This window comes from Marmota flaviventris, chromosome 5 (genome assembly GCF_047511675.1).
Source record: "Marmota flaviventris isolate mMarFla1 chromosome 5, mMarFla1.hap1, whole genome shotgun sequence".
NCBI classification, from domain to species: Eukaryota; Metazoa; Chordata; class Mammalia; order Rodentia; family Sciuridae; genus Marmota; species Marmota flaviventris.
In genome coordinates this window covers 63,321,833-63,466,011 of record NC_092502.1, presented here as the reverse complement: position 1 = coordinate 63,466,011, position 144,179 = coordinate 63,321,833, and the positions used below count along the sequence as shown (strand labels likewise).

The 144,179-nt window shown below is 35.2% G+C and overlaps 1 protein-coding gene across 1 annotated transcript; it reads left to right on the top strand.

The window, feature by feature from the left end:
• The first annotated feature begins 46,849 nt into the window (after nucleotides 1-46,849).
• On the top strand, nucleotides 46,850-135,208 carry Spink5 (serine peptidase inhibitor Kazal type 5). The gene is made up of 34 exons (XM_071611855.1): nucleotides 46,850-46,904; nucleotides 48,129-48,154; nucleotides 53,616-53,743; nucleotides 55,780-55,843; nucleotides 71,522-71,649; nucleotides 73,433-73,496; nucleotides 74,358-74,485; nucleotides 75,964-76,030; nucleotides 78,999-79,126; nucleotides 80,522-80,609; nucleotides 82,280-82,407; nucleotides 83,657-83,738; nucleotides 84,811-84,938; nucleotides 85,650-85,722; nucleotides 86,059-86,186; nucleotides 88,837-88,885; nucleotides 95,967-96,094; nucleotides 104,792-104,879; nucleotides 106,829-106,956; nucleotides 107,801-107,864; nucleotides 109,119-109,246; nucleotides 110,907-111,000; nucleotides 112,382-112,509; nucleotides 119,538-119,610; nucleotides 120,476-120,603; nucleotides 120,762-120,840; nucleotides 123,339-123,466; nucleotides 124,472-124,550; nucleotides 125,161-125,250; nucleotides 125,364-125,491; nucleotides 126,316-126,415; nucleotides 128,971-129,101; nucleotides 131,686-131,773; nucleotides 134,868-135,208. The coding sequence occupies exons 1-34, from the start codon at nucleotides 46,850-46,852 to the stop codon at nucleotides 134,874-134,876; spliced, it is 3,255 nt and encodes a 1,084-aa protein (XP_071467956.1). The 3' UTR covers nucleotides 134,877-135,208.
• Nucleotides 135,209-144,179: the final 8,971 nt, after the last annotated feature.

Here is a 144,179-nt window from a genome sequence, read left to right as displayed (position 1 = left end):
ATTTTTGCTATTTGCACTTTTCTTAATGTTGTATTTGTGAGAATTGTCCATATTGATGTAACTGTTTCTGTATCTATTTCATTTGTATTACTCTTTACTGCTCCTCTGTATGAATAACACACTGTATTTATCTATATCTTTTGCTGATGGATATTTGTGGGATTTTTGTTTGTTATTCTGTTGGGAAAAATTCATCTGTATGTTCTTTTCCATGTCTTCTGGGTGGAGGGGTAAGAATATCTGAGATGGACATGCAGGATTTGCATTGTTTGCTAATATAGCAGGTATTCCTTCAATTTTTCTGAATAGTGTCATTTTTCTCCAAAGGTGTTTTGGAATGGCAATCTATCATGCTTAAACTTTTGCATTTAGAAAGATAATTGGGAGGTAAATCTGGGAAAGAAGATTGGAATAAGAGTGTGAAGTCAGTTGACATGCCAAGCCCTTGGATTTTATTCTGTAGGCAAAAGAAAGTCATCAGTTGTGAGACCCTTTAGGTTGCTTAATTTCTCTGAATCTTGGTTTCCCCTTCAGTAAAATGGGGACAGTATTATCATTCACAAGACTGTCCTGGTATGTAATAATTGCTCAACAACATTTTAAATAATAGTATCAGAAAAAATTGTAAACTACATGTGACAGAAATGGATTCATATTTTAGAAAACTAATAACAATGGTGTATACATGAGTGCAAAAAGACAGGAAGCTATTGTAGTCATCTAGTGGTTGGGAAATGCTCATTAAACTTTTAAGATCCTATTTAGGCTTTGTCAACCTTGCAGCTATTGACATTTTGACCTGGGTAATAATCCCTTTTTAGGGGGTTCCATCTGCACCTTTTAGAATGCTTAGCATCATCGCAGGTCTCTATTCACTTAATTCCAATAATAACTCCTCTGTCCTGCTCCAGGTGTGACAATTAAATATTTTAGATTTTACCTAAGGAGCGAAGTCCTAATGGTTTGAGAACCTTTGATCTAATTCCACTGTCAACTTATTTGTAAAATCTTCCTTCTTCTTTAGAAAGATTGAATTATTCTCTTCTCAGAAATAGTTTCTTTTTTGGGGGGAAGAACCCACAGATTGAACTCAGGGATACTCGACCTCTGAGCCACATCCCTAGCTCTATTTTTGTATTTTATTTAGAGACAGGATCTCACTGAGTTGCTTTGTGCCTCACTTTTGCTAAAGCTGGCTTTGAACTTGCAATCTTCCTGCCTCCCAAGCCACTGGGATTACAAGTGTGTGACACTGTACCCAGCTGAGAAATAATTTCTTTAGGCATCGCCCACATATGTTTCCAATTATTATATTATTGACTTTTTTTATAAGATGGTAAGTTCTCAAAACTGTAATTTTTTTATTTATTTCAAGAATTTAGAACATAGTAATAAGTAATGAGGGCTTTAAATATGAATTGTCAAATACGATTCAAAAATTATTTTTAGCCTACCCCTTGACTATATCAAGTTCTTAAGTTACAATGGTGAGCAAGAAGTCATGCCTCTAACCTTGTAGAATTTATACTGTAATGTGTTAAATATTATAATAAACAAAAAAATAACAAAAACTGCTGGGAGCCATTAGCCAAGTAGGTATGACAATTTCCTTGCCAGCGTACCCCATGTTGCAGTGACATTGAATGTAGGTGACCTTGTTCAAGGACCAAGGCGGATTAGGGCGTTCCCAGTTTAGGTTCCAGGTTTAAGGTTTAAGATTATTCCTGCTGGGAATAGGGCGTATCCTGCTGCCTGAGTTCCCCTTGAGTTCTCACGGGATTCAGACAGTATATTTTTGGGAGATAGAAGCCCAGAGAATGTGGATTTGGGCAGAGAACGTGGGTTTCCCCAGAACGTGTTTGTAGACGGCTGGTGTGAGTTCGGGAATAAAGAGTTGCTGTTTGAATCTACAAGCTGTGTGGTGGCTCGTGATTGTGTGCCCAGCCAGACTGTGGCAAAAAACTTATGGATATGACAAATGTCATGGAGGAAATTCCCATGATGTTTTGTTAGGAGACAAATAATACCCTTTATTTGGGGTAAGTTTTTCAGAGGGAATAGTGACATGTAATTTGAGACATGAAGGTTGAGGTAAGAAGTGAGTTATGCAGAGCATTGTGGCACACAGTAAAGGATTTGTGTTTTATTATAAACGGGATGGGAAATGTGTTGGAAAGTTGCTAAAGGGGAGATATATGACCTTATTTCATTTCGATCTGTGGCCTTAAGTGACCTATTTACCTTGAACTTCTTTGGAATATTGAGAAGATGAGATTAATTAATAGGTGCAAAGCAGAAGAGCAGTGCTGGCATACTGGATATATTCTGTGCTCGTGACAATGATGATGTTGCTGCTGCTGCTAGTGATGATGTTTTGAAAATGTTAATTTTAAAAATAACTTCCTATGTTTAAGGCAGTCTGGCTGTGTTTACAACATAAATTGGAAAAGGGATAGTTGTTAGGATTTCAACTATTCAAGATTTCAAAACCTAAGTGAGAGAACTCGGTGCCCTGATCTGAGGTGATTATAGAGATGAGAGAACAAACAACACATTGATTCATAATGATTAGAGGTGGAGCTTCAGGAACAGATGATGGATTCCATTGGCAGTTAAGGAAAGTAGAAAATCAAGAACACCTAGATTTGGGCATGATCAGTTGGGAGAAATGTGGTGTGCTTACTTGTAATAGGACAAACTGGGGCTCGGAGTCGAGTTTGGTGAGAAAGTCAAGAGCCTTACTTTTTTTTTTTTTTTTAATATCAGGAATTGAACCTGATTGATGTACTTTGCCTTTGAACCATATCTCCAGCCCCTCTCTGTATTTTTGATTTTTTTAATTTAGAGACAAGTTTTCACTAAGTTGCTTAGGGCCTCACAAATTGCTGAGGCTGGCTTTGAACTTGCGATCCCCCTGCCTCAGCTTCCTGAGTCACTGAGATTATAGGCATGTACCCACACTGGGCTAGAAACTTACTTTAAAAAAACTAAATCAAGTAAGTAAGTAAGTAAGCATGTAGACCTTGTAAATACAGATAAGATACAGACATAGATTTATGAGTATAGAATTGGTAAGAAGTTGGGACCAGTGAGAAGTGGCTACATAAAAAGATGTTTAAAATTATTTCAAAGTTTCTGGCTCAGGTGGGAAAGTTCTAAATATAAGGATACAAGAGCCTCAGGAAGAAGCTTAGGGTGAGAATGAAACAGTTGAAATTGACTTTGGATATGATTACTAATGACTGGTAGAAAATTAGAAGTTGATATTAAAAAGGAAGTTCTGCCTGAGATAAAGATTTGGAGCTAACTACATGTAACTGAAACAATGGAGCAGAAATTAAATTGCCAGAAGTCTCAGATTTTAAAAGGAGGCAATGGCTAGTGTGGTGGTGCATGCCTGTAATCCTAGAGAGTCTGAAGGCTGAAAGCTTGAGCCAACCTCTGCAACTTAGTGAGATCTTATCTCAAAGTAAAAATAAATAAATAAAATGGCTGGGGATGTAGCTCAGGGTAGAGTGCCCCTCGATTCAGTCCTCAGTACAACAACAACAAAAAGATAGGCAATGAAAGGAAGGATAACAAGTAAATGAGATTAAGAACGAATGACCCGAATGACCCGTGTGCTAAGAGCCAAGTATATGATGCATGGCATTTTTAGTCTAAAGGTGACACCAGCTAGCCATTGAGATGATATGATTATGTTAAGATTTGCATTCATATGGATATTGGACTCCTGCTGTTCACCTAGGCCTGCTACGGACTCCTGGAGAGTTCCCATTGGTTGGGGAAGTACAGTAGGAGGGAGTTCCGGGGGAGGAGCTCTCTCTGCGGGTCCAGGAGGAGGCCGCGTGGGTGGAAAAAATCTTCCCGGGCGGTACGGGACATTGGCGGCAGTTTCAAAAAAATAAACTTTGTTCCTGCTTGAGTGGCTCGTGATTTTGTGCCCAGCCAGACTGCGGCACCCGTGTAGGAGAAGAGAATATTCCCTATGATGGTTGAAAAGAGTACTAGTAGTATAATAAAAGGCAGAGTTCAGAGGTGAAAGGAAAGTGACCACAACACTCAGAGCAACCAAAAGATCTTTATTGCAGCAGTGCAACAAAGAGAAAAGAAAGAAGGAAAGAGAGAGAGAGAGAGAGAGAGAGAGAGAGGAAGCGCACACAGGAGAGAGACAGAGAAAGCAAGAGAGATAGCAAGAGAGAGGGAGCAAGAGAGAGAGGGAGCAAGAGTGAAAGAGCAAGAGAGAGGGGGCCTGGCAGGAGGGAGTTTTTATAGCCCAAATCTAATGGGGCCTCTGGGTCTGCAAGCTGCCTTGTTGGCCCAAGGGGGGGTTAAGTGTTCAGCCTTAAGCAGGGTTGAATGTTCAGACTTGAGGCAAACAGGTGATAAAGGACCAGATAGATGGGGGTTTGAGTGCGTGGGCTATCTTGCATCCAACATCTGTTCAGCCTGCCCAGCAGACAACACAGTTCAGCCTGCTCTACACCCAACAAGAGGTACGTGCTGTGATTATGGAACATTCTGATGAGAAACTAAAGAAGATGAAAAAAAAAGCATATCTTTTAATAGCTATTCTCAATGATCTTGGGTAGAATTGTAAGATGCAAGCAATCATATTTGTGGAATGGTACGTGAATGAAGGAGAGGCAGAGAAGTAAAAGCCATAAGTAGACACTGGTCTTTAGAGACCAAGCTTGGCAAGATGAAAGGCAAGAAGAGATAGCTAAGGCCGTAAGTTATGGGAAAGACAATCATGTTTATGAATTTTTAAAAAACACCTTGTGATGTTGAAAATATTATAAGGGAATTTGATAATGCTATCCTTAAAGATGTGGGAAGAGAGGGAATACAGAGGATGAGGGGAAGGTTAGCCTTGGGAATAGTAGTTTTTCTCCTGAGGCAAAAAAAGAAAGTTGACTGATATTGTGAAATTATTTTGAAGTGAAAAAAGAAAAGAACATTGTGTGATAGTAATGACCCTTTCCATGAAGTTTAGGTGGTGAATGCTGATTTTTATTTAACGAATATTTATTGTGCATCTGATTGTATCAGGCAGTGTGCTCTGCCTGGGCACACAGCAGAGCATATCATGCACGCAGGCATGAGGCACAGAGTGGTCGCATTAATGATATCAGGCATAGATGCAGGGAGTGGCAGAACAGGATTTTAAAATTCAATGTTCTTGAATCCAGAGCCCAATTTTCTTCAGTATAAGCTATGCCCTTGTATGAAAGTAGGTGGTCTTTAACTACAAGGATTGGAACTTTGCAAGGATAAACCATTGAAGTTCAAGATAATACACTACAGAAGGTGACAGTATACCTAAAATATTTAACATTTAATTTATGTTGGAATGAAGAGACAGCAAAGCTAAAAAGGGATATTTAGGTGGAAATAATAGGAAGAAGAAAAGGAGGACTTTGATGTCGTTAATGTGAGAGTTACAAAGTAGGAAAGATAGAAGGAAGGCAAAACAATATGAAAGGGGACTTACCATTTTGCTTCTTGGAGGTAGAAAAATTCTGTGTAATGAGGGCTAGGATGTGCTGATCTGTATAGATTGCTAAGCTGGAAAATTCAACAAGTAAGGTTTTTGGAGAACTCAAAGAACACACCAGATTGGGGATAAAACAGGGCATACTATCCCAAATGCCTAAGGAAATCCAGAGGGTATAATTGTTTTTCATACAGTTGTCCAAGGTAGACTAAATCATAGGGATTTTTTTTAAATTTAGAGTTGCAAACTCCATGTGTATAGATTTTTAGAGTCTTTCCTCCCCAGACCTTGATAAGTCATATAGTATGTAGAAATTCATATTCAAGGGGCTGGGATTGTGGCTCAGTGGTAGAGTGCTCACCTAGCATGCATGAGGCACTGGGTTTGATCCTCAGCACCATATAAATGTAAAATAAAGATATTGTGTGTCCACTTAAAACTAAACAAATAAATAAATAAATATTTTAAAAAAGAAATTCATATTCAATACTTTGAAATTTTGACCATGTTAATTAACATCTCTAAGATATTCTATCACTGATAATCACTTTTTTGCTGTGATTTCTATTACCTTTATGCTGTGACCTGCACAGCTGTTAATTCATAAAACAGGTAAGGGGCAATGGGGGATGAAGAAAAGACAAACAGACCCATGGTTCTCCGTCCCCTGATGAGGGATGCGTGACCCAGAGCCAGCTCAGCACATTTATTATATAGGTTTTAACATCAAAGGATTTTTGGTGGGAAAGTTTCTGCAAAGCATGCAGGGTGAAGGATTAACTTCTGGCCAGTCCAATTATAATGATCAACTTTGCACTCATAATTCCTTACCCCTAGCAGCCGGTGTCTGAACTCAGGGTCAGGACTGATAGTCCCATGGCAAGCATGGTCCCTCCTTTAAACAGAGTATCACCATAGTGAAACTGGGCAGTCTCAACTCTGCCTTTGCACCACGAGTTCCCAGCTCAGGTGCACTCTTGTTGCCTGACAGTTGAAAGATCATAATTCAAATCACCGCTCCAGACACCTTTATATTCACTAAATGTGCCCATACCTATTATTTTAACTGAATCTTCTTTTACAAGTGGCTAACTTGGTAGTCTATCCTTCAGGTTGGTGCCACCAGTTGCCAGAGAACTCAGCTTCCCAAGAACCTTCTTTACTCTTTAGCCATATCTAATTGAGCTTCCTTTCCACAATGTCTGATAACCTTTTCCCTCCTCCAAGAGGCAACTCAGGAAATCCCCACCCACATTCCACCTGAGTCCCAGCTGCTCCCTTCCTACTCAGATATTTTTGACAGTTGCATAAATTTCCTCTTCCCCTTAGCCTTCGTGAAATAAGTAAAATCCCTCAAATAAGGAATGCAATAACAACTACATGGATGCTGCTCTTTTCAAAATGCTGCCACACACACATTTTCATCCTCATACCGCTAATAATGTGAGAAAGCAAACGTATCATCAGTTCATTTGATGATGAGAAAAGTCAAAAGACTTACCCCATTTTTTTTTCTCTTAGTAACTAAAAGTGGTCAATACGAGAAACTAGGTCTCACAAAGTCAAATCCCACTCTCAGAAACATCACCCTTATAGAAATAGGAGCGTTGGAGTTAGGAGAAAATGATTTGGGGCATCATCAGTTTCAACGTTCCATTTATTGATAAAATCCATCCTCAAAACCTTTACTGAAATAGGCAATGTGTTACTTCTTTTATCCAGCCCATTCATCTTGAATTACTTGCTTTTTAAAGTTTTACTTGATGGAATTCATCTCTGTGTAACGTATACACTTGGATCTCAGTCTATTATCTGCAGCCACACAGACTAAAGTAATCAGCACCACTGCCTCTAGAACACTTCCAGTATTTTTAATTATACTTTTCTGGGTAGGATATCACTATGTTTTTTTCTACTATTATCTAGGTGATAGTTTCCAGACTCTAGTAGCAGTCTTCCTCTTCTGGAACTATCCAATTTCATTAATTATATCCCTAAAACATAGAATCTACAATTAAGTACAGTATTTTCAATGTGGTCCTTTCAGTGGATTATAACACAATGTAACTTTCACTTTCTTTATTCCAGAGATACAGTGATACCGACTTCTGGGGGTCACTACTGAAGATTCAAGTGAGCATAGGGTCAATTAGAAATGTGGATGTTAGAGTTTATTGTGCTAATTCTATGGTATTTGTGCCTCTAAACTCATACATCCTTTAAAAGTCCATGAGGACCTTTGTAGTGAGGTTACTGAATCCGGAGGGTGACCTCTAGGGATTCTGAGTTGGAAAGTTTCCTTTGCATAAACCACAGTAATTCCAGGTGCTAGACCTTATTACCTATTCAATTTCATTTTGTTAATTTGATTATTAAGTATAATTTGTTAACAATGTTTTACATTTCTCCAGCTTTTATTTTAATTTTTAACTTAAATTTTGAATTAAAACAAAATTATTATGGTCTAAAAGAAAAATTAAGTTTTTGATTCAGTCATCCACCATAATAGTTATCTTTGCATTCCATCATTCCTCTCCCTGCCCCCAAGTTACGATCTATCATGATTATGACTTTTACACGTTTTTCATCAGCTTATAATACATTAAAAAACAGGAATATAACAGATTTTAAGTCAGGTTCCAAAACCTAAAGCTACTTTTTTAGCCAGTATTTCCTGATATTTCCTCCAGTCTCCTCAATTCTCAAGGGTAACCATTCTCTTGAAATATAATATTATAGCATAGTTTTGCCTTGTGATGAGTTTTATGTAATTGAATTAATACTATTATTTAGCTTTTGAGTTTTGACATCCAAATAGGTGGTTGTATTTGTGAGTCCTTCATTCTCATTGCCATAGCGCATTCCAGTGTATGATGTTACTACATCCTTTTCACAGCTAAGGCATTTGGATAGTTTCTAGCTTTCAGATGCTGTGAACAATGTACCTTTAGTCCATATACATTTAGTAACTTTATGTGTTTGTGTATGTGAAATTGTTGGGTAATAGGATGACTGTTAGGTTATCACTGATTTCTACGACCCCCATGTTTCATCTTTATAGAAAAAGAAATCTCTTTACTAAGAGCTTATGTATCTGTCTTCTTTCACTGCACAATGTCTTTGAGATTAATTTAAGTTGCTACCTAGAGTTTTAATGCCACAAAGACTTTTTAATTTCTTAAGCTATATTGTGAAAAAGGTTGGGCTAGATGAATGCTAGGATTTTTTTTTTTTTTTTTTTTTTTTGAGTTTTGAGTTTTGAGAGTCAGTGTAAAGCTCTAACACCACCTGCAAGAATTAAAATGCAGGAATTCTGACCTGCATCTGTTGCCAAGATACGATAACAACACTGGGAATGACAGCTTTGTGTATGTAATCCAGTGACAGCGGAGATGCTGCATGTCCGGTCAGGGAACATTTTACGAACCTGTGTGATGTAAGTTTAGAAACTACTTTCTGGTTCAGGATGCCCTCACTGACTTCTGAGCTCTCCCACATCCCACATTCTTTTCTATGTGACTTACCAAGCTGCACTGCCCACATTACCATTTTTAAAATCATCGATAATCAGGATTAAAATAAAACTCTATGCAAAACTCCTGTCTAATTTTGTTTGGCAATTTATATGTATACTGTTTAGGAGTAGTCTTGGGGTCAGGCAGATTGACATTCAAATTTTGGTCGTTTATCTCTAAGATCTTGGGCAAGTTGATTAAATACACAAAGTCTGTGTTTCCTCACCTGGAAATGGAGATAATGACAGCTACTTCACAGGATTGTTCTGAGGGACCAAATGAGATGATGCATGCAAAGTGTTCAGAGTTCCTGGAACACAGGTAGTGCTCAGCCAATGGCAGCCATTAGAGCTGTTGCTTCTTCACGGCAAAGCTTGTCATTCTGTGCTCCTGTGATTCCAGTATATGATCAAAGTTTCATTTCTATGCCAGTCCTGTTTGTTCACATTCGCTGGACAGAGGTGGGCATAAGCAGGGAATCGTGAATAGCCACAGGATTTCTAATCAATCCTTCAGAGAAGGAAACTTCTTTTGATAGAGAATGGCGTGGGCAGTTAACTGAGAAGAATGAGTGGTGGCTGGGTGATGGGAGTCCTCGGTTCTTACAAGTTCTCTGGTCATGAAACATGAGTTTGAATGTAGCACTAAATATCTTTGGAATAAATGAGATAGTTTCATAATTTAGAGTAAATGTTTTTCATTCAAACCATAATTCTGCCACTTATTCTCAAATTCCTGTCTCCAAAAAGGTTTCCTTGTGTGGGACAGCAATACAGTATAGATGTTCAGAAATTGGGTTTGAATTCAGATGAACTGGTTTGAGATCCCAGGTTGCCATTCACTGTATGCATAAAATCTCAGACAAGTTAGTTTATTTTTCTGTTCCTTGGATTCCTGACCTTAAAATGGGTTGTTGAGACTGGTTAACATAAAAACACTTTCAGTAGTGCCTGGCACAGAATAATCAGTCCATAAGTGTTATTCACAAAGTAGGTATTATGATGTTAGCTCTTCAGGTTCTTGAGGGTATTTAAATGAGATAAGACAGGTTAAGTGACTGGCATGAATTCTAAAGATATCTCAAGTCCTACTGCTATATAAATATTGCAATTAAAATTGCAATTTACTAAAAAATGGTTATGGATGTGACATGATGAAAATATTTTGGGAAAACTCAAAATCATCTTTAGAAAATAATGAATTTACTATTTTTAAAAATGGAAGAATATGAGAGAACATGAATGGGAGAAATCCATTTCTCCTATTCATGTTTTATGAAATCCATGTAAAGATTTCATAAAACAGAAAACCAAATGAAGATTCTCAAGTTGGACAATACAATAGTAACAATGATAGTAGTAATATTAACAATAATAACTAAACATTTTCATGGACATATGATTCCTTCTGTGGTAAGGTCCTTGCTTCATGGAGTTTCTGTTTCAGACAGAAAGACAAATAGGAAATGTAAACATATTAATAAAAAGAAGATTCTGAATGGGAATCATTAGACAAAGGAAATAAGCTGTGTAACAGAAAGTGACTGGTCTCGGCAATGCAGTAGAGAGTCTGATTTAGATTTTGTTGTAAAGAAAAGTCTCTTTGAAAAAATATTTAAATGGAGCTGTGTATAATGAAAAGGAAACAGACCTTCACAAGTCTCGGGGAGGATTTCCAGTGAGAAGGTGCACCTGGTATAAGATGCTGACATGGAAATGAGGTCAGCATGATGGAGGATTGGGAAGAGGGCAGGTGGTGTTAGAATAAATAATAAGTGAAGGGGTGAAACAAAACGAGTTGATGCTGGAAAGATTCATTAGCACATTGTGGCCACAGCTGGAAGTATGAATGTGATTCTACATGTGGAATCAGAAGTTTCAAATAATGTGGGTTAATCACTCTAATTTATATTATACGAAATCACAGGCTAATATTATATATATGATATTTTATTTATATAGATATAGATATAGATATAAAATAAATAAATCACTGTGCTCCTGGCAGCAAAGAGTCTGATGAGAATGCAGAGTAGCAGTGCACATGAGATGGCAGCAGCTTGGTCCAGTTGGTAGCAATGGAGAGAGTCACAAAGAGTTACAGAAGAAGAACTCTTACAGAGAGCACAGACCAAAAAGAATCAGGTGGAAATCCTAGGTTATTGGTTTAGGAAGTTGAACTGAAGCTGGAGACATTTCCAAAGTCAGGCTTTAGCAATGGGAGTTTACCATTGGAGAGTCAATGAGCTCAAGTCTCATGCTGCACCATGATATCCTACTCATGAATGGTTTTTCTTTTGTTCTACATTTAAGTTTTGGTTTTTGTTTTCCTCTGAAAAAGAGTACTGTGATTATCAAACTTGTATAATCAGGACAGCTCACTGGTTCTATTATTTCATTAGTGTAAGAAAGTTGAATTATAGGATTGAAAATCTGCTCATTTAAAATATTTATTGTGGGTTGGGGTTGTGGCTCAGTGGTAAAGCACTTGCCTCACATGTGTGAGGCACTGGGTTAGATTCTCAGCACCACTTATAAATAAATAAATAAAATAAAATGTCCATCAACAACTAAAACATTAAAAAAATAAAATATTTATTGAGGGAAAATGATCTGAATAGACATTTCTCAAAAGAGGATATGCAAATAGCCAACAAGTATTTAAAAAAAGGGCTGAACATCACTAATCATCAGGGAAATGCAGATCAAAACTCTAACAAGATAGCATCTCACTTCAGTTACAACAGCTATCATCAAAAAGACAAAAAAAAAAAAAAAAAGATTGGCAATTGAGAGAAAAGGGAACTCTCATGCTCTTCTGGTGGGAATGGAAATTAGTATAACCATTATGGAAAACAATATGAAGTTTCTTCAAAAAACTTGAAATAGAATTACCATATGACCCAAGCAGTATTGGGTATGCATCCAAGGTAAATGAAGTCAATATGTTGAAGACATGTCTGCACTTGCATATGTGGTGTAAAACTATTCTCAAAAGCCAAGTAAACATCTATTAGTGAATGAGTAGATAAAGAAAATATGATACATTTATGCAATGTAATATTATTCAGCCATAAAAATAAGGAAATTCTGCCATTTGCCTTAACATGGACGGAACTAAAGGATATAAGTAAACTAAATCAGGCACAAAAGACAAATATTGCATGTTCTCAATCATATGTAGAAGCTAAAGTTGATGTCAAAGGAGTAGAGAATAGAATAGCAATTACCAGCATCTTGGGAGGGTGTAAGGAGGGTGGGATGGAGACAGGGTTGTTAGTAGGTCTAGGGAATATTGTTGGATAAGAGGAGTGACATCTAATGTTGTATAGCACGGTAGGATAGCTATAGTTGACAACGCTTAATTGAATATTTCAAAATAGCTGAGAGGATTTTGTATGTTCACCACACAAAGAAATGATATGTCTGTGGTGACAGATATGCCAATTACCCTGATCTGATTATTACACACTGCATCTATGTATTGGAATATCCTACTCTACCCATAATTATATGTAATTACTAGCTGATTAATATAAATTAATTTTTAATAAGTTAAATAAAAATATTTATTGACCCTCATATATTTCTCTTCAGAATAGTACTGATCCACACTGCCACCACAGTGTATAAACATTACTGGTTTCCACAGACTCTCACAGTAGTGCCTATGTCTTCCTTTTTAAGTCTTATGAAACCAGATTGAATCCTATTTCTAGTTACTACATACTGAGGACCCCATCTTTGGCCAACTAAGTTTGAATGTCTTGGAAGGGAGTTGGAGAGAGCATCATCAGAGAGAACAGGAGTTAAATAATAATAACAACAAAAATAACTAATACATTTTAAGAGTCTATGATTGCCAGGAACTGCTCTAAGCAATATATGCATTAATATATATATATATATATAAATTTATTTAATTTTATTAATTTTATTATGAGATAGCAGCTTGAAAATTTCTAGACAAGTAATCTGAAGCTGTAACCTGCCCAAGTTTACAGTTGGTAGCAGGTGCAAAGGTAGGCAATTCACCTTCAGAATCTGTGCTTCTGGCCATTGTCTTCTGACAATCTATGAGACATCTGTAGTAAATAGAAGCTAGTATCTGTGGCTCTGGCTCATGTATCAAATAATCTAGTAATTGGGGAAAAACACACATGTGCTGATAGAACTTGGTAGAACTATTGAAAGGGAGAAATGTTCTCTGCTCTGTTTTCCCTATCTGGTCAAGTGGCCAGGCAAAACATCACCTTCATTATCATCACTACAAGAGTTGTCTGTGCCTAGTTTCAAAATTCTTATTCTTCCACTAGTGGCAAGTGAAGGAATAAGAAAAAAAATGTTCATAAGCCAGGATGGTATCAAGGGCAAAGGATTCATAGAGATTTACATGTATCCTAACAGAAAAGCAGTGGCCAAAATGTGTGGACTCTTGTGTATGTGGTGGGGCTGGGGGTCATGCAGATTGAATCCAGAGGTGCTCTATTGCTGAACTACATCTGTAGTTATTTTTATTTTATTTTGATACAGGGTCTTCTTAAATTGCTCAGGGCTGGCCTTGAAACTTGTCATCCCCCTGTCTCAGCCTCCCTAGTTGCTGGGGTTACAAGCATACTCCACCTTCCCAAGCTAGAATGTGTGGACTTTGTAAAACAGAGAGGAGTAATAAAATCTTGGCTGGGAGGAGCCATTGAAGGAATTTTGTGGATAGAAGTCCTCATTAAAGGAATTCACAATAGGTACCATTTATTGACTAATCCTAAGAATTTTCAACTCTTATATAATTAATACAATAACTATGAAGTAGTTTAATCTCAGTCAGTGCTCAGAAATTTTAAATAATTTGCTGATACTTCATAGCTAGCAAATAGTAGTTCCTGGACTCAGAAGCTGAACTATAAAATTTAAAGACAGTGTTCTTTGTTTTACTTTTTGTGAATGTTATGGGAATGTGGATTAGATGACACTTCCAGATCTGAGAGTGGTAGAGGCTGGGCAATGGGATAGCAGCTGATAGAAATGGCCAATATCAACCCCATTTCATGAAAGGGAACAAGGGGAACACAGAGTTTTGCTGGCTGGCCTTTTCTTATTTATTCCATGGAAAGGACATAGATGATTCATGCTTAAATTCTCTGAATTTTTTTAGCATAGGCTGAGATGCTGAAGCCCATCTTTGTGGTGTGTGTGTGTGTGTGTGTGTGTGTGTGTGTGTGTGTGTGTTACATGATCAAGAAATGTGTTGGTTAACTGGTTTGGGAAGGAACTCCATTGAAATTGAGATTGGTTAAGGCTTTGGAACTTGAGAGATACAAGATCTAAATTCAATGCGATGAGAAATAGATATTGAATTAAAAGTAATTAACTTGCCATATTGATGCTCAGAAGGGGAAAGAAATTGCAGCCTAGAGTTGGAGTACGTGTGTCTTAGCCATTACTGATACTTACTAGACATTTTATTTTGAAACTGAATTCTTCATAACTAACTCTCCTCAGCTGTAAAATTAAACACAAGCATTTACTTCACAAAGCTTTTGGAGGTATGGATCATTAAGACTGAGTGTTTTAAAATGTCTGGGACCAACATTAGTAGAGACTTTTCTGCCCAGGTCAGGTAACATCCACAATTTAAAAATACAATCTAGTATTTAAATTAAAATTTTAATTAAAAAATGTTAGAAGGACAAAGAATGAGAAAATTCCCTTAGAAACAAGGATTTTAATACTTTACCACATATTGTATTTGCAGAAATGTATAAGACATTGCCCTGTTAGAGTCATAGCTAGAGAAAAAAAAAGAAATTAATCATTATAATAATATCTCAAATGGGTGTTTGGTTGGTACATAGGTGCTAGAAGAAGGAGTGGTCCCTGGATACAGGTGAATGGTTCCTTGTGACTGATGGAACTCTGTTCCACTTAGATTTGAAGGTAGTGGGCAGATTCTTTGATACTGAGCTCCTGTAATAACATTACATCATAAAATGATGCAATCAACTAATCCTTCTTCCTCATTCCACCAATATGGAAGGAAGGGCCCAAAGAAGGCAATTTTCCTATCATCTAACTTTTTTTAAAAACCAATACTCAATTTTTAAAAAAATCAATACTCAATTCCAAATTACCTGGCTTTCAGGTCATTGTATTTTAGCCTTTCCCTACCTACAGGTAACTGTCGCCCTGGAAGACCTCTGAGTGAGCTCTGTCATGTTTATGGCACTCTTTATATTCAATCAATTTGATTTAAGAGTTGAACTGTCTGCTTCCAATGCTTATTAGAACAAATAAATTAGTGAGCACAAATGGACATGAGTAGTCCTGGATAAAATAACATTCTTAAATCTAAGGAAATACTATAGAATGAATCATCACATTATAATTTAATCTTGGATATTTTGATGGATTTTATGGATGGTTTTATTTATTTTTTTTTAAATTTTTTATTGTTGGTTGTTCAAAACATTACAAATTTCTTGACATATCATATTCCACACTTTGAATCAAGTGGGTTATGAACTCCCACCTTCACCCCATACACAGATTGCAGAATCACATCAGTTACACATCCATTGATTTACATATTGCCATACTAGTGTCTGTTTATTTAATTTTTAAAAAGAGGACGAGTGGGATCTTAAATTAAAGGCAAAGAGAACCCTTTTATTAACCAATTACTGGGAAAAATTCCATTTTACTTTAATCCTCATGTTATTTTATGAGAGCATTAACATCATGTTTCTTTATGCTAAAGTTTATGCACCTGTCAGATGGAGAAGGCATGGTCTAAAGCATGTGTTCTTTCTTTAGCACTGGTTTGTTTTATAAAGTCTCCAGATTGGGTGGGATTTTAGGTTTCCTCATCTATAAAATGGGAAAAACATTTCATTTTCCATCTATTGCCTACGTAGGAACAAATGATGCTCCTTTACTCGTTAAAGAAGAGTTAAAGGTATGGTAACATATTAAAAAATGGTATACTATTTTTTTAAGTTGGAGATGTGGGATCACAAGCTTTTGGAAGTTTAAAACTGGAAAGATACCCAATGGCATGGCTTTGTGAAAGCACCCTTCAGGTTGGAATTCACTCTGTACCACTCTCCACTTTTATGATTTTGTGCAAAGAAACTCACCTTTCTGAGTCTCAGTTTCTACTTTTATAATTGGGCTAATAATACCCGATAGTCTATTGTTAATGTTATACTAGATGACAAGTGCGGAATATTGTATTAGATAGTTTTCTAGGTCATACCCAAGGTCATACCCAAGCTACATCTAGTGATGGGAAGATTATTTTAAAAAATTTGTAAGATAACTGCAAAAAGAAAGAAGAACCCTGAGGGGAGAAATGTGATATATACAGACAATGGAATTATTCAATTGTAAAAAGCAAAAGATTCTTTTATGACTCAAAAGAGTGAATTTGAGAACATTATGTTATGTGAAATAAACTGGTAACAAAAAATCAAATACTACATGATCCCACTTACACCAGATCTAAGAAGTAGTCAAACTCACAGAATCAGAAAGTAGAATGTTGGCTGTCTTGGTGTCCGGAAGGGGAGATGGAAAGCTGCTGTTCACTGGGTATAAAGTTTCAGTCACACAAGATGAAAAAGTTCTAGAAATTTGGTATACAATATAGTACTTATAGTTTACAATACTGTACTATACACTTAACATTTTTCTGAGAAGGCAGATCTCAATTTATGTGTTTTGTATCACAATAAAAAAGGAAGAACAAAAGGAAAGAAGGATCCAAAGAAAGTCTGAAAATGTTTTGGTTCAAGACCAAAAACAGCCCAAATAGTTGGTCCAATAAGCAGACTGAAAATGTGCTTCAGTCCTACACAGCCAGAACTTACGAGAATATTTTTCAAAGTTCTGACATTTCATTGTAATTAGTGTGTAGTTGTGAAAGGAAAACACAAGTGTGTTTGGCTGCGATACACATGATTAACAATTTTGAAAATTTTGAATTCCATATTTTGTAGAGGGGATTGTCAATGTAATTACAATGATTGGCAGCCATGTCTTCATCTCTGATAACAACAGATTTCCTTGCTGCCTCTTTCACTAGTTCTTTTTTTAAAACAACAAGAAAACAATAAAAAATAAAAAAACTTTTTATTGTGTCTTATAGTTATACACAATAATGGGACGCATTGTGATATATTTGTACATGCTTGTAACATATCAGGAGTTCTTCTTACTCCATACTCTCCTGATGTCAAAAAACTTTGAGTCTTCTTTCCTTTTCCATGGACAGTTTCGTGGTTTCTTTATATTGCACTACTCAAATTCTAGAGGGATTATTTAGCTAAGATGATATCCACTGCCCTTAAGAAGCAAGTCTGTACATGGCATCCACGGCCAGTGGATAGACTGCCTGTGGCTATTAGTCTACCCTCCCCCCCAGTTATCGTCCACCTTTCCTCATTCTCCAAGAACAGCCTAGAGCTTCTTTTTCTTCAAAGAAATCAGGTGGGAATATTTAATGTAGACATGTCAGGTACCATGGGAGACAAATTACTGTTATAGCCATTATTTGAAATTAGAAGCCATCTGGTTTATTCTCTATATGGCATGAATAAGGAACCTCTGTCCTAAACCATCTGATTTAGTCAGATGACTTGAAACTGGTGGCCAAGATTACAGTCTATGTTTCTGGCTTTCTACTTCCAGTATTTCTCCTCTATCATTTAATGTTATCAGCTTGGTAATAAAACTTGTTAAAGAAAACCATCCTGTGTCAAACGAACCCTTTTAGCAGTACAAATTTGTTATTGACTTTGTCATAGTAACTGTTATCATCCACTGAATACTTGGGTAAATGGGAGTGGGGAGGGGATTTAAAACCCCAAAATTTGCAATATTTTTTCTTCTCTTTCTCCTTCTTTGTACTCTTCCTCTTCTTCTCTTCCTTCCCCTTTGTTTTACTTTATTTTGTGTGTGTGTGTGTGTGTGTGTGTGTGTGTGTGTGAGAGAGAGAGAGAGAGAGAGAGAGAGAGATGGAGATTAAACCCAGTTTTGTGCAGATGTTAAGTATATACTCTACTACTGAACTTCATATCCAGTGTGTTGAAACAACTTTGATAATTTCTCATTTATTTTCTTCAAAACATTATTCATATAGCTTGACTCATTTCCAGTAAAATTGCTTATGAAGTTCCATTTTTAAATATCATTTGTGCTAACCTTGGCCATGTTTTTAATAATAATATATCTTTATTGTTTATATATGATTAATATTTGTAGCATTTATATTCTTTAACTATGAAGGTATATCAGGTTATTCTTCAATTTGGCATGCCAAAGTTTGGCCACACTCAGTAAATATTCAAAGTATAACAGTTAACTAAGATGTTTATTTTTATATAACAATAGTACCACATACTAATTTACTATAAAGATTTGATATTAGAAAATTACAGACAGAAAAATTTGTAAGAAATATATCAGGATCAGACCTATGATCCAGATATGTGTCCTTCACATTTTGGACCCAATTCCTTTTCTAATCATATCTATACTTATCTTTATTCACTTCTGTCACACTTAAAATTTAACTCTAAAATATCACTTTGCCCCAACATATTCTCTTCCTTATTCCCACTCACATATTTGTGTGTCCAGATCTTATTACAAAACATTTGTCAAATTTCATTTTTCCTATAAATTTTTTCTTGAACTTTCAGTTGACTGTGATTTTTTTTCAAGTCCTCGTGAGTCCTTATCTTTTGGAAGTTTTAACTTTTTATTTCAAGTAGAGCTCATTGGAGATATGCCTTAACTATCTTATTAGCCTACAAGGTTCTGAAGGGCAATGCTTATATCTGATGATCTCCATTCACTTCTATAGAACTTTGAAACTGATGATCAATTATTACCAAACCAATGATGAATAAATAGTTTCGACAGAGATAAAGAAAACAATGAGAAGTGAGTTTTAAAAATGAAGAAAAGGATCAAGTCTGAATGATACAGTCAGTGGAGAAAAACACAATCCTTCACCACATGAGGAATGTATGTGACACAATCTGTAACTTACCTTACAGCATTTGAAATATGGGGGCGGAGGGGGTGAAAGGAAGTATCCATCTTTAGCATGGTTTTGATTTTCAAACTGGTTTTGGTTTTTCAATGTTTCCTCTTCATCAATAATTCAATATACTAATAAGTATGTATATGCTTGTCTGTATTTACCTACTCCGCTAGCTGCTGGACATATAAAACTGACTTAAAAGTTATGTCCCCTTCTGGATAGGGCAGATGGGTTGGAGGGGAAGGGAGGGGGCATGAGGTTAGAAATGATGGTGGAAAAAATCAAATAATTTGGTGATGGTCATTATTATCCAAAGTACATGTATGATGTCACGAATTGGTGTGAATATAACTTTGTATACAACCAGAGATATGAAAAATTGTGCTCTATATGTGTAATAAGAATTGTAATGCATTCCACTGCCATATAGAAATAAGAAATGTTACATTCCCTGCCCTTGTGCCCATCTCTACTGGTAAACAAAACACTTCTATTATGCACATTCTGATTATATTTAATATTTTTTTGAAAAAAAATGTTATCATTTAAATACTAAATTAGATATAGTAAAGACAGAAGCATTGTAAGTCTCAAAGAAATGCCAGAAGACATTTGGCAAGTTTTCAAAGAACAAGGGGAGAGGAAATTAAGAATGTAAGCTTTGTAATGCTAATTTGAGATAAACCATGCTTAGGAGACTAGAGTCATAAATACAAAACAATGACAACAACAAAGCTTTGAAGTGTGATAATCTTTGAATGTCAATGTCAACTTTAAAAGATCCTTGTAAATAAATGATCTGGAAATTCAATCAAGAGGAATACTACCTTGGAGACTCTGATGTCATAATAATGACAGGAAAACAGAGGAGAGGCATAGAAAGACCAGGGTAAGAAGTCAAGTGTGCTACACCTTCTCTTGAAAAGGGATTTTGGTCAAAATGGGTTATGGATGGGATCAAATTTGTGTGTGTATGTGTGTGTGTGTGTGTGTGTATGTGTGTGTGTGTGTGTATTCTGCACTCAGGAGAATAAAGATTTGATTTTCTTTTTTCAAAACAGAGGTAAGAAACTGGTTTAGTCTAGAAGATCATTCAAAAATCAGTGTTGCTTAACTTGTCTGGTAAATATCCGTACCTTCTTTTAAATAACATAGCAAAGTTCATTGTTGGAGAATTGACTATCTCCTTACCATGATAATTAATGAACATTTAAAGCATATCTGACTAAAAAGTTTAGAGCCAGGTTGCCAAACCTCTTTATTGGCATCTTGAACTGGGTTATTATTTGTTGGCAGAGGCATCTTGTGCTCAGTAGGATGTTTAGCAACACCCCTGTCTTCCACCAAATGCTAAAGTGCCCTGTTTGTACCACTGCCAAATATCCCCTGAGGGTCAAAAGAGCCTCCAATTGATCACCACTAGAATAGAGGGGGACTAACACAAATGCAAGCTAGAGGTTAACCCCACGACTCAGCATGCTGTACGTGAGAGGGAAAACAGAGTGAAGAAAGAACCATCAACCCCCAAATCAGGCATGAATCTATGATGGAAAAGGAAATTGTGGTCTAGAAAAAGCACCAGGACTGGGAGTCAGGAGAATAGGAACAAGATTCAGCTCTGCCACTTTCTAGCTATTTGTCCCTGAATCATTGACTCCCTCTTATTAGGGATGAGTGAAAAAATGAAAGGAGTAAAATATACTGGAATACCTTAAGGCCCACACCAGCTCAGAGTTCTGTTCATAAATCTGTACTTGATTCTTGAAGTACTGAACTCTCTCAAATATTATACACTCAAGAGGACAGAATATATTTTCTTGCCAGAGCCTAACCTGAGTCGTTTTTCTTCTTTTTTCCCCCCTCCTCCTTTCTCTTGGGACTCATCCTTGCATCTTCATGGCTTTATCAAAATTGCAGGGAGAAAGTATTATATGGCTAAATAAAGCTATTTTTGCTTTAAAATGATATTGACCTACAGAGAAGCAGTTTGGGTTATGAAAGCACTTGTTTTTCTGTTTGTTTATTTGTTTTGTTTGATTGTTTGTTTTTTATCTCAAAAATGTATGCAAGTGGGCAAGGACTTAAAGGGGAACTTCTACTGGAACTATATTGTCCAGTCTCCTGAACTTGCCTCTCAGGAAACGGATGTCAGAGGAGATGTACCATTTCCACCCTAAGTAGGCTGCTATTTCTCCACTGCATCAGACTGAAATGAAAGATTACTCTGACTCCCAAGGGTTGTTTTCCACACACCAGTTAATTAGGCAACATGACAGCAGGGTGGAGTGATACTTGTATTCGAGATGTCTCCCCACCCACAGTGGATTTGGCCTGGTGCCGCTGCAAACCACCCTCAGAGCAGTGGCATCTGAGGCAGCCACACCCAAATGACAACAATTTTTTTTAATTTAAAGGGCTCATTTTAATCTAAAATGCCATGTATTAGTTAATTTAGGTGTAAATGAGGAAAAGTGCCAGTTCTTTCTTTCCTCCTCTAATTCTGCCCTTCCCTCACCATTTCTAAGACTTAGCTATGTAACAAGCCAGCCTGTGAGTGCTCTGGGTCATGGTAGGAATGCAGGTGGCTTGACATACACAATATCAATGTTCTGAAAACCTGGCCTTGGAATAGAAGGACCAACAGCTAGCTAGCTTTTACTTAGCACCTAATAGCTCACATTAACTATATTTTAATAAACTATATTTTAATGATGAAAATGACATGCAGATGGTAAAATATTTCAAAAGAAAGAAAATGAGCGCAGAGATGTAAATAAAGAGGTCTAGATTCACCTAGACAAGTTCAGGATACAACACTTTTAACTTCAAATCTCATGTTTTTGTCCACTCTTTTTAATAGCTGTTCCCTATGTAACTGAAGTGGAATGTTCAGGTTAAAGAAGTCATCAATTAACTCAGTATATATTGAGTACCACTGTGCTGGGGTACTGCTGCCTCTGAAGACAATAGCTTTACATTGGCTGATATACTTGATGAGCACAATGTAATTATCTGCCTCTTTGTTGTCTCCATTTCCCATCTCCAATGAGCCTCACTTCTTGAGTAACTTCAGTCTCACCTCCGCTAAACCTGAAAACTGGAATTAAAACTCGATCTCAACATCAGACATCATTTTGATCACATTTATTACCTTGTTAGTGACAGAGGTAGAGAGGGACTGGTAACAATATGAAGGGCAGTTTTTCCCTCTAGCTACAGGATAAGACATCCCCCCCTCTTTTTAAGAATAGAAAATGTTTGAACATTTTAGAACTTAGAATGAGTTGTTTGATTTTCAGACCTATTTGAAAAGTGTCACTTTTTCATTGTTCAGATGACTTGCCAATTCATCCATCTGTGTGTGGCAATCATTCATTGAAAGGTGACCCAATTGCCTGAAAAAGCTTCACCACATAAGTACAATCAGCTGTCCAAAGCAAGGGTCACTAATGATTAAATGACTCCTCTGCTCTGGAGGCTGTTTGTGTTTCTAAGATTAGGCATTATTTTTGGCACTTCCATGAGATATTCAGTACTTCAAGAGACCTGGAGGAGGACACCCCCATTTTGAAGTCCAATTCATCATAATCAATAGACTAACAGTAGACTTCCAATAACAGCTAACATGGAGAACTTCCCAGGCACAAGATGCTATCAAAAGACTTTTCGTATTAACTCTTTTAACAGTTGGGACAACCACTATTATAATCCTCAGTTTAGTGGTTAAAAAAAAAATCAAGAAAGTGACTTTGGATAAATTGTTCATTGTTACATAGCAAAGAAGTCAGAATTTAAACAGGTATCACTGCTCCAAAGGTCAATGCTGAACTTTTTCTTCTTGACCCCCACCCCTCTGTATTAGGGATTGAACACAGGGGTGCTTAACTACTGAGCCACATCCTCAGCCCTTTTTAAAATTTATTTATTTTATTTTAAAATTCTAATTATATATGTTATATATGACAGTAGAATGCATTTTGACATATTGTATACAAATGGAGCATAACGTCTCCTTCCTCTGACTATACATAGTGCTGAGTCACACCAGTAGTATAATCATACATGTATATATGGTAATAATGTCTGTCTCATTCTGCCATCCTTTCCATCCCCACAGTGCCACCCCTCCCTGCATTCCCCTCTGCACAATCCAACATTCCTTCATTCTTCCTTACCTTGCCCTGACTATTTCCAGCCCTTTTTATTTTTATTTTATTTTGAGACAGGGTTTTGCTGAGTTGCTTAGCGCCTCACTAAGTTGCTGGGGCTGGCTTTGAACTTGCAATCCTCCTGCCTTAGCTTCCCAAGTTGCTGGGATGACAGGCATGTGCCACCATGCCCTGCAAAACACGGAACTTCTAGGTTATACTTCCTTCTGGTTCTAAAGTAGGCTTCACTATGTATGACATGAATTGTTACCAGTAACAATAGTTGCTGCAGCTTCCTCATCATCTTCTGAATCTGATCAGCAATCTCGTGAGTGGCTGGCACTCTTATGATATGCCTCAGTTAAAAAAGCTAGCAATCATATTCACAAAGTCTTTGATCTTATATGAGACATATTATAGTTTGAATAAAGAATGTCCCCCCAAAGACTCATGTGTTGAAGACTTGGTCCCTAGTGGAGCAATACTCAGAAGTGAGGCTTTTAGAAATGATTGGATCATGAGGGCTCATCAGTGGATTCCTCAATCTGTGACTATATCTCATCCCTGGCCTCTTCCTCACTTTATCTCTCTCCTTTTTGGCCACCATGGGATAAGCAACTCTGCTTCACTGTGCCCTTTCCACGATGATGCTCTGCCTTGCTACAGGGCTATAGCAAGGGAGCCTGCCAACCATGAACTGAAACTAAAATACTGATTCGAAAAAAATCTATCCTCCTTTAAGTTGTTGAAGTATTTTGTTTTGTTTGTGTCACTGGGAATTGAACCCAGCAAGTGCCCTATCATTGAGCTATCTCCTCAGGTCTTTCCTCAAGTATTTTCTCACAACAATGAAAATCTGACTGACAACATAGATTGGAAAACTTAACTTCTCTGTCTAGGCACTGTCTGGATAAACCTTCAGATACTGGTCCAGGGATATCTTGAAACACTTTACTTTGCTATGATGGGAGTGGGAGTTTTAGAATGGGGAAAATAACCCCTATCCCCAGTTCAAATAAATTATGACATCTGTAACTGAATTATGTAGCTCAGGAAAATGCAGCACTGAGGGTATATGCAATTTATTTTAAAATTTGAAATAATTAGGAAAGTTCACTCTTTGCTTCAGCCAGCATATTGTCACCTATATAAACTAAAGGGGTATGATGGTTAATTTGGGATGTTGATAGTATTGACAGATGCTTGGAGGACTGGTAAAACATTTCTTCTAGGTGAGTCTGTGAAGGTCTTTCCAGAGAATATTGTTACATAGATCAGTGAACTAAGGGGAGAAGACTCACTTTCAAATGTGGGCAAGCACCATCTGATTGACTGGGGATGGTATAGGAAAGCAAAAACCTTCTCTTTGATTTTTCCTTCAAGACAGGGATATGTTTCTTTTGACGCTGCTCTTAGATATCAGACTCTAGTTTTTGACCTGTGGACTCTGAGACTTGAATCATTGTCTCTTTTTTTTTGAAATTTGCTCTAATTAGTTATATAGGACGGTAGAGTGCCTTGTGACAAATCATACATAAAGGAGTATAACTTCTCATTCTTCAGGTTGTACATTGGTTGTGTAGTCATATATGTATATTGGCTCTTGATGGGGCTCTTGGGTCTTTGGTCTAGGAATAGGGCCTGTGTCATTGATATCCCTAGTTCTGAGTCTTCTGCTTCTTGGACTGAGCAATTCTGCTAATTTCTCTGGTCTTCAGCATGCAGATGGCCAGTGATCGAACTTTTTAGCCTCTGTGATTATGTGAACCAGTCCCCATAGAAATCCTTTTTAATATATGCATACACATTCTATTAGTTCTGTTTCTCTGAAGAACCCTGATTAATATAGGGGGGTGCCTGATGAATTTCAATGTCTTGTTCAACCCTAACAATATCTGATTGTTTTGTTAAAAATAGTGTTCTTGTTCTTAAAAATAATACCTACTTCATACAAAAATCTTATTAGACAAGGAAATTCAAAACAGAAACATAAAGTGTTATAAGCAATTCCACCCACCATCAGAGATAACATGATAGGTTTTAAAACAACAACAACAACAGCAAAAACATCTGTTTCTGTTGCTCAATGCATAATACATAAATAGTTTTTAAATGACCTGGTATTGATTATGGTTTTTAAAGTAGAGTTTGTCACAATAAATTTTATTTAAAAAATTGCAATTTAGGGGGTGCAGTTGCAGAATTTTGATAGACATAATTACTTAAGTAACCACCAGCACAACTGAGATAAACTGTTCCATTAGGCCCAAAGGTTTTCATGTACCTCCTTCCCCAGTCCATTAGAATCACTTGTCTGATTCCTGCTTCTAACATTTGCCATTTGGAAAAATGTCACATCAATGGAATTATAAAGTATATAACATATAACATTCTATATATGGATTTTTATAGAATATTGCTTTTGAGTTTATCCATGCAAGTATAGTAGTTCATTTTTATTCTTAAACATCAGTCCATTGATATACCAAAGTTTGCTTATGCATTCATCAGTTGATGTATATTTGGTTTCCAGTTTATAGTAATTATGAATAATATTGCCGTATTTTATTGTAGGTATCATGGGAATGTTTTAACTTAAAAACCTAGAAGTTAAATTGTCAGGTTCTATGGTAAATACATATAGAATTCCATGACTTACTTTTTTTTTAGCAAAATAATTATAGATTCACAAGAATTTACCAAATTAGTGGAAAAGGTTTTGTGTACTCCATCCATCATTTCCCTATAGTTAAATTGTATATAATTATAATACAATGAATACAATGTAAAAATCAGAAATTTGACTTGGATACAATGCATATATATATACCGATACTTGGTTACATGAATAGATTTGCATAATTACCCTGCACTCAAGTTATTAAATTTCCCATCACCATTAAAATCACACTACCTCTCTCCACCATCACCCTTAACCCCTGACAATCACTAATGTTTTTCATATCTATAGTTTTATAATTTTGAGAATAATATATAGATTGAAGTATTCTGTGTGACTTTCAGAGATGGGATTTTTTTCATTCAATTTAAAACCCTTAAGATTCATCCAGTTGTTGCATGTAGGCATAATTTTATTGCTTTTTATTGCTAATTAAGATTCTATGGTACAGTGGAACATTTTGGTTATTTCTAACTTTTAGCTGTTACAAATAAAGCTACCATGAACAAGTAAGTATAGGTTTTTGTGTGGATGTAAGTTTTCATTTCTCTTGAATAAATATATAGAAGTATAATTATTGGGTGATATAAATGTATATTTAGTTTTTGAAGCAACTGCCAACCTATTTTTTGGAGTGGCCATACATTCCCACCAACAACAGAGGAGAGATTTAATTTCTTCAAATCCTTGACAGGATTTGGTGTAGTCACTATTTTTTTTTTAATGTTAGTCATTCTCACATCTACTCTTCTAAAATTGTTTCTCCTTCTTTTCCTTCTCATTTATTCATTGCAGTTGAAAGGCACTGCAAACTTTTCATGGATATTCCACAATATTTTGTTCCAGGGTCTTTGCTTATGTTATTCTGCTGAAATATCAGACAATTTTTTTTTCTTTTAAAATTGGTTCTTTTTAGTTATACATAACAATAGGATTCATTTTGACATAATTCTAAAAGCATAGACCAGATACATTATTATCCCCTCTTATTCAAATATCCTAAAGTCTCAAGGCCCAATTCAAGCCAGGTGCAGTGATGTACACTTGTAGTCCCAGCTATTCAGGAGGCTGAGGCAAGAGGACCACAAGTTCAAGGCTGTCCTGGGTGCTTAGCGAGGCCTTGTCTCAAAATAAAATGGAAAGGAAAATGTGCCAGGGGTGTAGTCCATTTGTACAGTGGTAGAGTGCTTGTTACACATGTGCAAGGCCCTGGGTTCAATCCTTACTACTGCAAATACAGAGAGGGGGGTGGGAAGGGAAGCCAGATTCAAAAATATCACAGCTTTCAAAAAGGGTCATTGCTCATCTCCCAGAATTTATATATATATATATAAATATATATAATATATATATATATATATATAAATATATATAAATATATATAAATATATATATAAATATATATATATATATATAAAATATTTCCTGAATATTCCCCCATGCTTATTTTATGACATATGTTATGTATTATTGAATCACTTTTGAGCAAGTATTATCATCCTTACTAGGATGTTAGATTCTTAAGGGCAAAGAATCTTTTCATTTTATTTTTTTCTCTCCTTCCTTCCATTACCTAGTATTTTCAAGTGTCCAATTAATAAAATTCAACATGATTCCTACAAATTGATACTGATTTAATTTTTTGATTGGCATTAATCCTTATTGATTAGAGTATGAGAGAAAAGCATTTAAAATCAAACCTCTGTGCTGATCATTTCCTTAATTTTATACTATCGTCATCCTTATTTCTGCTGGTTAAATTCTATATAAACTTCAAATTTTATAGATTGAAATCCATTTATTCTATTATTGGCCCAGATAATAGCTGCCCAGTTATAGGATCCATAAGAGTCAGTAAAGTTTTTCTGTCATTTCCAGAGACATAAACATAATCTCTGCCAGACAGACACTTGTATTTCTTTCGGTTGAGATTTTATTGCAGGAGAGCTGCTGCTGGAGTGGAGAGATCTCTGCCCCTAATGTCAGTTGGGTTTTTGGGTTACATGGAATAAAACTACCATTTTTTTTTCTGCTAGATAATAAAGAATTTCAAGTCTTTTGTGACAAGAGGTAAAATTCCAGATTAAAGTGAACTTTAAACAGATATCTTACTATGTGAATGCCTTATTTTCATGTAACAAAACAATAAAAAATAGTCTCAATTTCTTTAACTTGGCTACTTCTCACTAATTAAGTACAACCATTTGAAACTGGCCTGTCCTCTTGATTAATAGATTTTTGTCATCATGAAAAATTCTCCTTATTCCTGGTAATATTTTTTGCTCTGAAATCTATTTTGTCTAATATAAATATACCACTCAAGTTCTCTTTTGATTAATGTTAGCATTTTCTATATTTTCCTGTCATTTTATTTTTAATCTATTTATATCTTTATATTTGAAGCTTACTTCTTATAGGTAGCAAATACGTTGGTCTTGCTTTTTTAAAAATCTAACTTGACAATCTTTAATTTACATATACAACACATTTATATCTAATATTAACATAGAATATGTTTATATTTAACAAATGTATAATTTATATAAATTATAGGCACACAATACATAGATTATTGATATGATCAGATGTGAGTCTACCATCTTGATATTTGTGCCACGTATTTTCTATTTGTGCCATCTGTATTTGTGGTTCCATTTTCTTTTAGGTGAATCAAGTAGTTCATTTGTATCTCTTTGTTAGTTTATTAGCTATGCATCTTTAGTTGTTTTTGTTTAAATAGTCCATTATTTTTAAAAGAAATTGAAATAAGAAGTATTCTTATATATTTATTCATACACTTACTCTTTTTAGTGTTTTTGCCCTTTTGTATAGATCTGTGTTTTTCTCTGCCATGTTATTCTTCTGCCTGAAAATATCCCTTTAACATTTGTGTGTGTATGATATGTTCATGCATGTACATAACATAATTTGGTCAATTTCATTCCTTGGTACTTACTCCCTCTCCCTCTATCCTCTTCCTTGACTGTTCTCTCTACTTTCATGAGATCCCTTCTTAGTTTTTTTTTTTTTTTTCACTTAGCATGATGTACACTAGTTTCATCCATTTAAGAGCAAATGACATAATTCCATTGTTTTTCATGACTGAGTAAAACTCCATTGTGTATATATACCACATTTTCTTTATTCATTCATCTGTTTACAGAACCTAACCAAATTATGCTATGTGCATGTATTAATATATCACAATGAATCCCACTTTTATATGTCATCATAATGCATCAATTAAAAAAAGATAGGACACCAATAGGGTAGAATAAGGGGGTGGGAGAGGGAAGGAGGGAGGGAGGAAGATAGGGAGAGAAAGATGAGGTACTAGGAATTAAATGGAACAAATTATGTTATGTGTATATATACATATGTCACAATGAACCCCAGTATTATATATAATTATAATGTAGTAATAAAAACATAATTAAAATAAGATATATTAAAAAAATAAAAACATTCTTCTAGTGCGGGTCTTTATAAGTGATAAATTCTTTTAACTTTTCTATGTCTATATTTCTATAGACTTTATTTCACCTTAACACTCAAAAGGTAATTTTGCTGAACATAGAATTCTGGGTTGACAGTTTTATTTTTGTTCTTACAGTTTTTGAAAGATGTTGTTTCACTGCTTCTTCACTGACGTTGTTTTCTAAAATAAATTTGGCATCATCCTAACTTTCATTTCTCTGTTTATAACAAGGTTTCCATATCTCTACCAGCTACTAGATTTTTTATGTTTTACTGTTTTTGAAGAATTTGATAGTGGTGTGTGGGTAGAGTTTCTTGAGTGTGAGTTTCATTGAGATCCTTGGATCTGTCAGTTTATACTTAGAAAATCTTTTCAGCTGTTAACTTCACATATTTATCTGCTTTAAAATGTCCAACTTCAGGGACTGTAGTTACATTTCTATGAATCTGATAACTGTTATTCCACAACAGTGAGCTGTTTTTATTCTTAACTTTTTTTCATTGTATCGTATTATAGTTTCTTGTATGTTTCTGCAAGTTCATTAATTCTTTCCTTTTACAAGGTCAAATTTATTATTAATCACTTTTATTGTATAGTCATCTCAGACTGAAAGTTTAATTTGTATTTCTGTGTTTGTGTCTTCTACGTCTCTAATTTACATTTTGAAAATGTTAAACAAAACACATTTATAATAACTGTGTTAATTTCCTTTTCTGATAAAAACATCCATAACAGTTTTGAATCAGTTCTGATTGGCTATTTTTTCCATTCCTCATGGCCTATATTGCTTCTTAGCGTGTCCTGCAATCTTAGATTGTATACTAGACTTTCTTAATTTTACATTAATGGGTGGTGAATATATTTATATTTCTACAAATACTCTTGAGTCTTGTTCTGGGACACAGTTAAGTAAGTTAGAAATCATGAAATCATTTTGGGTTTTGTTATTAAATTTTGTTAGGTAGAACCATAGAAATATTTAGGCCACCAATGGCTAAAAGTCCCCTACTACTGAGGCAAGGCCCCTTTGAATACTCTACCCCAAGCCATATGAATATTTGAGTTGTTAAATTCTGGATGGTAGGAATAGGCAGTATTCTTGAACCCACATGAACATTCGGCATGATTTTTCTCTAATCATTTTAGATGGGACAAATATTTCCTTGGTTTCAAATTGCTTCCCCTCTGCATTTGATGATCAGTACTCCACTGAACACTTTAAGGAACATTAGATCTCTAGAATCCTAACTAGGCTTAGCTCTCTCCTCTCCAGTTCTCTGCTCTGCAAACACCAGCTACCTTGACCCTCCTGGAAGCTGAACAGTCACCTCTACACAGCCAGTCTGCATGATTATGCTTGGGTTTTCTTCCATGGCTAAGAAATTGTCTCAAGCCAGGAGGCTGAAACAAATTTAGCATCTGGCTTTTTTGCTTCTTGTCTTTCATAGACCTCATCTTCATTTTATGAGACTGATGTCCACCATCTTAAAAACCATACTTTCCTATATCTCTTTTCTTTTTTAAAAAAATTGCGGGGCTGGGGATATAACTCAGTTGGTAAAGTTCCTGCCTTGCATTCACAAGGCCCTGGGTTCAATCCTCAGCATCACCACCACCACCAAAAAAAAAAAAAAAAAAATTATAGTGTTACTTCCTTGCTGCATGCAGGAGGGTAATACCAGGCCCTATTACTTCATTTCAGCTAGTCAATTTCTTATGGCTGGTTTTTCTTATTATTATTATGAGTCTTATCTCCTAAATTTGTATGTCTCAAGCTTTGTTCTGGCAAACTGTTTAAATTACTTAGAAATACTGTGATCCTTTCAAGACTCGTTTTTGAGCTTTGCTAGGTGGAAAAAAAGCAGGCTTTGAGGTGAATTTTGCCCCAATGTGGGGGCAACACTTTCTTAGATATCTAAATGAGTGACAAACTTCCCCCTTCTGACTAGTGGGAACACAAGCTGTCTCCTGTCCTGAGTAAAGTCTAATCCCTAGAGTGATTCTTACTATAGCTTCGACTAGTTTTCTCACGTTTTACTACTTAAAACTCAGCTGAAGATTCTAAATGCACTATTTGCTGCACATTTCTGAAGTTCTGTCTTTGGAGTTCTCTCCTTTTACAACTCTGCCATGTGAATATTACCTCCCTGCATCTCCCAGTTCCTCAGCTTTATATTCTCATCTCAGGAAAACGTTAGGGCTCTACCTGTGATCTCCTCTGTACTGCAATCTGAAAATTCTCTCCAAGCAGGAGGCTGTGGCAATGTAGCTGTGACAGCGCTGTAGTAACTTCATTTATTTTCCCTCTCCCAAGGATCACTGCCCCGCACTATGTGAGGTACAGTGTCAGAAAACTAGTGTCTATGTTTTTTTGTGTGTGTGTGTTCTTTTTTTCTCTCTCATCATTGCAGGTGGGAAACATCTTGGCCAGAAGCAGAAATCATATTTGTCATTTAAAAACAAATTATTATATCCCTTATCTCACACACTAATTTCTATTTGTCTTTTCAGGATATAAAGAAGTTACTTAATTTTTTTTAACTTCTTATTTGCTTCCTAATGAAAGTTAGAAAGCTGTGTCTTCAGGCATCAATACATGGACAGGAAAGTTTAAGGGTATTAGAAAAAGCATCTTGAGTCAATAGACATATCTAATTTCAATTTTCATTATTTACCATTTGTACCTCTTAGAATATTCCTCTATGTCTTTAAGTTTTAGTAAATTGGGTAAGATAGCAGCAATACATGTCCAACCTACTCACCAACATGATCATGTGGAAAATATATAAGTGTGTGTGTGTGTGTGTGTGTGTGTGTATATATATATATATATATATATATATATATATATATATATCCCTTAGACTTTGTAACATATTTTACAAATGTTAATGCTTACCTTTATCATCAAGACTTGTTTAAATTTATTTTTATCTTTAATGTATTTGTCGTCTTCCTATTCTCTGTTTCTGCATGTATGTTTCTCTTTTGCATTCTCTCCACATTTTGTCTTTCTTTCCCATCCTAAAATCACTGAATTTGTGTTTATAATTCTTTTGAATATGAGTGAGTGGAAGAAAAAAAATGCATCAAAATAGATCAGGCCTGCAGGGTGGCACATGCTTATAATTCTAGGAGTTCAGAAGACGGAAGCAGGAGGATTGCGTGTTCAAAGCCAGCCTGTGGGGATGTGTTAAGCACCCCTAGGTTTAATCCCAAGTATTAAAAAGAAAAAAAAAATGGTTCAGGCATCCGAGTTCCTTTGTCTATGTCTACCATTCACAGCTAACTAACCTGAGGCACATCAGCCAGTCACACTAATCTTTAATCTTCCTGGCCACAAAGAGGAAATAAATATTCTTTGCTTAAATTAGAAATACTGTGAGGATCAAATACACAAATAGTCCTGACTTAGAATGTCTTGACTCACAATTTTTCAATGTTGCAATTGTATGAAAACAAACACATTCAGTAGAAACGGTACTTTTGATTTTGAATTTTCATTTTTCTCTGGGCTGGTGATCTGTGGTACAATCCTGGGCAGGGGCAGCAAGCCATCGCTCCTAGTCAGCCTGTGATCATGGGGTGGGGGAAATGCTGGTACTGTGTAGTGCACCATGTGACTGAGCTGTGATCTTCAGCACGTTAAGTATATAGAATACATTATTGATATAGTTTATTTAAAATTTATAATGGGTTTATCTGAATATAATTCCATTATAAGTCGAGGGTCCTCTGTATAAGATATAAATATTTCTATACATACCTATTCCTTACAAATTGGCATTGTGCCATCTTTGAATATGTATTGTTCTTTCATAAAATATACTCTGAGTATAATAGACAGGTGAATATATCTTTATTAATGTTAGGAACTATAAGAAGTATTTAAATCATTTCCTATATACTTTTTTTAATATTTATTTTTTAGTTTTCGGTAGACACAACATCTTTATTTTATATTTATGTGGTGCTGAGGATCGAGCCCAGTGCCCCGCGCATGCCGGGCGAGCGCGCTACCACTTGAGCCACATCCCCAGCCCCTCCTATATACTTTTAAAATAGTTTCTCAGATGGTATTTTCTGTCTAAGAGGTAAAGAAAAAAGTCCCATTTTAAACTTTAGACTAAAGCTAGTGATTGCATTTTCTGATGATCTTTACATGTTGGTCAAATACACTTACATTGTGTGTATTTTATTGATCAAAAATATTTAAATAACTCTTTAGGAAAAACTTAAGTGGCTTTATGGTAAGGATTTAATAATGTAATACATTAATATCCCAAAGGAGGTGTCACTTCAAATAAACAAAAAGCATACTGAGTACAAAATATTTTTCATATTAAATTTAATTTCAAACTCTGTACCCTGATTATATTGTGGGGTGGGTCACTCAGAAAACACATCAAAATTTTCTTCTAATAAATCCTTAGGAGGATATAAATATGGTTGTGTTGGGAATGAGTCTGATAAATGTCATGGACAAAAAGTCAGGCTAATCTGAAACTCTTGATTTAAGTGTCCATGATAACTGTTAAGATTTTTATACCTGGCATTTCCAATTATACAAGCCTGACTTATATCTATATATCATGTACTTGATATTAAAATTGACATTTAGACAAATGAGTGCTCATGAATAAAAATTTAAATTAAAAAATGGATCCAAATAATTTAATTCAAATCAAGTAATCAAATAAAAATATAAATGTCTTCAGGGTTCTAACTTATAGGTTTCTCTAGGTGACAAAACAATAAAGTCTTAATTTCTAAAAAATATCTAAAATATAATATAATATCCATTACTTCTAAATTTTTTTTCAAGAAAACAGAGATGATTAATACTATTAATCATGTTTTTCTTATGATTTTTACAATTAAAATAAGTGAAGTAGATTTAACATAAATGGGATTAATCTTCATGAGTATAGTTTGTTTCTTTTTTTTTTAAATATTTGTTTTTTAGGTATAGATGGACACAACACAATATCTTTATTTTTTTTTTTTTAATGTGGTGCTGAGGATCGAACCCGGGTCCTGCCCGAGCTAGGAGAGCGCTCTACTGCTGAGCCACAATCCCAGCCCAAGTACAGTTTCTTACATACATAAATCAAAAATTACAGTTGACGCCAAACTGATCTCTCATTTTTTCCAGTTGTTAAAGAAACAAGATGCTACCTCCTTTCTTTCTTTAACTCCTTCTTTCAAAGAGGATTTATAGAAAATTAAGGATTATCAACAATAATGGTGGATCAACTTTCAATATCTAATGTGCCATTGTCGTTGATAGTTTTTGTTAAAACACCTTATGCTTTTACAACAGTAGTTGCTAATTACAGTAAAAAAATATATTAAAATAATTGTGTTAAAATAATTAAAATTATATTAAAATAATTATATTGTCCTCATTATTCAGACTATAATATTTTGCCTTTTACTGACTCAATTAATTTACTGCTCAATTAATTACTGATGTTCATACTGAAATTTTATCCTTAACAGGTATGGACATTCATGTTTTATACCTTACTTATAAAAAAAATTTGTATCTTTAATACTTACAATTTTCCTGTACTATCAAGTTTCATTAACTGATATTTTAGCCCCAATTGATTTTCACATGCCTCCTGACAGAAAATTCTCTTTTATATTAGGTTCCTTAATTATATCCCTTTTCCTTAATTTCTACCATTCCTCTTGTATTAAAGGTGTATACAGATAAAAGTAAATAAAGAGGAGTAATATTTGTTAATGATAAATGGACTATTACACCCTACCTCAAATTTCTCCACAGCGAGCTGAATTAGCTGCCATTATCTCAGCGCTAGATTATTTTCTACTACTTTAAACATTATTACAGATTCTCAATATCTAACTAAACTTGTTCCCCATATTTTAATAGCTGTGATATATCCTCGTTTAAATTCCAACTTACCGTCTCTTTTTTTAACCCTTCAAACTCTTTTACAGCATCATACATCTCCTATCTTCCTTGCTCATATACACAACCACACCAAGATTCCTAGATCGTTGATGGAAGGTAACGCTCATACAGATGAAGCTGTGAAATCCCTTTGTCCTTTATTTTCAGATGTTGTAAGTTTCCATGGATTTTTTTTTTTTAATCAAAATGCTTAATTACTAACAAAAATGTTTTCCATCCCTTCTCAACAGGCTCATGCTATAGTCAACAACTGTTCTCACTGTATATCTCTCCAGGCTCCTATGTGAAAATCTATAAATCCACAAGGCCGGCATTCTAATACATTTTAACAAATAGATGTTACCCATTACCTCCTTTTCATCCTTACTCCTTTCTTCATTTTTTAATTGATACACATTCTGTGTTCATTTGGGCTAGTGACCATAAGTCTGATAAGGTATATGCTTGCATTTCTTTTTTTTATTAATTTTTATTTAATATTTATTTTTAGTTGTAGTTGGACAAAATACCTTGATTTTATTTATTTATTTTTACGTGGTGCTGAGGATCAAATCCAAGGCCTCACCTGTGCTAGGCAAACGCTCTACTGCTGAGCCACAACCCCAGCCCCATTACATTTCTTATTTATTACTCTGCTTTGCCAACATGGGCAAGCCTGCTTATTTAAAAACAGACATGCCCCTGCATCTTTTTTTAATAATCATTTCATTGATTATAAAAATCATCTCGTGCTTTTTATAATCAATGAAATATAATTTTTTAAAAAATTTTTATTGTTGGTTGTTAATGAAATATAATTTTAAACCATGAACTTCCTCATAATCCTACTGGACAGGCTTTGGTTAAGCGAGTGCATCATACTCTTAAAATTTACTTTTTAAAACAAAAACAAAAAAGGGGATATAGCCTCTCTCATGGTAATATATGCTTTAAATATTGTATTATTTACAGTTAATGCACTCAACATGCAATACAAAGTAATACTCACAATTGGTCATCTGCTTTGGATAGACATTTTATTCCCAAACAGCCATTACCAAACATTTATGTAAAATACAGGGTTCCACCAAACCCAGGATGACAAGATCCTATGCCTCTGACCACATGGGGAAACATAAAGACTGCTATGCTTTCACCAACAGGTCCAGTTTGGATTCCGGCTCAGTGTGTGAGACCTATCAATTATAAATGAACTAGTCAGGGACTTCACAACCTGATCCCCAAGTTGCATTTCATGCTGGATGAGGAGAGTCCCATCAAACAAGAGGGCAATGATTACTATCCTTGAAAGAGAAGAAACATTAAAAGAGAATTCCAAGCTACTAGACATCCAGTGACTTGGGGGAAATACAAAATTATTACCAGCATCAGCTCAACAGTTTTTGGCTTAAATGGGATTAAAATGTACTCCAGTCACTACTTTAATTGCTAAACCCACACAAAATTCTGTAAATGCTTTGGTTTTAACAATAATGTTTTTCTGTTGTACCCCAGCTGTGAAAATTCAGTACAAACTCCTTGACTTCTAAAACCCATTATAATATCTAGGTTTGCTTGGCTGAAATTGTTATATACCTGCAAAAATGTCTCATGGTACCCATTGTTGTCTTAGCAGACTGTTTTTACCATCTTCAGGATTTAATAGGCCACCATCCTGCACAAAGCATCTTTAAAAGGTCTATTCCCCTTGATAAAAACTGTGCAGATTCAGTGAGCATTCTCTCTGAGGCAAAATTTGACGTTTTGATGTTTTCCTTAGTGGGTATCCCTGGACTAGCTGTTAGGGCTTACAAAACCACTATAAAACTGGCCTATGCTATAGTAAAAAAATATTAATCATATCTCTGTGGCAAGTAATATACTTAATGAAGAACAAAAGCAACATCATCAAGCCATACTTGACAATCAGGCCACAATTAATTATTTGCTATTATTACATCATAAAGGGTGTCAGGAGATTAATAATATATGTTGCTTTAATTTAAGTGATAATAATAATTCTGTTTCAAAGGAGATAAATTACCTTAAAGATATTGTTAAAAAGATCCAGCCACATGATGGAGGTTTAGACCTATTGGATTGGCTAACTTCGTGGTTACCCAACTTTACTTGGGTCAAACAATTATTCATAGATGGAAGTTTACTAACACTGGGATTGTTATGTTGTCCTTGCTGTTGTTAATGCCCACCCTATATTTTTGACTCTACCAGTATTAAAAAGAAAACAGACATTATTCATCCAAAAGGCCTTAAAAAAACAAGAAAGGGGAAATGTGAGGGTTCTGTGTAGGGATTGGGGTCCCTGATGACTGCATTGCTATGGCACGCTTGGTGCCTGGGAAAGTTTCTGTGCAAAGGCATAGGATACCCATTGCTATGGTAATGCCCTCCATGCTAGAATCTTATCAGCTTCTACCTTAATCTTGGGTACATAACTCCTGGGAAAGGAACTTACTTGCTAGATAACTACAATGTTTTGCCAAGCTCTGGTGCTCCTGGATCTGCCTGCTTAACAGTAACTTTAGCCAATGGACTTTTTTGAAAGCTGCACAAAGCTCCTGACATTGCATATTGTAACTGTGAAATGTAACTGCAACTGCAGAATAAGAAACCTGACTGGTACTCTAAACAATAATGTAGTTATGGGACTAATGACCTAATGTAACCTATTGATATAAATAAAGTTTGGCCTCTTGGTTTCTTAGCCACTCTGCCACCTTCTCTGCCTCTGCACCTTGTCTTTGTGTCACCCTTTATTTCTTTACAAAAAACCCATTAGATTGAAAGTTAATCATTGTAAATTGGTCTTAGAATAAAGCAAAGTGTAATCAGAAAAACATATTAAACTAGACATGTGGGATCAAATCATGAATTTAACAAATTTAGAATTTTAAAAGCCTTCCTGGCCTTTGTCCTGAGGTAGTTCTGCTCATCAAAGGTGAAAAGAATTAAGGGAACATAGACAAGCAAAGGGGCCTTATTCTCCTTGAGAGAACTTCCCAAAGAGGCAGTTCCTTTTATCTTCTCAGGAGAGTTCCCTAAGTTTGAGGTTCTATTCTAAACTGTTTTTCCTGGTTTCTTAGATAGCAGCCACAAAATTTTAGACTAACATTGGAAAATCTTTGGATGATTTTTAATAGTTGGGAGTTACTCATGCTTGCAAATACTGAGAGACAAAAGCCAAATTTCCTAGACAAAATTATGCTTTTTAACACAATTTAGAAATAATAATATTATAAAACCCTTTAGAACTAATCTGCCCTCTGTAGGAACTGACATTATCTACCCTGTTGGCCACCTGGCCAAGTTCCTAAATGAAGGCAATCTCTAGAATGTTTTTCTTTTTTTACCTTTAGCTTTTACTTTTGACATTTTTTTTTTAGTCCTGTTGGCAGCTGTTTATATTTTAATGCAAGCTTTAGTGAGCACAGTTAAAACCTTCTTAACCATTGTTTTAACATTAGAAACAAACTGACATAGAAATTAACACCAAACAAAAAGGAGACAAATAATAACAAAAAACAAAAAAGACAAGACACAAACAAAAGACAGACAATAAAACACACAACCCATAAGGCTCCAAAGACAAATTTAACCAACAGAAAACCAGACTTAGACCAGAGGGCTGAGTACAAACCAGACCAAGGAAAAGCCAAATCAGAGGACCAAGGGACGTCTCACTATAGCCCTGGACTCAGGGAAGTAATGCTGCGTCCAGCTTTCCCTCGAGCCTCTCCAGAGGCAGATCCACACAGACCAGACTTATCTTCTCCCAGGAAACACAGAGGACTCTTGACAGTTTTAGGTGGGCAGGGGTCCAACGAGGGATGGCCTGGGGCTGAGAAACATCTTCTCAGAGGCCTTCCCCTAAGCAATCTCTCTGCCACCTTACCTCCCTTGGCGGTCCTTAGTGATCTCTGGAATTTGAGAAAAGTAGATCTCGCTGGGGTCTCCAAATGTTGTGGGGTGGGTGGCTCAGAAAACACATCAAGTTCAAGTTTTGTCCAAATTGAAGAGTCTTTATTTAGCTATCCAGCTGGTGACTGCTTCCCTCCTCCCCCTGCCCACAGTATCCATAACTGTCTCTGCAAGGAACAGCCCAGAGCCTGAGCATTTTAGGATATTTAAAGGCAAAAACCACATCTGGTTTGACATAGCTGCAAGCAAACAGGTACAGAAGCTGAACTGGGCAGTTAGCGAGACAATGCAATGGGCACATTGGTGTTTCCCAGGGGTCTTTCTAGGCTGGCATAGCAGCAAGCAAGCAGAAGGGACCCTAGTTCAGTACAAGTTAGAGAATGGTCACTAACATCTAGACAATCAATCTCTGATAAGGTACCTTGCCCCCCAAAAATGGAAACCAAAGAGAACAATTTTACATTATATAAGAATTGCTATTTTCTTTAGGTAGAGGGAAGTGAAAGGAGGGGAGAGCAGGGGATGTGGGGATAAGAAAGAGAGTAGAATGAAACAGACATTATTACTTTATGTATGTATGTATGTGACTGTATGGCCAATGTAATTCTACAACATGTACACTCAGAAAAATGAGAAATTATTTCCCATCTATGTATGATATATCAAAGTATATAAGTGTATTTTACTGTCATGTATAACTAATTAAAACAAATAACAAATTAAAAAATAAAAAAAATTAATTAAAAAAAAAGAATTGCTATTTTCAGTTGTCAAGTATGCTATGCTAGGTAATTATTAACGGGTACAAAGGCAGGGCTTTCCCATGGAGAAGAATTTCTTACATGATATGGAGTCTAAGGGTAAAATGGAGTCTGTTTGGTCATTGCCCAGATAGCCTGGCCCATAACAATTACTGTTATTTAGGTAACTAACTAGTGGTACAGCAGGTTAAATTGTGTATATAGTATATAATATAACAGCAGGTTAAATTGTGTATATAGTATATAATATAGTGGGTAAACTAAAAATGTCAGAAGAAATTACCAAAGCAAAACTTTGGTTCTCTTAATTATTTAAGGAATGATTCAATTCCATTAGCTGAGTTTTCAGGTAAATGACGTACATTTTAAGCATCCCAACTGACTTTTTACATGTGCCATCCATTGCCCATGCCCCACATATGTTGCCTCACATAAATCATTTCTTTGTCTGATTATGAGATTGGATTGAAGGACACCTATGCGTCAGCAAGAAAAGAAGATCTATTTTTAGATGATAAAGTTACAGAAGGGCATACACAATGTTCCTGGGAAGTTTCCAGCAGTACTATTGATATTCTATTTCATAATTAAAAGAATTGTCTGTTTGTGATTCCAAATTGTTTTGCAGATGAACACAAAAGTGTATTTATCCTAGGTCGTACATCCCCCTACCTACTTGACCTATAATAATTCATCCTACCTTCTGTCATTTATTTTTCCAACTGCATTAGACTTACTTCAGCTTCTGGTGGGATAGCACTTTCTTCTTGTACATGCTTGGGGGTTATTATTTCTTTTAACTAGTTTTCACCAAATAACAACAATTCATATTTCATTTATTTATTTATGTGGTACTGGGGATTGAACCCAAGAACGCTTTACTACTGAACTATATCCCCAGTTCTTCATTTTATTTTTTATTTTGACACATAGGGTCTTGCTAAGTTGCTTAGGACCTCACTTAATTGCTGAGGCTGACCTCAAATTTGTGATCCTCCTTTCTTAGCCTCCAGAGTCATTGGGATTACAAGTGTGTGCCTCTGCACCCAGCTTCAACAGTTCATGTTTAAATAATTGAACATAATTTAATCTGGGCAACTCCTTTACAATAGGTAAAATCTTCCTATTATGTGCAATTTTTTCTCTACTGATATCATCTTAAAAACTCTTTTGCAGATTCAGTTGAACAATGATTTGTTTGATTATTCCTCCATTTCCTCTACTAGACTATTTTTTCTTAGAGGTCAGAGATGCTGTTTTGTTCACAAGTTTGACATTGAACTCTAGCATAGTGCCAAGCAAATACAGGCTTTAGTAAATATTTGTGATGTTCATGTGGAGACAGTTACAGAACTTAAGAACTCCTCTGGAATACCATAACAATATCCTCACTTTAGGCTTGTACCTTTAACTTTTTAAATCACATTTTAGTAATTTGTTTCCATGCCTGAGGATTCTCTGCTTTCATACTTATTACTCATTCCTTCTTCTTATTTTACCTTCCTAATGAGTCATGATTGTCATATGACACAATGGTTAGTGTTATTTAATTTGGTATCTTCTTAATTTTTAAGTCTTAAGCCCTAGATATGAGTCTTAGCTCAATCACTTAGAAGCAATGTGGCCTGGTGTGAGTCGCTGAGCCTCCCTTGGTTACTTTTTTCCTAGGAAAACCCTCTGTCTTAACTTAGTAGAGATCAAATAAAGTAATAATTGTGGGAGTTTATTATAAATTGTATTGCTCAGCTCAATTTTCAGGTAATATATCTTATACATCTACTCATTTAAAACAATTATTTACAAATATTATTTAGCTCATTCACTTTAGGTGTGAGGAAACTTGCTGAGGAAAATGTGCACTTGGATAATATTTGGAGTTACATGAGGGGAAGTCTGGGAATCTGCTTGGCTTTGTTCTATGCATGCCTGAGATAAGTTAGTTGCAGGTGTAAAAAAATGCATTTATTACATCATGCAATGTCTAAGAGCTTGGAATCTGCAGCTTAACTGCCTTTAATTGTGTTGGCTGTTGTCATTTGCAAAGGTCCCTACTTACAAGCTATATGACCTTGAGAAAGTTAGAGAATCTCACCAAACCTTAATTTCTTTTCTTTTCTTTTTTTTTTTTTTTTAATTTTTTAAGTTGTATATGGGCTCAATGCCTTTACTTGTTTTTATGTGGTGCTAGGATCGAACCCAGTGCCTCACACTTACGAGACAAGTGCTCTACCACTGAGCTATAACTCCAGCCCCTTAATTTCTTTACCTGTAAGAAAATAATGAAAGTATACTTAACCTTTATATTTTTTGTCATATCTGTCACTAAATACACAATATTAATAATTTTATGCTTCTTTGAAAATACTTTTATATGATGGAGTGATCATCTATTTTCAATATTGTTTATAAATAGCAGTTCTGTTCTTGCTTACCATAAACACATATATTACATGTATAAAATACAAAATGCTCTTTTGCCAAAATTCAGTACCCTCTTAGCTATTTCAGAATTAATCTATTGCTTTGAAGGACTATAGCCTCACTTTATATTTTTTTCCTTTGGTGTCAATATCCTTAATGTGAATTCAGATTCTGAGCCATTTGATAAACATGTTAGATTTTAAAGACTCACTACTGTCCTTTCTAATGAGAGGAAAAACTGTGCCTCTTTGTTTTCTACTTGTAAAGCTGAATCCCAGGAGACCACAATGTACTTAACTTTCAATTTATGGACAGGGTGGGACCCTAAAACAGAACTGTTCAAGTAATAAAAACTTAAGGGACAAATTGAATATTGTATTTGAGAACCAAATGCTATAACTGTAACTTTTTAACTTATTAAAGTTAAAAATTAACATTGAAAATTTCCTGTTTCCTTAATCCTAATCTATTAAAAGCAACAATTATATCTATAAATAGCAGAGTCTATATGCTCAGTAAACAAATGATGCCCATCCCATTCTATTCTTAGATAAAATGAGATTCTTATCTCTAAATATTGTTAGTCTTTCCAGACAAACAAAAAGGAATTCTCACAGAGGAAGTGAAGTTAGTTGCTAATGAATCATTTCGAGATAAGAAGGTCAGTAAAGCTTGTTTTCCACAAAGGAGAACACAGACATTGCATCCCTGGGGAAAATATTAGGATTATAAGAAAGGGAATTAAAATTAAGAAAATAAAATAATTATTTTATCTTCTAGGATCTATTAGGAAATACAGGTAATACCAATGCTCCTCAACAGATGATGGGGTTGTGTCCTGATAAACCCATCATAAATTGACTGTGAAGTTGAAAATATGCTTAATGTACCTGAGCTACCAAACACCATAGCTTAGCCTAGCCTGTCTTCAGTGTTCTGAGTATATTTACATCAACCAACTGTTAGGCAAAATTATCTAATCCCAAACCTAAGTGTTGACTCTTTCATGTAATGTACTGATTGAAAAACAGAATGGTTGTATGGGTATATTTTCCCACTACTGTAAAGTTGGAAAGTTATAAGTTGAACCTCTTAAGTTGAGGGCTGTCTGAACACACTTCTGAATTCATGGTCACAATACACCTTTTTTTTTTTTTTTTGCCTGCTTCATTATGAGTGTGTGTGTGTGTGTGTGTGTATGAGTGAGAACTGAGGGTCGGAGGAAAGAACCACAGTGGTAACTCTGTAGCTGGTTTAAAACACTGTAATGTCTGGATCCTCTGAACTGTAAAGTCTGTGAGTCCATAGGAACTCAGGGAAGTTAAAAGTATAAAAGACAAGAAAGAATCAAGGCCATAATGGGCCTCCAAGCCAGGGTTCTATAATGGTACTCTTTTGGGTAGGTGAGGAAAGGATAATAATACCTGTTTTATCTACCTCACAACATTACATAAAGTAATCCAGAGAGCTAATAAAGGGCACATTGCTTTGAAAGTTAGAAGTTGATTTAATCATTAGGGACTATAGTCATTTATTAATTATTATCATCATCAAAAATCTCTACATAAAAAAAGAGAGAAGACTAACTGGATTTTGGAAATAACCTTTGTTTTTGGTAAAATTACTGTTCTCCAAAAATCTTGCTTATTTTATGCTTTTTCTTTCCATGTCAATGTCCTTCCTGTGAATTCAGATTCTGAGTCATTTGATAAACATGTAAAATTGTAGTTTCACTACTGTCCTTTCTAATGAGAGGAAAAAGGGTCCCACATGTTTGATGAACAACTAAACGAACTGAAAACAAAGCAGATTTTTGAGTTTGAAAAGAAGTACTCTGATAACCTAACTCTGATCCAAGCCCCAGTTATTCAAAACTTCAGCCCCATTCATTTGAACTGAAACACTGGCGGTTTTCAGCAACAAGTAGTGATTGACACAGTGTATGGTGAATCACTTCCAGTTCACAACATTCCTGAAAGGAACCACAGAAAAAGCTTAGATAACTGGGTACTTCCAGTATTGCTGGTGGTCTTTGGATGCTCCTTTGGCCACCTTCTCCTCTTATAAATGATTATTGATTCCAAAGCTTTTATTCATACTTCGAGAAGGCCATGTCTGTCAATGGGTGTTTTGTCAGTAGGAAGGACACCAACTCCCTCCATGTTTCCTCATAGCAGAGATTCTTCAGGAAGGAAATCACTTGTTGGTTCTTGTGTTCCTCCCTAGTGCCACTTCCATTCCTGGGAATTCTACCCATCTGGGCTAGATTTGGGGCCACTGGAGGATGCTGTACAGTCACTGATTCTCTACCCCCAATGCAGAGTACAGTTAGGACACATTTCATGAGGTCTGACAGGGCAGATGAAGGACAAAAATTAGTTTGGTGTGTCAATAACTAGAAGAGGCTTTTATAGAAATATGGAATTATTATTAAATTAAGAAATGAAAAAGAGAACATGAATATTTTTGTTTTAATTTCATCTTGAAATGTGTTCAGGAAGTTATTCTACACTGACTAAACTGAAATCCATTGAGATCCATGTGCAAGAGATGTTGACTTTTTCTTGAAATCTCTGAAATTATCTAGTACAACCATGTCATTATAATGCGAAGACCAGCTATCATTAACTACAAAGCTTGTAATATATACTTGGTATTGTTCTAAACAGTAAACATATATAAACACACATAACCACAATATACGAATTACCTGTAAGCCTTATAACAGTTGAACAATGTAGGTATTATTATCTCTGGTTTACATATTAGGAAACTGAGGCTAAAATAAGTGACTTGCCCAAGGCAGAATAGGAATGGTGAGTCAAGTTTTGCACTCAGAAATTACCTTGCTCCAAAGCCTGCTTAGTTTCCATTACACTGTGTAGTTATAAAGACAGGAATAGAAACAGACTTTCTGACTCCCTCTCCCATTCCCTTTCCAGAAAACCAAGATGGACTGAGATTTACTAACTTGTAACAGTAATGCAATTTGCTTCCTATGCTCACTTCTTTTATTGAACCATTAGAATGAAACAAGCTACTTCAAAAGTGCAGCCCTTGAAACCAATAATTATATTTTTGTAGGAAACAAATTATTTCATGGGACACCAAAAGAAAGGACATGCTCTTACTTCCATGGTTCTCAGAAGACTGTCATGTCCTCAAAGTTGGCTAGCCTTGATAAGTTTCTTGGAACAGTTATAAAAAAAGGTCTTTGACTGCATGAAGTCCAGAACTTTGCTTCTATTGAATGTGAAGCTCATGAAAATGACTGAAATCAAACCATATAGTTTTTGCATGTTCTTGGAGTGGTAGCGTTGAACTGGTAGAGTAAAACAAGCTAGGAGTAAAAAGGCATTACTTGCAAGATGGAGGAAAGATCCAAGAAGAAATTTTTCTCTAGAAAAATGTCACACATATTTATAACCTTTAAGAGTTTTTTTTTTCTTATTTTCTTCTTGAAAATCTAAATAATAGGAAAATACAAGAATAAGTTTACTTTTGGTAAAAACTAATTAAGACCCATTTTTTGAACAGTAATTTGGATATTTATGTGGTATGGGAAGTTAACTTTGAGTCTCTGATATTTATGAACATGTTTGATTATAAAATTAGGTTGAGGATAGAAAATCTCATTGAGACTGAAAAAACGTTAGTAATTATATACAAGCTTTGTTTTCCCTAAGCGTCTGCCTTTGGTTCTGAATAGGGGTGAAGCAGTATGTTCAGTGGAAGGAACATTGAATTGTGTGTGGTCTGCTGTGGGTGTCACCTGTCCCTTCTACCTCAACCTTGTGCTCTTGGGAAAATGATTGATCCTTCTCTGAGTTTGGTTCCCTGAGTATTCAATGTTAGAATTTGGCTAGATTCTCCCTTAGGGTCATTTATCCCTTATGACAATTAATTCAGATAATTCAGAACATATGTGGATAGAGTTAGCAAGGCCCCTAGATTCTTACACTATAAGCAGTTTTCTCCAAATATAGAAATCTTTACCTTTGTACCTGACTGGTAGGACAACCAACCTGTCTTCTTTTCTCCTCCCTTTCCACTTATGAAGGGAACTCAGTTGGAAATATGTTGCCTGCCAGGTCATATGTCTTGCTCTAATAAGGAACTAAGCTCTTATCCAGGATTATAGAGTGCTCAACTTTGGTTAGGTCCTTGGATTCAGTCCCTCGCTTTTCTGGGGGAGGTATCATGAAAACACTTTACTACTTTAGAAATAGACATTATCTGCTCAAATCTGCCACCTTGACAGGATCCTAAAGGATGGAAGCTAGATTGGTGTGGTGTATGAAGTCTAGCATGAGCCTGAACAACTGGTTTTATGTGTCACCAACCTGCCAGTATATAAATGAGCTGTGTCTCACAAGTTCGTCTTAGAGCACCAGTTGAGCGATGCACGGAGCAGACCTGTAGCCACCTTACATCATCTTCAACATGAAGTCAGTCACAGTGTCAATGCTTCTGACCCTGGCTCTTTGCCTTATTCAAGGTGAGTAATTTGCATGCAATCTAAGCCTCTTGCCACACATCTTAAAGCCCTGGGGAAGGGCCTTTTTCCACAAATTGCCAAGAAAATGCTTATGTATATCTATAATTTTGAACTGTCTTGCCGATATAGGTTTTGAAGATTTAGATACACGGATTTGTAATTATTATGTCAACTTTAGAACTAGCAAGTAGTTTAAAAACATCTTAATTTTTATCCATGAGCAATTCTTCTACTAATTCTCTACTAGTTCTGAAAGGAGAATAGATTCTTCTTCACCTTCCCCTCACCGAACTTATCAATTCACTCTACATAGGTATGTTAAACATTAAAAAAAAAATAAAAAAAACTTTTGCAAGTAATATAGATAGCTTAATTCTATATGTATAAATAAAATATTTCAAAAGCAAAATTTAATTATCTATCCTTATGTTAAAGCAAATGTGCCTTCTACCTTATTGTATTTCTGTGTTTTCAAGTGCTAAGTGGATTCAAAGTATTGCTCCTAAAATGAGAAGGATTTTTGTATGAGCTAAAAGATGAGTTTTAGCATTTTGTATTTTATTGTGAAGGGAATACAGATTGCCTAGATTTATCTTGTTCTGAATCACTTTTTAAAACAGAACTACATAAATAAAGTGAGACCATTATTCACAAATGATACCTATTTTCCTAAAATAAATGTATAGGTACAAGACAGTTAATGAGGGTATGCCATAGTCTGATTTTAATTAATCTTTCTTTTATCATATCTTTAATATTTGCATCTATAGTAAGTAGGCAGCGTTGCCAGAATTTAGAAAATGGAATTTTATGTATAGATGTGATAAACTTTGTGCTTTATTATGCTTTTAAATTAAATTTAAAGGGATATGACATCTTTGATAGTAAGTTATATTACAATTTATAGATGGAGACTGCCAAACTTTACTCTGAAAAGATCTCTTGGAAATTAGATATTTTGAGTGTGTCAGAAAGCATCTGAGTATTAGTTCCCAAAGAATTTCAGCTTTCTGAGTGAGTAGACCTTCGTGAGTGTACATGCTGAATTCCTGGTGCCACTACCCTCATTATATTTGCAGTGATAAATCTTAATGTGTTCAAAAATAATTTGTGGTTTTACAACGTATTGTTATTGAAGCAATCAAAACACTGCATTGAGTGAATCATTTTTTTCATTTACCGGTTTACATTCCCTTAACTTTGGTTTCTGCATTTTCATCCCAGATGCTGCCAGTGAAGATGCAAATCAGGTTAGTCTTGCTTTTTCTCATTGAACCCATTCCAAGATGCCTAAAGAAAAGTGGTTTGTGGCCAAAACCTTCTGTTAATAATGCCAACATTATACAGACGGGTCGTAAGAGCTTTGGTTAAATACACAGTGAACAGGTTTTTAGGAAGACATGAATCCCTCTCTCTGTCTTTCTCATTTTCTTTCCCATACGCACACAACCAATGTTTTGATGATGATTAATGTCTATAAGAGACAATCTATTGTGCTAAAGAAGTGCTTTAAAATCCCATAAACAAACACAAAATAAACCAACCAAAAACCATACTGTTGTTCTACTTAGCAGCTGAGCAAGCCATGGTATACCACTTAAAGAGCTAAATGTTTTCATATTCATTGTGCAAAAGAGGTTGTTCATATCTTGTTTATAGTCAGTGTAAATATTCCATCCAATAAACATGTATTGAACATCTATTATGTGTCAGACCCTGTTTGTAATTCTGGGGATATTCTAAAGTAAACAAAATCGTTGAAAACCCTGCCCTTCTGACTTGTATTTTAATAAAGAGATGAGTTAATAACTAAATTAGTAAAATATATAGTACATTAAGTAATGATTATTGCTAGGAGAAAAATAAAGTGGGATGCAGGATAGTAATTCCAGGAAATGGAGGTGGTATCACTTCTCACTGGAATAGTCAGGGACCTTCTCCCTGAAGAGAAAGATTGGAACAAGAATCTGAAGGTCCACTTGAATCAAATGTATGAAATATGATATGTCAAGATCAATGTAATGTTTTGAGCAACCAATAAAAAAAATAAAAAAAAAAAAAAAGAATCTGAAGGTCCATTAGAAAGTGAGCTGTGAAGATTTTTGCAACTTCTAACAGAATAGGCAGAAGCACTCAGAGGCCCTGATACAGGAAGAGGGTGCTGAACCAACGAGAGAATGGTCTTTTCTTTGAGAAACAGAATAATCAGTTTCTATGGAAATAATTTTTTTTAACTCTTAGAAAGACAAAAGGACCAACACCCCTCCATGCACACACTGCTATTCATGCCATTAATTGAACACTAAAAATGGTGTTATGTACATAACAAAATTTACTGAATTGCTCAAAGACCATAAATATTAAAATAATAAAAAAGTGAAATGATTCTTCTGCCTATTGAAATACTTTGAACCATAATTAAATTACTTTTTTGCTCTACTTTATTGAAAAAGATTTTAAAAAGATAATTCTCACAGTAATATCCCAGGGAATACCATCATAGTCTCTTTCATCTAATTTTTCTGATTAAGGAGAGCTCTAGAAACTATAGTAGAGGAAAAGGCTTGATTTGGGGGAGCCAGAGAGCATGCTCAGTTGGAAAAAAGAAGGGTATAGTACAGATCTCACAGCACCAAGCCAACATTTTCTTTTTCAGAATCCATGAGAATAGGTGATGATTGAGATTTTTGCACTGATTTTTTTTATATGGTTACATTCTATTTCACCAAACATTGTCTCAAAAATATAGGTTTAGCTACATCATATCAGCATAAAAGGCAAAAAACACACAAAGAGGTAAACATTTCTTTGGATATTGTGATAGAAAGGAAAACTATTGATAGTAATGTTGTTCCTTTCCATGTTCAGTTGCTAGAGATCTTTCCAGCATCAAACAAGCATGCTGAGTGTTAAAAACATGAGCCAGAACAGCATGGAAAAGCACTCTAGCACTTGAAAGGATCTTAAGGACATGATTAAATTTCTCAACACAGAAGGGTCCTTGTGAAGCCAAAGCAAATGTGTTATTGCTCTGATACCCAGATAGGGTGATGCCAGTTCTTGGAGGGTTATGATGGATAATGCAAGACCACAACAGAAGAGGCAAACAAAGAGCAGTTGACCCAAGAGGGCTCCAGACATGCAGAAAATAAGGACAGCAACAATAACAAAAGAAGAGTGAGCTGAGAACAGGCAGTCACACTGCTGGCTAATAGTGACTAGAAAATCATCACCCCACCTCAACACGACTTATTGGTCTAGATCTTCTCCTGCTTCAACAGGCTGTATCATGGCAATTGAGAGAGAGAGTCTATTTACCCCAGAGAGAAATACAACTTCTGCTTTCAATTTATATAGTCTTTTCCTGTGTCCCAGGAGAATCACTAGTTAATTTTATGACTCAGAAAAAATAATACTGAGCCTCATCTTAAGTAATTGATATTTTGAGCAAGTTTCTTAATCTACTCGCTAAACCTTTGTAAAACAATAAACAAACAAACAAATAAATGTGAGTCTTTCTAGGAACTTAGCTCTCATCAAATTGTGACATTGTAGGTGTTCAATTCAGAATTTATCTGGATTGATGCTAAACTTTTATGATCAACCACTAACAATTATTTAGAGCTTAATTCCAATATTATTAAGTCTTTGCTCTATATATTTTCTCTAAGATAACTTCATAAGTGATATATTTCTATTATGAAGACACAAACTCTTCTCTCATTCTGTTGTCATGTTTTTAAGATGTTTCAGAACCAATTATATCTGGCAATTGAGGCAGTAACTTACAAAGTTGACATAAAATACTACAGGATCAGAGACCAGACACAGATCTCAAGATGCCTAGACATGAATCTATAGTCAGAAATTAACACTGTGATACTCTGACAGTATCACTGGGTGGGGATGATAATCTTAAGAGTTATTTTAACAGGTCACCCTTAGTAAAATTTCCAAGATCTGGACTCTGATATTTTTTATTGTTCTTTACCATTAATCATTTTGTAATTGCTTCCAACTGCCCATCATGCTTATGAGGCTAGATTGTCCATTAGACTATAAGCACTATTCTGGAAAGGATACTTCTATCTAATTTGCTGCTGTATCTGACACCTGGCAAAATACAATAATCTCATAATAAGTGATTGTTGATTGATCAAAGTATTACAAAGATATAGGAGGCTCAATAGAATTTTATCATCAGCACTTTGGAGAAGGTTGTCAGAGTTGGAACAAAGATTTTATTTATTTTCTGAAGCAAGCATTATGAAGTAGAATTATTCTTTTGAAAAAATCAAAATATAATACAATCTTATATCCCAAAGGCTTAATCCGAAGACCTAGTGAACTTTCTAAGCTAATAGGGATTATTAACACTTTAAGTCAGTACTTTGCTAGATGGCACCAATGCACCACTGATTTTTTTTTTTTTTTTTGTACCAGGTATTGAACCCAGGGGCACTTACTCACTGAGCCACATCCCCAGCCCTTTTTAAAATCTTATTTAGAAACAGGGTCTCACTGAATTACTAAGGGCCTCGCTAAAATACTGAGGCTGTCTTTGAACTCTCCATCCTGCTGCCTCAGCCTCCAGAGTCACTGGGGCATCAATGATTTTTAAACTCCTTAAAAAGATTGAGTGACATATACAGCAGGTCTTTAATAAGACATTTTGAACCAATAAATGAAAAGAAAGAACTATCACTTTTAAGATGATTGTACTGTCGTTCCCCTATCCTCTCTAACATGCATAATGATTTCCACTTTCCTTCTAACCTCTGTATAGTGCAATCATTGGTATTTACCGAAGCCCATAGCCCATAGCAAAATATGTCTTCAAGGATGTTACACAGAATAGTCAAATAGTGGTACTGGAGAATGATCTGAGAGAGACAAACAGACAGAGAGGGGTAGTGTTTTTTTTTGTTTTTTTTTTAAGAAAATTTTCACTCTTAGAAAAGAATTGCTCAATAACTTATTTATTTATTTTTTTTATTTGGTGCTGAGGATTGAACCCTGTGCCTCACACATGCTAGACAAGCACTCTACCATTAAGCACAGCCCCAGTTACCATTAAGCACAGCCCCAGTCCGAGGAGTAGGTTTTGAGACAATGGCACAATACTTCCATAGTTTCACAAGCTTTTATTCTGGTGTTAGTGACAGAGTTGATATTGAAGATGTTGTTATTGGGGTAGGAGTGGAGGCAATTTTAAGAAAAGAATACAAAGTTGAAAATCAAGAATGGCTAGGACTCTCTCACAACCTTGGGAGAAGGTTTATTAACTTTTTTTTTTAATGGCACCAGGGATTGAACCTAGGGGCACTTAAATACTGAGACCATCCCCAGCCCTTTATTATATTTATTTAGAGATAGATAGGGTCTCCTTGAGTTTCTTAGGGCTTTGCTAAATTGCTGAGGCTGGCTTTGAACTTGTGATTCTTCTGCCTCAGCCTCCTGAGGGTTTACAGGCATGCATCACCTCACCTGGCCATCAACTATGTTAACTCTCTCTCTCTCTCTCTCTCTCTCTCTCTCTCTCTCTATATATATATATATATATATATATATTGCTGAGAATCAAATATATATATATATATATATATATATATATATATATGTGTGAGAGAATCAAATATATATATATGGTATTGAGAATCAAATATATATATATATATATATATATATATATATATATATATACTGCTGAGAATCAAATATATATATATGTGTGGTACTGAGAATCAAATATATATATATATATATATATATATATATAGAGAGAGAGAGAGAGAGAGAGAGAGAGAGAATCAAATATATATGAGAATCAAATATATATATATATATATGGTATTGAGAATCAAATATATATATATATATATATATATATATATATATTGCTGAGAATCAAATATATATATATATGTGTGGTATTGAGAATCAAATATATATATATATATATATATGGAGAGAGAGAGAGAGAGCTGAGTATCAAACCTAGTGCCTCACACATGCTAAGCAAGCGTTCTACCACTGAGTCACAATCCCAGCCCAACATTGTTAACGTTACAGTAATCTTTGTATATTCCAATAATCTTTGTATATTCCAGAACCATAATAATATTACTAATAATAATGAAGGAATATTTATTTATTGAATATTTTCTGTGTATCAGATATTCTTCAAGACTTTACATAAACTCACAAAATTTAATCTTCCTACAACCTATGAAATGTATATATTTGTACCCCCTGTTTTATTTTATTTTTATTTTGAGACAAGGTCTCACTAAGTTGCTGAGGGTGTTGCTGAGTTGCTGAGGCTGGCTTTGAACTCATGATCCTCCTGCCTCAGCCTCCCAAGCTGCTGGGATTACAGGCGTGTGCTACTGTACCCAACATTCTCATTTTAGATAGCATAACTGAATGAATAAATGATAACCATGAAATATTAGCTCAGTTTTGTTTTAACTCCAAAACCCTTATTCTGCTTATTTCACTAATTGTATCAGATAAATGCTTCTTAGATGAAGTTTCTATCTTTAACAGGCAAGCTCAAGTTGTGATTTTTGTTTGTGTTATTTGAAGCAATTGACTGAATGTTTTCTGTGGAGGGGATAGTAATTGTTAAGTTATACTGTCTAAGGAAGTTTTTCTTAAAGTTTTGTTTTGACAAAGTTTCGGCCAATGCAACCCACTTCCTCTTTGTAGGAAACATGCAGTGGATTTCAAGACTTGATGAAAAATGGGAAATTGTTCTGTTCTCAGGATAAAAAACTTTTTCAAAGCCCTCAAGGAAAATTGCTCTTCAACAAGTGTGTCACATGCAAAATGATACTGTGAGTAAAGTTCCTCTTTCTTTCAAGTTTTTGAGGTACATGCTATTCTCTGAACTAGAGGAAATTATTTTTCTAAACTTGAATGGCAGAATAAAAATGCTTAGAAAACTCTTGGATAATTGCAACCCACCTAGAATGACTTCAATAATCACTCAAATGGGATCCCAAAGGCATTTCAGAGGACCCAATATTAATATCTTATGTAGCACACTACAGCCTTCTGATAAAGTAGTTGGGTTTTGATTTGGGGAAAAAAAGAATCTAAGAAATGAAGTCAGCTTCCTTGGACCTAATTCTGTTGTAGTAGGGCTGGGGTAGGGGTCTTAAAGTCTCCCTTGAGTAGAAAGCTAGGCTTTCCTTGTGGGGATCAAGCAGCAGAAGGATATAAGCAGAATACATTCAGATTCTCTGAGCTACCAGTGTCTTCAGACCTCTTGGATTATGCTGGAATGAGTTGGACCAAAGAGCTGTTTGTAGTTTACAGCTCCCTACATATCAGAAAGAACTAGTATCCTGGAAGCTGGTCAGGATATTATGCAATGTTTCAGTGTCTGTCCAGTATTTCTGAAATTGATTCCCTTCTCTCCAGTGATTCCCTAAAGGTAGAAGCAGCTTATCAATTATAAATCCTCTGACCAAAGTGCTATAATTTTTGTTTTTTTAAGATTTACTTTGATTTTTTTTTTCAGTCTGGGAATTGAACCCAAGGCATTGCATTACTTCTGTGCTAGATCCATAGCCCTCTAATTTTTTTAAACATATTTTTTAGTTTTTTTTTTATTCATATGAGGTGCTGAGAATCAAACCCAGTGCCTCACACATGTGAGGCAATTGCTATACCACTGAGCCTGAGCCAGCCCCCAATTGGTTTTTAAACAGGTAGGCTATCTTCAATTTCTGATTGCCATCAGAATTTCAACACTGTTATTAAGGTAATACTAAGCTTATCCATTTAAGATAATTATGTTATAATTTGTTTTTAAAATGCCAGGTTGGTATGTGTCAGGGGATTTAATTTGACATATCCAAGAATATTGGGATAATGAAACTTTAATAGCAGATCTGGGGGGCAGCAGAAATTTAGGGCAGGTTAAATATTGTTTTTTTTTTTTTTTTTTAATCTCTTTGAAGCTGAAAGTAAACCAGCCATTATTTACTATAAAGTTTCCTGTTTGTTACTTTTTTTTTTTTTTTTGCTACCAGGGATTGAACTCAGGGGTCCTTAACCACTGAGCTATATCCTCATCATTTTTTATATTTTATTTAGAGTCAGGGTCTCGCTGAGTAGCTTGGGGACTCTCTAAAGTGCTGAGGCTGGCTTTGAACTCGTGATCCTCCTGCCTCTGTCTCCTGGGCCACTGAGATTACAGGCATGCCAAGATAGGAGACTAAAACTATTAATTTTAATAGGAGACCAACATTTTGAATATAATAAAAATAATGTAAAACAAAGATAAAATACCTTAAGACTTGCAAGAAAGTTGATCACTTTGGAGTCACTTTTCCAATTACTATTTTTATTACTTATGTAAATTGTGTTGGAATAAATTTGTTATCTTAACTGGAAAGGAGATGGTGCAATGTATTAAAACTATCTTCCGATTATTCTCAGACCAGGTTGATTTGCTCTGTAGGGTTTAGGGAATAGAATTGAGACCAATACAGAAAATTAGATTTTTGATTCAATGTAAATATTGACTTTTAAAGATTTCATTCAAATAATGACACAGATAGGTTTTTAAGGTTGGTGAATTTCTGGCTGTTTTAAGTATTCAAAGGAGGCAATCAGCAATGTATTTAAAGGCAGAGATTCTTGCATATAATATTCCCTTTTTGAGACTTTTTTTCAACATTCAGGGCACATTTGTGCTTTTGTAATTATTTCTGGACATATCTCCACTTCTGACATGCAAGATTGAACTGAGAAGAGCAATCAAAATTAAGTGTAATTTTGATTTAATTGTACCATGTAAGTTTTTATTCTTCAAATTTGGGTAAGCAATGTCTAAATGATGCTATTCCTTGTTTTCTTCTAGGGAAAAAGAAGCAAAATCTCAGAAAAGAACTGGGCGTTTAGTGAAAGCCACTGCCCCAACAGAGGTGAGACAATCAGGAGTCAACCTGTTATATGTGGTTTTGGGTGCTGTTTGACCCTAATTAGAGCTATCTGTTTACTTCCTAATTACCAGGTTATACCTGTCGTGAAGCCAAATACTTGGAAGGGAGGGACCCTGGCTTAGTCCAGGGGTGGGCTAAATATCTGGTACATCTTGTCTCCAGGCCCAACCCATGACCCAACTCCCTGAAAACATTTTGGGTACTGACAGGTGCTCTGAGTTGAAGTAAGCCAGGGTGGTGTGTGTCTTCCGGGACCATTTCACATACCTCCTGTCCTGACTACCTCCAGAGAGAGGCTTTCTTGTGCTGTGGAACTAAGATCAAATTCCAAAATTCTTACTATGTAACCTAGGCACTTTATGTATCTTGGTTACTATTGTTATTTTTTTATCTGTGAAATGAGTCATATTTAAAATGAAAAATTGAATTTAAAAAGTTGCACGGTGTTTAACATGTGTTGGCAGGCGCTTGGCTCATTCTATTTCCTGTCTTTTTTCTTCTTTTGGATTCTATTATATATCTTTTCGAATACTTTCAAGATTCTCCTAATTGGCTAAGGTTGATTATTTGTATCTATTTTGTAGACTGAGACTCAGGTTATTATTTTGCTTTAAAAAAGCATTCACTGATAAAAAAGATTAAGTAGTAAGAAGGAAAGACAGATAGATTTAGGTTACTACCTCGTCATTTCATGTTGGTAAGTATATATTTTTATTTATACAAACATTTTATTTTTAGAATATAAAATAAAATTTAAAAATAAAAGATGTGGGACCATATATCAGTGGGAATTTTTAATCTATGACATCTCACAATTAGTTGGCAAAACTGGGGCCTGTCACCAAATATCCTAACTACTCACATCACCTCCAGATATCCTGTGTGGCTTCTTCTTCAATTTTTTTCTTTCTCTTTCTCTTCTCTTGGCCCTGACACATAATTAAAACAAGCAGTCTGAGCAGGTACACCCTAATTACTTAAAACATCCATAGTCTAACCAACTTACCATCCTCCATGGCTGTATTACTCAGAGATGTCTGAGAATCTCAACCTCCATGTTAAACATGGTCAATTAATTTCTTGTCCTGGGTTCAGTTAGTCTCACTTTTAAAACAATAACACAGCCAACACACAACTGGTCAATCTCTGTAAATCCTTTATCTGTGACAAAAGAGATATGTGTCTTTTTAAATTTTTTTTTTAATTTGTTCATATATGTTTTTTGGCACAAAAACCTGTAGGAGCCAGAAATGGTTAGTAACAACGTTTGAATCTGCCTTTGTCATATCTGAGGGAGGTCACTATGTAAGATCCAGTCTCTTCTTCCTGACATTTATCTGTATATTTATATATCTGATCAATACAGGGTGTTTAAAAAATCATAAAACACAAGCAAAGGACAAAAATCAAACACACACACACACACACACACACACACACACACACCCCACTCCAAATCTTAACAAATTTATTTAAAAATCTATTTTAAAAATATTACTAGTAAGATGTTTATATCTATAGAAATGATTTTTGAGTTTTAATCAAATAGAAGTTTTTTTTAAGAAATAAAATTACAAAATTCTGATGATTATGTTTCCTGAGTTTTAATTTTTAACTCTAGATAAATTACATGCAACTATTTGGTTTTCTACTTAAAGAAACCACTTACTTATAAGCTAAGGTGGTTAATATTTGGCTGTGTGCCTTTCAAATAATTTCTCTAGATATTAAATGATTTTTTGCAATTATACTATGTTTTTGTTGGTGTTTTTCTCTCCACTATAAAAGAGAACAATCTACTCACTTTCTCTGCTTAGGTTTCTCCCACCAAAAATCAACCCTGACCCTACCTCTGAGAATGAAGCGCTCTACTTGTTCGAGAATGTTCCACCTATAGACATTCTCTCTCCACCTTATCCTTGATCTCTTCTTCTTCATCTAGTATGTAATCTACTCACCTCCCAACTCTAATATTCACTCCATCAACAAGCTTTCTTGGTGCTGCCTTCAAAGTATATCTCAAACTGAACTCCTTTTCACAATTTCTATTTCTGCCACACCAGTTCAGAATCCATAATTTCTGATCTCCAGTATGCTTGGTCCATGTGGAGATTTACAGTTTTTAATTGATGTATCTGTTCATTTAATATTTCTCATGATTCTTGTTGCCGATGTTACAAGATATTAAGTTTCTGTGGGTATAGGAGTATTTTTAACTTCTCTATTCTTTTCAAGTTGGTTCACTGCTTTAATAGCTAGTAAGGAAAGTCCTGTTTCTTTGTTCTTGTAATTAAAACTTGACTAACATAAACATAGATATATAAAGTTTCCATGTATATAAGAAATGAAAAATTACTGAGTTCATAAAACTTCAGTTTGAATTTGGGAAATTAATATGTTCAGTAATACAAAGAATTCAAAATTAATTTAGGTAAAATTGACTTTTTATAATACTAACTTGTCAAACTCAAGAATATGGAATAGTTTGTCATTAATTCATATTATTTCTATATATTTTAGGAAATCTACAAAATAGTCTCCACAGAGATTCCTATAATTTTTGTTAATATTTAGAAACTTTACAATTTCATTGATATTTTGAGTAGTATTTTTTTCATGATATTTCTATATGGATACTACTTATATAGACAAATTCTATTGATTAAGGAGGTTCATCTTATATTAGACAACTATGTGATATCTTGTTAATTTGGGTGGTTTATTGAATATGGTGGTTTTTTGGCAGTTGATAACAACAGCAGCATAAAACTGGTGTTTTATCATTTTCTTTCAGTATTAGTGCTCCTTTATTTTCTTTTTCCTTATATCATTGGCAAGAATCTAGATTTGAAATGTTAAACAGTAGCGATGATAATAAATATCAAACTAAACTCTTTCTCCTCATATTGAAGGGAAGAGCATCTCTAAAATTTCTCCATTAGTTATAATATTTATAGTAGGGATATTTTATATATATTTTTGAAAGTTTCAGAAACTCTTTCTGTTCTTAGTTTGCTAAAATTGTGTTGGTCATTACCACACAAAATGCCTTGTCTGCAACTATTAAAATAATCTGATATTTCTCCTATCAATATAATAAATTTCTGGATAGATTTCCTGATGAATTAAAGTATAATTGTTTGCTTGGGGAAATCATAATTAGTCATAATATTTTGATATGCCATTGGATTTGGATAATATTATAGAGTTTGACATTTATGTTTATAATTAAAGTGACTCTATAACTTTCTATTGTAATTATTCTTATTAGTTTGTAAATATATATATGAAATACCCTTGAGGTGCAGTGCTTCAAGTGGTGGCTGAGTGAGGAGGCCAGCAAATGCAGCCATGAAGTTAAGCAAAACTGGACAAAACAATCATGTTAGCACTCTGAGAATTAACAAGCAGGTATGCCAAAATTATGTTTGAAATACTGCCTGACTTTGGATAAGAAGAGTGGGAGTCTATGATGTTCTTGCTTAGGAATATCTCCATCTCACCCTGCCTCAGTTGGATTTGAGGTTCTGTTCAGGGCAAGCCATGAGCATCAGCAAGTGCAGGGAAGCTACTGGAGAGAGATTACCCAATTTAGAGTAATGGGCAGCTACCATCCCCAGAGATTGGCAGGTAGAAGTGATGATCTTCACCAAGAGTAAGGAGGATGGCCTAAGTTTGCAGGTATGTTTGGATGGAGTTGTCACATGTGGACATCAGAGAATAAAAAGGCTATGCATGCTCTTAAAAGACACAACACATCCCAGTAGAGAGCAAATTCTGGAGTAGGTGGACAAATGGTCTAAACTTTACACATCCTCCTCATACACAAAGGTCCACCTACAGAGGATGGAAGTCTTTTTAGGCTGAGGTATTTGAGCACAAACTTAGGTCTAATCGTTGACTGACCCCTAAATTACAAAGACATAGGGTGAAAAACCTAGAAGCTAGTTACAAAATAAAAACTGAGTATTTTCTTAGCAGACACATCAGCAACTACAGATTATAAGAACAAGGTTTCAAAAGATTTAGTGTAGTGAAAGAAACTAAAAACTAACAACTAAATAAATTATTCAAAATAAATTTTATAAGGAAAAATCATAATCTTGAGTTTCTATTGTACATTATCTAATATGTTCAGTTTCAGTAAAACTTATGAATAATACAAATAGTAAGACTATGTGACCCACACACAGAGACAATAGCAGGCATGCTAACAGATGTGTGATAGCAATACCAGAAACAGGAGAGAAATAAAAAGGGATAGAAATATTATTTGAAAGAAGAGTGACCTAAATTATCTCAAATTTGATGAAAAAAATTCATCTGAACATTCAAGAAGCTCAACAAGCCCAAGAGTCAGTAAATATAGAGACCCACAGTAGTCCCACGAATTAAAAATGTTTAAATTACAAAGACAAAGAGAAAAATTTGAATGAAGAAATAAAAATAACACATTCTATACACAGATTTCAAATAAAAGCTGAATTCTCATCTGAAATAACAAGGACTGAACAAGACAAGGTAATGATGTGTTCACAGTGCTAAAAGGAAAAAAAATTAAAATATTTCATATCCTTCAAAACTTACTACAAAAACTAAGGCAAAATAGAGATATTTCTATATCAGTGAAATGAGATATTATGTTGCTAACAGAACTGCCTTAACAAACGATAATAAATGAGATTATTTAGCTTATAGTAAACCTCTACCAAATGGCATCTTGGGCCTACAGAAGAAAATGAAAAGCACCAAAAATGTTGAAATATGGGTTAATATGAAGTACTATATAAATACATTTTTCTTATTTTTCCTGATTTATTTTAAAGATTTTATATTGTTAAAAGTAACAACTCTAATTCTTTTTTGTTGGGTTGTAGATATACACAACAATATACAAATGGGAATGGAGAAATAGAGCTATATTGGGAAAAATTATATATTTTACCAGAATTAAATATCAATCTGAAATAGATTACAACAAATTAGTATTTATATTGCAATTACTAGAGTAACTACCAAGAAGAAAAGATATCTAATAAGTATATAGAATCAGCAGAAACAATAACAAGGCACACTAAAAGTATTTAAACTAAAAAAAATGAGGTAATAGAGAAGCAAAAAGAACAAGAGCAGTTTTAAGGCAAATAGAAACTGTAAATGCATCCATATAAATAAATATGTTAAATGTAAATGGTTTAAATCTACCAATAAAAAGGCAAAGATTGACAATTGATATAAAAATACATAAGCTGTTCCAATAGACTCATCTTAGATTCAAAAACACAAAAATTTGAAAGGATAAAAGTATAATATGCCAAATGCAGGCGTCAGAACGTAGGATATGCTATATTAATATCAGATAAAATAGACATTATTAGAGACAAATAGGGACATTTCATAATTTTAAAAGTGTCAATACCCCAGAAGATATACATTATAAATATGTATACATCTAATAAGAGTAGCTCACAATTTTTTAAAAAAATGCCATTTCTCAAAGAAGAAACTGACAATTTAACAAAAGTAGTTGGAAATTTCAATTCTCTACTCTCTAAAATTGCTGGAACTACTAGACAAAATATGGCCAAATATTTAAAGTATTTTAACAGTAGTGTCAACTAAGTCAACCTAAACTGAAATTGAAAAAGTATTTCTCCAATGATTGAAAAAAATGGGCATTCCTTTCAATTTGCAAAGATATTCTTCAAGAATATTCTTGTTAACTATCATATATACATATCTATGATACAAACTTCTCAAATTTGAAAGACTTAAATTTATACAAATATGTTGTTTTATGACAACAAAATTGAATTTAAAACCAGCAAGAAAAATGAATTAGAGAAATACCCCAAATATTTAGAAATTGTGCAGTGTTTTTCTAAATAACTAATGAACCAAAAAAGTGAATGATAGAAATTAGAAAATAATTTGAACTGAATGGAAAAAAAAAAAAAACAACCAAGAACAATTCAGAACAAAGAATTTATCTAAAGCAGTATCTAGTACTTTAAATGTCTAAACCAGAAAAGAAGGAAGGAATCAAAGTCATAATTTAAATATCCACTTTGAAAAACTAAGAAAAAGAGAGTGGACAAAAGTCAAAGTTAGCAGAAAGTAGGGCATATAAAAATTAAAGAAGAAATTAATAAAATACAAAGAAATAATAGAAAGTATTAGTAAAAAAGAAGTTGTTTCTTTGAAAAGATGAACAAAGTCATAAAAAAGAAAAAAAAACTCTTTAGCTAAATTGGTCAAAGTAAAAAGAGAAGACAAAAATTGTCAAAATCAGTAATTGAATAGTAGGCATCAATAAATGCCATCAAATTAGTTGCTTGTATAAAATGGAAAATTTTTTAAGAAATATGTTCTTAAAAACTGACCAAGAATAAGTAGAAAACCAGAATAGACCAAAGCAAGTAAAGAAATTGTATTGGTAATAAATCAAAGGACAACCCAGGCCCAGATGATTTCACTGGTGATTTTCATCAAATTCTGACAGAAGAAACAATACCAGTTCTTCAGAGATGCATTCAGGAAAAAGAGAGGGAGGAGACACTAAACAGCTCATTCCGTGAGGTCAACTTTATTCTGATACAAAATACAGATGAAGATATCATTTGAAATCTCCAGAAAATATCCCTCATAAACACAGACAGAGAAATTTAGCAAATTAAATCCACAAAGTGAGAATAAAACCACAAACAAGTGAAAATTATCTTCAAAATGTTATTCTAATACACCATATTGATAAAATAAAGGGAAAATCATATGATCAAGTCAATAAATGTTGAGACATGATTTTGGCAAAACCTAACACTCATAAAAGATTAAAAACTCACACAGTAAACTACTTGTAGAAGTTAATTTTCTCTATGAAGAGTATCTGTGAAAATCTACAACTAACATCTTACCTAATGGTCTGAGAGTGAATGCTTTTGCCCTTAAGATTGAGAAGAAAGAGTAGTTTACTTTTAACACTTCTATTCAACATTGAGCTGAGATTTTAGCCAGTATAAGACAAAATTACTTAATTAAATAGTGATTGGAAATGACTTTTTAATTGCAGAAAAGTGATAGTATATACAGAGAGTCGTAAGGATCCCCCCAAAAGAAAAGTCACTAGAACTAATAAATGAGTTTAGCAAGGCTTCTGTGAATAAAATAAAAATTACAAAGTTGATTGTATTTCTATATACTAGCAAGGAAAAAATCCAAGATCAAATTATTATTAATTCTACTCATAAGAAACTAAAATATATAGAAATAAATTTAACAAAGTAAGTGAAAGGCTTATATTATGTGAGATATAAAATATTTCAGTACACTCATCACCACATTACAATGTTTGGGTCAATGATGATATATATAACAGTGATCTCATAAGATCATAACAAAGCTCAAAAGTTTCTATCATTTTTGTCTTTAGTGATATCATATCACTAACCTGATTATAGTGATTATAACACCATAATCCAAAACATCATTCACGTTTGTGGTGGTAAGGTGTAAACAAACCTACTATGCTGCCTGTCCTAGAAAAGTCACATAAATTGTGCATAAATAATTATGTGCATACTTGATCGACAAGTATGTTACTGGTTTATGAACTTAATATACCATTTTTTATCATTATTTTAGAGGGTAGTCCTTCTACTCATAAAAAGAGGCTAGTATAAAACAGTATACCATGTTTCAAAGGCAGAAAACTCAAAAGTCCTTTTTGACCATGGCTCCTGATTGCCTCATTTTCTTTTGTGCTGATTTAACCTTCTGTTGTTTTGTTCATTGTGGTCCCAGGAGCAATAGGCTATGATATATAACATAAATAATACATCTTAGCTATGTAATAGGTTGTACTATCTAGGTTTGTGTAATTATACTCTAGTGTGCTCACAATGATGAAATCACCTAATGGTGCATTTCTCAGAACATCCTGTCATTAAGTGATACATGACTGTAAATGATGAGGCACTATATCTTCATAGATGAAAAAGTTACTATTGTTGGGATTTCTATTCTTCCAAAACCTAATAATTCAATATGTATTTATCAAAATCCAAGTAGGTTGTTAAAAAATAGAAACTGACAGATTAATCCTAGTACTTATATAAAAATGTTAGGACACTAAGTAAATGAATTCAAAACTTACTATAAAGCAGGTGTGCCCAGTGATGTGTTATTATTAAAAGAAGAGGCATAAAGATCAATGGAACAGAATTGAGATTCCTTAACTTTAATTAAGTCAATTAATTAAGATCAATTAATATGTGTGCAACATGTCAACATAACTAAATGCTATGAAAATTGAATGTACATGATAAAATATTTAGATCCCTACCTTATGTTTCATTTTAAACATGGATTTACCACATTACCCATAAAACTCAGTCCTATGAACCCAGTAAAGTTTCTGAGAATGTGTGTCTACCCAGTCAGACATGTGACTACTAAGTAGCAAGTTTTTTAAAAAAATTGATAAGTTATCACTATACATAACCATGGGATTCGTTATCACATATTTGTATAAGCTCACAATGTATAAATATATTTTGGTCAGTTTCATTCCCTAATACCTCCCCTTCCTCTACTCTATTGGTCTTCCTTCTATTTTGGTTAGATTCTCCCACACCATTATTTTTTTCTCTTTAGCTTTCACATATGAGAGAAAATATACAACCCTTGAAATTCTGAGTTTGGCTTATTTAGCTTAACATAATGCTCTCAAGTATAGTGGAAAACTGAAATCAATTCAAATGTCCAAATGTCGACTAGAGAATGGAAAAATAAAATGAACCATACTTATGCAATGTAATATTATTCTGCAATAAAAAGGAATGTGCTCCTGACCCTGTTATAATATGGTTGAATCTTAGAAACATTTTGCAAAGTGAAAGAATCTGAAATTAAACAATTACATTTTCCAATTTGATTTATATAAAATGTCTAGAAAAGGCACATTTATACAGTCAGAGAAAAGTTCTATGGTTATCTAAAGCAGGAGCTGGGAACTGGGAGTTATCTGTAAACGGCACAGGAGAATTTCTTGAGGTGATGGAAATATTCTAAAACTGGTTATACAACTCTGTAAGTAAACTTAAAAATTATCAAATTGTGTACTTAAAATGTGTGAACTTAAAGGTATGGATAAAGCAGTTTAAAATCGTATTCAGTTCACACACTTTGATTTTGTAGTAACTTGAAAATTATTATCAGTAGATACAAATTTTCCTAACTTCAAAAAAAAAAATAGATTGGGGAGTATTCCAGACTTGGTTATATTACAAAGGAAATATCTCACATCAGTATATCAATTGGATTCTTATTGATCTATTCAAATTTTCTCTTCATTGAACCACTCAGAATTTTATACTTTTTTGTAGTCATGTATTCATTTTGGTTTTCAAATATATTAGCATATAGCTGTAATATGCTGTCGTTGTATTTATATCTCATTTTTTATATGGTTAGTCTTAGTTATTTCATGTTTTTTGTGTGTGTGTGTGTGTGTGTGCGTGTGTGCACAAATGCGTGCATGTGAACGCATGCATACAGGGTACGGAATCTAGGGCCCTCTACCCCTGAGCTACTTCCTCAGCCCTTTTTAGTTTTTCTTTTGTGAGATGGTCTTGCTGTTGTCTGAGGCTGGCCTCAAACTTGGGAGCATCCTGCCACAGCATCCCTAGCAGCTGAGATTACAATTTTGAGCCACCACGCCTGGCTTCTTTTTCTCGTTTATCCATCCTATTAGAAACCTGTTCTGTCAGCCTTTTAAAACAATCTTTACTGTTATATTTATTTTCCAAATTACGTTTACTTTGCTCATTTAGAATGGGTTGAGAAATACTTAGTGCTTTATTTTTTTTCTATTTTATGACAAGAGTATTTAAAGATATTTCCATCAATCTCAGGATTTTTACATAGAATGTTTCCATTCATCATTATTTAACAAACATTTCTTAATCCTCTCTCCCTCAAATTTATTAATACATTATTTAATTTTAACATATGTAGCACTTTTTAAACTTTTCACCAGCTTTTAATATTAGGAAAATTTGGTAAGAGAATAGAGACTCTGATATTGATCACTTGGGATTTCTTAAGATTTTCTTTGTTGCCTAACAACTATTATTTTATAAATGTTTCAGAAAAAATGTTATTCTAGAAAAAAATTATTTTCTGCTTCTTGAGTATTATTTTCTATAAAAATGGAATAAACTTTAATAATTGTTTTCTTTAATGTATCAGCATCTGAGAAGTATATTTTAAAATCTCTAATTGGTTGTTTCTCCACTGCTATTACTTGCCTGTATTATTGATTCCTTTAATCTAGATGGATTAGAGTCATTATTGTGATATACCTTCTTGTTCTCTTTTACTTCATGTACTGTTCTTTGTCACTTATGATACATTTTGACTGAAGTCTATTTTTAAGTTTTAATATTGCTGTATCTGTCATTATTTTTCTTATTTTTTTTTAATATTTGTGAGCTTTTAAACTTTTTCTCTTGTGATCAAACATGATTTGATTCTATTTTTAAAAATCCACTATGAATAGCCTTTTATTTAATTTTATATTATTTGATCCTAAGCACCACTTTTTTGGTGCTTAGGATCAAACTCAGGGCCTCATGCATGCTAGACAAACACTCTACCGCTGAGCCACATCCCCAAAGCTCTAATTGTCTTTTATTTTGTGGGCTTAACCCATTTACATTTATTGTCACTCTGTTATAGTAGGTCTTGTGTCCCACAGTTTTTCATATTTTCAGTTACTGCACTAATTCTTCTTCTTCTTATTATTATTTTTAAAAATTTATTGGTACTGGGATTCCAACCCAGGGCTTCTCAAGTGCCAGCAAGTCACTTTGCCACTGAACTACATCCCACCCCCAGTTACTGCACTAATTTCTAAAACTTATTTTTAAAGTAGATTACTCTTTCTTAGTTTTCTTTGGTTCTGATTTGAATGTAACTATTTAGTTTTATTCTTGTTATAACTACCTTGAACCAAAATCCATATTTTCAGTTATTTACTATTGCTTATATCTGTGTCTGTTGTTACTGCTATCTTTACTTTCTCTCCTAATATGTTACCTTTTCTCAGTTTAGTTTCTGAAAACACCCTGTAAACCTCCACAATTTTGTTTTTAACAAGAGTTTAGTGATTAGTTGCTATGGCTATTTAGTTCTCTTTATCTTTTATTTTTGTCATTACCTCTAAAATTTTTTTTCTATTTGTTGAGATGCTTTTACCTGCAGGACTTCTAATTTAATTCCTTATGTTCTTTAGATTTTCTCTTCTATTTTAAATTAGTTTTCTACTTCCATTGCCTTTTAGTAGAGTACCTTGATCCATTCCTCTGGTTTGCAAATTCATCTATTTTAGCTATATAATTTTTATTCCTTATATTATATATTATTTAAAATATTTTCTAATTGAAAATATGCCACTTTTTTCTTCCTTTATAACTTCTATTCTCTTGTTTCATATTGCTGTTATATTTTTTTATCTCTCTAAATCATAGTAATGCTTTTGATGCATTATTTTTCTATCCATTCCAACAATTTTGCTTTAGTTGATACATGCTGTTTAATGTACTGAATTTCTTTTATGTTGTTTTACTGAGATATACATATATTTTTAAAATTTGTTCTAATTAGTTATACATGACAAAAGAATGCATTTTGACACATTATACATAAATGGAGTATAACTTCTCATTTTTCTGGTTGTACATGATGTAGAATTACACCAGTTGTGTAATCATATATGTATTGGGTAAAAAAAATCCAATTCATTATTTTACATACATTTTTACTGTTAAGTTTTCATAATGAGTTTAGCTACCTTTTCCTGCTAAAGTGAGTTAGACAATGTTCAAGGTCAAGTTCCTGGTGCGTGTAAGCATAAGACAAGGGATAAGGCCTAAACTGAAGATTCTGGAACCACTGCCTCCCACTCCAGTTTGCTCTTCTGGGTCAGGATGCATCTGCGAGCTCCCAGAAGTTGTCAGCATTAGGAAGTGGTGTTTTCTGTAGTCTGTGATTCACCAACCCGTGGACTATGGAGAGGAAGGACATGGAGTATTAAATGCTTGCACCTGTTCTCATGGCCGCCCAGCTGGACTTTTGATTTGCACCCCCTCCCCCCCCCCCCGCAACACCTGAGATCTAGTATTGCCATTAATTTTTTGGTGAAGGGAAAGAGCACTAATTGTCCCAAGTTAATTACTTTGATCTGTCTGGATTGCTCTTTTATGCTCTACCCACAGTTATTTCTGCCCCTTAAGCAAAATAATCCAGTCATCTCTATGAATTCTTGTTCATGTTTTCTGTACCTAGAATGTTCTTCCTTTAGTCCTCTGACGGTTGACTTCTCATTAATCTCATCTTCCCTCAAATGTCACCTTTGAAGAAAGACCTTTCTTTTTTTCTTTTAAAGCTGCTGAAAAAGGCTTTATTGAGATTCGCTTCTGGGCAAGGTGCTCCAGCCCAACACAGTGGGTACCAGGGAATCGTGGCCAGGCTCAGCTGGATTGGAATTTTACTGGGCTTAGAGCAGGAAGGGAGGGCTTGGGACAGGAAATGGAGATTTTTAGAGTCCTTTGTCCTCCTGGGGTTGGTCGGGGGATCTTGCTGAGATCCATGTCCTTCCAGGATTCATCAGGAGACCCCGCTGATTGACAGGTGGTTGAGACACCATCACTGCTTGTTTGTGGGCACCTGATTGGTTGTTCTTTCATCTGCGAACAGGTTGCATGGTGCTTTGTTCCCTTAGCCACCTCAAACTGACTTAACACCATATCAGTTAGAAAGTTCAATATTAGGATCTTCTTTTTTTTTTTTTCTTAAGAATAATGGCAAATGTAAGCTTTAAAATTAAATTCCAAATTGTAAAAATCCTTCTTGAGGCTGAAATGAAATATTAAAAAATCTCAAAATGGGACTGGGGACATAGCTCCGTGGTAGAATGTGTACTTAGCTTGCACAGACAATGACCTTTGTTCCATCCCCAGCAAACACACACACCCTGTACCGTCCAATGCGCGCGAACAAACACACACACACACACAAAACCAGCAACGAAACAAATCTCAAAATAGTTTATACTCACAACAAATGAATGCCTAATAAGAATAATGAGATAGTCATAGAAAATATATTTAAAAATAAAGAATAAGGTTGGGGTTGTAGCTCAGTAGTAGAACACTTGCCTAGTATGCACAAGTACCTGGGTTCTGTCCCCAGCATTGGAAAGCAAGACAAAGAAAGAAAGAGAGAGAGATAATAGATGGTTAGTATAGATCTATTAATAGCATAGAAGCATTGGTATAACAAAAATATTGATGGACAAGCTGGGAAATCAGAATATAGATTTGAGTATTAAATGATCTTGATGTACAACAATTTAGTTTACATTTCTAGGTTAATTTTGTCATTGATACACAATATTTCTCAATGTACCAATGGAAGCTCACAAAACATGTGAGTAGTGGATGGACACTACAGCACATGAACACAAGTACATCCAGGGTTTGGATCCCATCTCTGCCAAAGTGAACTTTTACAAGTTTCATTCTGAGATAGTTTATCTATAAAGGGGGATAATAATGGTATGTTTCATAGGCCATTGTTGTGAGGATTAAATGAAATAATCCATTTAGCACAGTGCCTGACATATAGTTAGCACTCAGTGCTTTCATCATCATTCTGACTTTAGATAACCTCCTTTCCCTTCTTTAGGAGTCTCAACATCACGGTTACAAAAGGTCTTGCAGGTGTGTGTGCAATGTGCCTACACATGAGAGTGTGATTTTTCTGAAAGAACTGTGCTTTCATTCTTTTTTTAAAATATTTTTTAGATGTTGATGGATCTTTATTTTATTAATTTATTTATATGTGGTGCTGAGAATTGAACCCAGTGCCTCACACATGCCAGGCAAGCACTATACCACTAAGCCACAATCCCAGCCCTGTGTTTTCATTCTTGTAGATTACTCATTTTGGTAAATGATATTCTAATATATTTCTTGCATGTTGAAAGTTAAAACCATCACTATTCTAGGCACTATCATATTGTTTAGTTTGGTTTTTATAGCACTATCATATAAAATTGTTGTATGTATTTTTTTCTATCAGAAGGTAAGCTCCTTATAACAATATTATACATATATATACATATACACACACATAAATATATATATATATATATATATATATATATATATATATATATATATATATATATATATATAGCTGGGGCAGATTCACAGTCTAGTAGAGTACTTAAAGTCTTATATAAGTGTAATAAACTTTATGAAATAAATGAGCAAATAAATGAATGAAATAAAATTATTTATCTTATTTTCACCCTACTAGTGACTTCTTCCTGAATATAGGAAGTGGATAGTGAAATAGTGTTTTATGTTTTCCTCTTTATATTAAAATCTTCTTGTTTTATAGCCTTCTAGGAGAGTTCTTCAAGCATATATTCTGGTTGATAAATTTACTATATATTTGTATATATCCCCTTACTTGCTATATTTGTGGCAAACTAGATCATCATAGGAATATGTTCTAAGTGTTCCATATCTACCATTAAAATATGTTGACAGTTATGACATCAAAAAATATTTTTCAATGTGAGGTCCAAAGCATGGGGTACTTCCATTTTATTCAACTGATTTTAGATAGAAGTTAAATTTAAGATAACACTCTTCTTTAGTTAGCATATGTCACAATAATTGTTGCCAAATAATATTTTGTGAGTATCTGTATGATCTTTACCACAGACCTGGAATGTGGGTAGGGTGTGAATTCTCATTTTTTCAGGTGAGGAGAATGAGGTTCAAAGAGGTGAGGTAAGTGGGTGGCACGTCTGAGATATAAACACCAGCCTTCAGTTATTGCCAGATGCAATTGTTTTCTCACTATACAGGTGTCCTTAAGTCTATGCCATATTATTAGAGCAGAGTTTTGGGATTTCTCTGATTATCCCTAAAAGATGTTTCAGCTTTCTTGGCTTGATTGTCAGTAGAGAAAACATTTAAAATAACAACAGATGATTAGAATGTGTTAGGACTATTTCAACTGCTGTACATGTAGTAACATGCTTACATATCCTTGTAGTCCTGAGAGGTTGGTGAAATTATGTTCTGTTAGCAAATGAGGACGATTAAGTGCCATGAGGTTAAGCTACTTGCCCAACCCATACAGCTAGCAAGTGGTAGAGTTAGAACTATGAACACAGAAATGTGGCTTTTAATAATCATTCCAATCTATGATTGCAGAAACTTTATAATTTATAGCTTACAGACTTTTCATATACATTACCTGTGGAGCCTCACTAACACTCTATGGAGAAGGAGGGCAGGATTTGACAGTGTACCAAGTTTCAGAGAAGTGATTTGACCAACTCCACCCAGATTGCATGTGGTCGAAATCATACTGATATCCTTTCTTTTGAAAGGTAATTATATCTCTATTCTTAGATATGTTCCATTACCCATGATTTTATTAGCTTACTAATCTTAATGTTTTTTTTTTTTCTTTCTGATGGCGAGTTATGTGATTCTGGGCTTAAACTTTTAACCTATTTATATCTAATGAATATTTTATTTCTTGTATTTTAATGCTCCTTGATAATGTCTCTTTCAGCTGAATTGCAGTGATTTCCAGAAAGGAGAAAAAGATGGGGATTTTATCTGTACTGCTGATGATGCTGCAGTTTGTGGCACAGATGGGAAAACATACCGCAACAGATGTGAACTGTGTGCTGAGAATCAGTGAGTGGTCTGCCTGTTCTCTGCACAGTCATAGGACGGCTTCCCCCCATCTTTAAGATAATTCATTTTGTAGAAGTTAGCCACCCATAAGCTATTAGTACCACTTTTTTTTTTTACCACTTTTAAGAAAGGAGTATGTAGAGTTATGTATGTAGCATAATTTTATATTTTACTTTTGTGTGCACTGTCATCACTGCCTTTATTAAGTAAACAGGATAGGGAGATTTTATATATGTGTGTGAATATGTATAATATCTGTACACATGTATGTATGTACATATATAGACATATACCTGTATGCAACATGGACGTTATATGTATACAGGTGTGTCCTTACACACTTCTATCAATCTATTTATCTAACATGCCATTTTAAACAGAATGATTTCATCTCAAATGATATATATGTTCATTAATTAAAGTAGTATTCATTAATTAATTAGAGTAAGAAATTGGACCTTTAAATAATGAATTTCTTCTCATCTATTTAATCTTTACCCAATAAATAAAGCATCTCACTGCCCTATATTTTGCCCCCCTTTTATTCCTTCTCCACCCTGGAGGCTAGGCTTGGTTATTGATTGTTTTCCATCAACAAGATGCAGACCTGCTGTGCAGGTTCTGAATTGTGACCTCAATCTTGAGTTGTCTGCTCTTGAGTTTTTGCAAATATAATACCTAATGTATGAAAAGAGTAGTCGGGTCATACTCATTCTTTGATATTCTTTAAGTTTTATCTTTTCTTACAATAAGAATCTCCCACCAAAATAAAACTCTGATCCTTCAAATGTTCAAATTTTTAGAAAACATTCTAAAATTAGGCTCTGAACTCCCACCAAGGGCCAATATAAAGAAACAGAAAGGAAAATATACATGTGAAGAACATGCAGGTTGTTATGAGATATATTTATTTTGTAACACAATTGCAAACAAAAGAAACACTTGTTTTTTACTGTCTTGAGTGAGGAATCCTGTCTAACATCTTCAAATCTCTAATCCAGGTGAAAATTCCTCTCCTTAGATTTCTAGAATACTCCTTGTTATTATACACTGAGAAACATACTGCCCGTTAGGTTTCTTTCTTAATATTTTAAGAATTTAAAATTTAAATTTTAAGAATTTAATTTTAATAATTTTTCTCAGCCAATATCATTGGAAAACAAACTTCTTATCAGTCTTACATATTTTATTTTTATTTGTGTTATTTTTGTTGTTATACAGATCTTAAACTGCAAGCTGCCTTTTTAGAAATTAGGAAGTGTCTTACCTTTATGGTTCTATATTACCAGATATTTTTTAAAGGTCTACTAGACTGAAAAGAGTAAATTATCAGAATTTTAAGTACTTTTCTTGAAAAAAATAGATTACTACTCAGTGTAACCCAAATGAAGAGAACTATAGTGGGATGCTGGATAATAAAAGCTTGAATTTGTTTCCTTAAAATAACAAGAGCAACAACAGCAAAGTTCCAGGAAGCATCTCACATCTAATTACAAGTCTTCCTTTGGCCATCTTCTCATGTGAATTCCCACCCCAGACACAGGAAACAAAAGGTCTCTGGAAATTACATTCACAACTCTATAAACGTTATCAGCCTTCCAACAGGGCCATTTCTTTGACTTCAAGTTCTAAATGAATAGGCTGTCATTAGACAACTGAAGTAAAGAATGAAATGTAGCACTGTTCTCAGGAGGAAAAAAGAATCAAAATACAATGAAGAGAAGAATGGTGGGGAGTTAGTTCTGTGATATTAACTGGTAAATCTGCTAACTTGTGATTTCAGGAAGACCAGCTCCCAAGTTGGCATAAAAAGCGAGGGAAAATGTGAAAGCAGTAATCCAGAACAGGTGAGGGCAGGAGTCAGGGTGGGGGAAAGCTATGGGTGGTGGTGGGTGACCTTATAGAGAAAATGAGTGCTCTCCTCTTCCTCTTTGGTGCATGCCTGCAAGGAAGTAGTTCTTGTTTTGCTTGAAATGGAATAGTGAATACACCAGCTAATATGGAAAAGTAGTTGATAGTTCCTGAAAAGAATCACTTTACTTAGGTGGTTAGACCTTCCAACTCTATTTCTGCTTTTATTTTTAAAAAAGAAATCAATCCATCAATCTAAAGGAAACTGCATGTGTGGTGAAAAGGGCCCTAAAGTTCAGTCATTTAACCTGATTTGAAACTCCAGAGTTGTCATTTGCTGACAGAAGACCTTGTAAATTACTTCACTAAAATGATATTTAGTATAAATAGCTACTTTCAATGCTGATTCTGTGAGTCTGCAATGATAGGGGAAAAAAGAAAGTGTCAAATGCATGTGGGGCTTGACATTTTCTAGCTGAAGAACATTCCTGCTCTTCAGAGTTCAGTTCCCTTGCTTTAGGCCTCTGAGGTACTTGAGATTACCTCCCTGAAGGATTTTAGTACATACTATTTTAAATGTTTCTTTATCTGAATCTCCTAGGAGATAGTGAGCTACCTGAATTCTAGCACAATCATCAAGGCTTATTGCATTAATGAACTAATAAGCAAATGAGTTCTATACTTAAGTATATGAATTACAACTACTCATTGTGCTGCCTCTACACAGTTGGCACTGCTTTAGATGGCTAGGGCCATCATGATGCAAGAGGTGCTGGCTTCTGTAAAATTTATGAAAGCAGTGTTGTAAGTACTGCAGTCATTCTAACAAATGCCAAGTTCCTTTCCCTGTTCTTCAGGATGTATGCAGTGCTTTTCGGGCCTATGTGAAAGATGGAAGACTTGGATGCACAAGAGAAAACGATCCAGTTCTTGGTCCTGATGGGCGAACACATGGCAATAAGTGTGCGATGTGTGCCGAGCTCTTGTAAGTATCCTCATACCCAGGTAGTCCTCTGAGCATGCACAGGGTTTCTCCCCAGGTACCCCTCCATGGAGCAAACATTCTTTTTAGGAAGCATGCAATCCTTTGTCTTTATAATGTGAAACAGGCTTTGCTTTCAGAATGGCTTGTTTTTTTTCTTTTTCTTCATATAATCAATTGTAGTTTCTAAAAAGGAGAGAATAAAGTGGTTATGCTCATTATTAATTTGAGACCCTGCATTTTTGGAAATACCCAGTGTTTTATAAGGCATAATGTTTTAATATTCAAAAACAATTTTATATAGAATGATCTAGGTCAATAATTTGGCATGCATTGCTTCATTTGGGCATGTGGAGAGACTCTTGTTGAATAATGACAGTTTAACTTTGATAAAAATAATGATGATGATAATAATAATAATAATAATAATAATAATAATAATAATAATAATAGTGCCATGTGTCTAAATTCATTGTTAGTGTAAGTGAATGTAATAAAAGAAAAAGAACAATTGGGTGAACCTTTCTCTGAATGCCTGGCACTGTTTTAGACACTGGAGACTCAGATATGTATATGAGGCAATTAGTCTTTTATATTCTGTTAAACTAGGAATAGACTCTAATCCTTGCAGCAGCAAGCCTTAAAGTGCTATATTTACATTACTGAATCTTTAAAATCAGGGCAAAAGAAGATTTAACAGATTAATAAACTTCACACTTGCTTTTGAAAATGACCTTCAGCAGTTGTAAATTCCAAGGGCATGTTCCATCAGGTTCAGGAGACAGTGATTATTATTGGTTTCCAGACAGGAAAGAAGTGGATTTCCACTTTCTTACCTAGGAGGCATGTGCTTTTGGTGTTCAAACCTGCCCTAAATTCTGTGGTTTTCTGTTTCTTTTCAAGCACCAGCTGAAAAAAGAGTATTTGAGCTTTCTAAGCTGGTTCTTCCACTGTAGAAGTGATATTGCAATGCCTGTCTCCAGGATGAGACTATAATTAGGTAATAGATGTGAAAGGGTTTAGGAGCTCAATTCAAATTCAGCTTTTACTAACAACCATTCCTTTACATGAAGGCAAACAAATGCTTTAAGGTTTAAGAAGCTAAACACAAGGGCGTGGATAGCAATGCCTCAGATGTGCAGTTTGGTTTCACCCCTGTCACAGCATTGTTCTAAAGACCTTGGTTCTGCCTATTAGAGGGAATTTTCCTGACAGCCTCCTGTTTGTCAATCAAGGTGGCACACCCATCCACTGGTACAGAACAAAGCTTCTAATTGACTGGCAGTGAGTCAGTTTCACACCCTTCCTTATCTTTGGTAATTTCTCTGGCTCAAGCATTCAAGACAGGGAAATGCTTGTCTCCTGCAAATGGATCAGTTTCAACAGGTTATGGCAGAGGACACAAAAGTGCTTAGAGTAAGGCTGGATTCTGAAAATAGGATTGAGCCATAAACTAACCAGCTGTTTACTTTCTGTAACAGTTTGAAAGAAGCTGCAGAAAATGACAAGCGAGAAGGTGAAAATAGAATTCGAAGAAATGCTGAAAAGGTAAATGATTCACCAATATAATTTGGCTCATGTGGTCATGAACATTAACCAAATTATGCTTGAAAGTTTAAAATAATGCAATAATGTCATTGTCTTTTATTACCATGTGGCTTCTTCTGAATGTTAAAATTCCTTAAATTTATTTATTTTTTAACTCAGGGGCACTTGACCACTGAGCCACATCCCCAAACCTAATTTGTATTTTATTTAGAGACAGGGTCTCACTGAATTGCTTAGCATTTCACCATTGCTGAGGCTGGCTTTAAACTAGAGATCCTCTAGTCTCAGCCTCCAGAGCCACTGGAATTACAGGTGTGAGCCACTGCACCTGGCTGAAATTCCTCAAATTGACTATTACATTGCTTTGTTTTAATGTTAAAAAATCCCCAAATTGATTATTCCTACTATATTATCATTAGGTTCAGATTTAAACCAACATTTCCCATTCAAACCTCAAAACATGAATCTCCACCTTTGTTTCCTAGTCCCCCCAAAAGGATCAAGTTTGAGTATACTAAATCTTGCTAATTTTTATCATCCTTCTCCCTGGCATGGCTTAAACCACTTTAACTTGAATAATATTTTAAACAATTGCAACATAATATAAATGAGGAATGACTTTAAAATAAAGTCTTCAAACAATGTACTCCCTGATGTATTTTATAACAAATTCCTCTGACAGAGTTTAGAGTTATTCACTTTTCCATATGGTTATTACCTTATTGAGATCTGCATTTATAAAGGTATTGCTTTTGCTTAAATGAAGATCTCTAAAATTGAGATGGTGGTTCAAAAAATACTCTTAAAATGAAGGGGTTTTCCCAAAAAAAATTATTTTGATAATTTAATTATTTTTCAATCTAATACAAAAAGTTATTCCTTTTGTTAACTAAAGAATCACTGTAGCTAATGCAGTCTGGATTTTAAGTCACATCAAACCAACTTTAAATAAGAAGTACAGCAATTGCTTTGCTAAGTGACTGGCCTTTGTGAAGTTAGGACACCTGGGTTTTAGCTTTGTTTTGTCATGCTGTGGGTGTGTGAGACAAAGCAAATCTTCTCCTCTCTGAGTCTCAATTTTCTTCTCAGCAAAATAAGGAGGTTGGATAAATGACCTCAATTTCTTCTCTTCTTCCTGTTGGACTGTGATTCTACATCCTGCATTCTTTGTACTAACACAAACATTATTTTTGTGGATTGTAGGGTTTGTGTTTTTCTATGGAAAATACAGGCACAGTGTTTGGAAATCAAGAGCGGACCCTCCTTCCACGTCACAGTGTTAGATAATGAAACAAAATTCCAAATTCAGTGGGGTATTCTGAGTTTAAATTTGAGGAAAAGGCTATGGAGAACCCTTCACAATGTGCTGGACACTCTCCAAGGATTGAAAGTAGTCCTTCCATGGTGGTTGGTAAATTTTGGTCTAAGGGTCCTGTGATAGGTAGCATTTATTACTCCCGAATACAGAAAGTTGTTCTCCCCTGGTTTTCTCCATGTCTGGGCTACTCTGGCTTCTTCTTTATGTGGCTGGGGTCATTAGGTGTAACTGAATAGGACTACCTAACACTGATGGCTCAATATGGCTCTGTAATTAACCTGTCAGTGGGTTGCTCACAAAAGTGTTTCTTCAGAATCTCCTTGGATGAATCACAACTTATAAACTGAAATTATCATTGTTTCCCTTATGGGAATCATTAGGCATTGATTTTATTACCGTGCCATGATTATCAGCATCTGTTTTCCTAGATTGTTACAACCAGGAAGTTTGGCACATACACTTTACTCCTCCATAAACAGATACCAAGATTTGTTTTTCTTATTATAAGGAGGCAATTAGGATTCTCCTTTAAAGCACCCTATTGAAATTTGAATCATAAAGAAAAATCAGAAAATGCTTGATCTAAAACAGATCCTTAAAATCTTCTATTCCAAAAACCTCACTGTGTGGGTGGCAATGTTGAGTTCCCAAAGGTGATGGGACTTTGTTAAGGTCTCCCAGTGGGTCGAGCCACAGTCTGACTGCCCAGGTTCTCTGACTCCCAGTCATCCTCTTTATGCTCATGTTTCCTTGGTTGAAATGGAAGGATGAGGGTCACACAGTTGAAAAGTTTATATAGCAAATTTTCTAATAGTTTACATATTATAGTAATATATGCCATCACAACATATGACGTGGAGATCTCAAACCCAGAGGAATTTGGGGTATGTTTTTTTGTTTAAGTGTAGCCCTCACCAAATAGAGCTTTCAAAACACAGCGGGGAAACCTGAAAGTTCTTTTCAAAGCTTCAGGAAATCTGAGAAGGAATCTCTCTTTGGTTATTTTGATAATTCACAATCTTTTTAGGTTATCTAAGTAGATATTAGTCTTGATGGTCTGTCAATCTCTCAAAGGTGGAGGAGAAAAAAATTAGATTCACTCTTTCATAGATTTTCACCTATCATGTCAGAAACTCAATAAACAATGATAAAGGAAGCAGAGTACACATAACACTGGACACCATCTTGTTCTCTTTCCCTTGCAAACGAGGAGTGGATTATTTTTTACTTGATCCTAGTAAACTTTAAACATCTAATTTCTTGAATTCTATCTTTTGTCCATTGGAATTTTTTTTTTTTTTGTCTTGGCTAGTATTTTGTTGGGTTCATGTGGGAAAAATCTTGTTTTTTTTTTTTTTGTTTGTTTGTTTTGTTTTGTTTTTGTTCCTATGGATTAGGAATTAGCAAGATCTAGTTTTAGTTTTAGGAAACACTCTTTCTTTTTTCTTAGGCTGTTTTTGCCTTTTAATAACAGATAAAAGTGCCAAATAACTCCACAAATTGATTATTATTCCTCATTAATTCTCCTTAATATGTTGTTTGTGTTTACCAATACTTCCAGACCTGACATCCTGTGATTATAAATCTATCATGTAAAACGTCAAGATTAAAGAGTGAAAAATGGTGACTATAATGCCTTGTCTTTTTAAGGACCTCTGCAAGGAATTTGAGAACCAAGTGAGGAATGGGAGACTCTTTTGTACACGAGAGAGTGACCCCATCCGTGGCCCTGACGGCAGGATGCACGGCAACAAATGTGCGCTGTGTGCTGAAGTTTTGTGAGTACAGAACAGGAACACTTCCCAATCTCTGGAAAGGAGGAGTGAAGGCTCACCAGGACTGATCAAACATCCATTTGATGTTATTCAGAATAATATCGAGTGGAAGTTTTTGTCCGTGAGAATTGTGTGAGCAGTTTATGTCCTCCACAAATCACAATACCATCAGTAAGTTTAGCACTAATTTTTTAGAATATTTTTTTAGTTGTCAATGGACTTCATTTTATTTATTTATATGCAGTGCTGAGAATCGAAACCAGTGCCTTACACATGTTAGGCAAGTGCTGTACCACTGAGTCACAACCTCAGCCCTAAAGTTTTGTTTCTTTTTCTGAGTGCAAACTGACTCCCTTTTCCAGTTAGAGGGCTGATTTAGAAAACACTTCTTCACATTTCCCCGGGGACCTTTGTGAGCCACTTCAGTACCCAGTCGTAGCACAGAATGGGTTAAAAGCAGATACCAAGATTTGTTTTTCTTTAGTAATTACATCATTGTGACAAAGTTGATGAAACAGCCTCAAAAAAAATGTTTACACATTTTAATTGTATTACAATTACCTTTTTATCTGGGATATGTGGCCTTGGGAAAAGGACAAATCCCACTATGTATCAATTATGGCATTTATGAAGATGTCCCAGACAAGTCTCATTACACTTTCCTTCAGATCGCTGAGTTCTATAAGCTCTTACCCACTTGCTGTGTATTGCCAGTGTCTCTCAATCTTGGCATTTTAAGATTCTCTTACTTGGATAAGAACTCTTGAAGTCCTTAATCAAAAATCAATCCTCAAATCCTTGGTAATGTTTTTTAATAACAATCATCACAGATGGTAATTGTATAACTGTTTCTATGACTCTTTGTTGATTATCACCCTATTGGACTATATGTGTCAAGAGAATAGGGGACAGATTCATATATACATGATCGTATACCCAGGTCGAGGCCAAGAATTACCAAAAAATAGTTGCTAACTAAATGATGGGTGAAGGAATGAATGAGTAGATATATAAATGATGATCCCTGCTGTGAATAAGCTTATGGTTAATAGCAGAAATAAGCCATGGACATGAACGCACATGCACATACATGTTTACATGTTGTAAGACAGAATGAAAACTATTCTATAAGAGAAGAATTTTGAGGTATAACAACACAATGATTTACAGAGAGCTCATGTCTCTATAGGGTCTAGAATGACCTCTTCACAAATTTAAGCTGGGAATATTTAAAAGGAGAGATGAGAAAGAAGATCTTTTTAGTGGAGCTTAAGACGATTTAGATGTGCTTGTGCCAGAATCCAGGAAAACTTGGCTGCTTTTCTATCTATACCTAAGACTATTTTTCAGCATGAAGTTTTAAAGCACCTCTACTCATTTATTTATTTATTTTTCCAGCTTGAGGAACTTTTCTGAAGAAAAAAATAAATCAGATCAAAATCTGATGGAGAATGAAGAAAATGTTAAAGTTAAAAGAGAAATTGAGGTGAGGAAGAGTCTGATCCATCTGGTCATGACCTTTTGTGTGAGAGGTTTGGATGTGTGGGCATATTACTCTAATATGCACTTTCAATTTTGTTTAATAATTTCCCTACTACTAACAAGTTTTCTGGAAATTAATTTATAGTTATTGTTTTAAACTTATAAAAATGATTATGTCATTACCATTTCTTGATCCATGTGGAGGAAAATAATCAAGGCTCATTAGTAAAATAATTCCACATTCCAAATGAAAGTGGTACATCCAAACATTGTCTGAACTCAAAGTGTGTTGTGTCTCTTCCATAGTGTGGTAGCTGCTGTGAAGATATTCATTTTAAAAGCAATAACCACGTACAAATTCAATATGCTTCCTTTAAAATCATGCTGCATTCATTTTCTAAATGTCTCTTAACTTACCATCTGCCTGTTTTTCTATTGCTGTTATCTTAGCTCAGACACCTCATAGTTTCCCTTTGCACAGGTGCATTGTCTGGTTTATAAACTTGTAATACACTGAGTCTCCATCTTCCTCAGTCCTCATGATCCATTCACCCTCCCTGTTGTCTTCATAGAACAGGAGATGTTTCATGAGTCCTTGGCATTATGAAATTCCAATGTTTAAAAATATCCTAGAGTATATTTGAGTCATTTATTGAAATGCTAGAAATCTGTTGTGCAGAAACCCTATTTAGATTTATTCTTACTGTTACCAGCCTTCTCAGATACATAGCTTAGTTTGGCAGAGTGACCTGCCCCATTAAAGCTGCCTCTGTGTAACTCCATCTTGTTGCCTAGGCTTTAATTTTAAATTCTTTCTTCCTCTTAATCTTAGTTTACCAAGTTCCTCTAATTTTAGTGCTCAAATATGCCTCGACTATTCGATTATCTCTCACTTCCAATTCCTCCCTTCCCCATCTCTCCCCACCTTGGTTCGTTCCTTCCCATCCTCCTTTCTTTCTGTTTCTAGAATCTGGTTAGTTTCTTTAATTTCAATCTCTATTCCCTCAATTCCTTCACAAATTTCTTTGACAATCTTTCTAAAACAAATATGATTCTGCCATTCTCTGCTCTATGTATTTATCATGTTTTTATTGCCTATGGATAAAATCCAAATTCCTTTAGAAGTTTAGAGGTCTGGTTTTGATCATATTCAAGGTCTCCTTTTTGACCACTTCCCAAAACTTTCTTTTTTTACACAACTAATTGTTTAGCTACTATACTCAAGGAAATGTTAAATTATCTCTAGAGAACATGTAGTATAATACTGCCAGGATTTTGCATATCATAATTCCTCTTGAAGGACTTTTGTTCCATGGTGATCCTGTGTACATCCTCAAGACAGAACTTAGTCAAAAGTTCTTAGAACTTCCATTACACAATTAATCTAGACCTGAGTTATATTTCTTAGCCATGTATATTGAAATTACTTATTCTATTTGGCTAATAGAGGACCTAAATCACATTCATATTTGTATGCTCTTCATGTATTTGTTGAATCCTTAAATGGATGAATATTGCAAGAAGGGAAGTGTTACAAAATTTTTGGTAGTCCTAAATCCTAAGTTTTATTTTTTTTTCATCTGAAATTTCTCTTTTCCAATTTCTTTGAATAAACAGCATACAAAATTTACAAATAGAGACCTATGTCTAAAGTATCTCATTTTCATTATTCAGAAACAATGCAGTGAATATCGAGATCATGCAAAGAAGGGGATACTTTTCTGTACCAGAGAAAATGACCCTGTCCGTGGTCTAGATGGAAAAATGCACGGCAACCTGTGCTCCATGTGCCAAGCCTTCTTGTGAGTATCGAGTTTTAGAATGTCACATGGTGCCCTAGTATAGCCAGTTTGTTGCATAGATAGGAAACCATGGTGCAAGATTGGAGAGTTGGAAGGGTCACAAGCACAATGCTGCAGTAGAGCTGAAAGTAAGTGCTCAGAGTCATTTTTAAGTTGCCTTGTTTTCTCTGACGTTCACTCTCTTAGCACTGGAACCTCCTGACAAATGTAAACTTATAAAAATCTTAGTTGCTGCTTTGTTACTGAAGCTTCATAGGTGAACCTATTTGACAAAATAGGCACCTCATTTTCCATGGGGGTTGGAGTCAAAAGTTAGCACTGATAGAAATTGAATGGAATTGCCAAACTTCTCTAAAATTATCTTAAACATTACTTTATATACTCTGACATTTTTAGTAAGTGAGAACTAGCAGTTTCCTTTTACTATTTAGAACAGTTCTTACTTTATTTGGTTATGCTCAGACTAAGTATTAGACTATATCTAGATTATAAAAAAGCTATATTTAACTTTTTGTTCTGGTTAATAGCCATGTACAGCTGAAATACCATCAGGTAACTGTGCATACCATACAATTGCATTGTACAAAACAAATTTAGGGTCATTTGGTTTATCAATGTGTGGAAATCATGATTTTTTTTTTACCGGTTGGTATCATCTTTTGGCTTTTACATAAAATAGCTATGAATAAACACTGCATTTAAGTTTAACTGAAACCCACTGTCTACATGATGTGTAGATGGACCATGGTCTTGAGGGAGGATACTTTGGTTGCAGTCACATCCTGAAAATAGAGATAGCCAAGGCCTTTCTGCCTCTCATCCTTTCTGAGAAACAAGAAACAAGAGAATGAATCAGTGAACTTGGTTAAAGCTGCTTTCCACCTCCAGATGTTATATCGCCATTATTCTAATTCTGATATCTATCTTCTTTGTGAACCTTGATGATCTTTTTCTCACCATATGCAAGAAGGATAATTTACAGAAAACAAGTTTTCCAGATACACTATTTCCATCTTTCTTTTAATGTTAAGTAGCAACTATGAAGAAGTCATTATACCAAACTGGAGGTATTATACCAAACCTGAGGCTGCTTTGTTGCTTCTTTTTGATATGTCATGATAGAGGGAAAGGGATGCTCCTCCTTAAGAGGGAGGAAAGATCAGTGGTGCAGGCATGCAAAAAAAAAAAAAAAGAAAAATCAGCACGTGTTTGCTCTTAATGGATCTCTTCTATTTTCTTTTTCATTCAGCCAACAAGAAGCTGAAGAAAAGAAAAAGGCTGAAGCCCAAGCAAGAAACAAAAGAGGATCTGAAAAAGCACCTTCATATGAAGTGAGTGGGATCCATCTAACAAATCCTCCTCTAACTGAACACCTCAAAGAAACTATCAGAAAATCCCAACCCTTCAATCCCAGATAGCATTGAGTTGAATGCAGTGGGATATTGTGCTGTTCTTGGATCTTCAGAGACTAACTTGTCAACTATAAAGAACTTCTTGGAGTCAATAATTGAGTTCCAGTTCTAGTTTCAACCTTTCCAGATAGAGGCTTTTAGCTATTGCTAAGTACTGTCCAGAAAAACTGTACATGTGCAATTTCTCCAGATGAATACCTGAAATTTCATATCTGAGTCGAAATAAAAGTTCCCTGATTCTATAAAAGACATGGATTTTACCTCTGAAATATTACAGTATTCATTAGATGAATGATCAGCACAACCTGTTGTAATGATGAGTGTTGCTTAATTCTCTCTCTAGATTCTGTCCTTTCTCTTATCCTCCTCTTATCCAAACATTAACTTAATACAGTAAAAGTAATATTGCAAAATGTAAATCAGGTCATAATACTGCTCTACTTAACCCACAGACACTCCTTATCAGCTACAGGGTACAGTTTAGTCTCATGCCTCTCTCTTAATTTGCTTTTTTACCTCCATTCAGAAATCCACTTTCCACTATGTGCTATATAATTTTGCATGTGTGTCTCTTGGCTTCTTTTATTTTCACAATGTAGTGCACATATTCTAAAGTTCATTTTTTTAACCTAGGAAAATGCTACTTTTGACAGACTTACTTAAATTTTTCTTGACATCTTTCCTGGTTTCCACCATCAAATTCCATGATCCCAGACATTTAGTTGTCAGATATATTGTACCTGTATATTTTCATTTATTTTATTCTGTTCAGTTTATGGTAGGGTTTGCTTGGGTACCTCTTATATCATATTGTGATGTTCTATTATTTCTTATGTGTGGCCATTTCTTAGAAAATGATATTTTGTTATTGTTGTTGACTTAAATTTTACATTTATGAGAAATATAATTAAACTCCTGGGCTTATCAAAATATAACACTAATTTAGGCCAATGTAGATGTTTGAATTAACTTCCTTCCCATACCATGGCAGGATCTTTGCAGTGAATATCGACAGTTGGTGAGGGATGGGAGACTCCCCTGCACCAGAGAGAATGACCCCATTCAGGGCCCAGATGGGAAAATGCATGGCAACACCTGCTCCATGTGTCAGGCCTTCTTGTAAGTAGAGTCACAGCCTAGTTGCCCTCTCTGCTTCCTTTTATGTTCAATTTGGAGAGGAACTACTTCTGTAGGGAACTATAAGAATTAAAACATATTTGAAGAAACTGCCTCATTGGAGAAACATATAAAAACCATGTCCTTACACTTAGACCAGGGAAGAGTCACAGTTTTGAAAGATCCAAGAAGTGAAACAGGACTTTTCTAGGTTGCCTCCACGGATGCAATTGAGGCCAGTGAGCCAGTGGGTGAAAGCTCTGGAAGACAGGGTCCAGCTCAATGCCAGGAAGAACTTCCCAACAGTTTGATGATTCCAAAAATGGAATGACTTACCATTGAGTGTCAAGGATGATATAGGTAAAGGCATTAAATGACAGATTAAAGCAAATGACGGTCATCATAGATATAGTCCTAAGCACTGGAAGTTTAGAAAACCCTCTCTGAACCAGGGTCTAAATTCTTCACTTGCACTTACAATTCTGTCCTTGGACAAATTAGGCACTCTGTCTGTTTTCTTATTAGAAAAAAATGGGTTAAAGTAATAGTTTTAATACCTAAAGTCATGCCTATTTCATAGTATGAGCACAGACTTAGGCACACAGTAAGAATTTAATACATGTTAATTAACTGTCAAATTTTGTCTGAGATTATTTTCAATCTGAAAGTTCTCTGATTCTTTCTCATATCTTTTCTTCAACCATTCTCATTTAGCCAAGCAGAAGAAGAGGAAAAGAAAAAGAGGGAAAGTACGTCAAGAAATAAAAGACAAACTGCTTCCTTTGAGGTGAGCTACCCTTTCCAATAAGTCAGAGGCATATGGACCTGGGGATGCACACGTGGCATTAGAGAACACATGAATTCCCTGAAACCCTATGAAACCTTTGTACAGCTGTTGTTTTCATGTATTTGCATCTGTGCATGTACAGATGTGATTTTCTTGCTTGAGGATCCATTGATAGTATCGCTTAAAAATATCCATGCCTTCAAATTGAGAAGTATTCTAAAATAGGCCAACAGTTGACCTCCAGTTTAAAAAAATAAAAGGCTAAATTTCACTCAATCTTGAAATCAGATCTAAATTTTGTTTAACACCTCCAACTTTCCTCCTTGATTTCTTTAGAAGTTATGTAGTGAGTACCGCAAATCCTGGAAGAATGGACAACTTATTTGCACCAGAGAGAATGACCCCATTCAGGGCCCAGATGGGAAAATGCATGGCAACACCTGCTCCATGTGTCAGGCCTTCTTGTGAGTAGAGCATTGCCAGGGAGCTTGGGAAATGCTTTGGGAAAACTGTTTTAATGGAAATAATGCACTTTCTTCTTCAATGTAGAATTCAGTTTGAATGTCATATTTAAAAGTACCAAAAAATCGTAACAGCAAATGGAGAACTTTCAGACTATAAGTGCATAAGAGATACAGCATAAGCAAGATGTAAAAGTGAACTAGTGTGTGATCTTATTTATATAAGACATCTCAAATATCAAACTTACAGAAGTAGACAAGCCCGGGGTGGGGAAGAATGGGGGTTGGGAATGAGGAAATCTCAACTAAAAGGTCTGATTTCAATTAAGAGGCATACTTTTTGAGAACTTTTGCACAATATGGAGTGTAGTTAATATGTATTTCAAAAGAGCTAAAAGAGTACATTTTAAATATTCTAATCACAGAGAAATAAATATATGAGGTGATTATGTTTCTTAGACTGATTTAATCATTCCACATGTATATCTATATAAAAATATCACATTATCTTCATAAATAGAAATTATTTGTCAATTAAAATAATTTTTCAAAAAAGAGATGCAGAATGGTATTTTATAAGGCATTTCAGAAGTAATCTATAATTTCCTATCCAGATTAGAGAGTATATATGACAATCATACTAATTATTTTCAGCTCTCTGAAATATTATTAGTCAAACTAAGAAAATACATGATATTACAGGTAAAGTATCATTGTAATATATAGAAATTTTATGAGATTTTTTTCTTTTGCTCACTATTTTTCTTCCCACTCATTCTGTGTGAATTTAGGGAATAGAACTAAAATGGATAAGAGGTATAGAGAGGAAGATTTGAGTTTAACATGAATAATAACATAAAGATAATGACTTAAGGATTATGATTTCCATGTGTAAAGTCAGTTACCTATTTTATGGAACCTGAAGTTTGACTGTGAAATAAGTGAAATGATATGAACCCTTAAGCAAGAATCTATAATTTCCGAAACTCATTTTTTGACAAAAAGTGTTTAACAATTTAATTTCTCGGCAGATATTTGGTTATTCAGTCTTCTCTGTTGGGGCCAGTATAATTCATCAGATTTCTCCCATAATGTTAGAGCCATTGAACTCTAAAAATCTTTTCGATTTGAAAAGTCAATACGATGATGACTTAGGTATCATAATAAGCATTTATTGAATAGATGAAATTGGCTGGTATGTGATAATATTTGCCATGTAGTCTCATAATATCTTCATCATAATCATATGAAATAGGTTCTATATTGTCACAAGTTACAGATGAAAAGACGAAGGCCCAGTGAAGTTGAGAATGGCAGAAAATCAGCTGAGGTTATGTTCCATGTTGGTAAAGAAAATTATAACATGCTTCTCACTGTAGTGTAGACAGGACATAATCTCTTATCAAGGCTTTACCAACTACTGGTGATATATTTGCCTATTCATAGGTTTATTTCAATCTATTTTTCTTTTCCTCTACAATCACTTTTCAAAGACAAGGAAATAATTCTGCCACCTAGTGGTCAGTTCAGTGGCCTTTTCTGATCATTCCTCATTAAAATATTTAGTCAACTTGGATATGTTTAGATCAGTTTTCACATAAAGAAGTATGAAAATCTCACATTTTAAACCTATTTTAATAAATACAATAAATACAAAAATTCTCCAATAAATACTAAAATCTCTATTCAAAAACACTTTTATCACCCATATTTTGTCAATATGCTAACAAAGGTTACTGAGTTTCTTGATCTTTTTTCCTCCATTGTCATTTTTTGCACTTTTTCATACCATGTGAAAATAATCTTTTCATCTTTTAAAAATGTTTTAATTTGATGGATGGTCAAATCTTGTATTGATCAGAATACATTAAAACATTTTAACAAATTATGCATTTTTTTCTCTATACAGCAGGATTTGTTTGTGTCATATACCAGCTATGCTATAGGTCCAACAACTAAATTCAGTTTGCAACACTAGTAATTGTCTAACATAGAAAGATGTATTGTTCTCACTTAATTTTATCATATGCTTATTTTTGGAATGTTTACTTACAATGATGACATTGCTGATGATATCAGTCCCTTATATCATTTATGCTAATCACTGCATAAATCACTGCATATGATGTAAGAGTTACTATTCTAGTGACTTTATATGTACCAACTCATTTAATACTCCAAACATTCCTATGAGAAAGGTATTCTTATTACCTGTCCTATACATCTATTGCCTCTTCATTTAAAAACAAGGAAGGCATAGGGAGACTAAGGTGCATCTCATTCTCCTTGGATGATCTCATTCCAGAGTATTTCCCCTTTAGCCACTCTGCTCTACTGCCGCCCAAACCAAATATTACCGCTTTATAAAAGTGACCACAGAAGCAAATCAGAGAGTATTATTGCAGTGCACATGCTGGGAAGTTAAATGGATTACTCATTGATAAAGGGACTTCCTCTTGCACACTATTGCCTTGAGGTGTGGTGAACATTTCTAGTTCATTATAAATAAAAGGACAAAGTACTATGGGTGGATCTTGAGAATAGACAAAGCAATGGATTATCAGTCTATGAATCAGTCTATGAATGTGAAAGGTCTGCTCTCCTGGAATAAGATCCATTTCTTCTCTCTCTCTTTTTTTCCCATCCCTTGTAGTAAACAAGAAGAAAAAGGAAAAGCAAAAGATAAAAGGGAAGCTGCAAAGGTAATTTTCTCAGAAATGCTGATTCTGTGCCTTGGCAATTTTTCTTTACAGTAACATTCTAGTTATCTCATTATCATAAATTGTTTCTGTTTGTTTCATGTCTGAAATAAACTAAGAAAACTCTTATCCTTTAAAAAAAGAAAGATAAGTCTTTATGAAATTTTTCTAATACCAATTTTCCTTCATAATTATTCAAATTTTGAGGTTCATTTTTATAAAAAAAATGAGTATTCAAAGGTTAGAGGGAGACCTAAACCCCAAACTGATAACAATGTCCTAAGTAAGAATGGTGAAGTGACCTTAAAACCATTCACAGACATTGACTCCTATAGCAGCAACAGAGAGAATAACACAGAGACTGTAGACAGCACACCTATCAGGGTCCTCAATATAGACCATGTCCATACCTTCACAGAATTGTGAAGCCTAGAAGAGCAATAACAGAGAATGTACTCCATATACACTGCTGCATACAACATATCTGACCCACTGGACGGACCCCACTATTGTGAGATCTACAGAGAAAGTGGGATCCTCAAGCACTAACACAATAAAGTGTCAAGATACACTATCACCACAGAAACAATAAGGAATCTATGCTACAAAACCCCCTTGGAAATATATTCATAATAACATGATGCTCTGGAACATTTCATCAAGAGAGAGCGATGCCCTAAAGGGGCCTTCACATAATAGTGGAAGAGAAATCCATCCCAACAGATGCACAAATACCAACTTAGGAATATAAGAATTATGGAAATGAAACAAAACAAGAGAATGTGTCACCATAAGGCTCACAATTCACCAGTAACTTATTCCAAAGATTGAGTGGATGAAACAGAAGATAAAGAATTTAAAGAATGATTATAAAAGTGACCAATGAAACAGAGAACACAGAAAATTGTGTGAAAAAAAATAAGGAAACAAATATAGGATATAAATGAGAAATTCAGTTAAGAAATAGAAATATTGACAAAGACCCGAATAGATATCTTAGAAATGAAAGGCACAATCAATGAAATAAAAAAAATCAGTTGAAAGTCTCTTCAACAGATTAGACCAGGTAGAAGACAGAATCTCAGTTTGAAGACAAGTTGGCTGACTTTGAATATACAGATAAAATTACAAAAACAGGATGGTGGGAAGATGGCAGAATAGATGAAGTCCTGTTTCTGGCTGTTCTGTGGCATGAAATGAAGAAAGCAGACAGGCAGCTTCTCCACAAGGTCTCTCCTAGACGGAATACAACATCTCAGAGAGTATGAGAAGACCCCTATACAGTGGATTCTCACAGAAATCACCAGTGCTGGGACCACCAGTGCAGAAATCAGAGCCTCTGCGCTCAAGTAAGTCTCTGGACTCTGGATCCAAAGCCTGCAGTTCTAGCAGCACGACTCACCAGCAGCTTAGCAGAACCAACTATCACCACCTCTGCAGAACTCCAGACTGCACTCTGCTCCCATGCAGGTCACTCTGCTGCTACCTATCCAAGCACAAGGCCATCGCCCAGCTCCCCCCACATCACCAGACACCCTTGCACTGGAAGCAGTCCAACTCCATGTTGGAAAACCTTCCTCAGCATTTTGTAATGGGTGTGGGTATCAGATTGGTTCGCCATTTGAGCAGGTACCTGATTTCCAATCCACGCCCCTCCCCAGTGCTGATAACTCAGCACAGTGGCCACCTAATACAAACACAGCTCTCAGTTGGACAGGAGTGCAGTGTGACCAGGGCGCCGCCCACCTGGTGTGAGCTTGGGGGTGAGAGGTCCTATCTATTCTCCTGCTACTAACCCTCTTCACTAGATTTCTCCTTCACATTTCCTAAGATATATTAACTGTCTACCCTCACATCTTTTCCCCTCAGCATATCGTCCTATGCCTGACCCTCAGTTCATTTTCCACTAGCAGAAACTGTAAACCATTTTATGAAACTACTGATGATATTTTAAATAATAATTGAATCCAACATTTCTGGACATTGAGACTAAACTGTAAATGTCTTAATAACAACAATTTGTTCATAGGTGATGTACTGTTGATATTGAAATCAGTTAACATTGTTCTTCCCCACAAAGGAGAGATCTTGGAATCCTACAAGAGCACTACAAATCTCCCACAATAAACAAAAGTTAAAACAATAACACACCAGATCCACAGAGCTGCAAAGAAAGACACATGAGCAACATAAAAAGGGAAGAAAGTACCACAAACAAATCAAAACAACATATCATTAGAAGCATTGGCAACTACAGCATAAAAATTGACAGAGAAAGATTTCAGGATATACATGGTTAAAATGTTTTGGGATTTCAAAGAAGACATAAGAAAACAAATACAGGCAGTGAAAGCTACATAAACAATTGCAAGAAGCAAAAGATCACCTCAAATGGGAGAGGTTAAAAAAAAACAGAAATACTTGAAATGAAAGAAATAATAAACCAAATAAAAACCTCAAATTAAAGCATTATCAACAGAGTAGACCACTTAGAAGACCATATACTATGTCACAAAGCAACTCTTAGCAAATACACAAAAGTAGAAATACTACCATGCATTTTATCAGATCATAATGGAATGAAATTGGAAATCAACGACAAAATAAAAAATAAAAATTTCTCCATTACCTTGAGACTAAACAATGTGCTACTGAATCAACAATGGGTCACAGAAGACATCAAGGAGGAGATTTAAAAATTCTTAGAGGTAAATGAGAACATAGACACAACATATCGAAATCTCTGGGACACAATGAAAGCAGTGCTAAGAGGAAAATTCATTGCATGGAGTTTATTCCTTAAAAGAAGAAAAAGTCAACAAATAAATGACCTTACACTACATCTCAAAGCCCTAGAAAAAGAAGAAAAAATCAGCAAAAGCAGTAGAAAGCAAGAAATAATTAAAATTAGAGCCAAAATCAATAAAAATGAAACAATAAATAATTGAAAAAATTGATAAAACAATTTATTTATTGAAAAAATAAATAAAATTGACAGACCCTTAGCCATGCAAATGAAGAGAAGGATCGAGAGAACTCAAATTACCAGCATACGTGATGAAAAAGGTAATATCACAACAGACACTACAGAAATACAGAGGATAATTAGAAATTATTTTGAAATCTTATTCTCCAATAAAATAGAAGATATTGAAGGCATTGATAAAATTCTTAAGTCATACGATTTGCCCAGATTGAGTCAGGAAGATATACACAATTTAAACAGACCAATTTCAAGTGAGGAAATAGAAGAAGCCATCAGAAGCTTACCAACCAAGAAAATCCCAGGACTGGATGGATACACAGCTGAGTTCTACAAGACCTTTAAAGAAGAACCAATACTTTTCAATTTATTTCAGGAAATAGAAAAAGAGGCAGTAATTCCAAACTCATTCTATGAGGCCAATATCACCCCATCCCAAAACCAGGCAAAGACACATCAAAGAAAGAAAACTTCAGACCAATATCTCTAATTAACATAGATGCAAATTTCTCAATAAAATTCTGGCAAATAGAATTAAAAAGCATATCAAAGGATTGTGCATTATGATCAAGTGGGATTCATCCCAGGGATGCAAGGTTGGTTCAACATACGGAAATCAATAAATGTATTTCATCATGTCAATAGACTTAAAGATAAGAATCATATGATCATCTCAATAGATGCAGAAAAAAGCATTTGACAAAATAAAGCACGGCTTTATGTTCAAAACACTAGAAAAACTAGGAATAACAGAAACATATCTCAACATTGTAAAGGCTATCTACGCTAAGCCTCAGGCCAGCATCATTCTAAACAGAGAAAAATTGAAAGCGTTCCCTCTAAAAACTTGAACAAGACAGGGATGCCCTCTTTCACCACTTCTATTCAACATAGTTCTTGAAACACTGGCCAGAGCAATTAGACAGACTAAAGAAATAAAAGGGATATGTATAGGAAAAGAAGAACTTAAATTAGTACTATTTGCTGATGATATGATTCTATACCTAGAAGACCCAAAAAAATTTTCACCAGAAAACTTCTAGAACTAATAAATGAATTCAGCAAAGTAGCAGGATATAAAATCAACACCCATAAATCAAAGGCATTTCTGTGTATCAGTGACAAATCCTCTGAGAAGGAAATGAGGAAAACTGCCCCATTCACAATAAGATTTAAAAAAAAAAGATACTTGGGAATCAACTTAACGAAGGAAGAGAAAGATCTATACAATGAAAACTACAGAATCCTAAAGAGAGAAATCAAAGAAGACTTTAGAAGATGGAAAGATCTACCTTACTCTTGGATAGGCAGAATTGATATTATCAAAATAACCATAGGACCAAAAGCACTATACAGATTTAATGCAATTCTGATCAAAATACCAATGACATTCCTCATAGAAATAGAAAAGGCAATCTTGGAATTCATCTGGAAAAATAAGAGACCCAGAATAGCTAAAGCAATCCTTTTTAGGAAGAATGAAGCAGGTGGCATCACTACACCAGAACTTAAACTATACTCACAGCAATAGTAACAAAAATAGCATGATACTGGCACCAAAACAGGTTTGTAGACCAATGGTACAGAATAGAGGACACAGAGACTAACCCACAAAATTACAACTATCTTATATTACACAAAGGTGCCAAAATATGCACTGAAGAAAAGATAGCATCTTTGACAAATGGTGCTAGGAAAACTAGAAATCCATATGAAACAAAATTAAATTAAACCCATATCTCTCACTATGCACAAAACTGAACTCAAAATGGATCAAGGACCTAGAAATTAAACCAGAGACTCTGCTTCTAATAGAAGAAAAAGTGGGCCCTAATCTTCATCATGTGGGATTAGGCCACAACTTTGTTAATAAGACTCTTATAGCACAAGAATTTAAACCAAGAATCAATAAATAGGATGGAATCAAACTAAAAAGTTTCTTCTCAGCAAAAGAAACAATCTGTGAGGTGAATAGAGTGCCTACATCCTGGGAGCAAATTTTTACCCCTCACACATCAGATAGAGCACTAATCTCTAGGGTATATAAAGAACTCAAAAAGTTAAGTACTGAAAAAATAAATAACCCAATCAACAAATGGGCCAAGGACCAGAACAGACACTTCTCAGAAGTGGATATACAATCAATCAACAAATATATGAAAAAATGTTCATCATGTCTAAGAATCAGAGAAATGCAAATCAAAACTAGTCTAAGATATCTCACTCCAGTCAGAATGGCAGCTATTATGAAGACAAACAACAATAAGTGTTGGCAAGGATATGGGGAAAAAGGCACACTCATACATTTCTGGTGGGACTGCAAATTGGTACAGCCAATATAGAAAGCAGTATGAAGATTCCTTGGAAATCTGGGAATGGAACCGCCATTTGACCCCAGCTATTCCTCTCCTCAGACTATATCCAAAGGACTTAAAAACAGCATACTATAGGGACATAGCCACATCAATGTTTATAGCAGCACGATTCACAATAGCTAAACTGTGGAGCCAACCTATATGCCCTTCAGTGGATGAATGGATAAAAAAAATGTGGCATATATACACAATGGAATTTTACTCAGCAATAAAAGACAATAAAATCATGGCATTTTCAGGTAAATGTATGGTATTGGAGAAGATAATGCTAAGTGAAGTTAGCCAAGCCCCCCAAAACAAATGCCGAATGTTTTCTCTGATATAAGGAGGCTAACTCATAGTGGGGTAGTAAGGGAGAGCATGGGAGGAATAGACGGATTTCAGATAGGGAAGAGGGGTGGGAGGGAAAAGGAGGAGGCAAGGGATTAGCAAGGGCGATGGAATGTGATGGACAGCATTATCCAAACTACATGTATGAAGACATGAATTGGGTGTCAACTTACAAACCGAGATATGAAAATTGTGGTATATATGTGTAATAAGAATTATAATGCAAAAAAGTACATGTATAAAGACATGAATTGCAGTGAATGTACTTGATATACAAAGATATGAAAAGTTGTGCTCTATATGTGTAATAAGAATTGTGATGCATTCCACTGTCGTGTATTTAAAAAAAAATCAATTAAGTAAGAAAAATTAAAACAATAGATAAGAAGCTATGATTAGGTACATAACTCTGGGACAATATTAAGAAACCAAACTTAAGAATAATTGGCATTCAAGAAGGAGTGGAAATTCAGACAATTGGCATTAATTACCTTTCCAGTGAAATAATAGCAGAAAACTTTTCTGAATCTTGGGAATGAGACGGACATCTATATACGGGAAGCACTTAGAACCCAAAATAAACAAGCTTGTTGGTTTCATACAGTAACCTTATATGCAATTTGCCTTTAATTGTATTTTTAAAGAACAACTACAAAAGTTGAACCTAACCATTAGTTAGGAAAAGTTGATACCAACTCTTTTTTAATAACTATGTTTTTGTTAGCTACAAGTGTTTCTTATCAGTAATTTAAAACTAAAAATCTGTTTCATCTATTATATCTGATCATTTTCCAAGGCCTCTTTGATATTCCCAATGTTCCTCACCCTTTTTCTCCTTCTCTCCTCTCCTATTGTACTCTCCTGATTTAAATCCTCATTCCCCATCCCTGGACAGGGATTCACTCTAGGAAAGATGTTGCTTTCTCCAGGGATCATACTTTTTCTGCTCACATCTATAAAGATGAGCATGCTTGTTTTTCCTCTTCTTGGCTTGCTAAAGACAAATCTTGACTCAGCAATTCTCTCTCACCTCTAGGAAGGCTTCCCTGTAGGCCTATTGACTCTCCTCACCATGTTTTTTTATAACTCTTACAGATAGATTGAAATATACGTCATGACACAAACATGCATGTTTTCTGTTGAACTCTGCCCAACTCATCAGCCTGATTCTGCACCATAATTACAGGCATCCTCAGGAGGATGATGGTTATGGTTACAGATCTGATGTAACACCAGGGCAATTTTGAGTGTATGACTGGATCTTTGTACTTCTTTACTGATTTATTGCTATATGTCATAACTTTTCCTGACTTTGTCTATACTGCCATGCATGGCTTGTTCCTCATAGGTAGAAAGGATAGAAAACTGACCTGAGAAAATATTTTCTTCATTCCAGGAAATCTGCAGCGAATTCCGGAACTACGTGAGAAATGGACTGCTCATATGCACCAGGGAGCATAACCCCGTTTTTGGCCCAGATGGCCAAATTCATGGAAACAAGTGTTCCATGTGTTCTAGTGTGTTGTAGGTATCCACCCCAGCTCTCCCTCTGACTCTCTTCATCACTGTTCACTTTGAGCCTCAGATTCCTCCTATATCTGTAGTATATCTACCGTGGACTGTCAACTAGAAAATCTTACAAACACATGGAAAAGAAATTAAGTACTACTGAAGCACACAGTGACAGTGTTATTCTCAAACCAGTCTTCCTTCTATCTTCTAATTAAGTCAAAGGAAAAGACTCCCTTTAGTGTTGATATGTTTTTAACACTTGACACTCTTTATTTATGACAAAAAGTGGGCAGAAGTTTCATGGTCTGGATTGCATGTTCTCTTTGGTCTCTCTTCCTCCTCTGGTGTATTACCACTCTGTGAGTATATTCAGATGTGGGTTAAGGTAATCCAGTTGAATAGACATGTGTGGGGCTGAGACATAAAGACTATTATAATAACCTGAATAAGACAGAGAAGTGGAATAGAGAGGACACATCTAGCCTTTCAGGGAAAGTGCTAGACACAGGTGAAATGCACACTTTGAAAAGTGTATTAGTGTGGCAGGAAACCCCTAAGAGTCAGGTTCATGTGCCAGATTTGTACTGAAATGTTAAGTCAGGTCAGAGCTTGCTAGGCCTTTCTGTTGCTTCGTGCTATGGATAAATCTGAGGGCTGGAGCTCCACTGTGTGGGGCATTAGAGAAGCTGAGTTTTATCAATTCTAATTCCTTCCTTGTTAGACTGCCAATTCCCTCTTGAACATCACTCTAAAATAAATGTGGAGAAAAATATTTAAATGTATGTTTAAAGAAACAACAACAACAACAAAAAATAGTCTCCATTTACAGAGGTCTTACCTTAAGTGTATGCAGGTAATTTCTTAAAAGGACAGATTGACAGCATGAAGCATTAGATTAAATAGTGACTGGGAGGAAGATAAATCAGGATTTTTTCCTCTCATCTATTCCATTTGGTTATGCTGTGGTAATAACCAGAGGTGGTAAATACTTTCAATGTCTAGCATGACATGCTAAATGATGTCATGCCTATTTCATAGTTTGAACACCGGCTTAGGCACACAGTAAGAATTTAATCCATGTTAATTAACTTCAAATTTTGTCTGAGATTACTTCCAATCTGAAAATTCTCTGATTCTTTCTCATATCTTTTCTTCAACCACTCTCATTTAGCCAAGCAGAAGAAGAGGAAAAGAAAAAGAAGGAAATTATTTCAAGAAATAAAAGACAATCTGCTTCCTTTGAGGTGAGCTACCCTTTCTAATAAGTCAGAGGTATATGGACCTGGGGATGTACATGTCACATTCAGGGAACACGTGAATTCCCTGAAACTCTATGAAACATTTGTACAGCTGTTGTTTTGATGTGTTTGCATCTGTGCATGTACAGATGTGATTTTCTTGCTTGAGGATCCATTGACACTTAAAAATATCCATGCCTTCAAAGTTGAGAAGTATCCTAAAATAGGCCAAGAGTTGACCTCCAGTTTAAAAAATAAAAGGCTAAATTTCACTCATTCTTGCAAATCAGATCTAAACTTTGTTTAACACCTCCAACTTTCCTCCTTGATTTCTTTAGAAGTTATGTAGTGAATACCGCAAATCCTGGAAGAATGGACAACTTATTTGCACCAGAGAGAATGACCCCATTCGAGGCCCAGATGGGAAAATGCATGGCAACACCTGCTCCATGTGTCAGGCCTTCTTGTGAGTAGAGCATTGCCAGGGAGCATGGGAAATGCTCTGGGAAATTCTTTTTAATGAAAATAATGCATTTTCTTCTTCAATGTAGAATTCAGTTTGAATGTCATATTTAAAAGTACCAAAAAATCATAAAAGCAAATGGAAAACTTTCAGACTATAAGTGCATAAGAGATACAGCATAAGCAAGATGTAAAAGTGAACTAGTGTGTGATCTGATACATATATATATATATAAATAACATCTCAAATACCTAACATATAGAAATAGACAGAGACCAGGATTGGGAAGGAATGGGTGTTGAAAATGAGGAAATCTCAACTAGAGGATCTGATTTCATTTAAGAGGCATACTTTTTGAGATCTTTTGCACAATATGGAGACTGTAGTTAATAATATATCATGTATTTCAGAAGAGCTAAAAGAGTACATTCTAAATATTCTAATCACAGAGAGATAAATAAATCATTCCACATGTATATCTGTATAAAAATATCACATTATCCTCATGAATAGAAGTTATTTGTCAAAACAATTTTTCACAAAAGAGATGTAGAATGGTATCTTATAAGGCATTTCAGAAGTAATTTATAATTTTCCATCCAGATTGGAGATTAGTCTATGATAATAATACTAATTATTTTCAGCTCTATGAAATATTATTAGTCAAACTAAGAAAATTAGTACTATATGGAAATTTTATGAGATTTTTTTTCTTTTGCTCACTATTTTTCTTCCCACCAATTCTGTGTGAATTTAGCGAATAGAAATAAAATGGATAAGAAGTATATAGGGAGGAAGATTTGGGTTTAACACGAATAATAACATAAAGATAATGACTTAAGGATAATGATTTCCATGTGTAGAAGTTGGTTACCTATTTTAGGGAACCTGAAGTTTGTGAAATAAGTAAAATGGTATGGACCCTTAAACAAGAATCTACAATTTCCCCTAACTCATGTTTTGACTAAAAGTATTTCCCAATTTACTTTCTCAACATTAAAGTCTATGAGGATAATGTGATATTTTTATACAGATATACATGTGGAATGATTTAATCAGCCTAAGAAACATAATCACCTTATATATTTATCTCTCTGTGATTAGAATATTTAAAATATACTCTTTTAGCTCTTTTGAAATACATGATATATTATTAACTACAGTCTACATATTGTGCAAAAGATCTCAAAAAGTCTTCTCTGTTGGATGAGGGGCAGGGGCAGTCTAATTCATCAGATTTCTCCCATAATGTTAGAGCCATTGAACTCCAAAAATCTTTTCTATTTGGAAAGTCAATATGATGATGACTTAGGTATCATAATAAGCATTTATTGAATAGATGTAATTGTCTGGCATATGATAAGATTTGCTACATTATCTCATTTAATCGTCATCATAATCATATGAAATAGGTTCTGTATTATCACAAGTTACAAATGAAAAGACGAAGGCCTAGTGAAATTAAGAGTGGCAGAAAATCAGCTGAGTTTATGTTTTATGTTGGTAAAAAAATTATAACATGCTTCTCACTGTAGTGTACACAGGATATAATCTCTTATCAAGGCTTTACCAACTACTGGTGATATATTTGCCTATAGATAGGCTTCTTTCAATCTGTTTTTCTTTTTCTCTACATTTCATTTTCTCTACAGAAATAATTCTGCCACCTAGTGGGCAGTTCTGCTGCTTTTTCTGATCATTCCTCATTAAAATATTTAGTCAACTTGGATTTGTTTAGATCAGTTTTCACATAAAGAAGTATGAAAAACACATTTTAAACCTATTTTAATAAATACAATAAATACAAAAATTGTCCAATAAATACAAAATCTCTATTCAAAAACACTTTTATTACCCATATATGCTAACAAAGGTTACTGAGTTTCTTGATGATCTTTTTTTCCTCCATTGTCATTTTTTGCACTTTTTCATACCATGTGAAAATAATCTTTTCATCTTTTAAAAATGTTTTAATTTGATGGATGGTCAAATCTTGTATTGATTAGAATGCATTAAAACATTTTAACAAATTATGCAATATTTTTTCTCTATACAACAGGATTTGTTTGTGTCATATACCAGCTATGCTATAGGTCCAACCACTAAATTCAGTTTGCAGCACTAGTAATTATCTAACATAGAAAGATCTATTGCTCTCACTTAATTTTATAATATGCCTATTTTTGGAATGTTTACTTACAATGATGACAATGCTGATGATGTCAGTTCCTTATATAATTTATGCTAATCACTTGATGATGTAAGAGGTACTGTTCTAGTGACCTTAAATATACCAACTCATTTAATACTCCATACATTCTTAAGAGAAAGGTATTCTTACTTCCTGTCCTATACCTCTATTGCTCTTCATTTTAAAGAAAGGAAGGCAGAGGGAGACTAAGGTGCGTCTCATTTTCCTAGGATGATCTCAGTCCAGAGTATTTCCCCCTAACCACTCTGCTGTATTGCTGCCCAAACCAAATATTACCACCTTATATAAGTGACCACAGAAGCAAATCAGAGAATATTACTGCAGTGCACATGCTGGGAAGTTAAATGGATTACTCATTGTTAAAGGGACTTCCTCTTGAACACTATTGTCTTCAGGTGTAGTGAACCTTTATAGTTGATTATAAATACAATGACAAAGTACTATGGGTGGATCTTGAGAATAATCAAAGCAGTGACTGATCAATCTATAAATGTGAAAGATCTGCTCTCCTGGAATAAGATCCATTTCGTCTCTCTCTCTATTTTCCTGTCCCTTGTAGTAAACAAGAAGAAAAATCAACAGCAAAAGAAAAAAGGGAAGCTGCAAAGGTAATTTTCTCAGAAATGCTGACTTTGTTTCTTGGCAATTTTTCTATATAATAGAATTCTAGTTATCTCATTAGCATAAATTTTTTGTTTGTTTCATGTCTGAAATAAATTAAGAAAACTCTTATCCTTTAAAAAAAGAAAGGGAAGTCTTTATGAAATTTTTCTAATACCAATTTTACTTTATGATTACTCAAATTTTGAGGTTCATTTTTATAAAAAAAAATATTGAATATTCAAAGGATAGGAAGAGACTTAATCCCCAAACTGATAACTATGTCCCAACTAAGAATGGTGAGGTGGCCTTAGAACCACTCACAGACATTCACTCCTACAGCAGCAGTAGAGAGAAGTAACACAGAGACTGTAGACACAACACCTATAAGGAACCTCAATATAGATCATGTCTGTACCCTGTTACAACAGAATTGTGAAGCCTAGAACAGCAATAACAGAGAATGCACTCCATATACACTGCTGCATACAACATCTGACCCACTAGATGGACCCCACTATTGTGAGATCTACAGAGAAAGTGGAATCCTCAAGCACTAACACAACAAGTGTCAAGATACACTATCTATCACCATAGAAACCATATGAATCTACAAAACCCCCTTGGAAGAATATTCACAATAACCTGATGCTCTGGAACATTTCATCAAGAGAGAGCTATGCCCTAAAGGGGTCTTCACATAATAGTGGAAGAGAAATCCATCCCAACAGATGAACAAATACCAATATAGGAATACAAGAATTATGAAAATAAAACAAGAGAATGTGTCACCATAAGGCTCATAATTCACCAGCAACTTATTCCAAAGATTGAGTGGATGAAACAGAAGATAAAGAATTTAAAGAATGATTATAAAAGTGACCAACGAACCAGAGAACACAGAAAATTATGTGAAAAAAATAAGGAAACAAGTATAGGATATGAATGAGAAATTCAATTAAGAAATAGAAATATTGACGAAGACCTGAACAGATATCTTAGAAATGAAAGGCACAATCAACGAAATAAAAAATTCAGTTGAAAGTCTCTTCAACAGATTAGATCAGGTAGAAGACAAAATTTCATTTTGAGGACAAGTTGGCTGACTTTGAATATACAGATAAAATTAAAACAACAGATAAGAAACTATGATTAGGTATATAAATCTGGGACAATATTAAGAAACTGACCTTAAGAATAATTGGCATTCAAGAAGGAGAGGAAATTCAGACTAACGGCATTAATAACCTTTCCAGTGAAATAACGGCAGAAAACTTTTCTGAATCTTGGGAATGAGACGGACATCTATATACGGGAAGCACTTAGAACCCACAATAAACAAGCTTGCTGGTTTCACACAGTAGCCTTATACACAATTTGCATTTAATTTTATTTTTGAACAATAACTACAAAAGTCTGAACCTAACCATTAGTTGGGAAAGGTTGATACCAACTCTTTTTTAATAAATGTTTTTATTAGCTGCAAGTGTTTCTTATCAGTAATTTAAAACTGAAAATCCATTTAATCTATTATATTTGATCATATTCCAAGGCCTCTTTGATATTCCCAATGTTCCTCACCCTTTTTCTCCTTCTCTCCTCTCCTATTGTACTCTCCTGATTTAAATCCTCATTCCCCATCCCTGGACAGGGATTCACTCTAGGAAAGATGTCGCCTTCTCCAGGGATCATACTTTTTCTGCTCACATCTATAAAGATGAGCATGCTTGTTTTTCCTCTTCTTGGCTTGCTAAAGACAAACCTTGACTCAGCAATTCTCTCTCGCCTCTAGGAAGGCTTCCCTGTAGGCCTATTGACTCTCCTCACCATTGTTTTTTATAACTCTTACAGATAGATTGAATTATATGTCACAACACAAACATGCATGTTTTCTGTTGAACTCTGCCCAACTCATCAGCCTGATTCTGCACCATAATTACAGGCATCCTCAGGAGGATGATGGTTATGGTTACAGATCTGATGTAACACCAGGGCAATTTTGAGTGTGTGACTGGATCTTTGTACTTCTTTACTGATTTATTGCTATATGTCATAACTTTTCCTGACTTTGTCTATACTGCCATGCATGACTTGTTCCTCATAGGTAGAAAGGATAGAAAACTGACCTGAGAAAATATTTTCCTCATTTTCCAGGAAATCTGCAGGGAATTCCAGAACTACGTGAGAAATGGATCACTCGTATGCACCAGGGAGCATAACCCCGTTTTTGGCCCAGATGGCCAAATTCACGGAAACAAGTGTTCCATGTGTTCTAGTGTGTTGTAGGTATCCACCCCAGCTCTCCCTCTGACTCTCTTCATCACTGTTCACTTTGAGCCTCAGATTCCTCCTACATCTGTAGTATATTTACCATGGATTGTCAACTAGAAAATCTTACAAACACATGGAAAAGACATTAAGTACCACTGAAGTACACAGTGACAGTGTTATTCTCAAGCCAGTCTTCCTTCTATCTTCTAATTAAGTCAAAGGAAAAGACTCCCTTTAGTGTTGATATGTTTTTAACACTTGACACTCTTTATTTATGACAAAAAGTGGGCAGAAGTTTCATGGTCTGGATTGCATGCTCCTTTTGGTCCCTCTATCTCCTCTGGTATATTACCACTCTGTGAGTATATTCAGATGTGGGTTAAGGTAATCCAGTTGAATAGACGTGTGTGGGGCTGAGACATAAAGATTGTTATAATAACCTGAAGAAGACAGAGAAGTATAATAGAGAGGATTGTGTCTACCCTTTCAGGGAAAGTGCTAGACACAGGTGAAATGCACACTTTGAAAGTGTATTAGTGTGGTGGGAAACCCCTGAGAGTCAGGTTCATGTGCCAGATTTGTACTGAAATGTTAAGTCAGGTCAGAGCTTGCTAGGCCTTTCTGTTGCTTCGTGCTATGGATAAACCTGAGGGCTGGAGTTCCACTGTGTGGGGCATTAGAGAAGCTGAGTTTTATCAATTCTAATTCCTTCCTTGTTAGACTGCCAATTCCCTCTTGAACATCACTCTAAAATAAATGTGGAGAAAAATATTTAAATGTCTGTTTAAAGATACAACAACAACAACAAAAATAGTCTCCAATCACACAGGTCTTATCTTAAGTGTATGCAGGTAATTTCTTAAAAAGAAAGATTGACAGAGTGACGCATTAGATTAAATAATGACTGGGAGGACAAGAAATCAGGATTTTTCTCTCATCTTTTCCATTTGCTGGTCCTATGATAATAACCAGAAGTGGTAAATACTCACAATGTCCAGCATGACATGACACATGTCACAGGGAAATGACAAGAGAATGAAAACGTTAGGCTTGTGATCAACCTCAAAAAAGGAGCTGCTGCTGAGGTTGGTGGCACACACCTATAATCTCAGTGGCTGCAAAGGCTGAGGCAGGAGGATCATGAGTTCAAATCCAGGCTCAGCAACTTAGCTAGACCCTAAGCAATTTAGTGAGAACCTGTCTCTAACTAAATAATAAAAAGCGCTGGTGACGTGGCTTATCTCTGGTTCAAAACAAAACAAAAAAAGTAGCTGCTTAATCTTACTGAACTTGGATCACTATTATGATCTCAAACTAGAATTTCTCTATGAACATTAGATCCTCCAAAATAATATTTAAAATTTGTATTTCATGGTAAAACATGTTTTTTAAACATGGTATCTTTTTTTAATACTTTTATTTTGTTTATTATTTATTTTTATGTGATTCTGGGGGTCAAACCCAGTGCCTCACGTATGCTAGGCAAGTGCTGTACTATTGAGCTACAACCCTATCCCATAAAATTATATGATGATGGGTTTATCATCGAACTTGGCATTACCATTTGCTCTTGTCCTTGATGTGGTAGTTATTTGTATAGGAAAAGTTTCACAATTAGAAAAAAATCAAAACAATCGTGGCTTCTTATAGATCACTGATTGAAGTCATAAAATCTATAGACTATAAGATCAACGGAGGGGCATAAGCTGATTAAATTCGTGCTTTTTTATTATTGCTATTTTTAGAGAGGGGATATGGACTATTTAATTTATCTGTACATTGGCTAAAACAATAGCACTTGTTGGGGTGGGTATAAGTGTCATAAAGACTGTTTGACTTTCATTCTGAAAGCTCCTCATTCCTTCTTGAAACAATCTACCAAAGTCAGTGGAGAATCGTACTCAGCCTGTGATCTTCTATTGCAGCATGCTTGAAGAAGAGGAGAAGAAAGATCATAATGAAGAAGAAACAGAGAAAGTTGAGGCTGAAAAAGTTAAGAGAGAAGCCGTGGAGGTAGTTGTTTTAAATCATCAGAGTCACATACATATACAATGTCGTTCTCCCTCAACCTGTCTCCTACCCCAACAGTCCCAGGGTCTTAGTGTCTGCAAGCTGAGGAAATATATTGGATCCCGGTGGATTAGAAGACTCCTTTTCTTCTTATATATTAAGCCCAACAGGGCTAATATGCCTGAAGGGCTGTGCCTAGGTCTTTGTCCCTTCTTTCCTTTATCCTTTTCCAGTTTACAAGACCTCATCTCTACTTTTCTCTTACCTCTTACCTTTACTCCCTAGTGTCTATCTTTGATTCTGAGAGAAAAGTAATCATTTAAAAACATTAGGCAAGCCATGTCACCCAGAGGCCTCTCAGCTCAGAGTAAGAACTGAGGTCCTTCTAGTAGCTTACAGGCCAGGCTTGGTCTGATCCCTGTCACTTCTCAGACCTCATTTCCTATTGTTCTACATACGTTCTTCTGCTGGTTTACACTGACCATCTTGTTGCTTTTTGAACATGCCAAGAATCAATTCATGTCTTTCTGTCTTGTAGAATGATATCATGGTTAAAAATCTGAATTCAAACTTGTGCTCTCAGGGTTCAAATCCTTGCTCTGTCTTCTTACAAGTTAAGTTCAGATAGCCAAAATCTCTATGTCTTGATTTCCTCATTTATAAAATGAGAATGTTATTATTACCAATAAGAAACTTATCTGTGTTTAACAGCACAGTGTCTCCCATATCTTTTTTTAACATGTTTTTAGATTTTGATGCACCTTTATTTTATTCATATATTTATATGCGGTGCTGAGAATTGAACCCACACATACTAGGCAAGTGCTCTACCACTGAGCCACAACCGCAGCCATATCTAAGCACTCAATATATAATATCTGTTGTTGCTGTATTTATTGTATTTATCTGTGTAATATCATTACCCAATAGGATGTATCACATTGCACAATTCACTAATTATTCAACAACTTTGCCTTCTATATGGCTTTGCTCTTAGGAAATTTCCTTGACTAAATAAAAATTCAGGCTCAGAGTATACATTAGTTTCTCCCTAAAGATTTCCTCCACTTGAATAATGTATTTAATAACTATCATTTATTATGTGAGAAAATTTCTTTATTTTACAAAATTTGCTTAATTCTTATAATTTCTTTTTGTGTTTTTTTTTCTAAAAAAGTAAACACTTTGTATTAGTTTTCTATGTTTGCTACAACAAATTACCACAACATGGTGGCTGAAAGCAATGTAAATTTCTTATCTATGATTTTGTAGGATTAAAGTCAGACAAACATACCAGTTGGGCTAACATCAAAGGTTGGCAGGGCAGCCTGCCTCTCTGGAATCTCTAGGGAAGAATCCATGTCCTGCTCTGTAGCTTCTGGAGGCCATTTGTGTTGCACATGCTTGGACTCCTTCCTCCATCTCAAAGCCAGCAACGCTGCATCTCTCTGACTATTCCTCTGTGATCATATCTCACTCTCTATTCTGTCTCATCTTTCAATTTTAGGGGTTGGTTCTTGAGATGAAGCCCATTAGAGTAACCCAAGATACTCTGTTCATCTAAAGGCCTTTAACCTTATCTTTGTCATGTAAGGTAATCTATTCACTGGTCCCAGGTAGTAGGACTTGAACATATTGGTGAGAGTGAGAGTTATTATTCTGCATACCACAAATTCCTTTGAAAATTTAAGAGACAATAAATTGTGCTTTGTATCTGCCACAGTGCTTGCTTCAGAATAATGTTTGAAGATTTTCTAAAGAGATGAATACAACTGCCTTAAATTCCAATTAATGTATGACTTAGGCCACTGAGAAAAATCTTGGCTAATATTCTCCTTCTGCATCATGTTTTCTATGCTGTAGGGCATTGTGTTTTAGTTTTCAAAAGGGTAAGTGGAGAAGGGTTTCCAGTGCTTAGTTATCTGATTCTGAAATCATCCTCCTTTCGGCAGAAGCTGTGCAGTGAATACCGTCAGTATGTGAAGGATGGGCGGCTCCCCTGCACCAGAGAGAATGACCCCATTGAGGGCCTGGACGGGAAAATCCACGGCAACACTTGCTCCATGTGTGAGGCCTTCTTGTGAGTAGAGTTGCAAAGGAAAGCTCCGGTGGGTGAGAGGGTGACACTGCTGGTATCTCCAGGAGGTAGATAATGAAGGCTGTATAGGCATTGAGTTTGGAGATTTACTATTTTGAGGCTATATACTTAGCATGCTTTTCTCCTAGTTTTCTGAAAGGTACTTGAATTACTATCAAGGGAGGTCCATGTGCTAAGGGCAAATTTCCCTGGAGTTAATGGCATAAAAGGGTTAGGCCTTCTCTTTTCTGCGCACAGGGCACAGTTGTGAATAATCCAAAGGTGTAATCTTTGGGTACTAACAAGTAGAAAAAAGTGTTAACCTCTCATCAATATCCTAATTTCTTTTTGAGAGAAGGACAATATCTGTATTTTACAAAAGAAATGTCATCATGAAAATTTGTTTACTGGTTTGCTATTACATGTGTGTCTTATTTTTTAAGAAATATTAAAAACCAGAACCATAGCTGGGCATGGTGGCACATGCCTGTAATCCCAGATGTAATTCCAGCAGCTCAGGAGGCTGAGGCAGGAGGATTGGGAATTCATAGCCAGCCTCAACAAAATTGAGGCACTAAGCAACTCATTGAGACTGTGTTTCTAAATAGTACAAAACAGGGCTGGGGATGTGGCTCAGTGGTCAAGTGCCACTTGTTACCCCCCCCCCCCAAAAAAAAAAACACCCAAAAACAATGATATGGAGGTGTATGACTTATTTTTTTTCAAGTCCTGCGGTAAATAAATAGAGGTATAGAAGTAATGGAATATTCTTACCTAGAGTTATTTTCCTTTTAATATTCTCTATGTTGAGTGCTATGAATGATTCTCCCCTACCCCTCTCTAACAGCCTGCAAGAAGCAAAAGAAAAAGATAATGAATCCAGAGAAAAAGTTAAAAGAGAATCTGAAAAGGTAATTGTCCTGGAAAAATACAAAATCAATCCTAATTACTGCTGGTAGTTACTTCCATGATCTTAAGTGATTCGTTTATTCTCTCTCAGTTTCTCAGATAACTCTAGAGTTTACGTCTATCGAGTTGTGTCTACATGTTAGTAACTGTGCATATTTATACATTTATCACATATTCTCATAATAATCTGGGATATTTATTGAGTACTGAAAACATATTGGCCACTATTATTTTAACCATGTACAATAGGTGCTATTACTTCCTTTTATAGATGAGATAACTGAAGTACAAAGAGGCAAAAACCTTTACCCAAGTCTCTTAATGGAAAATTTGGAATTCTAACTGGTAATGCAGTTGTCAGCATAGTAGTGCTTACCAGGCCACACTTAGGATATTATGCTGAATTTGTTAGGAAAGGGAAAGAATCCAGAGTAGGAAATGGAACTGAAACCACATCATAAACAGAACAACTAAAGTATCTGGGTATGTGTAGCTCTTGGAAGAGAATATTCAGAAGCATGAGAGAAGATCCAGAAAGCTCTCTTCAAATATCTGAAGAACATGCGTGAAAGAGGAAAAATACCATTGATTTTTCAGAAGGATGTAAAAGGCTTCATCTTTGCTTGCTGGTCTGAAGGAACATATTCATCCTACTTTATTAACTTAGGAAAATAAACCTGTTTTCCAAGATCTCCCAAAAGTAGTATTATGGCTAGAATTATCCAGTAAAAATTTGGAATAAACCATCTGGTAGGTAATAGAGTCCTTATCACCGCATGTCTTCCAGCAGAAATTGAGTAACTTCTTGGCAGTCATAAGTTAGGGATTGAGAGACAGTATGGATGGTCAGACCAGATGAAATTTGAGGATTTATCCAACTCTAATCTTTTAAGTCTATGACATGTGCAGCGTTTTTAATTTTGTTTTTTGCATTATGATGTAATAGAGATAGACAGCAATCCCCTGAATAAGGACTGCAACCAGTCCTCAGAGAACCCAGTTTGTTAAGAGTCTTACTTGTGTGTAATTGCTGGTTCAGTCTGGATTTGGGGGATAACTTGCAAGGAAAAAGAAACACAGATCTCTTTTTGAGTTCTATGTTCTTAGTAGGAATTGAGTGATAGAATTGTCAGAGAAAAAAATCCCTAGGGAATTTCTTTCCCTCATCCCAGCACCTTTCAGGAAGTACTTAGTAGGAACCAACAAAATAATTTCCAAGAACATAACCAAGCTCTTGCCTTTTCTCTTTCTTTTAGGATAACTGTAGTGAATTTCGGAGCCTTTTGCAAAATGGAACTCTTTTCTGCACACGAGAAAACGATCCCGTGCGTGGCCCAGATGGCAAGACCCATGGCAATAAGTGTGCCATGTGCAAGGCAGTCTTGTGAGTGCACAGATAGAGATCCTGCTGTGGGTTGAGAAAGTAATTGGGAGGCAAAGCTAGGTAGGAGATATATATGTGTGTGTGTGTTTGGGAGGGGGCTTTTCCCTTCCTTACATACAGAAGAAACAAATGATTATCTATCTTGATTATCTGTAAAGAATTTTAAGGTAAATTTATATATATATATATATATATTAAAATTTATATATATATATGTGTGTATATATGTGTGTGTGTGTGTATATATATATATATATATATATATATATATATATATATATATGCCAAGATTCATAGTTCTAGAAATAGACAATACATTATTAGGTCATTCTCTAGTTCTGGGGTAGAGCCTCGATCACTACTAGATCAGAATATTTTTCTTGATAATATTTAAGTCCTTTGACATGTATATCCCTTTACTCGATTATTTTAGAATTCCCACTAGGAAGAAAACATGCAGATTTTACTGTCAATTTGAGTTTTCTATTTACAATTCTGGAAATATCACATTTTGGGAAATAAAACGTTTAGAAGTACATCTAAAATATTTAATTCATTCCATAGCAATTTTCTGAACATGTGTAATATATAGCATATCTAATGATTATACACAGATGAATGAAACAAATTCTCAGAAATCATATAGGCCCTTATATATTAGATATAGACATGAGCTAATATAACATGAAAGGAATTGTTAAATGAAAAATGTTGGTATGGTACTTCAGAAAAAGCACAACTAATAGAAAGTTCTAAGTTGAATTAGAACTGAACCTTGCAGTTTGGGTCAAGTATAGACATGACAGGAAGGAATGAAAAAAGAGTGAAATAGCAGAGGTGAGGACTTCAGTTAAGAGACCTATATTATGTCAGGAGCAAGACATTTAGTTTAATTATAATTTACCAACTTACAACATTTGAATGACAAATCAAGGATTCTGGGGTCAATTCTACACCTAGGAAGCTGCTGAAATGGTTCAGGTAGGAGAGAAAGTGGCCAAAATGTGGTTCCTTTAGGAAGATCCACTTGCTGGTAGTAAAATTGAGAAAGAGAGGGAAGGGCCCAAAATTCAGAATGCTACTGGGTGGGGGTGGGGACTGAGGGGAAAGGGTTGCAATAATCCAGTGAGAGAGAACTAGAGTACAGGAGCAGGTTAGAAGGTGAGTGGATCAAGGGGGAAGAGCTGTGAAGGTGAATTCAAGGTTATGTGGCCACAGCTATACCAGCTGAGAGAGGAGCCCTCAGAGGTGATTCCAATACTTTTTTCTTCCAGAAAAGCAGAGAATCCAAGAGGATGGTAATGCTTGGTAGAGAAGCTAATTATTTTATGTGGGAAAGGCCTCTTAAACATAAGGTATTTATAAGAAATACAGCTGGACATCTAGTTAACACTTAGGAAATGCTAATTAATGGCTCATCTTGCCTTATTTGTGATTATGTATGTGTTGGTTTTCTTATACTGTCATGAAAGCTTTTCAGGCAAGGGTCTCCACCCAATTCATCCCTATTATTTTTGGACAAGAGGGTCCATAGTAGATGTTAAGTAAGTGCAGGTAGACACTATACAAATCTAACTTGGTCATATGATGAGAAGCTCATAGAAATATGCTCTGTGTTCTGGAAACTGTTTCTTGCTATCTTCCATTTTCTAATTTCTAGCAAGAAGGAAAGTGAAGAAAGAAAGAAGAAAGAAGAGGATGATCAGAGAAATTCTTCAGGACAAGGTTCTAATGGTGGAGGAGGGAAAGCTCAGGTAAGAGCCACCTCTAATGACATAACCAGGGGATGGACTTTGGGCAGTGGGGCAATGATAGGTCCTGAAGCAAAGGAGAATATAGGGAGTAATGAGCCAGAAAGGTGCTTGGAGGAACAGTGTATCTCTCCTGAAGGATGCAGGGTAAGATGTCAGCCGTCACAGCTTCTCTAGGGCTCCTTTTGACTTCTCTAAACCTGGAAGTAATTAGCCACATGAAGGCCTTATCCCAGTTTCCTGCCCCCTGTTCTGGTGACCTAGTACTTCTGTCAGCATTTCTTCTTACCAGTTTCACACGCTCTGCATCTTCTTTCACATGCTTTGCATCTTCTTTCATTATTTTTTCTTACCCTGGATGGATCCAAGTCCTGAGGCATCTTTTCTACTGGCCCAAGGCAGCATCACATGGTGAAAGAGCACAGGCTTTGGAGTCTAAGAGTTTGGGATACAGACCTGCTCACTCCCACTAGGACCTGTGAAGCACTGAATGCATCATTTGTCTCCCTTGCCTAACAGTACTCTTACAGAAATAAAATAATTTAGGCAAGCATTTAGTGCATTTTTCGAAACATTTTTAAGTGTCAGCATGACAATATTGCATATAAAGCAACTCCTCGGGCCTGTCAATACAACCTCCCAAGACTACGGCCACCTTATTTATCTTCTTATGACCTTGGAATCTCAAGATCATTTCTTTGTTTCTAAATCTAAAACATGTCCATTATTTTTATCTTTGATGAAATCTGTCCTTTCTGCTTTTTCAATATCTTCTGCTTTAGGAGGTTGAATTCTCACTCTCAAGTACACCTGTTCAGAAGTTTTATCCATCTTCTCTGTAATTGGAACAAGCTAGCTTTTTTGATAATTTATGTAACTTTGCACTTATCCCCAGAATTTTTCTCTCCTTTCTACTCACAAAAGAAGTCAGCTCTTGTATTTACTAACTGGCATGTGGGTCATATGGCGTCTGTTGTAACTCTGCAACTCTGTCATTATTGTTGGAAAGGAACCACAAATAAAGCCTAAAAAAAGGATCAAGGATGTGTTTTGATGAAACTTTACATGTGGGAGCCGGAAGCAGGACATATTTTGTCTGTGGACTATAGTTTGCCCATCTTTCATCTATGCTTTTAAATTCCAGTCAGCTTTATAACTTGCTTTTGTAGGTCCTTAAAAGCAGCATTAGAAGCTAGGACACCTGACTCTTTATACTTAGAATACAGATGAGTCTAGCCCCTCTTTCTGTGTATACAGCAATGCTAGCTATCGTAATTCTTATAAAGGCAGATATGCAAGAACTTTTCTCAGGTTGTTTAACAAATTTAATGATAATTCAATAGTCTAAGCAATTCAGGAGGCCTGCTTTCTTTTCCCTTATTAGGATCCATGTGCTGAGTATCGGGATCATATGCAAAATGGAAAACTCAGCTGTACTCGGGAGAGTGATCCTGTACGTGGTGCCGACGGAAAATCATACAACAACAAATGTGTCATGTGTAAAGAGCTACTGTGAGTACTTATTACAACAGTCATTTCTAAATGATAGCCATGTATTCCTCCTGAGTTAATGGCTATTTCTAATTTTCTTTGACTTCCTTCATGAAAATCATTATTTTTGTCATTTCCAAAATATTATCTCTTTCTCTTGCATTTCCTAAGAAATATAGACCCTAGGGGGCAGCTAATCAAGTTGCTGGTGCCCACGTTGTTTTTTATTATAATTCTTTGTGACCTCCAAATGCTGTTATTGATAGAGTTGTTCTTCAATTGTGCCTGAACCCTAGGAGGACTTTATGATGGTATTTGGAATAGCCAATTCGTACAAGAGAGCTTGTTTCCTGTTGCATTCATGGACACACTTATTGCTGTTTATTTTACCTTGGTTCATGGTACTGAATTAACATGCTTTATGACCCAGTTTGGCCCTTGTTTTGTGCGTTTAGGGCAAGTAACACAATTACTGTCAATCCCATCTGTAAGTAAAAGTAGTGTTTTCAGTTCCCAAACTTATCACAATATTCTTAATTATGGCATTTAATTGTTAAGTGTTTAACAATTATTTAGTGCCCCCTTAAAACACACACACACACACACACACACACGTGTGTGTGCATATACACACACACATATGTTCTTCACCTTTCTACTTGAAAAAAAAATCGTTCATATAGGCCATGTGAGAAAATCGTATTTAAATATTACACTCTACTATTAAGAAAAACAGATTGATTTATTCAGGGTTTCACGAGGAGTGAACATCAGGGCTCAAGCTAGAATCTAGTTCTTCTGAATAACAGCCTATTATCTATTCTACGTTATTAAAATCTTCAGTAGGAGCAAGAGTGGGGTGATGTGAGGGGTTAGCATTAGATGGGTATTTTAGTTCCATGTTCTTGAACAGGTCACATCCCTTCCATAGGCTTTAATAGCTCATATTTTAAGTCCAAAGAGGCAACAATAATCACAGTAGCTGTGTAGTGTTTCTTTTTGTAGTTCAATGAGATGAGCATGTAAACTTCTTAGCCCAGAAACAGGCACAAAGTAGACATCCATTTAATGTGAATTGTCACTAGTAATGTTGACCTAATGTTCAGTAAATATTTGGTACAATATTTACAGTAATAAATAATCACTAATATTATGGTCTCTTACATAATACCATGTTCTCTTTTTCCATGACTCATACTTTGTAGATATGATAAATTTAAATGATATAGCTCTTTTCATTTGTGACTTTCTTTATGCATCATTCTTTAATAGCAAAATATTTTGTAAAAGAACATTTTGAATAAAACCACAGATCGTCAAATGAATAAGATTATTAAGATAAAAATCTGCTATTATAAGATCTTTACCTGGAATAGTTAACAGGAGAAAACATAAATTGATTATTTTGACAATCTTTTAAAGACACTCATCCTACAATGATTGGCTTTTAAATGCCTACCATTTGACAGGCACTCTACATGGACAGGTTTTCTACAAGTGAACTAGACAAAGTTCTTGCAATTATGAAACTATAATATAGGAACTATAATGTAAAATAATATAGATAATAGACAAATAAGCAAATAACTATATAAGACAAGATGATAAAGATAATAAAGCAACAGAATGGGAACATAGTTGCTGTTTTAATTATGGTATTCAGAAAAGCCTGAGCGTTCAGGGAGACCTGTGAAGTTTTGATGAAGTAAACCATTTGGAAATTGGGAAGAAGAAAGTTTCTGACAGTGCAAGAGACAATGCAAGGTCTGAATGTATGTGTGTGAGAATTAGCAAGCCCATGTGATCAAAAAGGAGGTTACGAAGATTATCATCAAAGATTATTGAGGAAGGGAGACAAATACAGGAAATGAGTTTTGAAAGATTATAGAAGGCTGTTTAGAGCCATGAGAAAGATGTTGAATTTTATTCTATATGTGTTCAGAGGATACTATAGGTTTTTTGAGCAGAGCTATGACTATAATTCAAATTCCACTAAAGCCAAATAATTATAGGAACACTCATTTTTCCAATAATTTACTTGATTAAAATTTCATGACTTTAAATGTGAGTCTTAAATGTTTATTTTATTGCCATATCTCTATTTCCTGTATACTTAAAGGGAACTCCCTAAAATAAATATGTAAATATTAAAATCATATATGTATATATAGGTATATAATTATATTTATACAAATCCTTTGTTTAGTGTGAAAACCCAAGTGAAATTCTGAAAAAGAAATAACACAAATTAAAGTTTTATATTGTTTGAATCTTGGGTTAACTGCACCAGAATCACCAGACTTGCTTTTTAAAAATTAGGTTACTGAACTCAAATTCAGTTTTATTAAACTGTTGAGATGGTCAGTAAATCAAATTTTGCATAGGGTGATATTCCAAACTCATAGAGTGAGTTTGGAAGGTTCCCTCCTTTTCTATTTCATGGAATACTTTGAGGAGTACTGGTGTTAGTTAATTCTTCCTTGAAAGTCTTGTAGAACTCAGCTGAGAATCCATCTGGTCCTGGGCTTTTCTTGGTTGGTAGGCTTTTGATGGCATTTTCTATTTCATTACTTAAAATTGATCTTTTTAAATCATGTATGACTTCCTCATTCAGTTTTGGTAGATCATATATATCTATAAATTTGTCAGTGTCTTTGATATTTTCTATTCTAGTATAAATTTTCAGAATAGTTTCTAATTATCTTCTGTATCTCAGTTTCTAATAGTTTCTAATTATCTTCTGTATCTTCTGTTGTGATATTTCCTTCTCCATCTTGTATTTTAATAATTTGAGTTTTCTCTCTCTTTTTTTTGTTAGCATGGCCAGGGGTTTATCTATTTTATTTATTTTTTCAAAGAACCAGCTTTTTGTTTTGTCAATTTTTTCAATTGTTTCTTCTTCCTGATTTCCAAATGGTTTACTTCGTCCATAATTTACAGGTCTCCCTAAACTCTCCAGCCTTTCTGAATACCATAATTAAAACAGCAGCTGTGTTCCCTTTCTGTTACTTTATTATCTTTATCATCTTGTCTTATTTAGTTATTTGCTTATTTGTCTATTATCTATATTATTTTACATTATATTTTCTATATTATAGTTTCATAATTGCAAGAAGTTTGTCTAGTTCACTTGAAGACTACCTGTCCATGAGTATTTTATTTCATTGATTTCAACTCTGATTTTAATTATTTCCTGTCTTCTACTGCTTTTTGGTGTTGACCTGTTCTTCTTTTTCTAGGGCATTGAGATGTAGTGTTAGGTCATTTATTTGTTGACTTTTTATTCTTTTAATGAATGCACTCTAAGAATTTCTTTATTTCATCCTTGATTTCTTCTACTATCCATTCATAATTTATTTGTGAATTATTTAGAATATTTCCAAACTCATTATATGAGGTTAATATCACCCTGATATCAAAGCCAGACAAAGACACATTGAGGGAAGAAACTTTAGACCAATATCCCTGATGAACAAAGATACAAAAATTCTCAATAAAATTTTAGCAAATCATATACAAAAATATATTTAAAAGATAGTGCACCACGATGCAGGGTTGGTTCAGCATAGGGAAATCAATAAATATAATTAATAGACTTAAAACCAAGAATCACATGATTATCTCAATAGATGCAGAAAAAGCATTTGACGATATACAGCAAAACTTTGTGTTCAAAACACCAGAAAAACTAGGGATAGTAGGAACATGATAAACATTGTAAAATCTATATATGCCAAATAAAGCCAGCATCATTCTAAATGGAGAAAAATTGAAAGCATTCTCTCTAAAAAATGGAACAAGACAAGGATGTCCTCTTTTATCACTTCTATTCAACACTGTCCTTGAAACTCTCACCAGAGCAATTAGACAAAAGAAAGAAATTAAAAGGATACAAGCAGGTATAGAAGAACTCAAACTATCACTATTTGCTGATGACATGATTTAATACCGAGAAGATCCAAAAAAATTCCATGAGAAAACTTTTAGAAATAATAAATGAATTCAGCAATGTAACAGGACATAAAATCAACACCCATAAATCAAATACATTCCTATATATCAGTGATGAATCCACTGAAAGAGAAATTAGGAAAACACTTCATTCACATTAGCCTCAAAAAAAAAATAAATAAAACTGGGAATCAATCTAACAAAGGAGGTGAAAGACTTCTACAATGAAAACTACAGAACAATCAAGAAAGAAATGGAAGAAAACTTCAGAAGATTGGAAGATCTCCCATGCTCTTGGATTGGCAGAATTAATATTGTCAAAATGGCCATAATACCAAAAGATTTAGTGCAATTCCTATTAAAATCCCAATGACATTCTTCATAGAAATAGAAAAAGGAATTATGATATTTATTTGGAATAATAAGAGACCCAGAATAGCTATAGCAATACATAGCAAGAAAAGTGAAACAGGAGACATCACAATCCCAGATCTTATACTATACTGCAGAGCTATAGTAACAAAAACAGCATGGAATTGGTACCAAAATAGACTTGTAGACCAATGGTACAGAATAGAGGATACAGAGACAAACCCACATATATATAGTTATCTTATACTAGAAACAGGTACTAAAAATATTCACTGGAGAAAAGATAATCTATTCAACAAATGGTTCTGGTAAAACTGAAATTCCATATGTAACAAAATGAAATTAAACTTCTATCTCTCACCATGCACAAAAATCAACTCAAAGTGGATCAAAGACTTAGGCACTAGAACAGAGACCCTGCACCTAATAGAAGAAAAAATAGGCCCAAATCTTTACCACATCAGCCTAAGGATCTGAATTCCTTACCCTAAAGCACAAGAATTAAAATCAAGAATCGATAAATGGAATGGATTCAAATTAAAAAGCTTCTTCTCAGCAAAGGAAACAATTAATGATGTGATGAGAGAGCCTACTGATTGAGAGAAAATCTTTACCACATGCACCTCTGATAAAGCATTAATCTCTAGGATATATAAAGAACTCAAAAAACTTAACACCAAAAAAACAAATAACCCAATCAATAAAAGGGCTAAGAAACTGAACAGACACTTTACAATTGATCAACAAATATATGAAAAAGAGTTCAACATTTCTAGCAATTAGAGAAATGCAAATCAAACTACTCTAAGATTTCATCTCACTCCTGTCAAAAAGAATGGCAATCATCAAGAATACAGGCAACAATAAATGTTGGTGAGGATGTGGTGAAAAAGGTACACTCATAAATTGCTAGTGGGACTGCAAATTGGAGCAATCACTATGGAAAACAGTATGGAGATTCCTCAGAAAATTGGGAATGGAACCACCATTTGACCCAGCTATCCTACTCCGTGGTTTATACCAAAAGGACTTAAAATAATCATACTACAGTGACACAACCACATCAATGTTTCTAGAAGCTCAATTCACAATAGCTAGACTATAGAACCAACAGAAGAGAAATACAACGGATAACAAATATATGAAAAAGTGTTCAACATCTCTAGCAATCAGAGAAATGCAAATCAAAACTACTCTAAGATTTCATCTCACTCAATAGATGAATGGATAAAGAAAATGTGGTATGTATACTCAATGGAATAGTAGTCAGCTTTAAAGAAGAGTAAAATTATGGAATTTACCAGTAAATGGTTGGAGTTGGAGAATATCATGCTAAGTGAAATACGCCAATCCCAGAAAACCAAAGCCAAAATATTTTCTCTTATATACAGATGCTAATTCACAATAAGGCAGGGGGCACTAGGGAAGAATAGAATTATCTTAGATTAGGTACAGAGAAGTGATGGGAGGGGAGGGGAGGAGACCTGAGGAAAGGGCTAACACCAATTTCACCTCTAAACCTTCTTGAGGGGATGTGGGGATAGTAAAGATAGTAGAATGAAACAGACATTATTACTGTGTGTACATAAGTGATTACATGACCAATATGATTCTGCAACATGTACACTCAGAAAAATGAGAAATTATATCCCATCTATGTATGGGATATATCAAAGTGCATAAATGCATTCTACTGTTATATATAACTGATTAAAACAAATAAAAAAATTTTGAAAAAGAAAAAAAAATTGAACAATCTCTCAGGTAATTCTTAATGCATGTAAAAACTTATAGACCACTGGCATAAATCATTTGTGAGTGTTTTAGTCAACTATTTCACTGCTGTGACTGAAAGACTGACAAGAACAATTAGAGGAAGAAGAGGCTTTTGTGGGGGCTCAACAATAGAGGGCCAACTCCACTCCTTGGGGCTCAAAGTGAGGCTCAACATCAGGGCAGAACAGTGTGACTCAAAGAAGTAGCTTCAGACATGGCCACTGTGAAGCAGAGAGACTCCACTTACCAGATACAAAATATATACCCCAAAGACATGCCCCTGAGGACCCACCCCTCCAGCCATACCCTACCTGCCTTCAGTTACCACCCACTTAATCCCTATTGGAGGGTTAACTCACTGATTGGGTTAAGGCTTTTATAACCCAATCATTTCACCCCTAAGCCTTCTTGCATTGTCTCACACATGAGCATTTGGGGGACACCTCACATCTAACCCATAACAATGAGAAAGATAAGATATAAAACAGAATGTGATCCTCAGATGCTTTTCATATTACTCTTATTTCTATTTTGGGTTCCACACTTTGAGAAATGATGATTTAATGGGTTGACTTCAAAGTTAAGGAAGTGGAATGGGGAGTTGATGCAGCAGTAGAAACCATTGCTTATACTGAAAGACCAAGGACCTGAGGAAAGGGCTAACACCAAGGAGTAATAGATTGAGTGTCAAGCTCTGTATTGTTCTGAGAATATGATCAACAGAATGAAATTTAAAGTAAGATAAATCTGTACACAAACATAGGAGACTGTAATTGGGAGTTGATGTACCTTGTGATGAAGGTCAACTGCTCTAAGGTCAGTAACTCAGTGGACTGTCCTCCTCTATGAGGGGCAGAGGGAGTTGCTCTAGAGGAGGTTCAGGCTATGTAAACCATCACCCCTGAGTACGTGCTGCTAAGGTGACACTTTTTGACACTTTTTTCTCTCAGGCAAAAAGAAGTAGAGGAAAAAGAAAAGAATTCTGGCATCAGATCAAATGAGACTGGATCAGAGTCAGGAAAGGTGAGTCATTAACTAGGTTTTGACAGAACTGTCTTTCTCTAAGTCCTCATAGACATAGAAAGGGGTTGTGAATATGGTCAACCAACATCTTGTCCTTTGAAGGTCAGGAACCAATGTTAAAACAAGAATATTATTGGCAATTTGCAAATTTGGCAATTTAATGTCAAATGGGAACCTTCCAGTCTAATGATTTATTAATCATTACAATTAATAAATCATAGTTTATTCAATTGTCTCAGCAGCTTGTAAAACCTTTAAACTTTATTTTAGAGAAAATGAGTTTTAACAAGTATAGTTCTTTTTTAATTGCTATTATAACAAATCACTCTAAACAGTAGCATATAACAATACAACCTTATTATCTTAAATTTCTGGATTTTAGAAATTCTAAATGGTCTCACTGAAACCAGCACATCAGTAAAGTTGTGTTCCTTTGTGGAAACTCCAGAGAAAGTTCTGATTCTTTGCCTTCTTTAACTTTTGGAGGCAACCTGCTTGTCTTCAAAGCGAGCCAGGGCCTGCCAAGTCTCTATTATGCTCTATCATTGTGACACTGACTTTCTTGTTTCCCTCTTTCATGGATAAGAACCTTTGTATTTACATTTGATCCAGTCTGACAACCTCCCCATTTCAAACATAAATGCCAGATCTAATTCTATATTCAATACAACCCCCCGCCCTTGACATGTAAAGCAGCATTTTTGCAGGTTCCAGAAATTGGGACACAGACATTTTTATGAGCCATAATTGTATCAAGCAAAGCAAGATTAACTGGCTGCCTTGCTCTTGGATGCAATCTGATTGTCAAATCCAGTCAATACTATGTGAAAACAGCACTTCTGACATAATGTTTCCTTCTTTTCAGGATGTATGTGATGAGTTTAGAAGCCAACTAAAAAATGGACAACTCATCTGCACTCGAGAGAGCGACCCCGTCCGGGGTCCTGATGGCAAGACACATGGCAATAAATGTGCCATGTGTAAGGAGAGGCTGTGAGTACCTACCAAAAAAAGGGGTCTTGTCTGCAAGTCAGGAAAGTGCAATTTCTCAACAATGTGAGAAAGGAGAAATTGTTTTAGAAGCAGATCTTGTCATTGATGAGGGGTTTATTCACTTTGGTTGAAATGTTTCTTTTCCTCCTTTCCTTCAGGGAAAAGGAAGCAGCTGAGAAAAAAAAGAAAGAAGATGAAGAAAAGAAAAATACAGGGGAAAAGAACAACAACAAGGAGGTGATGCATGCTAGACACACTAATGCCTACACTAGGTTGCTTTGCTGTTCATGAATTCATCTGAAGAGTGTTTGTGGAGGGCAGAATTTCCCCGTCATTCCAGTAAGCGTGAAAGACGAGGCTCCTTCTTACAAAGAAACAGCCTGCTCTCCAGAGCCCCAGGATCAGCTCTGATGCACACATTTGTAGGGCAAGTGACAGTTCTTAAATTATTGTGATCATACATTCAGGGAATTTCACTTCTAAAGTTTTAAAACAAACAAATAAACAGGTACCAAAAATTACAAATAAGAAAGCAAGTATCAAAATTAGAGTTCCAGAAGATAAATTCTTTAGCTGGCATTTCAGTGCCACCTAGAGTTGATTTTGGCTTTATAAATAGTGTTCACCCTATAGAACATTACATAGGGTCATCCTTCTAATCTGTCCAGAGATTCCAAATAGAAAAACAAAATAGTAAAATTTTCCTAAGCAGGTTTTCCAAGTAGTGAGGCAACTTTTCATCAGTTCACTGTACTGGACTAAACAAAATGAAACATTAATAGTAATCATAATTACTATAAAATATTTGGGCAATATCTATTGTGCATTTTAGTGATGAAAGGCTTTGAGAATACAATTTATTATACAATTTCAGATGATCTGACCTGGATTTCCTGTAAAATTTTGGTCAATTTTCATGTTTGTAATATTTTAGAAATTTCACACCAAAAAATAACTGTGTGTGTGTGTATTTGTATTTAAAATTAAGATTTCATGTATGTGTCAAAAGGCAACTCTGGTTCATCTGTAAGTAAAAATTATCCTATTTAGAAATCCCTAATATGTATGATGTGGGTTGTTTAAATTTTACAACTGAGAAAAATTCAAGAGACAGTGACTACACATAAATATTAAACAGAAGGGACTAAACCCTTAAAGCAAGAGTTGCACTACAGGCAGATGGGTACTAAGATGAATGTTTGTGGTACTCTGGGCACCTAGAAAAGAATATGATTCTAGTTACTTCTAAAAATGATGGTTGTGAGACATTTAATATATTTATCAGGTATTCAATTTCAAATTCCAGAGATCTTTCCTGCCCCTTCATTTCTTCCTTCCTTCCTTCCTTCCTTCCTTCCTTCCTTCCTCTCCTCCTCCTCCCCCTCCCCCTCCCCCTCCCCCTCCCCCTCCCCCTCCCCCTCCCCCTCCCCCTCCCCCTCCCCCTCCCCCTCCTCCTCCTCCTCCTCCTCCTCCTCCTCCTCCTCCTCCTCTTCTTCTTCTTCTTCTTCTTCTTCTTCTTCTTCTTCTTCTTCTTCTTCTTCTTCTTCTTCTTCTTCTTCTTCTTCTTCACTTCTTCATGTAGCAGATTAAAGCAGGCCTGGAAGGTGGGAGACATGGCTCAGTGGTAGAGGGCTTGCATGGCATATGTGAGGCCGGGTTTGATCCCTGCACATTAAAACAACAACAACTACAACAAAAGAAGTCCTGGAATTGTTTATGAATATCACAATTTAAAGAAAAAAAAAACACTATGATCTCTAGGCATTTAGCAGTATTTTTTAAGATGTTTTCGTATCTCTACTTTGCCTCTTTGAAGTTAAAGGAAGTTCAAGTGACTTCTACACATCTCCAAAGCTTTAAAAAAAATGCCAGGTTCTATGGACTCAGTTATATTGGCTTCTTTTTGATGTCCTTATTTTCAACCAACAAAAAAGTCAGTTTGGATGTGTGGTTCAGTGGTAGAGCACTTGCCTACTATGTGTCAGGTCCTAGGTTCCAAACTGGGAGGGAAAAAACACTCAGCTCTATTTTTATTTTTAAGAAGTAGACAGGATTTTTATCTTGCATGTAAAAGCAAAGCAGTAAAAAGAAAAGCCTAGTTGTCATAAGATTCCTGGTCAAAACTCTAACTTTGATGTTAACTACTTAATATTGCTGATTGATATTTTTCTCATCTGAAAATGGGGATAATGAATATTTATCTTATGGATTTCTATGACTACGACAGGAAACCTATTAGAGCACGTAACAAATGCCTGACATGTGATTAAAAAAAAAAAAAAAAAGTGGGGGGGGGGGTTTAAAAAATTGTATTGAGGAACAAAGCTGAACATTTACATGTCTGTAGCCACAGGAGTGTTTTCCATTCATTCCAGGGCTGTCGAATTAGACTTTTTAATGTATATAGTAATGACTACAGTTGCAGAAACAGATTTAGTGGTCAGCATCTCAAGAGACTATGTAAAAATAGAATGTTTTCTCCAAGCAGTAGTGAAATTCCACTAGGGTCAGACAGTTATTGGGAGAGATTCTGTGGACAGGATTCAAACTATTTAGACAGAGATTGGATAGAATACCTTTAAAACACATTTCATCTCAGAAATCTCATTTTTTCTTTTTTCCCACTTCAAGTGTTATGAATTCATATCTAACCAACCAATCATGTTTTCAGGCTTCAAAGATTAGCCTATTATAGTAACATCATCTTTCCTCCTCCACCCCCTCCTTGTCGACAGGATCTGTGTTATGAATTCCGGAGCAAGCAGAAAGATGGAAAGCTTGTCTGCACCAGAGAAAATAACCCTGTTCGAGGCCCAGATGGCAAGATGCATGTCAACAAGTGTGCCATGTGTCTGAGTGTCTTGTAAGTGAAGAGGCTTATTTATCTGTGCATTTGTTATATTATGCCTATTACTTTAAAATCTAAGAGCCCTTGGCTTCACACATTAAAGATAAATAGATCTTCAATTCTGAAGAGAACAGTTAGTTTCCAAAACACTAAGATTTTTTTTTTTTTAATTTCAATGATAAGAAGCATAATCCTATGTGAAGTCCCTGTGGTAGGAAAATAGCTATAGTCTAATGACAAAATCCATGGCCTTTCAAAATGGGGTTTAGTAAGTAACCTGGGACAAGCCAGCTCACTTTGCAGAGCCTCAGTCTCTTCTCTCTGTGAGTGAAATACAACGAATACCCAATACAGTTGTTGTGGGGATTCAAAGTGAGAGCATTTTTTAAAACGTTTCTAAACTTCAAATCACTATCACTATGTAAAGAACAATCACAATGAAGAGTTTAGATATAATACACCTGGAGAGGTGAAAGTGGGAAAGGAAACACCTCTGTAGATGAGAGAATAAATGTATTCTATTAAGAGAAAATAAAGTAATGGCCTTTTAGGATTCTGTCATTCTATATGACAGTATCGTAAGTTAAACAATGAAACTTGAGAGCATTGATTGCCACAGATATGATATGAAAACTCCAACCCCCAGAACAGACCAGGCATTTTTTCAGTATGAGGAAATAGTGTTAGATTTGCTAATGTTTAGAATTGGCAAGATTAGGCAGCCTGGTGGTGCATGCCTAGTGACTCGGGAGGCTGAGGCAGGAGGATCACAAGTTCGAGGTCAGTTTGAGCAACTCAGTGAGACACTAAGCAACTTAATGAGACCCTGTCTCAAAATAAAAATTAAAAACAATGGGTGACATGGCTCAGTGATTGAGTGCCCTTGGATTCAATTTTCAGTACCCCCTAAAAAAGAATTGTCAAGATTACTTGTCTAAAGACAATTCATTAACAAGCCTTAAAACACACACACACACACACACACACACACACATCCTATTTTTCTTTTTCCTTCTGCAGTGAGCGAGAAGCCAGTGAAAGAAAAAATGATGAAGAATCAAGTTCCAAGCCTTCAAACAAGCCTTCAAATGATGCAAAGGTTGTTTCTTAAAAGATACCAAAATAACTCTTCCGCCTTTCACCTTTAGAATCTTGCCTTCTTCTGCAGTCTTGGGATAACAAAGATACTAATATTTTATGTAAAAAATCATTGATTTTGCCACTGTTATCACTCTGGGTCATAATGAGACTTTGGGGGTCTGATGCTTTTCTTGATTTTGTGGATAATTTTCCTAGAGCATGTGTCAATTATTGCTTTAGTCTTTCTGCTTTAGGAGAAATGAAGATTCCAGTAGTTGGTAGTCATTGGTTTGAATAATACAGGCAAGTTAAACTAATCTTAAGTCTTCTGGTTAGTTTCTCTCCTTGATGTCTTTTTTTCTGTTTTCTCCAGATGATTTTCTCAGCATCAATGAATCAATAGTGTGCATACACCATGCTGCCTTTTCTATTTTGCTTTTCAAGACTGCAAAGAAGAACCTCCATTCAGTCCTTTAACAGTGATAATCACATTTGTAGAGTTGCATTCTGGTGGGATTCTCCTGGAGCTAACAGCACATCTAATGTGGAAATGGGGAACAGTGGATGAAAGGGCAAGGGCAAGAAGGAAGGCGTATCAAGTACTGTTTTATGTTTCCCTACATTTCCAGGACCAGTGCAGAGAGGTTCAGAATGAAGCAGAGGATGCAAAGTTTAGACAGTCTGGGAGTACCTTGGCCTCGGTTGCCGGGATCAGAGCAGTGAGTCTGAGCCCAGAGCCAGCTGAGGACTACCTAAAGCCACCTTTGCTTCCTAAAGCCCCCTAGCAAAAAAAGGAAAAGGCCCTGTTAACCTCCCCTCTCTCATCTTCCAGGATGAGTGCAGTGAGTTTCGGAAACACTTGAGGAATGGAGAGCTCATCTGTACCCGAGAGCATGACCCCGTGCGAGGCGAAGACGGAAAGTTCTACAGAAACAAGTGCCACAAGTGCAGAGCTGTCTTGTGAGTAAGAAGATTCTGCTCTGGCTGTAGAAGCAGGGGAGCTGCATTTTTAGAAACAGTTCATTGAATAACTGTGTGTGCTCATGGAGCCACGGAGTCCTTCAAATAAGTCTTTAGAATCCTTGCCCTTAACGTGAGAATACGCAGCTTGGTAGAAAGAGTAGAAGGAGTGGTTGAACTTGCTGACAGGAAACCCAGGTGTAAGTTCTTACCATGATACTTTCTGTACCACTTACATTTTTTCCGCCTGCTTTCAGCATCATAGTTAAAAGGGATCATTCCAAATCTTTGTTCTACAACTCTATTGGATTCAGCAGATTTTTATACTTAAAAATTTATTAAATCAAAATTTCTAGAGCTAAAGAATTTGTGTTTTAGAAAGAGTTTCTAAATTGTCTTAATGATCAAACAAATTTTGAGACCAATGTACAAGTTGATGATGGTGACAATCAATAGTTATGAAAAACACTAAGATAAGAATAACAATATTTATTTAACTTTCACAGAGTATGTTTTTTGAAGTAGGAACTACCAACACTGTACTCTCTATATTCTAGGAAATTGAGACTCAAAGACTCTAGGCCACTTGTCTAAGGTCACACATCTATGAAGTGATAAGAGCTCTACACCAACTCCCTGTTGCATACTTTTCTAGATGGTTTTTCCTGGTTGCTCTCTAATGTTCTGGGTTCCATAATATTTTACCAAGATTGCCCAACTTCCCACTAGACATCCCATTCACATTCCCCTTGTGATTATTACTTTAAATAATAATAATAATGATGATAATGATGATGATGATGATATTTTCTTCCCTTGCTCAGTCAAAAAGAAACTTTTGAAAAGGTAAAACTTCGTAAAATGTCATTCCACATTAGAGCTTCCGAAGAGGAAAAAAGCCCAGGTTCACCCAATTCTTCTCTGGTAAGAATGACTATTTTGAAAACCTATTCAAGAATTTAATTCACTTGCATTTTCACTACAGCTGCTCCTTTTGCATAATTCCCATTTGCTAGCAGGGTCTGGGGAGGCTGATTGGGTGCAGCCCCAAGAGAGAGCTTTGCTTAGAGGACTAGATGCAGTTCATGCTTGGTGACATCTCTGGGATTACTCATCAGTGCATCTTTCTGCTCTTTGAGATTATTAGCCATGATTGCATTGGGAACATTCTGAAATTTTAAGAATTGGGTGGGACTAATTCAATGTGTAGTTAAACATGTAGTAGGATGCCTTAATTTTCTAATATCTGCAGGTCAGAAAGGTCCATCACTCAGCTTCCACTCATTTGCCTCCTCCAGCCCAATCCCTTCCTAATAGCCAAGAACACACAGCAAATCATTCTGGAAAGACATTACAGGGAGGCAAGGGCAGAAGCCAGATAATCCATGAGAGACTGCAGTAATTCATGAAAAAGTTATGCTGGCTTTTACCACCATGGAGGGTAGAGCTCCTCAGAGGTGGTGGGATTCTGGCTCCACTTTAAAAGTGGAGTCAAGAGAATTTGTTCAGAGTCAATGTACTAAGAAAAGAAGCATCCTGCCTTTGTTGCTTCTGTCTTTTGCTTCTTTTGTGGGGCTTTATCCTGATACCAATCATTGCAGCTACAGTAACCTGAAAATACAACGGACTTAACTAGTTCAGTCCAGATTTGCCAAGATTCCTAGAAGTTCCTGTCTGAAATCTCCCTGAATATTTATATTAATATGGAACTCACTACAGTCTAAAGCAGTTTATTTAGACGTTTGAATTATTTATCAAAACAAAAGAACAAGTAGTTGCTGCCCAAATCCCTTAGAGTATCAACGGTTATAATACCATTGCATTTTTAATTTCTTCTTTGTGTTTGTTTCAGAGTGTAGTTTCCAATAAATTTATTGATTTGTTCTAAGTTGTCAATTTCATTGGCATATAGTTATTCACAATGTTTCCATGTTATCCTTTTAATATCTGTAGTTGATATGTCTTTTTATTTTTAAGAATGGTGATGTGTATTTTTCTGCCTTTTTCATTGACTTCACAGGTAGATATCACTCTATTAATCAATCTATTAATCTCTTCTAGAAGCTAGCTTTTGGCTTTGTTCTCTTTATTTCATTACTTTCTCCTTTTTTCCCTTCTGGTTTCTTTGAACTTAATTTGCCCATCATCTGCTGGATTCTTGAGATAGTAGTTTTCATAATTGATTTTAAAACTTTCTTATTTTTCAATCTGTATAAATTTTAAATTTCTCTCAAACCACTGCTTAAATTGCTGAGATTGGATAGTTTATATATATATATATATATATATATATATATATATATATATGTATATATATATTAAATATTTATTATTTTTAGGTGTAGATGGACACAACACAATGCCTTTATTTTTATGTGGTGCTGAGAATCGAACCCAGGTCCCACCCATGCTAGGGGAGCGCTCTACTGCTGAGCCACAATCCCAGCCCCTGGATAGTTTATATTTTTGCTGTCCTTTACTCTAAATCATTTCTAAATTGTATCATGACTTTCAGTCATGAGTGATTTAAGACTCATTCTTGTACTTTAAACCTGCCAATTCCCTCATACTTAAAGTATATTTCTTATAAATGATAATAGGACCTTCATGTTCTTCCTGCTTGACATTTCTGTCTTGTAACATTTATAATCACCATCAAATTTGTCTTCTGTCATCCTATTTGTTTTCAAATCTGTTCACCCTCCTTTAATTCTTTTTCTTTTGGTCTTACTTTTTTTTTCTGAATAATCAAATTATTTTTGTTGTTTTTGCTATCATATTAAGTATTGTTCAACTCATACTTCCAAAAGACTATAAAAACATGTTTCTTCTATGTTGAAAATACAATGATTACCATGGAAAATGTACTGATAACTAACATTTACTGAGCTTTTGGAATGCAATAGACTCTGTATTACGCATGCATTCAAATACATTACTTGATATAATTCCAAAATCAATAATGTAAGAGCTACTATTATTGTTATTCAGGTGAGGAAATTAAGGCTCAAAAAATCTAGGTAAATTGCTTCTCTACTTAGTGGCAGAGCTAGGTCTCAAAAACCTATGCAATTAACTAGTATTTAGCTATGAGTTTTTTTTTTTTTTTTTCCTTCTAGGATGTACATTAACAGCACCTTCCTTTAAAAAGTGGATGTTATTTTTTGTGTGATTAACATCCTAATTTTCTTCCTAGGCATGCACAGCTTACCATGCCTGGTACTTCATGGGATTTATGCTCTTATTGTTTTGTTCTCCTTGGTTCCTTTGTTTAGAAAGTCGTCTTTTATACTTAAAAAAAGCCAAATCCAGGAGGTTAAGTCTGTCTAATATGGTGTGAAATAAATATGTAGTTTGTATCACTGTCCTGTTCCTAATCATTTACCCAGATGTGATTAAGGAAACCAGGATGTGCTCCCAAACCCGTCCTTTTCTTTGAATGCTGTTAAGTAAGTCTGCTTTATGCTTTGTTTGTTCAGGATTCCGAGATGTGCAAACAGTACCGAGTGCTGCCAAGGATGGGTTTTCTTTGCCCAAAGGATTTACAGCCTATCTGTGGTGATGATGGACAAACATATAACAACCCTTGTATGCTCTGTCATGAAAACCTGTAAGTATGCAGGATGCACCTCAAAACTCCCAGAGCAGCCCAGCGATAGTGTTGACCTACACTAGTGTACTGATATCATATCATGTTGGGGTGTGTGTGTGTGTGTGTGTGTGTGTGTGTGGTGCTGGGGAATAGAACTCAGGGCCTTGTGCAAGCAACTGAGCTATATCTCCAGCCCTGTTGGGGAATATTTTAGTCATTTATAAATCATAACAGTTAAAAAATTCAAAATTCCACATCTTTCTTATATGTAATAGAAAGGATTCACTGCTATTTCTTTGATAAAATTGCTTACGTATATTGTTATATTCTTTACTGAGTAGAAGAGAACACAAACAGGGGTTTGGCTACAGCCATTACAGAGCTTCTCTATAAGCTCATGTATACTCATGGGAGCATGGACATCATCCGTCCTGCACATGGCTAAGGAAAGCGTGGAGAACCACTGCTGTGTAGAGTCAGCCTCACCTATGATGTCTAAACAAGTCCTATGGCTATAAGAGAGTCACTGACTTCCCACCTTCTGTGAACCTTCTTATTGAAGGAAGTGGTTCCATACAAAAGACAGTGCAAAACTTGCCAGGTGTCATGCTCACCTGTAATCCCAGTGGCTCAGGAGGCTGAGGCAGGAGGATCTCAAGTTCAAGGCCAGCCTCAACAACTTAGGGAGGACCAAAGAAGCGTAGTGAGATCCTGTCTCAAAATATAAATAAATAAATAAATAGGCTGGAATGTGGTTAAATGCCCTTGGGTTCAATTACCAGAACCAAAAAAAAAAAAAAGGAATCCCAGAGCAAATGGCATACTGATGTCTAGGTTAATTCTAATTTATTACTGTCTGTGCAATCCAAATTGCCTCATCATTCCTTTGATATCTTCATTAAAAAAGTGGAGACAGTTCTCTAAGCAGCTGACTCCACAGGTTATTTAGAATTACTATTAGATGTGAAAATATTTTTATTTTAAGGAATCTATTTTATTGCTTTTACTATTGGTTTTAACTTTGTTCCAGTAGACCAGTTTTCAATGAAACTATGGTGATGGAGTTTGGCTTTTCCATCCCACGCCACCCTAGACTTACACTGCAGTTCAATTACTACTCGGGCCTTCTTTCAACACTGCAAACAAGGTCCAGGATATAAGGAAGAAACTCCTTGATATCCTGGTTTTCAAACCTAGAAAATATCTGAATTGGCATTTATTCTATTTTGAATAAAATAACTCATAAAAGAAAAAAAAACATCCCCAGGTCACATACTTAAAAACATAAATTATGCATATAAGTGCTTATGTGTTCTAGGAACTATATGTATGTAAGATATGGTAGATAGAATACCTTCACATTCAGTCAAGGAGTCCCTATAACCTGCTATGGAGGGGTATTGGCATCTTTGTTCAGAGAGGTTTAGAGAGTTCAGGTAATTCATTAAAAGTCACAAAGCCAGGAAATACATTAGACAACATCTTAGCCTTGTTGATTTGGGTCTAAATAGTTTTTTTAATTATTTATTCACTGTACTCCAGTTATATCCAAAGCAGTAGCTCAATAAAACTTTGTGGAAGCAAGGATTCCTTTGGTAATATAAAAAAGTTACTGCTTTTAAGAATAGAAAAATAATGATGTAACTTGAGAGACTTGTATGCATAACATCTATGGGCTTATGGGTGACTTATAAACCATTTATGAACCCTACAGAATTTAGAGTTAATAAGCCTTGTTTAAGCAGTGAATATTATCGTCTAGGAGATAAGTTGTTGTGTATACTGTACACCCAGTCCAGAAATCCTCCAATTCCTTTTCATTACAAGTATCAGGAATTAAATCATCTATATAATTTCATCAAACTTTGTATTAACTGTATAGGCCCATAAAAATTGATCCTCTATTCAAGGGAGATTTAGAGTCAGAAACTTACATGATGAAAATATTAATAAAGCATGCCTCAGGATGTATTGTTTAGCAAAAGAATCTGGGAATATATATTATAGAGAAGAGAAGACTCAGGTTATCCCAGACAAGAGGGGCCATTTTTTTTCACTGATGTTAGAGAAGTTGTAGGGGAGAAATTTCAACATAAATTCTATCCAAAGACAAAGTGCCCTTTCTTGTTAGACAACCAGTTTCCAACCCTAGAGGCAAACAAGTCCATGTTTGATTCATAATATTTCTTGAGTGATAGGCACTATAATTCCTACTCTTTAAGATTATTTCAAATGATGAGGTACAGACTGTTTGATGGTGTCTTTGTTATATTTTCTGTGGCCCAAGTCATATTACATAAATTTAGTCAGCCTTCTCTCTGGGATCTGATATTCCCATCTACAAAATCATGACCTGTGGAGTAGATGATATCCAACATTCTGAAATTCTATGAGTATTAGTGGATGAAATGTGACAGTGTAGGTTCAGGGCTAGAGGATATCTGGAGCAAGAGAGACTGAACCTAGAGGATGAACCCTGGAGAATGGTTGCGTTTTGATCCCAGGCCCTTCTAACTCCAGTTTTTGATGTTCAGTTTTACTTACGTTGATCCTTATTTATATATCATGTAGGATTCTTGAATCTTCTTCTGTTCTGTTTTAGGATGCGTCAAATGAATATACACATACGTAGTGAAGGGAAGTGTGGGGAAAGCAGCATCCCAGAAGCCCCTGTGGATGCACAGGCATCTGTGAGTACTCGGGACTTCCTGCTCAGAGTGTTAGAAGCAGCTGGTCTGCCTCTGTCCTCTTGTTCTGGGTGATGGAAATTTCTCAGGCCAGAGAAGTGACACTACGTCTGGTAACCCCAGAATTGGTCATATTTTTACTGTGAAGATAATTAAGTAATGATTGAAATATGTAGGAATAATAACACCAGTTTACATTTTAGACTCATTACTTGACTTGTTAATAGATTTTTATGAGCAATGTCTCCAATCTAACATTACGGTTTGCAGGATAATTTTTATTCTCTATAATCCACATGAAAAAGATGAAGCAGAGAATAGGGGTAGGGTCAGAGCTGGATTGCAGCCATTTCTATGTAATGCTCATATCCTCTCATATTACACTGCATTTAATTTTCCCAAGCCTTGAACATTGACCCATTTCATTTAAATCCCTGCAAGGATATTTTAACACATATAACTGTCTTTGATCTCCCTGGTAACTTTATTTGAGAAGTTTCTTCCCCAGGAAAAATGATTTATAACCTGGAAAAAAATTTTCAAATAAGAGAAAACACTTAGTTAGAAGATAAATATGGGCACAAATGAAAGTTTTTAATGTTTTTCATGCATGATACCTTTGGTGAATCACATAAATACGGTAAGCTAAAGATCTCAATGAACTATTGAAAATAATCACTAAGCACTGTCTTTAAAACACATGGAACAGCATCTAAAACACAAATAACAACTTTTATTATGATGATCACTGTCATTATTATACCTAAGACCAGAGTATAAATTTAGAGATAGTCCCAAGTATAAATTTAGAAAAAGACCCTGGCATAGTGCCTAGTTAATGTAAATAAATAAATAATTCGACTAATTACATTTTAATGTGACTATACTTAATATTTGCATCAAACAAAATGAAAATATCTTAATAAACTATATTTAACAACTTTATTATTTTTCAATGGACTTTACTTCATGCCACTGCCACAAAAAGCTTTAGCAATAATGGAATTAAAAATATTCTGCTAGATTTGAAAGCAACACTAAATGAGTCCTTATTGCCTTGATGTGGGAAATTGGGAATACTAGGAGTGTGATCAGGTATTTCTGGTCTCACAATAGCAGTGGGAAGGCAGAATAGAGTAGACCAAGAACCAGGAAACCTCTATTTCTTTCTCATGTAACTTGACAGGCAATTATCTATGTTGGATCTTTAGACATCCATAAAAGACAAGGCTAGTTCCTATGTTATTTTCTGATCTATTCCATATATAAATTTTTGATCCTATTTTATTGACAGAATATACTGTTCTCCTTCCTCACAAACATACCTCTTCGCATATATCTTAGAAAGAAGAGGTGGAAATAATCTTTATTCCAGCCAGATAGACCACACCTCCCTGTAACAAGCATCCTGTGTGGGTGACTTGACAAAAACTACTTCAGGAGGAGCTTGCCTTAAGGTTACACTTATAAGATATATATATATTTTTCAAATAATGAAGAATCTTGTCAGGGGGTCAGCACCCAGGGCTTTGGAGAGTAGTTGTTTCCTTTAATTTCTGGGTATTTCCTTTCCACTAGAGTTCCACAGCTGGTGTTATTAATGACAGGAAAATTTTTATAGTGTTCTTTTGTGAAACAAATTTCTGTACCAGAAGGTTTCCTGGATATGGGTGCAGTTTCATCTCCCTCTGTGTGGTTTAGAGTGATCTTGGGTACAGGTGGTACAGATGGGCATGGCTCAGTATTGCACTGCTGGTTATTATGGTGGTATATTCTGGGTTAGATATAGGTTAGAACCTATTGCCTGAGCTTTACTGCTGGGTGGAAGATCCTCCAAGAGAGTCTGGCATCCCAAGAATGAAATGATGCCAGGCAGTGGCAACTTTCTCAAAAAGTAGGTTGAGGATCCTGAAACTCATACATTTGCTTACTATCTAAGTTGTGATTTCTATTATACAGAAACTACTAAGATTTACGTAGCTCTTTAGAGTTGCAAATACATTTTCCCTTTTGCATCTTCATACCATTCTTATGATTAGAGCAGGAATTGTCACCTTCCCCGTCTTATAGAAAACCAACCTGGGAGAAACTCTGCCATTTATCCAAGTTACTCAGTGCAAATCTTGAGTCAAGTGTGTGTCTTCTGACTTCATAATCCATTCCCTGTCATGATTCCTTAGTCATCAGGAGATTCTGAAAAACAGTCACTGTAAAGAAGATCTTATTTCAGATTTGCTATATCAGGCAATAGGTTCCAACCATCAGGGAATATACAGCCATGGTAGTCATCTGAGCACTGTTGGACCATGACCCATCTATGGCAGCTGGACCCAAAAGTTCCCACATAAAGGAAAATACAAATATAATTTTGTGAGATGAATAAATAACTATTCTCAACATTATGACATATTATCAAAGATTTGACAAGACCACAGCTTGTCCCTTTCAAACCAAAGAAAATCTTGTTAAGCTGATGTGTAGGTACTGAAATAAATAGTTAAGTTTGTAATGACTTAACTGCTCTTGCCATGATGGTAGTAGCTGATGACATGCAGTTACCAAGAAGGACAGTCTTAGGCCTTCACCCCCTTTTAATTTTTTTTTAAATTTTGATTAATGTTTTAAATTTTGAGTTCAACAGTGTTTGAAAACAGGTAAGCCAGGAAAGGAGTATAGCTGATTCTATTCTAAAGGTGCAAAACAAACTGTAATAGAAGAGCATTAATATCACAGGCATTGGATTCAACATGACCTAATCTGAGAATTTAGTAAGCCACTAAGATCTGAAGCCCAATTTCCTCAACTATGAAATAGTGTTAATGACACCTACCTTTTTTATCATCACGAAGGTCACATGTAATCAAGAGCAGAGTTAAGCTATATTCATTTCTGTATTATCTACCTCAACAGGAGTTCAAACATGCTAGGAGCTCAAACGATATTCATAGGAAAACACTGGATAAAATGTGAAAAGAACTATAAATTGTTAATTCTTAGCAGAGTGCAGGAATCTCTGATTAAAGTACAGCTGTGTACAGTTCAGTTCTCTGCAGTGTCCCTGACTTCTATCATCTGACCTTCCCATCTTCTCTTCCAGGACAAATGATTCAAGGATTGGTGGATGCAATGAGGGAAAAAATATGCCCTAAATTCTGAACCTCCTACCTTCATCATCTGTATATATAAAGAATGCTTCAGAGTTCTTCTTATTTACTATAGAAAACAATGCAGAGTTGTTGGGACTGGACCCACTGATTTTCAGTCTTTTTCCATCTCTTTCCTCCTAGACACTGTGGTCTTAGAGCACACAGAAATCCCCACCTGGTCTGTGCTCTGAAATGCCCTGATCACAGTGTTGTCTGTCCAACTGCCTGTTTAATAAAAGTAGACTCCGCAGAACACCCTTTGGGGGATTTCTTTGTCACTGCCTAAGATAAAAGGAACCTTTTTTAAAAAAATTTTTTACAGAAGCTGGATAAACTCTACCCTTTTGTCTTGCTAATAAACTCACTGGTAGACAGACTACTCATTTTCTTTATGTTCAAGTTGCTGTCATAGTTGGGAAGGAGTGCCTCGGTAGGGAGAAGGCAGTGTGGACCCCTATGCATCCAGCAGTATATAAAGCTGCCTACTACAATACCAGTTCTCCTATTTGGCTCCTACATTTTCATGAAGAGCATAACTATCTCTCAGTTACGTAAAGCCATCCAGTGAACTAGCGAACTAATGAATAATTTCTCATACCCAGCCATGTTACCTCTTGACAATTCCATATATGGGTGCTTTGTACCCATAATCTGGGAAAGACTAAGGAAATGATTACCCATATGTGCAAGTCCCCAGAGTAGCAATCTCCAATAAAACAGTACAAGCCATATTCATGCTTTCAAATTTTCTAGAGCTACAAAAGAAATGAATAAATTTAATTTTAAATAATGTATTTTATGTAGTCCCATATACCAAAGCTCTTAATGTAACTAACATAAACTCTTTAACTTGCAAAGTCTTTGGTATAGGTGTGAATTTGACACGTTAAGTACATCTCTATTTGGACCAACCACAGTCCAAGGGCTGAAGCTAACAGGCATGGGAAATGAGGAAAGGAGGAACCAAAGATTAGGTATTGGTGGAATGAAATGATGTGTGGACTCCTGCCTCTGTGCTGAAACTCATTCTCAGAATCTGTTTCATGGTCTACCTCCGGGCCTGGTTCACCTGAAGATTTTGGGCTGGTGCTGAACACATTCCAGAGGAAGAAAACTTGAGAGAACCCTTCATGGCCCAAGGCATTCTCAGCCTCCGAACTGTGCCTGGTGTTACTAACCTATTTGGATTTGGAGAGTTAATTTTGTATATTTTCCTTTGCTCTTTTAAAAAGTGAAACCTCCATCCACTAGGCCAATTATAACAGGATTCTGTGATCTTTATCTTTTGTAACTGAATGAAAATCCATCAATCCCTATGTTGGTTTATTTTTTCCCTATGGACTATTAATCATTTTTCAAGTATGAAAAATATGGGGTTATTTCAGAAAAAAGTGAGAATACAATGTTGGAACTGTTTTCTTTCACAATTCCAAGATTTGGTTTAAAGATTCTATGGCATAGGAGGCTGCATCCCCTTCCTGTTCATATCTAGGAAATCTAGGAACTATTCATGACTAATAAGGTTTTTGTTGAGGAGCTGATGTTTTGTCATGTCATTTCATATGTTATTGATATCTAAACAAGAAACCCTTTTCATTTCTCTTATCCTTCTTATGTAATATGTACAAAACTTTAATATTCTGCCCTCAAGAATTAACCAACCCAGGTCAATCATCCTGGGTCCCCACAAAAGAATGTGGTGAGAGACAGAGTGGAGTGGAGGCAGTGGGGTCTGGAATAGAATGAGACACAGGGAGGGCAGAGTTCCAAGGACCATAGGGTTATGGGAGCAAGGTGGAGATAAAGAGATCAGGAACAGGGTGGGAACAAAGGAAAATAAAATTCAAGGGAGGGTGAGGCTCAAGATCAAGGTTAAAAGTGTGAATGTGCTGAACACATTATTTTGGATTTGAAAGAGTCCTCAAGTTGATTTCTTTTTAGATACACTAAACTAGAGATACATGAAAATGCCATCTATGTCAAAATGATCACAACAAAAATTAGCTGCATGAAATGTCAACGAAACTACTTTTGGTGTTACTTCTTGAGTTACATCCTGATTGGAAGGAAAATGAAAAGCAGACCTATATCCCTAAAGCTTCACAAACTAGCCCTAAAATTCTAAATTCTAGGATATGACAAAGGATAATTGATACTTTAGACTCTTTTTCAGAATATGGATTTTTCAGAGATCTATCCGTTTCAATCTCTTTATTTTCTCATATGATGAACTCTCCTGGAGTCTTCCTATCTTTCTCAAATCTTCAGAAACACCCAAGGAGAGGACCTATGTAGAATATGGATTGGCAAACTTTATCTGTAAGGAGCCAGTTAGAAAATATTTTGATTTTTATAGAATATATATTCTCTGTCACAACTATTCAATGCTTTTGTATTTTTAAGAGGAGAAAAAGTTTATTCACTTCTAACAGTTTCAGAGAAGGTGTCAGTCCATAGATAGTCAACTCCATTCCTCTGATTAAAGTACTGGAGTTACTTCTTGAGTTACATCATGGCAGAAGGGCATGGTGGAGGAACACAGTTCAGGATATGGCAATCAGGAAGCAAAAAGAGCTCTGCTCACCAAGCACAAATTATAAACCTCCAAAGCATGTTTCTAGTGACCCACCTCCCTACCTGCCTATAGTTACCATCCAGTTGATCCCTATCAGTGGATTAATGCATTCATTAGGTTAAAGTTCTCTTAATCATCTCTCCTCTAATCTTTCTTGCTCACATGATGATCAGCTTTTGGGGGACACCATATCTCAACCATAGCAAGTATAGAGCCTTCATAAAGGCTCCATTTGTGAATGGGATTAAAGCCCTTGTGAAAGAGTCTTTCCATAGCATTTGACTTGCTTGACCATCTGTCTTTCACCATGTGAGAACAAAAGATTCCTCCCCTCCAGAGGATGCTGTAACAAATGCTGGTATTGTATACATAAATGCAAATAAATGTATTTATATTATGTAAAAAAATCCAACTCTATTTTAATAAAAATATGTAGATTGAGCATTGCTAATACAAAAATCTGAAATTCTAAATGCTGCAAAATTCCAAAAGTTTTGAGCACTGACATGATACAGCAAGTGGAAAATTCCACAGTATAAAACTTTGTTTCATGTACAAAATTATTCAAAACATTACATAAAATTGCCTTTGACTTATGTGTACAAGCTATATATGAAACATAAATGAATTTAGTGTTTAGGCTTAAATCTTATCCCCAAGATATTTATCTTTCCCCGCTCCCTTCTCTCTCTCTCTCTCTCTCTCTCTCTCTCTCTCTATATATATATATATATATATATATATATATATATATATATATACAGCTATGGAGAACTGCATAGGCTGGCTCTATTTCCTCCAGGCTCAAAGTGAGACAGAGCATCATAGTGAGTGTGGCATAGCTATATATATATATATATATATATATATATATATATATATATACACACACACACACACACACATCCCCAATCATATATATACTTAATATATAGAGAATATTTGCATATATATGAATATAAATGTATGTATACATTTATATATAATAGACATAAGAATCTCACATTTATGTTTGAGAATATTTGTGTATATATTATACACAATACATATGTATATATACATATATATATATATGTATATATGAAAATATTCCTAAATCTAAAAATATCCCAAATCCTAAACTCTCCTGGTCCTAAGCATATTGGAAAAGCTTATATTTACAAAAGAAAGTGGCAAGTTAAATTTGGTCTGTGGGGCTCTAGTTTCTGGGGTGTAAACCAACTCAGTAATGAACAAACATCTGTCTCTTGTCCTTTATTTTGGTAAATTGTCTTCTCTTTGCCCCTCTCCATTCCCTTAAACACTAAGGACTTTTCTTATTCTAGGATAGTGATAGTAGAAAATAATACAAGTTGATATTTATAAATACTTAACCTGCTTAAAACTGAGAGAAGCACAGGGCAAGTCTTGCATGTGTTCCCCAATCTGATGTGTTATATTATGGACTGAACTGTGTTCCCTCAAAATTTACAGGTTGAAACTGGAACCCCCCAATGTGACTGTAATTAGATTAGGGAAGTAATTCAGTGTTTTAGTCAGCTTTTTATCTTTTGGGACTTAAGGACTCAACCAGAACAATTGTAGAGTAGAAACAGTTTATTTGAGGCCTCATGATGGTTTCAGAGGTCTGAGTCTATAGAAGGCTGGCTCTATTCCTCCGGGCTCAAAGTGAGACAGAGCATCATAGTAGAAGAGTGTGGCAGAGGGAAGCAGCTCACATGATGATCAGAAATCAGAGACTGACCCCACAATCAGATATAAATATACACCTCATAGCCACTCTGCCAATGCCCCACCTCCTCCAGCCACACACCACCTGTCTCCAGTTACCACTAGGTTAATCCCATCAGGAATCAATTCACTAATTAGTTTAAGGCTTTCACAACCTAATCAGTTCTCCTTCAAACCTTACATTGTCTCACACATGAGCTTTTGTGGGACACTTCACATTTAAACCATAACATTCAGGCTAAATGAATTTAAAAAGTGAGGCCCTAGTCTGACAGCATTACTGTCCTTCTAATAAAGTGTGAGAGACACCAGGAATCTCCGCTTGTGCACAGAGGAAAGCTCATGTGAATTAAGAAAAAAATAAAAAGTCAGGAAGAGCCCTTGCCAAAATCTGAATTTGCTGTCTCCCTGATCTTGGACTTTTAACATCCTGAAGTATAAGAAAGTAAATTCCTGTGGTTTAAGCCACCCAAATGTTGTATATTGTTATTGCAGCCCAAGCCAAATAATATGCTATTTTTTTTTCTACTATGATTTGTGATGTTCTTGACTCTGATCAAGGAAGTTCTCATATCTTATCCAGTTAGATTCTAAATGTGTTCTCAAATAACATCTCCGTGGACTTTACTAGTGATGCATGATATCACTAGTGATGCATGATATCATAAACTTCTAGAAAAGAAGCAAAACAGAGTGCTTTATTTCCTCCATGACACCATCCTGGCACACAAATCCATTTTGATTGATCCCTATTGAAATGAAAAGTGCTATCTAAATAATATATGGCTATAAATGTTTTTCAGTCATAAAGAATGAACAGAGAAAGACTCATAGATAAGTGTCCCATATATGCTTAAAACCTTTAAGTAGCTTCGCAATTCCCAAGATGGACTTTAAACTTTTCCTGACACACTAGGCCTCTATTCACCTCAAACTTCAAATCTGTGTTGTCTTTCTCCCTTTCACAGTGTAATAATTTTCTTGAACATGTTCCCATATATCATTTCCTACCCATTTTTTTTTGTGTGTGGTGTGTGTGTACACACGTGCGCGTAAGTGTGTGCACGCACGCGTATGGGTATGTGTGTCACAGTGGACCAAAACCAACACCTTGCTTCACAATTGCTCTCCAGCTGAGCTGCATCCTCAGCCTGAAGATCTTCTCTGTTCACCCTGGTCCTCTTCCTTCCTTTATTCCTTCCATCTTGCAAGGTTCACCCTCCAAACTATGGACTAATTATTTTTTTACCTCTTTACTAGACAAGCTTTTACTCTAGAAGCTTTCCATAATCTTTTCTCCTTTGGATGTGAATAATTTACTGCATTTTTATGTTCCCACAATACCCCATTCTTACACCCAAATTATCAGCTGTCACTATTTTGTAGCTGCTTATTTATGAGTATCTTTCTCATCAGACTTCTCCAGAAGAGAGCTTAATGTTCTTGTCTATATCTCTGATATAGAACAATATTAAGTATGGATCAATTTCTCTTTAAAAGTTGTTGAGTACATTCAGACATTTAAGGTAAGGATTTTAAAAGAAGAGTTGTTTTAGGATAGATGGTTTGGGTTCTGGCCAATAACATAAAGCTTACAAGGAAGAGGGAGGAGTATTATTTTTCAAAGAACTTAGCAATTCTACATTCTCTTCCTGGTACAAATTTGGAATTTCTGGAAACAAACTAGTTACATGAAATATGTATTTATAGAATAAAATCACCTCCCTTGCTGAGGAAGCCTACATTCATGAAAAAAAAAATAGTGGAAATTGCAGTTAAAGAAGAATGCAAAGAGCAAGCAGCATAAGCCCAGAAAAATATGTGGTGAGGCATGTTTTTGTAATTAATATTATGCTTACTTTCAACTAATTAATTGGTTTTGGTTAGCTAAATATATGATATATATTTGATAAAGATCTTGATCAGGAAAAATGTCTTTATTTTCAGTTAATAAAATACTGAATTCACAGAGATAGAAGAAAATCTGAGATGATATTTCCAACATCTTATAATACACAAGGATATTGACACTGATGGGAATGTGATTTCCTGCATATCCAAGTGGGTCTAAATCAACAAACACAGGTTAATGGATTATGAAGTCCTGTCCTTGTGCCTCTCCCAGACCCAGGTTTATGTTTTTTCTAAATGAATTGTCTATGTTTTCAGAAAAAAAAGGAATGTAAATTATATTCAGTAATCCTAGAAAACTGTTCATTAGATAAAGAAATATGCACTTCTGTTCATTTGTGGAATAGTTCAATCCCATATATGCAGAATATGTGGGAGAAGGAAGTACACTTGCAGTGTGTAGCAATGGGATTAATGATGAAAAGAAAATTAATGCCTTGAATTACATGAAAGAAATCTAGCATGGCTATAATAAAGTTGCCAACTATGAAGTTCTCATCTCGGCATCCACTTTGCTCCAAGAATGTTAAGTGACAAAGTTGTCAGAAGTGCTGTTGTCAAGGTCCTTAAAATGAACTATTGACAATTTGAGTTCACAAAGGATAATTGCTAGGTCCTACATATATATTGAAGAGTCCAAAAGAAAATTCCACTTCCTTCTCCATCCAGACATCAAAAGAGGTAACAGCAGCTAGCTGGGTTTCTGACATAAGAATCACTTCAAACCTGATAATATAGATATTATTGAAAAGCAAAAGGCAAGTTTCAAGAGCGTGTAGAAGTTGGAATCCTGTGTACTGGTCATGAGAATATAATATGAAGCAATCATAATGGAACTAAAATAGAGATTCTTCAAAAAATTAAAAATAGATCAGACACAGTGGTGCATGCCTGTAATCCCAGCAACTCGAGAGGCTGAGACAGGAGGATTGCAAGTTCAAAGTCAGCCTCAGCAACTTAGAGAGGCCCTAAGCAACTTAACAAGACCCTGCCTCTAAATAAAAAATAAAAAGATCTGGGGATGTGGCTCAGAGATGAAGTACCCCTGGGTTTAATCCCTAGTACAGAAAAATAAAAAAGGAAATAATTAAAAATGGAACTATGATATGATCCAGCAGTCCCACTCCTGGGTACATGTTCAAAAGAAATGAAATCAGGATCTCGAAGAGATAATTGCACTGTGATGTTCAGTTCATCATTATTCACAATAGTCAAAAAGTGAAAACTACCTAAATGTCTGCACACAGATGAATGATAAAGAAAATGTGGTACATATATACATGTAATTGAATATCACTTATGAAAATGTTGTATATCACAACATGGATGTTCCTTGAAGACATTATACTAAGTGAAATATGCCAAACACAAATGGACAAACACTGCATGTTTCCACCTGTATGAGGAATCTAAAGTAGTCAAATTCATAGAAACAGAATAGAGAATGGGGGCAGGAGCCATGAGGACAGGAAGATCGAGGGGTTGCTCGATGGGTATAGAGTCTCAGTCATTCAAAATAAAAAGCTCTACAGATTTGTGTAAAATGTTGGACTTACAGTTAATAGTACTGTACTGTACCCTGAACAATGTGTTAAGAGGGAAAATCTCACTTCTTTTTTTTTTTTGGCCACAATTTGAAAGAGAGAGATTTGTGTTTGGCAGCATCCTGAGGAGGTACAAGTCTCCAGTGTCTAGTGAACTTAGCAGTATTTAGAATTCACTGTGATAAAATCTCAAATCTCAGCTAAGCAGTAGAGTGAATATTCATAGAAACAAGATCTTTCTTCATGTGTGTCCTCTGTCTTTTCTCCAATTTTCTAGCCCTTTGGAAAATTTTCCACCAAGTGCAATAGCAAGTACTGTTCAGGTCTGAGATTTCCATTCAGCCCTCTCCTTGCCCCTCAACTACCTTCCCCTTGGCTTTAGCTCATGTTTTGCCACTAGGAAACCAAGATGCCCCAAACATAGGGCAACTTTTACTTAAAATAGTACAGTGTACCGGGCTTTCCCCTTCTCTTATTTATAATAAATTGTTATGTACAATCGCTTCATTTGATTAAGCTTCAGAACTGTTTGGTAAAGTCAGATGGAATAGCATTTGTGAGATTCAAGCCTTCCAGGCCAATGGAGCCACAGAAAGTCCAACACAGTGGCTGCTTCCAAGAGTAATGACAACTCAATAGAGTTTCAGTTTTAAGTTTTAGAGGATTTAATTTTTGCTTGGTGAGAAATCATCTCTTCATAAATGAAATTTTACTACCATTTACTTGGTTCTGCTCATTGTCACATAAGCAGTACAAAAATTTATTATGAAAAACTTTAATGCATACAGAAGTAGAGAAAATACATTAATAAATGTATTTATGTGTCTATCATCAAGTTTCTACAATTAAGAACCCATGGCCCAGGACCCTAGAAATAATGAAATATGATTGTCAACTGAGAATAAAACATTTTAGAGACAATTGGTCATTGATGCTAAATCAGGGCAATGTGTAGAAGTAAAAGTTTTTGTACCAGAAAAACAAAAAGCTACAAAATCAGATGTGGTAGAAGATTTTAGCATATGCAAAGAAAAGAATGTTTTGGAAAGAATATTTTGGACAAGTGGAAACAGAGAAACCAATATTAAGAGAGGTCTGTGTTGCCATGTTCAGTCCAGCATTGCAAAGAGTCAAGGGTACTCTCCTAGGGCGCTGTAAGTTCTCTGTACACCCTAGTGATCTGCACACCTCTTGTAGATACATATGCATCAGCTGTTTCTTTGTAGGGACACAAAGTGTAGGCTGGTGACTGGTCTTAGTGAGACAGAAGAAGTCAATGCCCCAGGAAGCAAGGAAAAGAAAGGCTGATGCTCAGTCTGGGTGATTGCTATTTATCACCCACTGTTCTGCCACCGTGGATATTAGTTTTCTTTGAGGCAAGCAACAACTAAGCAAGTAGACAGGGGGACCACTATGGGAAGAGAAAGTAGAAAGCTAGATTCATTACAGCATTGCTGTCAATTGTAGGAAAAGGAAACAAAACAAATGATAAGAGACAAGTT

Excerpts from the sequence above, each read along its gene's own strand:
- Spink5 (XM_071611855.1), top strand. The coding sequence starts at position 46,850 with ATGAAGTCAGTCACAGTGTCAATGCTTCTGACCCTGGCTCTTTGCCTT. Across the intron at positions 80,610-82,279 it reads AAGTTAAAAGAGAAATTGAG|AAACAATGCAGTGAATATCG; the intron begins GTGAGGAAGAGT and ends TTCATTATTCAG. Across the intron at positions 88,886-95,966 it reads ATAAAAGGGAAGCTGCAAAG|GAAATCTGCAGCGAATTCCG; the intron begins GTAATTTTCTCA and ends TCTTCATTCCAG.